Raw genomic sequence first — 129,851 nt, 5'->3', positions numbered from 1 at the left:
CTAAACTAAGAATCCAGTGAAATAGTACATTATCCATAAGGTCTTCTGCCATGATGATCGCTGACAAATAGGAAGAAAACGATGCCGGCCAAGCAAAGGTTTCCCGCACCGCTCTGAACGACGCCAAAAGCACAATAAAATGGCGCCTGTTCTATCACATGTCCTCTGTTTTAGGGCTCATTCACACCGTTTTTTGCGTTCCTTATGAGAACCTTTTTTTTCCCATTCCATATACGGAACCATTCATTTCAATGGTTCCTCGAAAAAACGGAATGTACTCCGTATGCATTCCGTTTCCGTATTTCCGTTTTTCCGTTCAAAGATAGAACATGTCCTATTATTGCCCACAAATAACGTTCCGTGGCTCCATTCAAGTCAATGGGTCCGCAAAAAAAAAACTGTACACATACGGAATGTACTTCGTATGTCTTCCGTATCCTTTCCGTTTTTGCGGAACCATCTATTGAAAATTTTGTGCCCAGCCCAATTTTTTCTATGTAACTACTGTATACTGTAGATGCCATACGGAAAAACGGAACGGAACTGGAAAGACTACTGAAACAAAAAAAGGATCAGTTAAAAACGGCCCGCAAAACACTGAAAAAGCCATACGGTCGTGTGAGCGAGCCCTTAACATCTTTTTTTTTTTTTTTTTTTTGGTACACTAGCAAAATCTATTCCTCCTTCTTTTTTTTTCTTTCGGATGCGGATGCACTTCTGTAAAAAAAACTGAAACATGGATCCGCAAAAAAATGGAACGTAAGTGCTTGTTCACACGAACGTGTGATGCCCGTTGCTGTATTGCGGACCGCATTGCGGAACCATTCATTTCAGTGGGTTCGTAATCTGGAGATGCGGAACAGAAGAACGGAACACTACGGAGTGCTTTCTGGGGTTCCGTTCCGAGCTTCCGCACCGCAAAAAATCAGAACTTGCTCTATCTTTTTGCGGAACGGAAGGATCGCGGACTCATTCAAGTGAATGGGTCTGCGATCTCCATGCGCCTGCCTGATAGATGGAAATCGAGCGCCAGGAAGACAACACCCCTTTCGACGATCACAGTCTTTGACAGATTTCCCTATCTGTACCCCTAATAATTGAGTCTCCCACTACCAGCACCTGTCTGGCCTCCCCTGCTCTCCTGGTCCCTTGCTTACTGGAGCGGACATTACCCTGACTGGCAGAGGAAGTGTCCGGCTGCAGCAGTGCTCTCCCTGAACTGACATCCCCCTCATCTGCCAACCGTGCAAACTTGTTGGGGTGTCAGATCAGGGCTAGCCTCCCTGGCACTCTACCCCGCTTTCTAACTGTTACCCAGCTAGCAACCTCACTTTCCTGAGCCTCCTCACTACCACCCTCCCCCATATCTACCCCATAGAGTGCTTGCTCAGTGAGCAGCAAACTCTTTTCCAAATTGTCAACGCTTCTTAGTGTTAAAACTCGCCCGGTTAGATACTCGATGTGCGATTCCAAGCGGGCAATTTGCTCACATTTTGAACAAAGATATGCACCCTCAAACGGATGTTCCAGGACTGCATACATTAGACAAGATGTGCACTGGACTGCGCTGTCAATAACGGAACACATACTAAATGGGGATTACACAAGAAAAGAGAAAAAATACAATATAGTGCAGTGATAAGAATCTAACTTACTGTAGTCCCCTCTTAAAGTCCCTGAATCTGAAGTCACACACTTAATACAAACACACACTTGACCTCAAACACGCGAATGCTCACAAACTCGCGTTGTTTGTCTGCTTGTATAAGTGCAGCTCTCAAACCATACTGCTTTTTTTCCTCTGGATTCAAAGGGGGACATAGAAAGACATAGAGCAGAACCTGAACCAGCAGGTGGTGGCATACTTGGAGTGAACCCTGCCAGCCGTCATTGAAGATCCGCTGGACTACTGGTCAGCCAAACTGGATTTGTGGCCGCAATTGGCCGAGTTTGCCCTGGAAAAGCTGTCCTGCCCAGCCAGTAGTGAGGCATCAGAGCAGGTGTTTAGTGCGGTGGGGGCCATAGTTACCCCAAGAGGAACTCGTCTGTTCACCCTAAATGTGGAGAGACTGACCTTTGTCAAGATGAATCAGGCGTGGATCAGCCAGGATTTCCACACACCAATGCCTAATGCATCAGACTAGATCATCCATGGTGCCACACCAACACTTTGACAAAAGAGACCAGTTTCTTTTGGCTACCTGCCTCAGCTACTATTCTGATGCTGCCACCCGCCTGATGCCACACATCTGATGCCAAGTGCCCCTTCTTATACCCACCATTGTCAGCAGGTACTGTTATTGCCATCCACCTCCACACTCTGTCACTAGGTCACTCTGTGGTGTCCTGATGCTGCTGCTACCTCAACACTCTGTGGCCTCCTCATGCTGCTGCTGCCACCTCCACAATATGTCACCTTGCCACTCTGTGGTGTCCTGATTCTGCTGCTACCTCCAAAATATGTCACCTTGCCACTCTGTGGCTTCCTTATGCTGCTGCAACCTCCACATTCTGTCATTGTGCCAATCTGTGGCCTCCTGATGCTGCCGCCACCTCCAGACTCTGTCATTGGGCCACTCTGTGGTCTCCCCATGCTGCTTCCACCTCAACACTATGTCAAAGGGGCACTCTATGGACTTCTCATGCTGTTCCCACCCTTCCCACTTCATGACTGGTCCACTATTTTGGCTTTCAGCCTGGCTGAGATCATCATTTATTTGACCCTTCTTCTGATCTGTCAGAAGGAAAGAAAAATGAGACGCACAACGGATCCTGTCTGTGTAGCAGCCGTAAGGACTGTATGGTCCCATCAGAATTGGCCTATGATTCGGTAGCCAAAAGCAGGAGTGGGTACAAAACACAGAAGACATGCAAATATTCCACTCACGTGTCATCTCTGTTTTGGATCCACTCCTGTTTTTTTTTGGCTTTAGCAATACTGATGGATTACTGACCAAATGCTGACCGTGTGAAGGAGGATGCTCCACAAACAGGATCCATTTTTTGGGGTTATTGTTCTGACAGATCAGAGAAAGGGCAAATTAATCAGTGACGTCAACACAAACTTACTGCTGACGCCCTCTCCACTCTGTCGGGGGCTCTACTTGTATAAGCGTTTAATAGAACAGGTTCTGTAGACATCTATGTGGAATCAGCTGACGACGGTGTAAAAGGAGTGCGCTTCTTCCTGACGCTAACATGGACCTGTAAGGCTGAGTTCAGACTTGAGTTATTTGGTCAGTTTTGGCCCCGTAACTGCCCAAATAAGTGAAGTGTGCAGTGATTCTAAGAGCGACGCCTGTCATGTGCATGTCATACCGACTCACAGTATTGTTTCACTATCACAGCAGACTCCCTATGTGTGTTACTGCAAGGCACAGTGTTCTACACCACTATAGATGCTCTCTGCAGCCAGGAAATAGGTGTTTTTAATGAAATTCGGCACGAAAAAATTAGGATCAAACCAAATTTTTTGTAAAAAAATTGGCGAACCAGCGAATCCAATTTTTGAAAAATTCGCTCATCTCTAGTGCTGACACACGTTCAGGTTCCTTTTATGCAGTTTTTGCAGCCAAATCCAGGAGTAGATTGAAAAAACAGCCCGATGTGGCAGACAATCGTCGGGAGGGAAGCGTTCTTTCCCGGCAATTGCCTACTCGCTAGCAGTGGAGACCACTGCTATTACATGCAGCGATCTCCTCCGCAGCATGGGGAGGAACGATCGCTATGCCATCACACGTCCCCATGCTGTATAGTGGTTTGCCGGCAGCAGATCAGCACAATCTGCCGCCGGCAAACAATGATTTTTTTTTAACCCTTTAAAAGATTTGGATTGCCTGATGATCAAGGGTTTTCTCGTTCATCGGGCAATTGGCGGCAGCATTACACTGCTAGATGATTGCTAATGAGTATTCATACAAATGCTTGTTAGCGATCATCTGCAGAAAAATCAGCAGGTGTCATACAGGCTTTAGGCCTCATTCATATGTCTGTAATGACATCCATGACAAGATGGTCAGTGGTTCATCCGTGAAGGATCCGTGTTTGGTCTCTGTGTCCATTTTTTACCGTCTGTGTCTCATCTGTATTCTATGTACACTGCTAGGCTGAAAATTTGTTTCTAGAGCAGGCATCTCAAACTCGCGGCCCTCCAGCTGTTGCAAAACTACAACTCCCAGCATGCCCGGACAGCCTACAGGTATCAGCCTACAGCAGGGCATATTGGTAGTTGTAGTTTTACAACAGCTGGAGGGCCGCAGTTTGAGATGCCTGTTCTAGAGCATCTCCTACCAATGGTCTGTGAAAATCACTGATAGAACATGGATGCCATCCGTGTTGTCACTGGTTTTCATAGACCTATAGACTTCAATGGGAGTGTTTGGTTGGCATCACAGATCAAAGTAGTGCATGTCTCTATTACAAACCAGTTATTACCACATCAATGGTTTTCCACTGTCTGGACACAGACAGCACATTTCCATGACATGTGAAGGAGGCCATGATTGGCTTACTTTAGACCATTCATTAGTAAATGTGGACCATGAATTTTTTATATGATTGAAAAGACGGTGAAAGCTCAATACAGTGTAGCAGTAGAGGTAAGTGCTTACTGGTACAGGAGAGGGTGATATGTTGATACAATGTAGCAGTAGAGGTAAGTTCTTACTGGTACAGGAGAGGGTAATATGTTGATACAATGTAGCAGTAGAGGTAAGTGCTTACTGGTACAGGAGAGGGTGATATGTTGATACAATGTAGCAGTAGAGGTAAGTTCTTACTGGTACAGGAGAGGGTAATATGTTGATACAATGTAGCAGTAGAGGTAAGTTCTTACTGGTACAGGAGAGGGTAATATGTTGATACAATGTAGCAGTAGAGGTAAGTGCTTACTGGTACAGGAGAGGGTGATATGTTGATACAATGTAGCAGTAGAGGTAAGTTCTTACTGGTACAGGAGAGGGTAATATGTTGATACAATGTAGCAGTAGAGGTAAGTTCTTACTGGTACAGGAGAGGGTAATATGTTGATACAATGTAGCAGTAGAGGTAAGTTCTTACTGGCACAGGAGAGGGTGATATGCTGATACAATGTAGCAGAAGAGGTAAGTTCTTACTGGTACAGGAGAGGGTGATATGCTGATACAATGTGGCAGAAGAATTGCAAATACTTCTCAGAGGATACGATATAGCAGGAGAGACGTCCTTTGGTTCTGTACAGATACCGTAGCAGTAGAGATGTTCTTGCTTGATGCCATGTAGCAGGAGAAAGGCTTTAGGACGTACAGCAATAATAGTAGTGCTATGTTACCTAGAAAAAAATGTCATGTAAAATACTTTTATGTCAATGAAGACAAATCTATAGGAGCCATACCTTTGTGAGTCAGGAAAATCATATCTGCAAGCTTTCCAAGAGCAGAGGAGCATTTAACAATAAATTATACTTCTATAGGGGCTTATCACACCTCTGTGAATCATGGATGTGTGCTGTCCGTATTCTCCATGGACAGCACACATACATATCCATTGATTTTACACATCAGTGAATTTCGAAGAAACGTGGGTCAGTGGAGAAACCACGGAGATGTGCCCTGTTTTGGTCCGTGATGTGAACCAAACATGCCTATTGAAGTCTATGGGTCTGTGAAAACTACTATCCCAGCATGGATGGCATCAGTGTTCTGTCAGTGGTTTTCATGAACCCTTGGTATGAGATGCTCTGGAAATGGATTTCCAGTCTGGCCGTGTTGGTGGAATATGGATGACACATGGAGGGCAGAAAGCAGGCACATCGAACTTTCAAAGACAACTGCACAGATGAACCACTAATCATCTTGTCACGGATGTCATCACAGATACGGATGTGTGAAAGAGGCCTAAACATGACCATAGAGGTCTATGGGTCTGTGAAAACCACAGACAGACCACCAAGGCCACCCATGTCTGTCCATATTTCACTGATCCATCGCATAGAAACATGATACAAGCAGATCAACCACGGTGAGAAAACACGGAGACACGTCCTCAACTTTGACCTAATGCGAAAAGCCTTATGCACACGACCGTTATATTGGTCCGCATCCAAGCCACAGTTTCGTGGTCCACAAAAAAAAATATAACCTGTCCTATTCTTGTCCGTTTGCGGACAAGAATAAACAGTTATATCAATGGCTGTCCATGCCGTTCCGCAAATTGCGAAACGCACATGGACGCCATCCGTGTTTTACGGATCCGCAAAACACACAACGGTCGCGTGCATGAGGCCAAACTCAGATGCAACACAGTCCGAGCATTTATATCCGCGAAAGGGACAAGGATGTGAGAATAAGCCTTAATACTTCTGTCTTTTCTTGACACAAAAGTATATTCAATCACCTAGAGAGAGACTTTAAGATTGATACCCTGTAGCAGGACAGATATGATAAGATGCATGGGGGGGGGGGGCGATATAGTAATGAAGCAGGAGAGAGGTGATAAAGTCCATGCTGAATACAGGAGAGGGTGACATAGTGGTACAATGTAGCAGGAGGAGTGTAATAACGTCTTGCTTGTTACAAGAAAGAGTGATATATGGACACAGTGTAGCAAGTAGAGATGTAATAAGCCCATGTACATGAGATAGTGATATATGGATACAATGTAGCAGAATGGATGAAATAACTTCTTCCCTGAAATATGAGAGGGATGTATCTGAAAATAATGTATCTGTAGAGATGTAATAAGCCCATATTTTGTACAGGAGAAGGTGATATATTGATACAGTGTAGCAGTAAAGATGTAATAAGTGCGTGTTTTCTACTGGAGAGGAAGATATATGGCTAATAATATACGGTAAGATTGTAATAATGTCCATGCTTAGTGCAGGAGAGGGTGACATATTGATACAATGTAGCAGGAGGGATGTAATAACTTTTTGCTTGGTACAAACGAGGGTGATATATGGATACAATGTAGCAGCACAGGTGCAGTTATTTCTCAGAAGATACAATGTGGCAGTTGAAGATATTGGTTCAGGAGGTGATAGGTGGATACAATGTAACAGGAGGGATGTAATAACTTCTTGCTTGGAACAAGAGAGGCATGTATCTGAATACAACCTGGCAGTAATGAGATGAGCTGTCTATACTTTGTACAGGAGAGGGTGATGTGTGGATACAATGTAGCAGCACAGTTGCAGTTATTTCTCACATGACACAATATGGCAGGGGAGATGTGTAGGCAGTTGATACAATGTAGCAGTAGAAATCTTGGTGCAGGGGGGGGAAAGGTGGATACAATGTAGCAGAGGAGAGGTAATAATGGCCATGCTAAGTGCAGGAGAGGGTGACATATTGATACAATGTAGCAGTAGATGTAATAACTTCTTGCTTGGTACAAAAGAGGGTGATACATGGATACAATGAAGGAGCAGAGATGTTCTAAGTCCAGGCTGGGTGACATATTGATACAATGTAGCAGGAGGGATGTAATAACTTGGTACAAGAGAGTGTGATATGTGGATACAATGTAGCAGCACAGTTGCAGTTATTTCTCAGATATATCAGGGAAGGTGTACACAGTTAATACTATGTAGCAGAGATGGTCTTGGTGCTAGGTGGATACAATGTAGCAGCACAGTTGCAGTTATATCTGGGATGGTACAGTATAGCAGGGAGATGTCTACACAGTTGATACAATGTAGCAGTAGAGATCTTGGTGCTGGAGGTGATAGGTGGATACAATGTAGCTGCACAGTTGCAGTTGTTTCTCAGATATAACAGGGAAGGTGTACACAGTTGATACAATGTAGTAGAGATGGTTTTGGTGCTAGGTGGATACAATGTAGTAGAGATGGTTTTGGTGCTAGGTGGATACAATGTAGTAGAGATGGTTTTGGTGCTAGGTGGATACAATGTAGTAGAGATGGTTTTGGTGCTAGGTGGATACAATGTAGCAGCACAGTTGCAGTTATTTCTCAGATATATCAGGGAAGGTGTACACAGTTGATACTATGTAGCAGAGATGGTCTTGGTGATAGGTGGATACAATGTAGCAGCACAGTTGCAGTTGGATGATACAGTATAGCAGGGAGATGTGTAGGCAGTTGATACAATGTAGAGAGCTTGGTGCTGGAGGGGATAGGTGGATACAATGTAGCAGAGATGGTCTGGGTGCTAGGTGGATACAATGTAGCAGCACAGTTGCAGTTGTTTCTCAGATATAACAGGGGAGATGTGTACACAGTAGATACAATGTAGTAGAGATGGTCTTGGTGCTAGGTGGATACAATGTAGCAGCACAGTTGCAGTTATATCTGGGATGATACAGTATAGCAGGGGAGATGTGTACACAGTTGATACAATGTAGTAGAGATGGTCTTGGTGCTGGAGGTGATAGGTGGATACAATGTAGCAGCACAGTTGCAGTTGTTTCTCAGATATATCAGGGAAGGTGTACACAGTTGATACAATGTAGAGAGCTTGGTGCTGGAGGGGATAGGTGGATACAATGTAGCAGCACAGTTGCAGTTATTTCTCAGATATATCAGGGAAGGTGTACACAGTTGATACAATGTAGCAGAGATGGTCTTGGTGATAGGTGGATACAATGTAGCAGCACAGTTGCAGTTGGATGATACAGTATAGCAGGGAGATGTGTAGGCAGTTGATACAATGTAGAGATCTTGGTGCTGGAGGGGATAGGTGGATACAATGTAGCAGCACAGTTGCAGTTGGATGATACAGTATAGCAGGGAGATGTGTAGGCAGTTGATACAATGTAGAGATCTTGGTGCTGGAGGGGAGAGGTGGATACAATGTAGCACATGAATGGCAGGCAGGGAAGTATCACACGAGGTAACATTGTAGCCACTAGTGAATGAAGGCACCTCCTGGAGGGAGAGCTCAGAGGAAGGAATGTGACAGTCAGGAGGCAGCAGAGAGCTGTGAATCCAGCATGAGGGGAGAGGCACCAGGGCCACATTCCTCCTCCTCCTCTCTCCTCCCCCCTTCTCCCCAGCTATTCACCATTTTACACTCCTCTCTTCCCAGCCTGAACATCGCTGCTGGATCCTGGGTGACCCATTAATAAAGAGGCAAGAAAGAACGGCAGAGGGCTGCAAAAGTCTGCGCCCCTCCAGCTGGAGCGACCGAGATCTGGGCGATCTAGATCTGTGCGAGGAGCAGAGGACGAGCTCCAGGCCGGTTATTAATAGCAGCCAAGGGCCACCGAGCCTCCTCCAGGCTCCACTGTCCAGAGGGTGACTTCCAGGAGGAGGGAGACACTTGGACAACAAGGAGGAGAAGCACAGCCAGGAGGAGAAGGAGTTGGGTGAAGGACAGGAGTGACTTCTAAGGCAAAGAAGCTGGAAGGGAGAAGAAAACAGATCAATACCAAGGAAGAGACCCATTACTAGCCAAGAACAGGGAGATGGATGAACAAGGAAGGCTACTCCAGAGCAGGGGGGTTGGGATTCCAGGGCACCCTCTCCATGGGGTACCCCAAACCCTCACCCCCCACCCCATGCACGACACAGCAGACAATGGGGAGCCCAGGAAGCAGGATATTGGCGATATATTGCAACAGATCATGACTATCACTGACCAGAGCCTGGATGAGGCCCAAGCAAAGTGAGTGCAAGGAGGGGAGGGGGTGGCTGGCTGGGGGTGGAGGCCTGTGTGTACATAGGATCCAGCATTGTGTGCTCACCTATACAGGAGCCTACAGTGTGCTGTTAACCCTATAAACCCATAATGTCCTCCAGTCCATCATCCCAGGTCACTCGGTCCCCTTTTATCAGCTTATTGCATGCCACAAAAGGAACCTGATTGCCCTTGGAAAGGTCTAATTGCTAACAGGCCTCCATGCATGGGGTGTTAGTGGGCTTTTATGATGTTGATTTGCCCTCTAAACTTGCTAAAGGCAGCTGTTTACCCCATGAAAGTGTTAAAAGTTTGGAAAGCCCAGCCAAGAAGAGGAGCCCCACAGTCACACTGCCTCCATGTAATTCTATCAATTAGCATTTTTAATGAATCCTTACAAGTCCCAAGAGAAAGAAAAAGAACCACATTAGATTATGTGCAGCTTTAGCTTTGTTCTTATGGTTCAGTCTCTGCTCCCAAAACTTTAGAAAATATACTTTTTTTTTTTGTATATTATTATTTATTTTTTGTTTATTTACATTTCTTTCAAATATTTTCTTTAGTTTTCGATGTGTTTTGTAGTTATAGGTTCAGTATAATAATGTGTGGTCCCTGCCCTCCGCCTTATCAGTGGGTTATACCCTGGGGTAGTTGCTCCATAATATGGAAATAATATTAGTAATAACTTTAAAAAATACTCATGAAAAAGCCTCTCTGATTATCCTCCATGCCTGAGTGTATTTTATGTGACTATTACGCACGTGGCCTGTGTTGTTGTGGGCTGTTGAGACGATATAATAACAGTCCTCAATGTTATTTTTTATATTATTAGTATAAACTGGGTAAAGAAGAAAAAAATTAAATGCATGGATTTTTAGCTAGGTAATTTTTATTATATTTTTTTTACATTTTACTTATTATATAATCTATGACTTATTATACAGCCTGTGATTTTTTTAAACATAATTTTTTTTATTTTTTTTGGGGCAAATTATAGTTTGCAGCTGCCCTATAGGCCTTATGCTTGACTTACCGTAACTAAATTGTGCTAAAGTTCACACACTTTGTGGCTTTTGTGAGCTTGTTAAAATGGCACAAGATTTCTTTTTTTTTTTTTTTCTTTTTTTTTTAGGTGATCTTTTTTCACACATTTGCCTTTTTTTTCGTTATGGAGAACTCTATGGGTAAAAAAAAAACTGGGACATGCTGCAATAAAAAAAATAAAAAAAATAAAAAAAAGTCAAACGTGTTAAAACACACACACACTAATGCAGCAAAACATACTGTAGTGCATCTCATAATTCTTTGTTGATCTGGCCGCTAAATTTTTAACCGAAAAAAAAAAAAAAAGTGGGAAAAGAGGCAAAAAAATGCAATGTGTGAAAACACCTTTACAATAATACAATAATAAAAATATATATATATATATATATATATATATATATATATATTAATAAAAATGACTCCCTAGTGTAGAATAGTGCTGTCCCTCCCCAGTCCCTGCTTGGGACAATGGTCCTTTGTGTATCCCTTTAACTCCCTGTACTAATAAAACCCAATACTTAACCCATAACCTTTATACAGCTCTGGGTCTGGGCCCGGTGACACTCCACGTATTTGGTTGCATAATTTTTGACATTTAATTCACCCTATAAAAGGTCTCATGATGACAACAGGACTAATCCCATAAAACCGTGTTGTTCTAAGAGCCCAGACAGACCTCTGGGTTTCCAGCCCTCGTGGAGCAGGGAGACTCCTTTTGCCTATAAACCTCAGAATTTGCATTGATCCTCCTAACGCGCCTCTGGAACCACCAGTGGTTTTGCTATTTGTAGCAGAATGCATGTCATAGATTTTAATATCATTTATTGCGATCTCTTCGCGAACACATTGAGCTCTTGGAATTTATGGGATCTCCTGGGATGTGGAGATTTATAATGCTGGTGTAGAGTTTAGGAGGAGTTCCTATGTAGATAGTAGGGGGGCACATAAGGCGCTACTCTGAATCTGGGAACTACAGGGGGGCAACTAGGGCATAGGTACAGCTATGAGGTCTATCGATTTGGTTTAGGATGGTCCCATGGGAATTACACCAAGGATGAGTGGTATGGTCCATAGTCCCCCTCTCTTCTGTATACAGCCCTTATATGCAAACCTGACTGTTTTGGGATGACCAATGATTGGTCCCATGGAAATCACACCAAGGATGAGTGGTATGATCCATAGTGCCCCTCTCCTCTGTATACAGCCCTTATATGCAAACCTGTTTTGGGATGGCCAAGGGTTGGTCCCATGGGAATCACGCCAAGGATATGTGGTATGGTCCATAGTGCCCCTCTCCTCTTTTATATAATCCTTCTATGCAAACCTGACTGTGTTGGGATGGCTAATGGTCGTCCCATGGGAATCGCATGAAGGATGAATGGTATGGTCCATAGTCCCCCTCTCTTCTGTATACAGCCCTTATATGCAAACCTTACTGTTTTGGAGTGATCAATGGTTGGTCCCATGGGAATCACACCAAGGATGGGTGGTATGGTCCATAGGCCTACTATGGCTCCCTTACAAGGCCCAAATATATATTAGCAAGTGTTTACAGGGACATCCCTTAAGGGATCCAATAAACCCAAATTGTTTGCTTTGGACGTGTTCTCCAAGAGGCATTTCGTTTGCATGTGTAGGTTCAAGACCTTTATGGGCTGGGGAGACATTTGGAAGCCTTTATGAAATCTGATCTAAGACAAAATAAGAGGCCATTGGGTCATAGAAGCAACTTTGGGGCCACTCCAGTATTAAAAATATCACTTTGTTGTACTTCGCTCCATCTTTATTTTTTTTTATCAACCTAAGCCATTGACTTGGAATGTGACAGTCCTGAGCAAGCACATCTGTACACCTATGAACAGTCAGAGCTGTTATGCCTTTCATGAGAGCTGACACGACAGTAATTTGTGGAGTCGGAGGAATCATTTGGGTTGTGCAGATCTTTTCTTCTTGGATAAAGCATCGGGTCATTAATTATTCTCCTTGATAAGTCTTTCTTGTGGTGTTTGCTGTTTGGCCACTAGGGGCACTGTTCTATTAGCGGTTATGTTATCTTATGCTAATGAACGCAAATGATATAGCAATGCAAATGAATGCTCTGCCTGGAATAACTGGCGCCCATCTGTTAGACCATGGATCAGCAACCTTCCGCACTCCAGCTGCTGTGAAACTACAACTCCCAGCATGCACACTCACTTGGCTGTTCTTGTAACACCCCTAGAAGTAAAAGGTGGATTCTGGGAGTTGTAGTTTCAGAACAGCTGGAGTGCCGGAGGTTTGCTAGAGGGTGTAGGAATTTTCAGGAAAAGGGAAAACTTCCCGTAGGACAGATTCTCCTTTAAATGTCCAGGAACGGTTCCAGTATCTATTGTGATAAGAGTAATCGCCCTGAGTTTATTGACTCCATAAAACCCTCTAGAAGTGTGGTGTGATGCTCATTAAAGGCCTATTTATAGCATGCTGGGGTGAGAATCCCTGCAATATTATATTACCCTGTATAATTCTGCAGTGTCATTAATAGTAGGTTTCTGTAGGGGGGTTGGCATAGTAGTTGGCACAGCTGCCGTGCAAAGAGTCCAGGGTCTGACACCATCTGTTCTGAGGTTATAAGTTCTCCTGAGATCCTACGGGTGTTTAACCCTAGACCTTAAGAACACTCCTCATAGTAGTTGCCATCCTACGATGGAGAGGATCAGTCGGGACTTGACAACGTCATTTATTAAAGGGCAAACCCACTCTTAAAAGGTAGAGCTTGACGGTCTGAGCATCTCAAGTGCTACGGCGCTTGAAACCCTATTGACAGATGGAGCATCTGAAGTGCAAGAATATGGTGATACCTGAGAGTGGATAAAAGAAAGAGACTGTGGTCTCCAGAATTAATATGTATTGTAAAAGAGGATTTCCCCTTTTAGGTTCATCCATGACTGGGAAGTTCTTGCTCCCATTGTTGTTACTTGACTTGGATGTGGAGATCTGGAGCAGTGTGGACCTTGCCCCTTTAAAAGGATTGTATGAGATTAGAGAAAAGGTCTGCCTAAAACGGCGCCACCTTTGTCCATAGAATGTGTCTGGTATTGCAGCTTGGCCATTCTAAAGTAATCATGCATGTAATGTAGACTATACGCAACAGAGGAATGTTGGCCAAACCCACTGATTTCAGCATGACCGAGGACCATCAAGTGTGTTTGGGGATGTTCTGAGTTTCTCCTGGTGGCAGATATACCGAGGGGAAAAAGCGATTTGAGCTGTTGGATTTCAACATGCCCAATACATCTCCTCTTCTCAAGGGAGATAAACCATTGCCAGAGAGTTGGCCATAAACATTAGATCGATGTAGGCCAAATCTCACAATTTTGGCAGGTTCTGCTAACCATCTAATGTGTATGGAGACCCCTGACTCTACTTTGATGGGTATTGTTGGGGGAGAGATGAGGATCGGGCACATGGGATTTCAACTGCCAGATCCTTTTGCTCTCAGAGAGATGAGCCACTGACAGAGGTGTCTGGCAGCAACTTTCTCCCATTCAGCATGCATCTGTACAGGAAGATCAGGAGCAGCGTAGGTCTGAAGTCTCTGGGCCCACTCTTTGTGTCTATAGGACCTTGAGGGCCCTATTTTTTAGGGGTCCATTATTGTCAGAGCTTGGGCCCACCACAGGATCCTCTCGTGGGCCAGTTCGGCCCTGATCGGGAGAGAGAGCTGTCAGCCAAACCCTCATTCGGCTGACCAGTATCTTGTGTATGGCCCGATTCACTCCCCTCTCGATAACCAATACCGTACATGCTCGTCTAAGCCAAAAATGAATGTCCCCAGGGGGATCGGGCAGAATGGTGGTTGACCGAACACTCTTTTGGCCAACAGCTATCTAATGAATAACTCTCCATATTTAGACTGAGGTCCGATTCTGTCTTGGGTATGGCCCAAACCTGCCCATACACAGGCCATAATGACCAATTTCCACCAGTCTAGTCATAGTAGAGTAAAACTTAGCCCAGAAGATAATTTCCAATGTGGTCATAACTGGTGAACTTTTGGTTGGACTGGTTGTTTTTTGTGCTATGTTATGTTTATGGTGGTATTATCCAAGGACGTATGATCATTTTTGCACTGAGAATATATCGCACTGGATAAGCGTCATTGTGTTGCATAGGAATTGCCTGTATGGGTGGTACGTGTATGGGCCCATTGTCTGATATCATGACCAATGTCATCTGACATGGTCGGGGGGGCGGTTTAATTCGCCATTTGTCTGCTGACCGATCTGTGTAACCAGCACAACAGATTTTCCTTGGTTCGAAACGATCAAATTGCCACCGTAGACTCGAAGCCCATACAGATTTTTAATGTCGATGGTCACCTCTAGGTCAGTCTTCGGTCCTTCTTGGACACACACAAAATGTCCGCCTGTACTGTGCGCAGGAGATGGCTTTACTTTAATTTTCTTCTTTTTTTTTTTTATCCTGAGCCGATCCATCCAGGATTGATGTAATAGATCAAGAGTAGAATGAAAATGGGGATTATTGATCAGTACGAAATGGGATGAGCTTTCTGCAGGGAGAAAACTGATGACAGAGCGGGATGATGCCGGCACCAATTCACTCAAAGTGGTGGGGGATGATGGGGGACGGTGGCTCCAGCAGAATGAGGTTATGATGAAGACTGGGGTGATGCTCAAAGTGACTGCAGTAAATATACGACTGAGCCAGCGGGTTCACGGGGTGAACGTATTCTGTGCAATGTACGCCTTTGGGCGATGCTTGCCGCTGTGTGCCTACGTCGTGGCATCTGTAGGAGGTATACATCAGAAAATCCTCCCGACCTGACTGGCGCTGGGAAGCACTCTTACTGACTTTATGGAGGAACCATGAAAATCTATATAGTCTGGGAGGGCTCCCAAACAGTCTATGGATTCCAGCATCGGATGGGTCAGAATTAAGCCATTCTGATCCCCTGGAGATAGACGGCGATCAGCATCTTAGTCACATTATTATTCATGCCAGTTGGGCATAGTAATGGTGGTGTCTGACGTATCTAACCTACGCAGTCATCTATTAAAATGAATGACTAGACACAGGGATGAACCACCAATGAGGCCAGGTGAGGTGATCGCCTCAGGTAGGGGCAAGGAGGGGGGGGCAGCGGAAGGGCCATGGGCAATGAGCGCTTTCATTGTGGCAAAGGGGTTAGGTTAAGAAATTGGGGCGGCGCACCATTTCAGTTTTCTGCCGGCAGCATAAAGGCTAGGTGCACCCCTGGCCGCCGGCATACATTATATAGGAAATAATACACCAGTCCCACCAGATTCTTGTTGGGTGGCATTTAACACTTTAATTGCCATAGAGCTGACCTAGAGCTGGAGTGAGATGTCAATTTCCGGAGCACATACCTTACAAGAGGAGCGTGCACCTCTTAATAAATTTGTCGCATCTTGCTCCATCTGACTCCTTACTAAACACTGGGCTTCAGTAAATGCTCCCCATAGTCCTTTTCATAAAAACGTCACATCAAATATTCGCTGTAAGGCAATAGGAAATTGTGAAACACGCTGCAATTTTTTTTTCCTGGCGTTTTTCTTCACTTGCATTATGTTTTTTTTCTTTATTTTTTTTACATTTTTTCTTAAAATGCAGCATTCTCTGGGAATAGTTTTTTTCCCAAGGGTTTTCCCTACATAGAAGAAAAAAATAAATAAAATAAAGTCTAAAAGGGGTCGTCTCCCTTCAGTAAATGGCATTTATCATGTAGAGAAAGTTACTACAAGCCACTTACTGATGTATTGTGATTCTCCATATTGCTTCCTTTGCTGGCCGGATTCCTTTTTCCATCATGTTTTTCACAGCTCGTTTCCATGGTTACGACCACCCTGCAATCCATCAGTGGTGGTCGTGCTTGCACACTATAGGCAAAAAGCACCGGCCTCTCTGGTGGCCAGGACCGTGGGACTCATATAGGCTACTGCTTTTTTCTATAGCGTGAAAGCACGACCATCGCTAATGGATTGCAGGGTGGTCGTAACCATGGAAATGAGCAGTGTATAATGTGAAGGAAAAATAAATCCAGCCAGCAAAGGAAGCAATATGGACAATCGCAATACATTAGTAAGTGGCTTGTATTAACTTACTCTACATGATAAATACTATTTGCTGAAGTGAGACCACACATTGAAAGGGCTTGTCCAGGATTTTAATGTTGCATACTTACTAACACCGCAGTTGGTGGATCCAGGGTATATAAGCCCTGCTCCTAAGAAAGCCCAAAAATGGCAGGGACAGCCAGTTTATGGACGGGGTTTCCATAAGTCCCACCTGTTTTCGGCCTGGGACAGACTATATTTACCAGGACTGTCTCTAAAAATTATGGACAGTCCCTGCAAATTTGAGACTGTTGGCAACTATGATATTGATGACCTGTCCGCAGTATAGGCCATCAATATCAGATCAGTGGAGGTTGGACATCCCGCACCGCGGACGATCAGCCGTTTCACAGTAGAGCCGGGACTCCACAGCTCCATCCATTGTGTAGTGGATGCAGCTAGTAAATACGTTCACTATATAATAGGAGCAAGGCTGCAGTTACCGGCTGTGTCCACTGCACAATGGATGGAGCTGTGGAGTTCTGGCGCCGGAGCTATCCTGAAACAGCTGTTGGGGGTTCGGGGAATTGGGCCCCCGCTGATGAGATATTGGTGGTCTATCCCAAGGATTACAATCCTGTAATAAAACTATGCTAAACACAAAAAAAGTGTTTTATGGTGATTTTTACAAACACAAAAAAGTGCCAGGACGCCACAGAAAACAATCTGAAAGAAAAGCTTTCTTTGTTGCCCATAGCGACCAATCACAGCACAGCTTTCATTTTTCAAAGGCAGAATACGAAATGAAAGCTGCGCTGTGATTGGTTGCTATGGGCAGCAAAGACCTGTTTCTCTTTTTCACAGTTCCATTGTGTCGTCATGCCTAGTGCAGGGCCTAAAGGGGGCGGGACATGATGCAGGGACTCTCTGGTTGTCGGCATCCTTGTGTCATGCTCCGCCCCCTCGAGTAGTGTACTAGGCCTGTTTTGCTCTGAGTGCTCCTTTTAACTCTTTTTGAAGAAAATGGCTTCATCTCTGCCTATATGCAAAGTAGGCCCTGCCCCGGCCCCATCCCAAGGCCTTTTCCAAGGACACTGACCTAATTACACGTTGCTACAAGCGCTGTCCTAAATATACCTTGTTTTCCATTGTACTTTGCTTATGGCGGCGGTTTTCAATCCTCAAGGTAGTCCTGACAACCTGGAGAATCAGACTCATCAACATCCTCATTCTATAGATGCGGGGAGATAATTATCTTCACAGCTGCCGGAGTAGCTTTATTAGTCATTGAGGGGAGAGGGCTACGAAGTGCGGCACATAATGTGGTGCAACTGCTGCAGAACCTCATAGCGCACACCTCAGCTGCCGCAGAACCTCATGGCGCACACCTCAGCTGCCGCAGAACCTCATAGCGCACACCTCAGCTGCCGCAGAACCTCATAGCGCACACCTCAGCTGCCGCAGAACCTCATAGCGCACACCTCAGCTGCCGCAGAGCCTCATAGCGCACACCTCAGCTGCCGCAGAACCTCATAGCGCACACCTCAGCTGCCGCAGAGCCTCATAGCGCACACCTCAGCTGCCGCAGAGCCTCATAGCGCACACCTCAGCTGCCGCAGAGCCTCATAGCGCACACCTCAGCTGCCGCAGAGCCTCATAGCGCACACCTCAGCTGCCGCAGAGCCTCATAGCGCACACCTCAGCTGCCGCAGAGCCTCATAGCGCACACCTCAGCTGCCGCAGAGCCTCATAGCGCACACCTCAGCTGCCGCAGAGCCTCATAGCGCACACCTCAGCTGCCGCAGAGCCTCATAGCGCACACCTCAGCTGCCGCAGAGCCTCATAGCGCACACCTCAGCTGCCGCAGAGCCTCATAGCGCACACCTCAGCTGCCGCAGAGCCTCATAGCGCACACCTCAGCTGCCGCAGAGCCTCATAGCGCACACCTCAGCTGCCGCAGAGCCTCATAGCGCACACCTCAGCTGCCGCAGAACCTCGTAACGCGGTGTGCACATATCAATTTATGGTGGACAGGAATCTCTTCCTTTTTTAAATAATGTATGATAAGGAATACTCCCTCCATGGCTTTTACTCCACTAACTTTGTCCATCTTTTCGCCCCAAACAGGAAACACGCCTTAAACTGCCATCGGATGAAGCCGGCCCTCTTCAGTGTACTGTGTGAGATAAAGGAGAAGACAGGTGAGATGCCACTGCCGCCTCCAGCTCGCCTTGACCTAATGCTAAGATCATTCACAGCGGTCGTACTCGGACCTTTCTTAGTTAAATCTGTTGAGAGGACAGCTCGAGGCGCACTGCCGGCCACTACCGAAGGGGAGCACCTGGACTCTGCACCCTCAGATCCAGAGAGGCTTCTACAAAGGAAGCGGCTACCTTCTATTTGTACACAGTGTAGCTGTATGGCTGAATGATCCGAGCACAGTATGGTTTTATTACCTGGGCCCCGTATGGATGTATTGTGTGCCAACGGTATGGTTGTGGTCATGGTATTGTTGCATTTTTTGATCAAGGTATGGCTGCATTATCTGGTCACATTATGGTTGCATTATTTGGGCACGGTGTTCTTGTCTGGGCCCGCTATGGTTGCGGTGTCTGGGCCCGCTATGGTTGCAGTGTCTGGGCACTAGATAGTGCGGAACAACAGGAAAGTATTAATAGTAGATACTCCAGGGCACAATCCAACTTAAAGTCAAGCCTGTATGGCCATTATTACCTCCTTCTTCAGTCAGTGGCCATTCAACTTTTCTGGACCCCCGCATCACTAGGTAAATGTACCGTTCTGGGGAGACATGGTGACAACCTCTGTGGAAGCTGTATTGGCCGCCATACTAGAAGCAAGAACTGCTCTGTCTGCATAATCCACACATGTATGATGTCCGCCAGCTTCAGCACTAGGAGGATTTGCCCCTGTAGGCCGGTCGGTGATGGTCGTCCGCTGTGCTTCTGTCAGGACTGAGCTCCTCTCCTCCCGCTCTAATATTTGCATTCGCTCAGCGGGGTGGCTTTCTTTGGCTACATGCTCCATGACAGGCGGCGTAGGGCAGGGGACTTGGGGTGCGAGCACGCTGCTCTCTGTCCTGGCTACTATGGCAACTGATGGACCTGTCTCCCCCCCCCCCCCCCCCCCCCCCCGGTCATGTAGCTCAAGAGCGCCAGTTAATGGCTATTCAAGACTGTGCGTGTTCCTGTATGTAGGGGGTCGGCCTATGCACATTAGCCTAATGATTTGTTCCTTCATGTTCCTCATCTCCCCTTATTAACCTGAACATTGAGCTCAGACAAGCGGGTGTACTATTCCAGTAGGAAGATGCCGCTTATCTCCATCTTCCCCAACCATGCACCCATTGATATCAATACAATAATGATTACTTCTAGGGACATTCATCTGCTCTATAGGCCACCGTAGTATTACAGCATGTACATATAGGCCCATTCCCGCTCTGTGCCGCACATGATGGGTCCAGGACTGTTTATGTATGTACAGGAGGCCTCTCCTGGTGAGCAGGGGGGCAGCTTATAATTTGTATAACAATAAGGGATCATGAACTCAAGATCTCCCCTCCTCCTTCTCTTCTCCTATTTAATGAGTCCCCCCCCCCCCCCCCCCCCCACTGTGAGGTTGGTAATGGAGCGGGGGAGGGCAAGAACAGATCAAATGTCTGACAGTGCACACATATAATCTTGTGCGGCCTCCATTTCCATCTCCCCGGGCTCCCTCGCCGCAGCCGCCGTGTCCTCTCTGCGTTATATACTCATTATAATATACAACCAAGTATTATAGATATTAATAAACGATCCCGTGAACTTTATTTCCGGAGTTTGGACATAAGCATAGGACGATATATCTGTCCTGTAGTAGCACCCACAGATGTTTTCTTTTGCCTATCGCCCCATTAGTAGATGGTATAACCTGTATATATGGATGTTTTGTACTTTTTCCCAGGCTGGGCCTCTTTTTCTGGGGTCTACCTCAGGCTTGGTCGCCATGATATCTGTTAATAATTATATCACATTAGGTCATTATTAGTTAAAGGAGTTCTCCACTTTGGATGATCTCTTCTTGTTAGAAGGATCTCTTGACAATAGGCAGATCAGTGTCCTCCAGCTGCGACCTCCACCGATCAGCTCAAATCTGCGAGACGACCTGGCAGTAAGTGTTGAGTTTCCCTGCAGCGCCACTACAGGAGAAATTAAGTATTACACATCGTCATTTACATCAATGCATAATCACAGGATAGGTCCACCAGAGCAGGAGATACTCTTTGTAACTTCTCTTCACTCTAGCCACAGGATAAGGATCCTGAATAGAGGACAACCTTCTATTAGTATGGGAATGGGTTTTCTAAACTGGACCATTCCACTCAATTTAGAGTAATTTATGCCTCCGATTCGAGCTTCACATGAATTTCTGTTCATAGAACTCCTCCTAGGGGCACACAGCACAGTCCTGCCATAAGGAAGATACTCTTTCTGATGTCTGCTCTGAGGTACATGTGGTTGCTGCAACCACTATATGGTGGCCTCACTGCACCACAACCATCTGCATGTATGTAGGACACAATAGTTAGGCCACAGCCTGCAAGCGTGGATTTGTTGATGTATTTTAGGCTCTGTGGTCTGTAGCTTCTTCGTATCGTGGAATCAGAACCATCAATTATGCTGAAACTTCTTGGCGTAAGCCTTTGGCACGGAGCTCCATTTATTGGTCCTGTGCCATTATCCCTCTGGCGGAGCCTGACCTGCCAACTTAGAAGTCCTCTAGATGGAAAAAGCAGTGTACACACTGTGTCCAGTGCCCTGGGGCGTAATGTGCTCCTGCTCAGACTTTGGAACATCTACATACATTTCTAAAGTAAAATAATAAAATCTTGGAGACGGCCATGGACATTGGATGTTCAACTGACATCTGTTGGCTTTGTCTCCTCCATAAACCTCTAATTCCTCGTATTGAATGAGCAACCAACTGGTTCATCCTTGTTTGCCCCACAATGGGAGATATCAGGAGACCATTGGCTATGGAGAGAATTGTGTTTACACATCTGATTAATACTGTCAGGATTTGCTGCATCTATTCTCTATGGCCAGCTTTAAGGTGGTCAAACAGCTTCAATATTTGTCGGGTGAACAACTATTGCTCCAGATCTCCCCCCCCCTACACATACATGAGCTCTCAATAGAGAAAGGGACATTTGCCAGCCCTGGACGCTTTTTGATGTCTTACGTTTCTCAAGAACTTATGGGGTGGTGGGGTACTGAATCTAGTGGCGATGCTCAGTGAGAAAATACTATGCAAAAAGGTACCTCCCAGAGAAAGAGAACAGTCTCTGTAGTGCCACCTTTTGGAAGTAGTTGCCTAGAACTTTTTAAGAAGTATTAGAACGTTGTAGATATCCTCTGTTTCTGAGTGTTTGTCCTTCAGCAGTATGGAGTAGCAGTCTGGCTTCCTAAGTGAGATGCCTTGGATGCAGCTTACGGTGGAAGATACTGACTCTTTATTGAGGTAGGAGGATCAGGCATATTGAAATCGACATCTGCCATCGGGACACCCTCATACGCATCAGATGCAGAAATTGGTGGGTTTACCTGTGTACGGAGAGCTTTACTGTTGCCTTCTCGAAGAAGATAAGCACAAGTGGTGGCTCTAAAGGTAGTGACATCACCACACTAGGTACCGTGATGTCGCTGAATTTAGAACACCATTATCTCCACTAATAGACGGGGAATCGGTGGGCTGCTACGTGCCATAATCCGGGTCAGAAGTGGTTTCTCCTCGGTACCCTCAGGTCCTAGCCAAGGGTCAGCATGAGAAGATGTGAAATATTTAGTGTTTGTGACCAGACGAGTATGAATATAATGTGAGGGGACGGGGAGGGGAGGCCTCAATACTATCTGCTGGAACAGAACTTGGCAGGCGGCGGACCCCGCTGTTATGATGGGCGTAAACACAATTAGTTTCTCGGTTGATAGGACAATAATCTGAGCGGTTCTTGGAATAATTTCTAGTGTATCTGTGTAATGAGCAATTACAAACAAGGGTTTCTGGGCAACAAGAGCCTGCTCGATTGGTAAAACAAAAAGAAAAATTGCATCCTGCAAAATCATGTATCATAAGCGCCAGCGGGCAGAGAAACCCTACCTCTACGAGAGGCTCGGCCAAATCGCTTCTTTTACTGACTATATATTAAGAAGCACATGAGAAACAGGGGAGTCTGAACAGATTGTGAAATGTTTTTAGCTAGTGTGACGGTCTACCTGGCTCATTAATAGAGTGCTAAGGCTACAGTGAAGACTGACACACAGACAGATAAGGAGGGGATTGAGTCCTTGTGCCCTATAATGGGAGATGACCAAGTGGACGTCAGATTATCGGTTTACTTGCTGCTTTACCTCGCGTTTATGGGAGGCTGTGGCGTAGGCGTTGTGTTCGCTATACTGCATCAGCCAGTGTGTTGCGTATGTATGATAACGAAGATCTACATCTGAAGAGTGGCCAGTAATTATATACGTTCTGCTTCGTCAGAAAGTCACGGTGTGGTGAAGTACTAGGTGTGCTGAGATTTCCAGAAGGATTCTTCAGATTTTTGTGAAGAACTTGATATTTTTTGGCTTGCGTTCCACTGCTGCCCTCATACTTCTGTACACTTCAGTAATCCATCAAACAACCCCACAGAAGCCGGGGGACCACCAATACCTCAGGCTGGGTGGTATTCTAATGAGTACACATGGGGCGCATGCCCCGGAGTTCTCCAACAACCGCCTTCCCTGCCCAGGCTGGTAGGAAGTAGAGGTGTATATATATGATCCATTTGTCCCAGAGGTGGGATGGGGGTCCTCCATCATTAATTTGGCCCAGGAACCTCCATCTACTGTTTAGAAGCTGTGACAGTTACAGGGACAGGGCTGCAGGAGAAAGGACACCCCCCCCCTGAGCTGTGATAGGGAAAGAGCTACAGCAGAAAGAACACGCCCCCTGAGCTGCCAGTCTGAAGAGAATATAGCGCAGCAACAAGGGCAATGAATGGGGAGATCTCTGGATCCATGTGAGGTACAGGGCTGGTTCTAGCCTTGTTAGAAAGGTATTGTCATCTACTATATGATGTCTGATTTAATTATACTCGCCTGTTTCTCCTGCTGCGTTTTCCTCATCTCCAGCCCGGTTCTTCTCTCGCTGTCCAGCAGTGAAGTACAGGTATGTGGCACATGACCACCAGCCAGTCGGCATCCATTGCACTTTATGGGACTGCTGGACAAAGCTGAGTAAAAAACATTCAGCTATCTGCGATACATGCGTGACCACTGCTCCATTCAAACTGAAGAGCTCATGCCCTCTTCTCATGATTGTCAGGGGTCCTAGCGGTCAGACCCCATCTGATCAAACTATCCTGTCTATAAGTTGTCCCGATGGGACAACCCCTTTAATTGACTAATCTAAACTGGAAAAGTGTTTCATTTCCCTACAGCGCCTCTACAGGAGAAGTGAGGTATTACATAGTTCCCTTTGAAAGGTGTTTTTTCTATACGGATTACTATGCAGAATCTGCGGTGATATCTACACACAAAAAGCAAGTGTGAACATGCTCTAATGGTGTTATTAGACGTGGTCATTAGTGGTTGTGGCTAGCACTCGCAGCTTTCTGCAGCGTGGCATTATGCCGATGACCCAAAAATAACAGTAATAAAGAAATCACATGTTTAGCCTATGGCAAAAGCTGGACCATCACAGTGGATGAGACATCTGGCTGATAACAGAGAACCATAGACTGCACTGTAAATGGAGATCAGATAGGCTCGGGCTAGATCCTGTTAGTAAAATAAGATGCCATCTACTGCCGCTTTCTAAACTGCAGGAGTAATTAAAAGCATGAGTGTCTCACTGCGAGGCTGGAGGGCTTTATCAAACGAGCAGACGCCTACAACGGGCATTACCTGGCGTGCCAGTCTGTGCAGAGTGTGAGACCTGCAGGCACAGCTGTGCCCCCGCCGTGTGTGTGAGCGCTCGGGATAATCTCCGTGTCACACCGCTGCCCAGCCTCCCCATTAATATCTCGGTGTTAATTACATAATTGTGACAGGGGCTGCGAGGGGTGGGGGGCGGCGTAATTATCTGTTATGAATCTGCTTCATCTGGGAGAGTAAACAAGGAGGCTCGTTAATCAGGTCTCATTAAGCGCTGGACAGCCCCTTGCACGTAGAAAAGCAACCTCTGCTATGTGGCCGGCTCCTGGTCTACTCCAGGCCTCCTTCAAGGAAATGTCCACCACCGCGTGCTGCCTCCTTCCTCTATATTAAATTTAGATGCCGTTAAATTAAGTTTGCCAAAAATGTATTGACTTCTCTAATCTCTGGCATTCATAGTGGGGATAGAGACGTCTGTCAGGTTGTGTTGCGATTTAAAGAGCTTGTCTGGGATTATTAAAACATGGCAGCTTTCTTCCAGCGTCACACCTGTCCATGGGTGTGTCAGATATTGCAGCTCACTGCATAGAAAAGATTCGGGCTGAGCTGCAATACCACACACAACCTGTGGACAGGGGTGGCGCTGCGGTTGGTGGAAAAAAGCAGCCATGTTTTTTAATTTTGGACAAGCTCTTTAATCGGACACTAACTCAATGACCTAGTCCTGTTATTGGTTCCTTCTTGCTCAGTCTTCAGGACTGGTAATCGAAAATTCAAGAAAAAAAATTATTATTTTTTTTTTAGCTTATCTTAGCAGAAGCAAAACAAATGTCAGGGCCCCCCTGCCGGACGTAGTGCCTGTGCAGCAGGTTCAGCTCCTCAGGGTGCCCATCCCAGCTGTAGAGCAGTAGCGCCCAGGCTGCACTGCTAAGCTGAGGGTGGAGTTTAGCGGTGTGATGAGGTGGAGCCTAACAATGTGGCAGCGACCTTCAGAAATAAATTTGATTGGACCCCAAGTAAGGCCAAATCCGTCCCTGTCTGGGACCCTGGGGTGACAGATAAAGTGTGGTCGCCGGGTTCACCGTGTGTGTTCTGAGGCTTGAGAGCGGCACCACAGCGAAGTAGGTTACGGCAGATCTGGACACATCGCAAGACTGCGCTAAAGTAAAATTTGTGGTCAAACCTTCTGCGTTTCCTTGCACTTCGGAGACTCAAATCCTCGAAAAACGCTTTTGTGGATCTTTACTGTATATAACACGTCTGCATCTACTATTCATATACTGATTACCTATCCGATAACCTTTGATTATTTACGTGAAGCGTGTTTTTATTCGTTCGGCCTACATCAGAAAGCTTGATGATCAAATATCTGGGTCTTCTAAACAGTAGGAGCACCAGACATGAAAAGACTGGGGCTCGCGTGTCTGCGTATAGTGAGAAATGCGCTACCGTATGTTTTCTGATTTATGACGAGGTGTGCGCCCCTTTATAAAATGGGTACATCTATGGCAGTCCTTGCACCTGGCAAAAACAATAGTTTTTTTTGTAATAAATTAGTCAGGGCCGGAGCACCGACCCTGACACCTTCCCGCCAAAAATGGCCCGAAACTTGCTGCGCAACTAAATGTTGTTACACCGCCAATTTAAAAAAGGGACTTGCGACAATTTTTTTACTAAATGACCCCCCAGTGTGCTTTACAGGCGCCATTTTCGGAGGGTATCGTGATGTGTTGTACCAGACTATTGATACACGACCTCCAGAGTCTGTATATAATCATCCCGTCCTGCCCCTTTCCTGTCCCTCTGTCACCGGTTTCAGCCCCTTTCTTCGACTCTTCTTTGCCTAATTCTCCCCATTTTGTAGAGCCCATCTAACACCCCCCCCCCTCCTTCGTTGCTATGGCAGCCATGTTTCCTCTGCTGTTGCTGTGGCGGGAGAAAAGGTCGTCGCTAGGTCGTCTCCACAGCGACGGTGGCTGGGAGCCTCTGCTTGTCTGAGAGTGCGGATTGGCTGAGAGGGGGGAAGGGCTGGAAAGACAGGAAACGCTGCATCTATTGAGCGCTATGTGTTCAGGGTGAAGTCGTTCACTTCTCTGTAATATAAGGGTTGTCACCCGGTGTCACACCTTGGTGGTCACATGACGGGTGCAGGGGGGGTGTACCCAGGCCTTGCCCTATGCCAGACACTGGAAGCACATGTAGAGAGCAGTGGTCTCTGACTTCTGGCACTCAGGAGTTGTAGTTCCACTACACCCTAACATACCCTCAGAGCCTGCTGTGTGTTGTGACATGCTGGGAGTTGTAGTTCTACATCAGGTTGGAGACCACAGGTCTAGGGTAATAACTGGGCAACTAGAAATACAAATGTATGTCGGGCGTCATCACCAGCTACAGTAAAGATTCATCATAAACGGGTTCTCCGATCTGGGATGTTTATGGCACATAGATATAATATACCATAAATGTAAGATATGTGCAAATCCCACTTTTGGTGCCCGCTCCGCTCTTCCATTTCACAACCGGTGAATAGACGTGTGACTGCGCATGCGCAGCTTACGCCGGTCACTTTAGGGGCCTCATTTGCGCCATATGAGCAGGTTCTGGACAATTATGGACTATCCTATAGTCACCCCATAAATGTCTGCATGGGATCGCCCCTTTAATGAAAATATGACCCCCCCCCCCCCAACTCTCACTCAGCCGAACGGTAAAGGGAAGATGCCGGCTTCCCACTCCTGATCCAGGCCTACGATGTTCTGCTGGCCTCCCTCGACATCCAATTTGACGTCACCACAGCCAATCACGATCCGTGGAGGTGACCGGCTCCCCTTGTCACATGACGCAAGGGAATCCGGTCACTGCCATGGCCAGTGATTGATTGTGGTGACGTCAAACTGGATGCTGACATTGAGGAAGCCCAGTGGAGGATCACAGGGCTGGATGAGAAGGAGCGAGGAGCCGGAAGCAGGTAGGTAATTGTTCCTTTACAGGTCTGACCGAGTGGGGGGGGGGTTTCACAATCCCTTTAATGTGGATTCACACTGCACAATTATCGGGAATGAAAGCCACTACGTTCCCAATAATAGGTCCGTGTAAATGTGCTGCCGATCCCACGATGAACGAGCAAAACGCTTGTTCACCGGGTGAAATTATCTTTCATACAGCACATTGAATCATCGTTTCTGGTCAGCAGATTGCACAGTGTGAACAGGGATCTGCTGCCCAGAAACGAGGACTTTGTAGGAGGATGAGCGACTGCAGTAGCCATCGTTCCTTCCCCTACAGCGGAGGTGATCGCTGCATGTAAGTACAGCCGTTTCTTCACCTGATGATTGCATGTAAATGCGCCTTCAGTCTCGACTAATTTCACTTAAATCGGGGAATAATGCAGTTACAATGTGCGTCAGTAATTCCGTATGGTGAGAGAAAGTCACAAGTGACCTTAAAACTAATGGATATTTCCAATTTTCTGAAAATTTGCATCCTGCTTTTAGTCACTCTCTAGCCTGAATTTTTCCAACTTGAACTTGCGTCCTCGATTCGTTTTATTGGTTTCTTGGCACCCGCACTTCCTGGATTCCTGGGTTTTGTGCCAGCCACTTAATAAAAACACGTAATGAAATCATCGGATTAAGTATTTGATATTAAATTTGGACCATTCCTTCCCAAACATCCGCCAGCCTCAGCACATTGTGGTGCAAGAAGATCTTTCCCAGTCAGCAGTCTACAGGAGGATTGGAGATGCATATAATCCCCTTTTATACGATCCTAAGGACTATGTCTGGGCTGTATGGATGATGACGACATCATCCATCTGATGCACAGCCACCAGTACATGTTGTGTATATACATGTAGTAACCTGCCTGTTTCATTACGCCTCTAAGTATTTCAGATACACCCACAGCATAAAGTCAGTCCAGGAACGCATGCAGCATTTGGCATATTCCTGGCTATTGTTTAGTTTCTCGTGCTCTCTGAGAAATCATTGAAGCATGACACAGTCAGACTCCCTCAATGTCTAACCTCCCTGCTCCTCAGATACACACTAACTCCCAATCCTGCTCATTTATAAGGCTCATTTCACGTTTTAGGTCTTAGCAGCAAACTGAGGTCCAACGTCTAAATTGACCAGTGTTTTTGTTTGTTTTTTCCCCCCAGGTCTCAGCATCCGAAACAATCAGGAAGAGGAGCCTGTTGACCCTCAGTTGATGCGTTTGGACAATATGTTGCTGGCAGAAGGTGTAGCAGGACCAGAAAAGGGAGGTGGGTCCGCAGCGGCAGCTGCAGCAGCTGCGGCGTCTGGTGGAGTCTCTCCAGATAACTCTATAGAACATTCGGATTACAGGAACAAACTCTCCCAAATCAGGCAAATTTACCATGCAGAGTTGGAGAAGTACGAGCAGGTGAGGTGGCTGAAGGCTAGGAAGTGGTCATACATGGAAGGTAACGGGCTAGAAAAATAAAATTTCACAAAAATGTTCCCATTATTTCTCAGGCATGTAACGAGTTCACCACACACGTCATGAACCTTTTAAGAGAACAGAGTCGAACCAGACCTATCTCCCCCAAAGAGATTGAGAGGATGGTCGGGATTATCCATAGAAAGTTTAGTACAATCCAAATGCAGCTCAAGCAGTCCACATGTGAAGCAGTCATGATCCTTCGCTCTCGGTTCTTAGATGCAAGGTAAGTGGGCGGGTGGACATTCGTTAAGGACCATTCTTATGGGTGTTCAGGAGAAGTAACTGATACAATTGACTGTCTTTTTTTCTTTTTAGACGAAAGAGGAGGAATTTTAGTAAACAGGCAACGGAAGTCCTTAACGAGTACTTCTACTCACACCTCAGTAACCCTTACCCTAGTGAAGAGGCAAAAGAGGAACTTGCAAAGAAGTGTGGTATCACTGTATCACAGGTAAATGATGTCACTGTACAGTAGTCACATATGGGCAACCTGAAATCAGTGGCTGTTCCTTGAGGAAAGGATACGATAATTTTTTATTATATTCCTGTTCCTCTTCTAAGTAGTTATGTTGACCAATCTAGAGTCCTTTAGAGTTTCAGAATACAGAATATATCCATTGTGTACCATGTTTCTACAGGTGTCCAACTGGTTTGGGAATAAAAGAATTAGGTACAAGAAAAACATTGGAAAATTTCAAGAGGAGGCCAACATCTACGCAGTGAAGACAGCCGTTACTGTAACGCAGGGAAGTCACAGTGGAGCAAATTCTCCAACGACACCAACATCTGCCGGTGGGTCACCCTCCTTGCTTCTGGGCAATTGTGGGATTATTCAATAACGATGTACTCTAGAGCTTCCATGTAGAATTTTATTAGGTAAAACACACTCTATATAAAATAGTCATCTTACACCTGGTTGGATAGTTAACTGAGCCGTAACTTTAGGCTGCAGTCCCATCTAACTACTGTTCTTTGTTCCTTCTCATTTCTCTGCTTTTCCATTCTGTCTTTTCCCATCCAATTTCTTCTTCTTCTTCCTCACTTGTTCTGCAAATTGGATAACCGAACCTTGAATATCCTACTAATTCTGTACCACCCCAATGACTTTGTTCTGGAACACAACCCATATTCCTCACAATTCCCTACATCAAATTATCAACTGTCCACACTTTCACCTTCTGTTGACTTTCCATTCTACATCTTCATCCACATTCACCTGTTACTTCATCTTAACCTTCATTCATCTCAACCTTGGGCTGCACCTTCCCAAACCTTATCGATTCAATCTGCTTTGCTTCCGTCCTCTTTTCTTTCTTACTCCACCGCTGTGCTCCTTGAATCTTCTATATTTTCTCCTCTATCTCGTTCTTCTCTCAGGTTCTGGTGGCTCATTCAACTTGTCTGGATCTAATGACATGTTCATGGCGATGCAGGGCTTAAACGGGGATTCTTACCCCCCTTCACAGGTCAGTTTTAGGTCCCCTTAACTGCTATTATTTTATTTTTGTTTGTGCTTTCATTGCTCTATACATAATTTGCTCAGTATTGTCCATTGTGTACTTTTTTTTCCTCCTGTTTGTTACCCAGGTTTATATACCCATCACACTTCCCTTATTCTTCTCCACATTGTATTGTACTTGCTTTTCTACCTTCTTCTTCTTTTTTCTTATCTACTCTTAAATTTCCCTAAACATTTATATTTTTTGTTCTTCTAGGTGGAGTCCTTGCGTCACACGATGGGCCCTGGTTACAGTGACAGTTTATCAGCAAATCAAATATACAGCCCTCGGGAGATTCGGGTAAGCTTCAAGAATATCTCTTAAATTAGCCAGACATATAAGATTATGATCATCCACAAAAAGGTCAATTGGTCGTCCATCTGTACTTTTCTAGGAATAATTCGACCATTACCATGCCAGACAGATGAGGAAGACACTTGTGCAGACTGGCAAGTGTACCTTCAGCTGACAACAGTCACATTTTTAGCAGACAATAGTCAGTCTTTGGCCATAACGAATGATCGTTTGTATTATTTTTAAACAATGGGCGGCTGAAGTAGTCTAAATTGGACGTTTTGGGCGACTTTAATGTGTTTGGAAAGCTTTATTTCCATCTCTCTGGACAGTATAGCATGTATGTCTAACTTCTCTGATAACCTTAATTTTCTTTGTTTTCAGGCCAATGGAGGGTGGCAAGAGGCCGTTACCCCCTCCTCGGTCACTTCCCCAACAGAAGGACCAGGCAGTGTACATTCTGACACCTCTAACTGAGCACTCTCCTCCTCTCTATACTTCTCCCCTGTCACCCCTCCAACAAACTATGGTCTTTCCATGAACCGAACTCTGTAACTTTGGTCTAAACGGGATAGAGAGTGTGGGACCTCTCTTTCCGTCCCCTCTTACTCTCACCCAAGCTTCCTCTCACCACTTTGTTGAAAAGGGCATCTGTGCCGCAAGCGGGATCCAGTAAAAAAGGCTAAAGATCATGACATTAATGGAAGATGATGGCTTCCCGATTTCCAAAAAGGAAGTGGACATTGAAATTTGATCCTGCTTCAAAGATATCCACCACTTACTCTGTGTGTTGGAACGATATGAATGTATTACATAACCATATCTTCATGGGCTGGAAAAAAAATGTGTAACAAAAAAAAAAAAATTGGTTAGGTGGAGGGGACATCCGGCCCAAGTAAAGAGGAGGTGGAAGAGGGGAGTTGCTTGTAGGGGACAAACAAAGGAAGAGTGTATTAAAGAGGGAAAATGACAGGTTACAAAACGTGGCAAACCTAAGAGACAAAAGGATTAAGCAAAAACGAGGGAAGGAGATGGTGTGGAGAAGCAAAATGAGGAGGAGCAACTCGAATACAGGCATCACAAAAAATCTAGAAAATAAAAAAAGAGCTACAAAGAGGAGGGAAAGCAAAAAGTACACAAGACTTTATTACTCCTCACTCCTTCCCTCCAGAGTCTACCCAGAATCCTTTGGCTCAGCCAATCAAAGAACAGCGTTATTACCTCATAGCGGCTCACATAACCAATAGAGAAGACTTTTTTTTCTTTTCTTTTTGAGTTTTCTTTTTTGTTCACGCGTTCGCAAGTTTGACTACCTCCAAAGGGAAAAAAATAAAATTATATATATCTCTCACTTCTGCACGGGGGATGGCAGTGAGGTGTGTGAGAATTTTTGTCTCCCTCTAAACCCCTTCACTCCCCCTTTTTTTTTTTTTTTTTCTATTTTTTGGGGTGTTGGGTTATGAATATGGTTGGTTTTAGAAAATGTTGTGTTTTTTTTGGGAGGGGAGGAGGGGTGGGGATGTTTATTTTCATATTACATTTGGAGAAAAGTTACAGAACTGGAGAGGGGGGTACGTGTGTGGGTGTACATATGTATTAAACTCCTTTCATGGGTTATGAATCGGTGTGTGAATGAATGCTCAGGAACGGATGTATACTTGTATAGACAACTGTATTTTACACTCTATATATACACACGGGGAAGGGATGACTATTTGGTACTTGACCTAATAAAGCAGAAGAACATTTCTCAAAACTACTGAGTAGAACAGACGTGTTGTGAATTGATGGCACTTTGTGGGCACCACTTTTTATAACCTGCCCCTTTAAGTGGCTTACAGATATCATTACATATTATGCTTCTCAGGGAGATATTGCAGTATTTCTTGACAGGCCATGAATGCCGAAGAGCAATCTTTCCCCTGGAGGGAGGTAAGTGCCATCTAGGCACAACGTAGAACCACTTACATCAGGAGGGGAGAAAAAAAGGTCAAATACAGTAAAAAACAAAAACATTAGAGATGTATGTGGATTCTGTCCAAATAGTTGGTTTCCACCAATGAGCAGCTCACGTCTATGTAGATATCACGTTGACCAGCTCAATGAGAGATGTTCATGTATGATACATACATCATAGATTCGAGGACAACCCAACACCCTGAACACATGTGTATATCACATTTTCCATCATGATGCAGGTTGGCATAGGAAGGTCGATGGTGGAGTGCAGTTTGGCCCATAACGAAGGCATTCAAGACATTTACTTCTTGTTAGCACTCGTTCACACAGCAGTATTCAGGCCAGTGTTCACAAGGTGAAACCATATGGATGAGATGCAGATATTTTGGTTATGCTTTCTCTATTTAGGTTCCACTCCTAGTTTTAGGTTACAGATGAAAAATGGTGACCAGAATACTGACATGTGAATTAGGCCATAATCAAGACCCTTTGATGTGATGTGTCCACAACAAACTAGGGTTCAGACAATTCATTGATACATTCAGGTGAAGAATAGACAGGATTACTCCTAATTATGGCTCACTTCCAAATATGAATCCATCATTTGTCAACATCTCGTCCCTATGTGTAAAACATCATGGTTGAGTTCAGAAACGTTATTGGGGTCTTTCGTTACTTCCATTGGGAACCAGTAGCCATTAAACTAGGTCCAACCAGACCTCAAGTGGACAGCCAAGAGTTGGTATAACCCTAGGAAGGCAATAGTTCCACATACAGTTTGAAGACTATAAGTTGACCATACACAGTCAGGTGGGAAGTTGGTCAACAAAGGGTTTCCCAATGGCCAAATAATAATTACTTCCAGACCCATCACATTTTGGAGGCGTCCTTTTTTTGACGTTAATAGTTTGTAGAAGACACCGTCTCGTGTAGGACAATCTGATTCTATTTGACCTTTAACCAAAAATATAGTGTAGTAGATTTTCCTATTTCTATTTTGGACTGCTACCACCCGTATCCACAGTATGTAGGCAGCTTTAGCATTAGGCAAGGACAAGGTAAGGCTTTCAACAATGTTCACTCTGATTAATTCTGCTCATTAGTGTACCTGGCAACCCCGCGTAATGGTGGCATCTACTTTGTTGGCCATCTCTCTAGTAACCAGTTAAAGGGAGATACAAATATTTAAGAATTGTGCTCCCGATATGGCTGCCTCCATTACTGTATAGGTGACCGGCCCATTTACAGGGAGGGCCGGGAGCACGGTGTATGACTGTGTGTATGTATATATGGGGGGGGGGGTGGTATACGTGAGTGTGTTTTGTAGGCTGAGCGTGTATGTACACACAGCCCCCTCTCCCCCTGTACTCGGCTCGGGCCTGGACTCGCTAGGTTTAGGGGAGACATTGTGTTGAGTGTATTATCATTATTACTTTCTGCTCCTCCCTGTTTATTTTTTTTTGTTAGGGGTCTCTTCTTGGTTTCTTTCAATTGTTATTTTTTGGGGGGTTTTAGAATCAGATTTTTTTTTTTCTTTCACATTTATTAAAAGGAATCACTAAGAAACTGCGTCCTTGTCTCCTCTGTTATTGCCGTCCTGTGCCCCCCGTCATTCCCATTTTAACTTTGTCACAATGTATCACACAAGATCTTTTTCTTTTTTTTTTCAATTTCTTCTCCTTTTTTTTCTCGGCCTATTTTGCACCCCCCCACCGTCTCTTCCCGACTCCGATTTTCTCCATCTCTGACAGTCCCTCTGTTTATTCCTCTCCCGTACCGCCCCCCACCCCCTCCTTCGTGTATCTTCTAATGATTTTAGAAATTGCCTCCCTGGTTTCCATGGCAACTGTCACTGTCTTTAGATTCCTTTGTATAAAAGCACCCCTCCCCTCCTATTAACCCCTTCAGAGCTGCAGCCTTCAAAGCTGCACGAGTCACTGTAGCTTAGACCCGTCTATTAATGTGCACTATGGAAGAATGATGTATGCTAATATTAATATGTGTCCGGAACCAGTATAAAGTAAGATGGGGGGGGAACAGGCTTCGGAAACAAAAACAAAAAACCCAAAGTGGGGGGCAATCGTGAAACAGTTTTGCTGCATTAAATCCTGTTAATCTGCCGTCTTGGCTTTTGCAGGTAATGAGCCGCCATCTAGATGACAGTTGTATTCTGGTCACACACAACGTGAACTGCTGAGGTATCAGCCTGCGGCCCAACGGGACCTGCCCCGCGGCCTCCAGTAAATTTGATTAAAATCAATGAGATCAATATTAGACATATTGGTAAATGGCGCTTTAATATTTGACCACAGATGGCCGCTGCAGAAATTGATCAGGACCCAGCAGACATGATAGTAATTGCTGCTGAAAGATGAATGAAGATGGCCGACCCCGGCCTGACAAAGCCCCTGAGATCTCAGAAGATGACCGGGCTTGTGGGCAATCTAGACCCGGCAATGTAATTATGCTTTTTCTATGTGACCATAGATTTACTAGAGCTTTTTATTGCTCTCTGTTATCGGCCATTTTGGAGGGGGGAGGGGAGGGCTGAGCCAATAATTACAAAATTATGTCCAGTGCCAAAAAACCATGGAGCGTCTATAAGCGTCATTTATATCTAGGCCATGTTCAGACATGGAGCTAAGAATGGTGGACCGCCAGGCGCAAAAGGACCACATCAATGGATTCTTTTAATGGAGAGAAACAACGCGTTTCAGAGAGAGAATTCTCCTTCAGGTTTACAAGAATAAGGCTAGTTTCACATTAGCGGCAGGCTGTTCCGGCGGGTGAAAAGCCTGTCGGATCCGTCCTGCCGCTAGTTCACGTGTGCCCCGGACTGCCGCTCCGTCCCCATTGACTATAATGGGGGTGGAGTTCCGGCGGCAGCACGGCGAGAGGCAGCCGGACTAAAAGTACTGCATGTCGTATTTGTATTCTGGCTGCCGCCAAAACTCTGCCCCCGCCCCTATTATATTCAATGGGGACAGAGCGGCAGTCCGGGGGCACACGTGAACTAGCGGCAGGACGGATCCGACATGCTTTTCACCTGCCGCTAATGTGAAAGTACCCTTATATCTCCGAAACGCGTTGTTTTTCGCAATAAAAAGAATCCATTGATCGCATGACAGTTGATGTGGTCCTTTTATGCCTGGCGGTCCACCATTCCTAACTCTACTCATCTCCTTGGAAGACCGGGCACCTGTCCTTGATGTTCGTGTGACTGCGGCTGCATCCCATACAACTTTTGCGATCCTGATACGTATACATTAGCGCTGTGCCTAATCGAGCACAACCTATACAGGTGAGCCTCCAATTTACAGGGGTCTGATGATACACAGTCCTGACGTACCCACCCTGTGGTGCGCTGCTTATGTCTGTTCTAACAGATACTTCCGTCTGGGGTGTTCAGACATGGCGGATTGCTGCAGTTTTTTCAGTGCAGAAAGCCCCATGCAGGAAAAAAAAAAAAACAGCGCAGATTTTGAAATCCACAGCATGTGTCATAGATGTCAATGTAAAGTGCACAATACTGGGAAATTTTCAGGAAAATCTGTGTTTCTTTAAGGCCTCATGCACACGGCCATTGCCGTATTGCGGCAAGCATTTAGCAGATCCGCAATACACGGGCAGCGGCCGCGTGCACCCCACATCACTGATGTGGACCCATTCACTTGAATGGGACGCAATCCGGGAGATACGGAACAGAAGAACTACGGAGTGCTTCCGTGGTGTTTCTGTCCATGCCTCTGCACTGCAAAAAACGAATGGGCCTCAATCCGTCCTGGCCACCGCACGGATATTGCCATGGCATTGGGGACCGCAAGTTGCGGTCCCCAATGCACGGAACGGCTGTGTGCATGAGGCCTAAGAGGTAGAGTTTAGGGGTCCTGGACGGGACATGTTGCGGTAAAAAACACACTTTTTTTTTTTTACTGTGCACGTTTCACTTGGCGCTGCCTGTGTGATTTTTACTGGTGCAACATGGTAAAAACGAAAAGTTCCGTATGTAAAAACCATGTGGGAAGTTACCGTATCGCAAAACCGCAATTTTTGGTTTCAGCTTTATTTTTACTGTAATATGTAACCCCAGCCTATAACTAGGGCGGCCCAATACTCGTCTTAAAGTCGGATTCCAGCTTCCCCTAATGAAGCTCATTCATTGTATAATCAGAAGCTTACCAATTTACCAATATACTTTGCAGGACCTCTGCTTGCTGTGATTGAACGGGAACCGTTCGTGGCCATGTAATGATCTCACAGGCATGTGGTTTGCTACAAGGCCCAGCTCTGAGAACTGCACTGTAATAATCTGGCTCAGCCTTGTGTGTCCGCGGGATTATGCCGTTATGGAATGCTGTAGCGCCTCTATATGGCTACTGATGGCAGTGCGGTTCTCTTAGGGGTCTATAGGCATGGCATCAAACAGGAGATCGCTCTGTAAATCGTGTAGTGGGAAAATCCTGCGCCCTGATCCGTTTACACAAGTGAGTTTTCCGTCCGGATGCGATGCATGTAGTGAACTCACAGCAGCCGGCCTGACTCCTCACCTATTCATTTTAATGGGTCTGTGCACCAGTAATGGGTTTTTTCGCATCATCTGTGTTCAGGAAAAAACGTAGCATGTTCTATACTGTGCCTTTTTTTATTTCTTTTTTTACACAGCCCTGGCCCCATAAAAGTGAATGGGACCTGCGTGAAAAACGAAAGGCATCCGGATGAAACGCGCTTCTCACTGATGGTTTCTAGGAGGTGTAGAGTGTTATTCTTCACACACGTGAAAAACGCATCGAAACCTGATTGCATCCGCAAGAAAAAAACGCTGAACAAAATCGCAGACAAAACTGACTTAGGCTACTTTCACACTGGCGTTATTCGTTTCCGGCATTGAGTTCCGTCCTAGGGGCTCTATACCGGAAAAGAACTGATCAGTTTTATCCCCATGCATTCTGAATGGAGAGCGATCCGTTCAGGATGCATCAGGATGTCTTCAGCTCAGACTTTTTGACTTTTCAGGACGGAGATAATACTGGAGCATGCTACGGTTTTATCTCCGTCCAAAAATTCCGGAACACTTTTTTTTTTTTACATTGACATGCCCCGAGTGTTCCGGCAAAACGGATCCGGCATTGCGGTCTGCGCATGCTCAGACCGCAAAAAATGTGAAAAAAATTAATGACTGATCCGTTTTTCCGGATGACACTGGAGACACGGATTCGGCATTTCAATGCATTTGTCATACGGATCAGGGTCCTGATCCGTATGATAAATGCCATCAGTTTGCATGCGTTTTGACGGATCCGGCAGGCAGTTCTGGCGACGGAACTGCCTGCCGGAATCCTCTGCCGCAAGTGTGAAAGTACCCTTAAGGGGTTTTCCCCATCTCAGACCATGGGGGCATATCGCTAGGATAGGCCTCCATTGTCTGACAGGTGCGAGGCCCATTGCTGGTAACTGCACCTACACTGAGAATGGAGGCCCAAAAGTTGTTGAGGGTGCTCTGCGCATGCGCGGCTGCCCTCTATTCATTTCTACGGGGCCGCTGAAAATAGCTGAGCTAATTACCGCCGACCCCATAGAAATGAATGGAAGCAGTGGCCGTACAAGCGCGGTGCACTCCCCTTTATTACTATGGAGAGAGCGCTTGGGGGTGGCTGGACCTGGTGAAAGACCTTCCCCATTCCGTTCTCAGTGTACGTGCAGGACCCGCACCTATCAGACAATGGGGGGCATATCCTAACGATATGTCCCCATTGCCTCAGATTTGAATACCCCTTTAAACCTGCATGCAAAAACATAATTTTTTTTCTCCTGAACAGACCCCTGACTCATTTCGTATTTCTAGTGTGAACTAAGCCTAACAAATGCACAGAAAACAATATGCTGATCTATTTCAGACTCCAGGCCTAGAGGGACCGGCACAGTCCAAAATGCATCAGTGCTTTATCATAGGATGCTAGGACTAAGGACTGGCACAGTCCAAAATGCATCAGTGTTTTATCATAGGATGCTAGGACTAAGGACTGGCAAAGTCCAAAATGCATCAGTGTTTTATCATAGGATGCTAGGACTAAGGATCGGCAGTGTCCAAAACACAATAGTGTCGCTCTTGTCCTTAGACTGTGTCTGGTAGTGCAGCCGCCCCTCTAAAGTGATTGCAGTACCGACCTAGCCCCTAGATGGCAGCACTGCTTCTGGTGAAAGAAAAAGAAGAGCATTTATTCTAATTTCAGAAACCCCTTTAAAAGGAGGTTTTTTTTTTTTAGACGATAGATACTGGGTATCCTCAGGATAGGTAATCAACATCAGATAGGTGAGTAGTACGACACCCAGAACCTGGACCTGACCATGCTATGATTTGAAAAAAGCTCAATGGACACCAAAAACCCAAAAGTAAAAAAAAAAACGCACCACAAAACACAACTCTGTACTGTGATTCATAATTTACATAGACTTGCAGTCCACCCTGAAAGAAGTTTTCCAGTAATACTTATTCTTTAGCATGTGCCCACAGCCTCCCCCTTACTTACCTGCTGCCCGCCGCTCCGCTATCTCCACCTTCTGGTCCCCGCGCTCTTTACATCCGGCAGACTATGGACATGGTCACATGCACCACTCCAGCCAATGACTGGCTTCAACGGTGATGTGGCCGCAAGCAGCGCGTCACCCAGTCATTGGTGCATGTGACCATGCTCGGTGCGGAGACCAGAAGATGGAGGCAGCGCAGAAGACCATAACGGCATGGAGCAGGTAGGTATGAACCTTCTGTTTCAGTGGAGAGCCTAAGGGCACTTGATAAAATAATTATTACTGGCAAACCCCTTTAAAGGGGACCTCTGTTTCATGCAGTCCCTATTTATTAGAAGGGTCTCTTGACAATAAGCAGATCTTAGAGTGTCCTATGGTTGTGACCTCCAGCGATCAGCCACAATCTGTGGGTAGATCTGTCAGGAAGTGCTCAGTTTCCCTGCAGCGCCACCACAGGAGAAATGAAGCACTACACAGTGTCCATTCATACCTATTAGTGGTCTGTGTAATCCGGGACAGGACAGGTCCTCCAGAGCGTCTCGGGACTAACCCCATAGACAGATCTCTAGGGCAAGGCCTCCATGTGGAAGGTGGTTACACTTTTAGGGCAAAACTTACTAAATTGAATGCAAGTATGTGAACCCCACTGAACACCATTTCTGGCAGTACTTCACCCCATGCCTGCAGGGGCCCCCGCTGTAGTATATACATCTCCATATAGCTAACACGCAGGAGACGTCTCTGGATGAGGCGCCCGGGACCTCTCCTGTCGATAGCTCTGAGGGGACCTCTCTCTTCTGGCACCAAACAGCTTCCTAATGAATACTAATTACTGCAGAACCTCGTCGTCACTGGCCTTCTAATTGCATTTCAATTAGGCATGTTAATTAGTCTAATTAGCAGCAGATAGCGGTGGCACTAACGCAGGAAGTGAGGAGAGGCCTCGGTGACACGGAGGGTAATTAGAGCAGATATTGCCCTGTGAGATACATGGATGCTCAACTTGCAGCCATCCAGCTGTTGCAAAACTACAACTCCCAGCATGCCATGGTAGCTGTAGGCTGTTCAGGCATGCTGGGAATTGTAGTTTTGCAACAGCTGGAGGGCCATAGGTTGGGCATCCCTGGTCTATACATATAGGTATCGACCAGTCAGTGGTATATAGGTCAGTCCCTGCAGCAGGTGAGGAACTACAACTCCCAGCATGCCCCAACAGCTGCACCGCCTCAGGTTGCAGACGCCATAGGTTCCTCCGCGCCTTCCTCTATGTACACGGCCATGCATATTTAACGGGATTTATTAACATAAATTACAATTCTGCTCGGCCCGCTGGGAATTTACATTTCGGCAAATCTATTTCTAGCCGTACGCTCCTAGTTTACATATGATCCATACATACATAGATGGGTAATGTGCCCGCCGTACAGGGTCTGTCACATCAGATGGATGCCCAAATGGAAGGACCCTGCGTTTGAAGAGTGATCAGCATCTGGGAAAGCTGGGTGGAAAACAATATGGCCGTCACGACCCAGCCCTCAATGATGATACATTCGCCATTCAGGAGTCTAGGAGAACTGAGGGATAACAGATATGTCTGCCATAACACTCAGCTTTCCTAGGTCCCTGCATGGCAAATCCACCCAGTTATATGTCATGGCAGGACACATGCCTGTGATACAGGGGTCTAGAAAAGCTGGGTGATAGACATGCATTTGCCATTCAGGAGTCTAGGAGAGCTGAGTGACAACCAATATGACCACCGCTATCGCTCCCACAGCGGTTGTCAGCATTAGTTATGCAGCCATACAGAATGTACATTTGCCATTCAGGAGTCTAGGCGAGCTGGGTGACGACCATGCCTGTTATTACATAGGGGGGGTCAGTGCAGGATCTATCAGGGTACATTTGCCATTCAGGGGTCTAGAAGAGTGGATCGATTACCAATATGAATGCGTTAAAGGCAACCATATTGGTCATGACCCAGCTTTCCTAGAAACATGGCCAATCAGTCTTCTATACAGGATATAGAGGTCTAAAAGAGCCGAGTGACAACCAATGAGAGGGGGGCTTCTAAGCTGGTGTCATGTTGGTTGTCACAAAGCTTTCCTGGAGCCCTGAAGGACATATCTGCTCAGTTATGCAGCGGCACATGATGTACGGTTGCCATTCAGGAGCCTAGTAAAGCTAGGTGACAACCAGTATGTCCGTCACACACAGCGCCCACAGGGTTCGACACCCAGCTTTCCTAGAACCCCATCTGCCTATACAGCAGTGCAGGATAGAGCCGGTCAGGAGCCAAGAAGAGCTGAGTGATGGCCTCGGTGTGAGCGCCAGAGGCGGCCATGTTGCTCATCACCCAGCTGTGACAGAAGGCGGCAGCTCAAAGGGGATTTATTTTAAATTTTATAGGGAAATTCTGAAATTTAAAGAGGGATTCCAGTCTCAGTGATCTCCTGCTAGCTCATAGACCTAGTACAGATCAGAGATTTCTGCCACTAAGAATCCTACAGAACAGTCTAAGCAAAGAACCACTGAAACCAGTAGGAGAAATCTCTGCACAGTGTCTAAGGGGTCTGATCTCTAGAGACTTTTACTGTAAATCAGTGGGGGGTCCGGGACCCCAGATGTCACCGGCGTCATCTCCTCACCTGTATACGTGACCTCTCAAAAGATTGTCGGAAATTCTTTAATGAGGAGCTGTCCCCTCTCCGTTTTAGTAACTACTTGCATTCCCCGTGTAATAATAACTCTGGAGCGTCTATTCTTAGGATTCTGTGTAGTGCCATTCCTCTATTATTCCTACTAGAAGTTATGAATGCATTGCCAACAGTCTGCAATAAAAGGTCCAGATGGGCGTCACCTGCACAGTCTGACATTATCCAATCAGAGCTGAGCGAATTTCATATTTTGAAATTCGTTCACACTTTGTTTGGTGGTAAAAGCAGAATTGCGTTATGGATTCCGTTACCACGGACCGTAATGCAGTTCTATGATGGGAGGTATTCCGTTATTCATTACCTCATAATAGAAGTCTATGGGCTGCAAAACTGATCCGTTCCGTTTCCGTTATGCAGGGGAGTCCTCTAAAGGCATTTTGTCATAGAATTGCGTTATGGTCCGTGGTAATGGAATCTATAACGCAATTCTGCTTTTACCACCAAACGAAGCGTGTTACTCCCCAACTGGTAACACGCGTCTGGGCTTTTATTGCAGGCTGCTGGCTATTCATTCATAAGGTCTAGTAGGAACAACAGAGGAACGGCACAACATAAAGCTCTAAGAAACGATGCTCAAGAATTGTGATTACATGGGGAATGCAAGCAGTTACTAAATCAGACGTGTCAGGAGAGGTGAGAGGCCCCCCTTAAGTGACCTGCACGCCCAGCACTACCATTGCTTTGGCTATATTCTGCCGATCGTGGCAGCCGGATATCTGCAAACATTCTGTATGTGCCAGTGGACGGGGGTTAAGATGCACGTCTGTGTAGTAGGCCAAAAGATAGAAGCCCCATTGTGTGTAGGTGACACACATCCCCCCACCCATAGGTGACTACGTCTGGTTCTCCTTGTTTTTCTTCTCCCGCGCTAACCTTACTCTAGCGCTGTGATGGCTAACCTCCAGCTGTGGTAAAACTCCCAAGATGTACACTTGCTTGGCGGTTCTCAGAACTCCATAGAAATGAATGGAGCATGCTGGGAGTCGTAGTTTAACCACAGCTGAAGTGCCGGTGGTTATCCATCATTGTCCTAGCGCAGGGGTAGGCAACCTCCGGCACTCCAGCTGTTGTGAAACTACAACTCCCAGTATGCATACTTGCCCTGCTCTTGTAAAAACTCTCATAGAAATGAATAGAGCATGCTGGGAATTGTAGTTTCACACCAGCTGGAGTGCCGAAGGTTGCTGATCCCTGTCCTAGCGAGTTGTCAGCCAAGAGACCCGCAAGCCATCTCATCTGTACGGGTCCTCACTTTTCTTGCCCGATGCCAGATGTCAAACAAAAGAAAGACTGGGCTGTTCGAATTCAACATGCCCGATCCTGTTGTTCAGTCACCAGCTCGCTAAGGCGTACAGCAAGCTTCAGACTTGATGCTGTGTGTATATGTGGACGATAACCATCAACATCACACAATGTCCCTTTAAAGGGGGTTTCCCTCTTAGATAACAGGGGCATATCGCTAGGATATGCCCCCCTATTGTCTGATAGGTGCGGGTCCCACCTCTGGGAACCGCACCTACAAGGAGAATGAAGCGGTGGAGAGTTGTGGCTGGAGGACCCCGGGTTTCTCAGGGTTCGTCCACCACCAGGTGCAGCTCCCCGCCTCTCCCATTGAAGTGAATGGGAGCGCACCGCGAATGAGCAGCCACCGCTCTCATTCACTTCTATGGGGCCGACGGAAATAGCCAAGCCAGCACTCGGCTATTTTCAGCGGCTCCATAGAAATGAATAGAGGTCGGCTACGAATGCGCCCTCCGCAACTTTCTCCGCTTCGTTCTCCTTGTACCTATCAGACAATGGGGGCATATCCTAGCGATAGGCCCCTATTGTCTAAGATGGGATAACCACATTAAGAATGGACCAGGAGGTATTATCATGGGGGCACAAGGGGAGGGGTCCTGCGCACCAGTGGTTAATAATCATTCTGTATACACCACTCTTCATCTGACGACACAGCGCTTCCCCCTATATAAAGGGGTTGGCCCATGCCACACATTGGTGACATCGATAGGATATGCCACCAATGTCAGACGCCTCTGTGACCTGCTTCTATCTTCAGAAGGAGGCCCACAAAGCGTAGGAGAGCACACCACGCATGAGCTTGCTCTCCATTCATGGCTATGGGACTTCCAAAATATAGCAGTGCGAGCACGGAGAGCAAACCGTGCAAGCGCAGCCACCTCTCCGTTTCCCCAAAGTGAAGGTGAGCGCTCTGCGCGGCCTGATGTCCATTCACTTCTATGGCAGTTCTGAGAAAGAGCCAAGCGAGCGCGCTCAACTATTTCCAGAGCTCACATAGAAGTGGTTGAAGGATGGCCGCGCAGGTGCAGAGCGCTTCACTTTGGCAACATGTTCTAGAGATAGGGGCAGGTTCTAGAGGTGGGACCCGTAACCTACCGGACATTAGGGGTATATCCTAGCGATATGCCCCCAATGTGCAAGATAGGACAAACCCTTTAAGGGGAACCTGTCGCATTGTGAACATGCAGTCCGGTCTGCAGGCAGATTGGATATATAGGGGCACATTTATTAAGATCTACATAACATCAGCGGATCCACCGCCGCTTCTAAATGTAATACAGCTTCCGAACAAGGCGTAGAAAATGATGACTGACAAGGGCGTGCCCTCTCGTTTTTTAAACCTGGCGTGAGTGGGGAGGAAGTCGCAGATCCTGCTGTAACACGACATGCGACAGAATCTGCGCCAGATATTTGCAACAAAAGCGGCGTATATCTGTTCGTAAATGACCCCCATAGTTTTTTGTGGGAAAGTTTGGTCTAACTTTTATTTCTTCACTTTAATCCCTGTTCTTTCACTGCTTAGGAGTCCAGTGGGCGGTCCTATCCGTGACGCACAGCCTTCCCTCTATGACCCCAAATCTCATCCACACTCTGCGGAGAAGATCTACCCTGCGGTGCGGATAGTAAATCCTTTGTAATCCACTGGGTGAACCTCCTGTACTCCAGCTGTGGTAAAACTACAACTCCCAAGATGCACACTTGCTTGGCTGTTCTCCGAACTCCACAGAAATGAATAGAGCATGCTGGGAGTCGTAGTTTCACCACAGCTGGAGTGCCGGAGGTTAGCCTTCACTGTCCTAGGACATGCAGATTTTGGCATGAAAGCCCACCCAGCATGGCCGTACCCGACCACCCTATCTTGCCAGTACTCCGGGGAGCAGGCCACTCGATCCTATAGGTGCAGGGATTCGTTATACTGGGTGTGAGAAAGCGGTGTACGGTTTTATCTCCTCCGTCTGCCATAGTCAGTAATCTGGTAGCAGCGAGACGGTCGGATCTGTGATCACAGGAGGAAGGGGAGTCTATAGGCTGCCTAGTGTCTCACACACAGGAAGTGCTCCTCCACATGCACACGTCACACGCACGGCCGCCTCCCTCCCCCAACTCTACGCTATGAGGTCATCAGGCTCAGTGCTGCCACCTGGTGACACAAATCAGACATGACCAGGACACGTCTGACACTACAAGAAAGTCAGCTTCGGGGCTGATCACATAAGTAAGGAGATTATGTGGCCAAAAAAAATAAAACTGCACGAGCCTCACGTGTACAAGCCACAGGGAGGGAAAACATTGCAAAACGGCAGCAATCTGTGGTAGGACCCTCTGCATTTCTGCGGGCTTGTGGTTTTTGACCACAGGGTCTGATGTGGTTTTTATATTGATGGGCTATCCTCAGGAAAGGCCATCAGTATCTGATCGTCAGGGTCCTAATGATCAGTAGTTCTGGCACCGAAACTATACCGCTCCATCCATTGTGAACCGCATCAAAAACGCAGCACAGCCGCAACGTGTGGCAGCACCTTAAGAGACCATGGTGCGGACCGTACCGAGAACAGACATGGAGCTTCTTGGTGCGGCTGCAGCTTTAACCCGGCACTCAGTGATCTTCAGCGCTGCCTCCCAGGGTAGTGGAGGAAAAACCCTTCAGCAGCTGCACCTGGAGGGGACTCTTCTGTGGCCAGGACTCCTGGCAGAATCAGGCCCCCCCCAGGTGCAGCTCCTAGAACATGGCCTCTAGAGTTGTGTCCTGCTTACTCCATTTAACATAAAAATAATCTCCAATAAGTAAAACATCTCCTGTATAAACTGGGTCATGTTCTGCGCTATCCAACAACCAGCTATCTGTAGTAAATAGGTCAGCGCAGCCACGTACCAGATACCTACACTCCAATATTAAATGATAACCGTGCTCAGGAGGGGCCTAAAGTACCTTAAAGGGCATGACCACCATTTACAGCCTATATAGAACTAAAAACTACATAAAAGGCAGAGACACAGCGTACATACATTACTTATCCTCTATTAGACTCCAGAGCTGCACTCACTATTCTGCTGGTGCAGTCACTGTGTACATACATTACTTATCCTGTACTGATCCGGAGTTACATCCTGTATTATACTCCAGAGCTGCACTCACTATTCTGCCAATTGAGTCACTGTGTACATACATTACATTACTTATCCTGTACTGATCCGGAGTTACATCCTGTATTATACTCCAGAGCTGCACTCACTATTCTGCCGATTGAGTCACTGTGTACATACATTACATTACTTATCCTGTACTGATCCGGAGTTACATCCTGTATTATACTCCAGAGCTGCACTCACTATTCTGCCGATTGAGTCACTGTGTACATACATTACATTACTTATCCTGTACTGATCCGGAGTTACATCCTGTATTATACTCCAGAGCTGCACTCACTATTCTGCCAATTGAGTCACTGTGTACATACATTACATTACTTATCCTGTAATGATCCGGAGTTACATCCTGTATTATACTCCAGAGCTGCACTCACTATTCTGCTGATTGAGTCACTGTGTACATACAGTTGAAACTCGTAAAATTAGAATATTGTGCAAAGTTCATTAATTTCAGTAATGCACTAACATATGCGACTCATTACAGGCAAAGCGAGATATTTCAAGCCTTTGTTATAATTTGGATGATTATGGCTTACAGCTTATTATGGACTTTTGCACGATATTCTAATTCTTTGAGTTTCACCTGTATATACATTACTTATCCTGAGTTACATCCTTTATTATACTCCAGAGCTGCACTCACTATTCTGCTGGTGCAGTCACTGTGTACATACATTACTTATCCTGAGTTACGTCCTGTATTATAACCCCGGAGCTGCACTCACTATTCTGTCTATCGTGTATGTGACTTCCAGGAGGCGGTTTACATTTTGTTTTACGTCACGACTGGTGTAAGTGCTGGGAAATCTCGTGGCCACATCCCTATCCACCGGTTTCCATACACCCAGGATATGGTGGCATCTTCCTTGCAGGAGGACCATCGCCAATCTCTCCTTTCCAAAGCTTAGAAAGGCCTCCGGTACCTGCTGCTGGGATAGACGTAGTGATGGGTTCCCCAAGCCCAGGCGATTTCCACCTCAGTCTTTCACACTCACAGTGTAGATCTGGGCGACCTGATCACCAACCACTGTGTCCATGATCTTTTTAATATGTTGTGCCTGCTCCCCACCCCTCATCTCTGGCTCTCGGGTGGTCTTCACCAGTCCTCCAGTCCCTGTCTGTAAACTTCTTGCATACACAGGGTTACGTGTGTTGCTGCAGCCAATGACTGCCCTCAGTGGTGAGGCAGTGATGTGCCGCCAGAGGACAGGACAGTGCTGAGGCCAGTCAATGGCTGCAGCTGCGCACATGGCCCAGACCGTGCAGGAAGATTACAAGCGGGGTCTGAAAGTCCCGTGAAGAAAGCCTGGGAGCCAGAGAGGAGCGGTGGGGAGCAGGCAGCTTTCTAATGCGGGAGGCATAAAAAAAAAAAAATCATGGACACCCACCCCCTTTAAAAGGGTTGAACCATCTTGCCGTTTCCTTGGCGAAATGGGACTAAGCGTCAACCTGAGGTGGCTGGACTTACAGAAACTGCCGAGCTGGACGGCGCTCTGCAGCTCCTCTTGCAGTGAATGGGAACTACGCAAACAGTGAAGCACAGCAAGCTCGCCTGTTTCCATAACTCCCGAGTGCTGCGACGCGGTTTATGGAGCTTCCATTCACTGCAATGAGAGCTACGGAAACAGCGGCGCCCCGGCCGCTCAGGCATCCCGTAAGCCCGGCCACATGGGGTGTGGAAACAGTGAGATGGGACAACCCCTTTAATTCATAATCTATTGCCCTGTAAAGAAAAGACCATGTTTTGTTTTGTTTTTGTTTTTTAAGGAGCAAAAAAAGTTTTGTTGGGCGACAGGAAATTATAACCCATCCTATAAGCACCGCGTTTTGTTTTTGTGGTGTTTTATGAAAAAAAATTATAATAATTCTCAAATGCTGGCATGCTTTGGATCTTTTTTTCCCCCCTTCTCTATAGAAAACATAAAAACGTAAAACGCCTCATGGATTTAACAAGCCAAAAAATAAATAAAGTACCATGAATGCTCCCCAAGTCTGTCCAGATGAGAACAACATGGCGCTTCCTTCAAGGAACAGCGCCACACCTGTCCATACAGGGCGCCTGCTACTGCAGCTAATGGGACAGAGCTGCAATACCGGACACGATCCACGCACATTCTTCTAATCTGTAGAACGCAATGCAAACTGCAGAAGAGTACGGAGCGCGGTGGCGGGACGCGTAGATGTGCTGCACAGAACTGGATTTGGTATCATTTTAATGACTGGTAACGAGGTGGCCGTACAATACACTGCGCCTCCAGCAATATTTACAAGTGAGGAATCAAGACGTGACAATTTACACTTCTACATCCAGAAAATAGCTGCCCCCTCGAAGGAGTCTGTGTACAAACAGAGGAGATGCATGGGTTTCAGATCAGGAAGGGACCCAGGATACTGACTTAAAGGGGTTGTCCAAGTTCTATAAAAACCTAAACAAATGAATGAGCGCTGGCTTGTTTTCCCTGCCTCTTCCTGCGCTGCTCTTCGGTCCTCACTGCTGCAGCCAATGACTGACCTCAGCAGAGACATTTCGTGCATGGATGAGACTAGCGACTGGCTGCAGCGGTGACCTGTGCACAGAACGCCACAGCTTCAGTCAAGATGATGAGGTTCAGGAGCTGGAGGACCACAGCACAGCGTTGAAGAAAACGGGCGAGTATCCGTTCATTGGCTATTTTAGGGTTTTTATATAGACAACCCCTTTAACACATCGGCTTGTCATCTAACTGCAACTCCCAGCATCTCCTGATACTCGACAGATCAGTGAGCTCCAACTCGTGTCTCTCTTGCTGTTGTAAAGCTACAGCTTCTAACATGCTGGTGGTTGTAGTCTTGCAACAGCTGGAGGGCCATGAGTTGGAGTTCATGCTATGAGATATAGATTCTCCAGAACTTCTGGACCGATGATGATGACGTCTGACTGCCCCAAAAATGTAGCCAGGCGCCTGCTGGGTTCTGTTCCCACCACATGTATGGTCAATGGCCAGAAGGATACACGGTTCTCAGCTCCATTGTCCACACCTGATGTGACAGAGACCACCGTTACATGTGTATGGGGGGGAAGGAGTGGGCATCTTAAATTTCAACATGCCCAATTCTTTGGTCTGAAGGAAGGCATCTGGCAGCAGCTTATCCTTCTCCTTCCATTGAGAATATACGCATGCTCAGCAGAGCCCAGCATGCACGTATATAGGGAAGGTACGGAAGAATGGCTGTTGGACGACCAAGCGTCCAGCCAACAGCGCCCTTCCATGCCGTCAGTGCATGCTGGCATCTGTAGTTCAGATTATTATCCCTTCGGCTCCACATGGGCAAACCTCCTCCCCCAGTCCTGTGACAATAAGGGGTTATATAGGATTAAACGGCCCCACACTTGTCCATGGGTTGTGTCCGGTACTGCAGGTCAGCTCCACCGAAGTGAATAAGCAGAGCTGCAATACCAGAGATGACCTGTGGACAGGCGTGGCGCTGTTTTTTTTTTTTTACTCAGACAACTCCAAATGGTCACTGTATGGTGTCACCGTCAAGTGCACAAGAGGAAAATTCTGCAATGACCCCTGAAGATTTAAGACATTCAGTACAAGTACAGGGAGCTGCTGCCTCCATGAGACTGGATCCATACACCCGGCATTGAGAAATCAAAACTCCCATCGTTTTCAAGATTAACCATTCACAAAGTGCAAAGAAAAATAGAAAAACCAGGAGGACAAATACTTACAAATGTAAAAAGATTTAAGAGAGGCGACCGGAGAGGCGGAGTAAAGTGCCCATAGAAAAAGATATGATTGGAGGAGATTTTGGGGGGGGGGGGGGAACGGACACAGAAAAGAACCGTCTCATAGGCCAGGGAGTGTTTTGCAGGGAGGGCGGCTCATCGCAGAGCCTGGAGTGCTGCGCATGGCTAAGGCCCCCTGCTGGTGAACCGCAGGCCTCACACGCTGATCAACCAGAGGAAAAAGAAGGCAGCGATGATGAGGAAGAGGGAGTCAGGCAGTCCGAACATCCTTCCCGGGGCAAGTCCAGTGTCTGCAAGACCAAGAGAAAGAAGGTGAGTCGCACAGCGCTGTGTCTGCCCCGTCACTCCTACTCCAAGTAAAATCTGCAAGTCAACAGCAGCACAGTGTATTTAAGAGATGTAATGAGGTACAAAGGAAAGATCAGCTTGTCCCAATTTTATTCTTATAAAATAATAAGCTGTTCAGTCAATGCCTCGGGGTGGGGGAGGGGCTGTGGGAATGCAATACCAGCGGCACTGGGGACATTTTTTGTCTTTTTATTATTGGTTATATTTACAAAAAATGACCACTTCTAACTCTTTATTACAGGGGCCTGTCCTGGCGATAAGTGGGTAGGGATACATGGATGTGGTGACTACAGGGCACTGTCCTATGCCATAGCACTGTACATCAAAGTTTAAAGGAGTTTTCCTGGATTTTTATACTGATGACGTATCCTCTGGATAGGTCATCAGGATCTGATCAGTGGGGGTCCGACACCTGAGACCCCCGCCGAACAGCTGTTTGAGAACGCATTGGCGTTCCTGTGAGCGCCGCGGCCTTCTCCGCGCTCACCAAGCATAGAGCCATACATTGTATAGTGGCTGTGCTTGGCATTGCGCTCAGCCACATTGAAGTGAATGTACGGTGCTGTGCTTGGTAAGCACGGAGAAGGCCAGAGCCTTCTCAAACAGCTAATCTGCAGGGGTCCGGGTGTCAGACCCCCGCCGATCAGATACTGATGACCTATCCAGAGGATAGGTCATCATTATTAGGCTACTTTCACACTTGCGCTCTCCCTTTCCACTACCGAGAGCCATCATAGGATCTCAATAGCGGAAGAAAACGCTTCAGTTTTGTCCCCATTCATTGTCAATGGGGACAAAACTGAACTGAACAAAACCGAATGCTCCAAAATGCATTCCGTTCCGTTTGTTTGCGTCCCCATCGCAAACAAATGTAAGTACAATGTAAGTAAATGGGGACGGTTCAGTTTTCTCTGACACAATAGTTTCAATGGTTTTCATGACGGATCCGTCATGGCTATAGAAGACATAATACAACCGGATCCGTTCATGTCGGATGCATGCGGTTGTATTATTGTAATGGAAGCGTTTTTGAAGATCCATGACGGGAAAGTAGCCTTAAAATCCCAGTAAAACCCTTTAAGAACTAAACAAGTCCTAAGGCCCCTTTCAAATGGGCGAGAATTCTGTGCGGGTGCAATGCATGAGGTGAACGCATCGCACCTGCACCGAATCCGGACCCATTCATTTCTATGGGGCTGTGCAGATGAGCGGTGATTTTCACCCATCACTTGTGCGTTGCGTGAAAATTGCAGCAAGCTCTATATTCTGTGTTTTTCACACAACGCAGGCCTCATAGAAATGAACGGGGCTGCGTGAAAATCGCAAGCAAGTGCGGATGCTATGTGATTTTCATGCATGGTTGCTAGTAAATTGATAAAAAAATCAATTCACTGTATTATTTTCCCTTATAACATGGTTATAAAGGAAACTAATAGCATTCTGACTACAGAATGTTTAGTAAAATGTTGCCTGAGGGGTTAAAAAAGAAAAGATAAATTAACTCTCCTCATCCGCTTGTTCGCGCTGCCGGCATAGTCTTCTTTCAGGACCTGAAAAGGACCTTTGATGACGTCAGCGCAGGTCCTGCTGAATGAAGATAGAAGATTTCTATCTTCATTCAGCAGGACCTGTGCTGACGTCACTGCGCGGTGAGCACAATTACATCAAAGGTCCTTTTGCAGGTCCTGAAAGAAGACTATGCCGGCAGCGCGAACAAGCGGATGAGGAGAGTTAATTTATCTTTTCTTTTTTAACCCCTCAGGCAACATTTTACTAAACATTCTGTATTGAGAATGCTATTAGTTTCCTTTATAACCATGTTATAAGGGAAAATATTAAAATCTACATAACACTGAACCCGATCACAATCAGGTTTTTACTCACGCGCGTGCAAAACGCATTGCACTCTAGTGGAAAAAAAAAAAAAAGAACATCGGAACGCAATCGCAGTCAAAACTGACTGCAATTGCATGCCTACTCGCGCGGTTTTCCCGCAATGCATCCAGAGCAAATCCGGGAAGCTTGTGTGAAAGAGGCCTAAATGCGTCCCATTACCAAGTATTTCAACAGCGCCACCATGTGGCCACATCGAGTACCCCATGGCCTTGCTTCGATGAGGCTCAGGTCTATGGATCCTCTCTGGGGGAGTCAGTGAACACCTTGCAGTGCGGTTACCATTCACCGACGGTCAGTGAAGTAAAGACAATCTCTTTCACACGAGCGTGACGGATTGGCTCCGGATGCGTTCAGTGAAACTCGCACCATTTCGCAAGTAAGTTCAGTCACTTTTGTCTGCGATTGTGTTCAGTTTTTTCCACGCGGGTGCAATGCGTTTTGAGGCGTTTTTTACGTGCGTGATAAAAAACTGAAGGTTTACAGACAACATCTCTTAGCAACCATCAGTGAAAAATGCATTGCACCCGCACTTGCTTCTGGATGCAATGCGTTTTTCACTGAAGCCCCATTCACTTCTATGGGGCCAGGAAAAAAATAAAAATAAAACGCTCATGTACACAGACCCATTGAAATGAATGGGTCAGGATTCAGTGCGGGCGCTGTGTGTTCACATCACGCATTGCACCCTCGCGGAAAACTCGCTGGTGTGAAAGGGGCCTAAAGAACTTACCTGCACGAGGCGGTGATGGGAAATCATTAGTGTTAAAGACTGTAGTAAAAAAGCCAAAAGGAAAAGCACCGATGCCAAAAGACATATGGAAGCCGGTATCTGTGAACCCCGGGATCCCCTGCAAATGTAGAGAACCGCAATTAATACATGATGACAGGAGAACTGTACAAATGAATGAGAAATGTTCATCCCCTCCAAAAAATGAACCAGGAGGGAAGGGGCTTCTGCAGCACAGAGCAAAGGGGGGAGGAAATCGGGATCTGTGCAGATATCCAACAATGTACTGTACCTATATGGGAAGCCCAGGACATCCATATCTAAACCCGGTCACAGAACTATAAGCACACAATGCTCCGGCTGGGTTATCTTCATAACTGGCGGTCACCTACCGACATTAGCAAAATCCATTTTCTGACAATATGTCTGTCTCAGTGCTGCCCCCTAGAGCCCTGAGTAGAATACAGCCACCAATTTAATAGGAGGAACAACAAAGCAGCCTAAGCACAGCCTGTACAAGAGCGCCCCCTACCTGCTGCAAGTCCAGGCCGCACAAGACTGGTGAAAAGTTTCCTTCCTGTTATTTTACAATGACTTCACTAAACGCTGGTCAACCATGCATGTGGGTTACATGTAATAATAATATGACATGATGAAAATACCGTCCTAGAAGACACGTGAACATGTCCACTGCTGCATAATAATAGACAAAACGGGTCATACAGTCTAAAAAACCCTCTGTCTAGGGCTGTGATGGCTAACCTCCGGCACTCCAGCTGTGGTAAAACTACAACTCCCAAGATGCACACTTGCTTGGCTGTTCTCCGAACATGCTGGGAGTCGTAGTTTCACCACAGCTGGAGTGCTAGAGGTTAGCCATCACTGGTCTAGAGCAGTGTTTCCCAACCAGTGTGCCAAAGGCTGTGCGGGCATGCTGGGAGTTGTAGTTTTGCAACAGCTGGAGGCACACTGGTTGGGAAACACTGGTCTAGAGCATGTCTGAGCTTAAAGGCGTTCTCTGGGATTTAAATATTGATGGTCTATCCTCAGGAGAGGTCATCAATATCTTATCGGTGGGGTCTGACTCTAGACACCTACGCTGATCTGCTGCCTGAAGAGCCAGCGGTGCTCAGGTGTGACGTCATATTCATCGGTCACATGGCCTTTGTGCAGCTCATGAATGGGACTGAGATGCAATACCAAGCAGAGCCACTACATAATGTATGGCGCTCTACAGCTGAGCGTGGGGGGGGGGGGGGGGGGGGGATGCCATGAATTGGACCCCCACCGATCACATATTGATGACTGGTGGCCTATCCTCAGGCTAGTTTCACACTTGCGGCAGGGAAATCCGGCAGGTAGAGAACAGCCTGGCAGAGTTCTCCAGATCCGCCACTGCCAGATACTAACCCCTTCCTGCCAGACCTCACTGACTATAATGGGATCTAGCAGAGATCCAGATGCTATCTACCAAACATGCAGAGAAACGGCCGGACAAAGCCCCCTGCATGCAGCGGTTATTGTCGAACCAATTCCCAGCATTGTCTGCTGGACCTGCCGGCCAGAGCACCCAGCTGCAGGTGTGAAGGCAGCCTCCCCTCAAATCACCTGTTTGAAGGGGCTACTGTGCTCCAGTGTAAGCCATGCCCCCTTCATGGTTTACCAGACACAGCGCCATACATTGTGTAGTGGCCGTACCAGGTATTACAGCTCAGACCCATAGGATGAGCTAGATTAGCACGCACAGCCGCTGCTCAGGCTATATGCACAAGGCAGTGTACGCCATGCGGAAGAGGGGTGGGTGGGACGTAGCACTCCCTGGAGGACAGCGGTCTCTTTACACACAGCCAAAAGATCAGGCGGGGGTCCGACCAAACAATGGTAATCATCCAGGAGACCCAAACAGGAACATGTGCATCTCACAGAGGTCAGTGGAAGATGCCGAAACCACAAAACAATGGGGAAAACTTTTCACTGACTTCTGGGGGAGGAAGGGGGGAGCTGGAGTTTTGCAAGCTGCCCCACACCTGGCCCAGGAATGGAGAGTCCCGTCACCTGGCCCAGGAATGGAGAGTCCCGTCACCTGGCCCAGGAATGGAGAGTCCCGTCACCTGGCCCAGGAATGGAGAGTCCCGTCACCTGGCCCAGGAATGGAGAGTCCCGTCACCTGGCCCAGGAATGGAGAGTCCCGTCACCTGGCCCAGGAATGGAGAGTTGTTGTGTGAAGGACTTACCTCTGCGGCCCGAGTCTCTGGTTCTGGCCTCTGTCCCTGAGGTCTGGGAGGAGTCTTCAACCTGTAAAGATACGGGACAATGTATAAGACAAAGGTCGGATTACAGGTTCTCTCAGTGGCCGCCCTTTTGGTATTGTCCATCTATCATTCAGCGGTCTCCAACCTGTAGCAAAACTACAACTCTCAACATGCCCTGACAGCAAGCTGGGGGCTGTAATATCACAACAGCTGGTGACAACTGCCCTACAAGCTTATACTTCTGACACCCAGAGAGCAGGTCCAGACCAATCTTCACCTGGGGTCCTGCCGATTAGAGTCCCCTCTGCCGTATATCGGGATCACGTTCTCTCGGCTGATCCATGCCTTGCACACAGGACACTCCAGGCGCTCGGGCCGCGTCTCGAACCACTGGAAAGAACAAAGAGGATGAATACACAATAATAACCAGGAGTCTGTATAGAGTATAACGCAATACATGTCTGACAGCAGTGCTGCATCGCGGCTCTCAGGGGCCCGATCTATATAGCTGGGAGCGTCATAAAGGGGACTCAGGAGTGAGCAGCCGCTGACCTATCAGTCATCGATAATTCATTATTACAGGGAGTTAACCAGGCAGAGCTCAGCGTATGACCAGGGGCACATCGGATATCCTCCGGGTCACTGGCCGACAGTCCTGCGGGATGCCGTCAGATGGTGTCGTCCATTTTCAGGACACAAGTTTCATGTGATATTGCATGCTTAGATCCCCAGGAAAACTGCGACAAATCAGAGTTCTGCTGTGGCTGGTAATCCGTCTGCTGTCCGAATGGCCGTGGATTTCTTCCACAAGGATTTCAAAACTGCGCTAGGAAATTATGTGGAAGATGTACTCCTGCACGTGGATTACCCACCACTAGAAGAAGTTAATCCGTGGTCAAATCCACGATCTTACAACTACAAATCAGTCCACTGAAAAGGTCAGACCCCTAAGACGGCTAAAAGAAAGATTCAAACCCAAGTAAAGAATCAGATAGGTAACACCCAACACGTGACGAAAGCAAAGCGCGCTCCCCCAGGATGAGGAGGGGTACCCTGGGACGTAGCTAGCCTACCGGTGGTCCCTGCCTGTCCATAAGTAACACAAATCGGACAATACCTCAGTCCGAGGTCCCCAGATAGCACAGATGTAACCAATGACAACGCATCAGGGGGCACCATGCAGTAGAGACATGGATATCACCCAGTGTAATAGATGCTGCCAGCTGTAAGCCAGAGGAGCAACTCATCATTACTCCCCCCAGTCTCGAGAGAGGACATGCCTCTCGGCGCTGTGGTCCACGTCACAAATGTGGAGGACGGAGAGAGGCAAGTACTATTAGGAACGTCCGAAGTGTGGTATGAGTAGGAGGCAGAACTCATGGGTGCCCATGCCGCTCATGGAGATGAAGCCACAAGTACTCTGGTAAAAGGCAGGGAGCAGAGGGCGCATGCGCAGATAGAGGAGAAACTAATGAACAGAGTGTGGTCTACAGTGGCGCCAGAGGTAGAACTAGCAGTAAAAGGTATAACAATCAGAGGTACGCTGGACATGACGGTAGGACACAGCGCCCCCAGGGGAGCTACATACTAGATCTAATCCAAAAGGTTAGGAGGGGAGCGTTGCGCCATCGCGTGCAATAATCACGCAAATAAAGGAACATCAGTAAGGGCGAAATCACATCATCGTTATTTTTCCGTTCTGCTAATCCGTCAGAAGAACAAAGAAATTAAGAAAAAAATACAGATCCTGTGGATCAGTTATGCACATTTGGCGTCCGTTTGATCCATGTCTGTCGGAGATCAGTTATGTTCCTGGACTTTTTTTTTTACGCCTAAAATAACGTATCTCAGGCTCAAACGGATGACAGATGTGCAGAACTGATCCACAGGATCAGAAGAACGGAAAGAATAACGGTGATGTGAACGCGCGTCCTAACGCTGAGATGGGAAGGACATAAAGATCACAGCTAAAGGAAAGCATCTCATTCCGGCCAAAGGCTTGATAGGATCCCCGTGAATCCACCGGTCTGTGCTCCCCGATTCCTGTCCCCATTCAGTGGCACAGCGGATGGACTGGGGTTATTATGGAGACATTCTTGGCTACATGGGCAGCCACTATGGGCACCTGTGTGTGCGCAGCCATGACTGCGGCCTCCTACCGACACCACATTTGGGCCCTTCCTAATGGTATTTATCTCTCTCTGTCCCCCGTCATCCCTCCTCCATCCCCACCTCTCCAGGATTGGGAATTGCTCCTCTGGGGTCTGGTTTTCAGCTCGCAGCATCTATTACTTCTGCCATATCAATGTCTCTGCTGCTTGGTGTCCGCTGATGACCACGTATGCGGAGAAATGCGTCGGGCCTTTGTTTTTTTTATCGGTTACATCTATGCGATCTGGGGACCTTTTGCTGAGTTATAGTCCGATGCTCCTGATGTATGCGTTTTATGTTTTTCCTTTATTTTAGGCATCATTTTCCCCATCTGCTCTATGTATTGGCGGCTGCTGGATTTTATATACGAGGGTAGTTTTTCCCTCCTGTAAGAACTCTGCAGGGACATACAGGATTAGGTTCCCGTGCAGGGTCATCCTGTCCGGGGCGTTGGCTCTGCTTGTTTATGGGGGATGGACGTTGCGTTTGTGACATGTTTTGGGTGTTGCGTTTGTGACATGTTTTGGGTGTTGCGTTTGTGACATGTTTTGGGTGTTGCGTTTGTGACATGTTTTGGGTGTTGCGTTTGTGACATGTTTTGGGTGTTGCGTTTGTGACATGTTTTGGGTGTTGCGTTTGTGACATGTTTTGGGTGTTGCGTTTGTGACATGTTTTGGGTGTTGCGTTTGTGACATGTTTTGGGTGTTGCGTTTGTGACATGTTTTGGGTGTTGCGTTTGTGACATGTTTTGGGTGTTGCGTTTGTGACATGTTTTGGGTGTTGCGTTTGTGACATGTTTTGGGTGTTTGACATTTGTTGTGACCTGCTGTCAGTCTATGCAATATGATACTTTTTCAGTGATTTTTTTGAACTACATATCGACCTTGGATTTCTGTTGTGGATCACGCAGCAGATATACCTCAGATTTTTCCACCACATGGACCTTCCCTAAATGTCCTTCCTGGTGTCGCTGATCAGAGTAAGGGTCCATTCACGCGTTTCTACGACTGAAAACCAGTTCCAATCGTCCACAAGGGACATATTTTCCATCACAGCAGCGAAGTGGACGCGTTGTCACCGATTATTCTGCCACAAATGATGCCCAATATGGATTTACCCTTAAAGGGGTTGTCCAGTTTTAACCCCAATTAGGCCAGGACAGTGCAGTACATGAAGAAAAACCCACTCACCTGCTCCGTCCAAGCTCCAAGGGTCCGGATCCCTCCGGTCCCCTTCATGTAAACATCAGCTGCTGCAGCCATTCACTGGCCTCAGCGGTGACACAATCGCAAATGGCACGTCACTGCTGGGACCAGAGAATGGCTGCAGGGTGCACAAGACGCCACCCAGAATTTTACACGCCAGAGGCCTGAAGGAGCCGGACCAGTGATGGAACGTGTGTTTTCTTTTTACATTGAAAATAAAAAATTGTGGTTAAAACTGGAAAACCCCTTTAAGAATCCGGCTGCAGGAAAACATGTGGTTAAAGTATGTTTAGAGACTGGGTTCAGTGTGAATAAGGCCTCTTTCACACGACCGTTTTTTTTTTTCCGTTCACGGGCCGTTTTTGCGTTCCGTATACGGAACCATTCATTTCAATGGTTCCTCAAAAAAAAAAAGTTATGTACTCCGTATGCATTGCGTTTCTGTTGAAAGATAGAACATGTCCTATTATTGCCTGCAAATCACGTTCCGTGGCTGCATTCGAATCAATGGGTCCACAAAAAAAAAAAAAACGGAACAGATACGGAAATGCATCAGTATGTCTTCCGTATAGGTTCTGTTTTTGAGGAACCATCTATTGAAAATGTTATGCCCAGCCCAATTTTTCTATCTAATTACTGTATATGCCATACGGAAAAACGGAAACAGAAACGCAACGGAAACAAAAAAACACTGAAAAAGCCATACGGTCATGTGAACGAGCCCTAAGGGTCCAACCTCTGGGGCAGACACCAAAAACGAAGAGTCCCTCTATCTGAAAGGTCATACATGTGAAGCATATCCGGGTCCGAGGCCAGGGATGGCCGACCTGAGGCCCTCCAGCTGTTGCAAAACTACAACTCCTAGCATGCCCAGACTGCCTACAGCTATCAGCCTACAGCAGGGCATGGTGGGAGCTGTAGTTTTACAACAGCTGGAGGGCCGCAGGTCATCCATCCCTGGACTGAGCTCTCGAAATACAAATACATGAAAAGCATGATAAAAGAACAGATCCGTCAACAGCAGCTTGCTAATGGTTTCCAGGAAGCAGCAGTTTTATTTCCTTCGGCAATTAAACATTTTCCATATTTTACACTTGGGGTGCTTTCACGCGACGTCCGTGTTGCATCCGTTTTTGGTGATCCGTTGTAACAATGCCTTACCTTGTCCGTGAAACTACCTTCGTATCTTTTTTGCGGGGCTATGAAACGGACATACAGATGGGGACGGTGCGCGGTGTGCCGTCCGTGTTTTTTTGTTTGTGGATCCATCGAGATGAAGGGATCCGCAGCCTATCCGTAAAAACTGCGGATCGGAATCGGACCAAAAATACAGGGGTGTGAAATGAATGGGGCCTTACTTATTAATCTGTGTGAATGGTGACATATGGGAGAAGCTGCCTCAGCACAGGGCTACATACAGACATCCGGATACAGAGGGCGACTTACCTGATGAAGACAAGGCCAGCTGAGGAGAGAGAGAGAGAGAAGACACCATCAGTACGGGCAGCGTACGTCTGTAGCATGATCAACATGGCGGACAGAGGGGTAGTGTACGGAAACGCTTCATTACACGCGAGCGAGGCCTGACTTTACTAACGCCAATAATCTGTCAGCTATTAATTTCTAATCTAACTTTACTGTACATTGTGCATGTGGCCCCCGCCGAGTACAGGGGCCCAGGAGACAGCTGAGTGCGGTGTGCCCCATAGGCTCCTCCCACATTCCTTACTGCCGCCGGGGGCGATTCGACCCTGCGCAACGTAAAGTGTGACATTTATAGTTAAAGGGGCACCCTATCTGTCCTATGGGTGCGGCTCACAACTCTGTCTCCAGAACGGGGCCTTGTATCCCGCCGCCGGGAGCGGAGAAGGGTCAGCCCACAAGCATCTCCCGGGACGGGAATGGTGGGACGCGGCCACTTCTCCATGGTGCGAGGCAGGGGCCCCATCTGGAGGTCGGGGGGTTGGAGCGGATATTTATGACACTGCTGTAATCCGTTGGGAGATTTACGGAAAACCCTGTGAGGCGAAAATTGACATCTTTGTGCCACCTTACGTATCGGAAAACCCACCGTCGCGTCTGCGTTATAATGGTCAAAGGTGGGCTGGGTTTATAGAAGGGCGGGCCCTCCTGCAGCCAATAGACTTAATATCATCTACGCCAGAATTTGGCGCAAACCTACGTGGCATAGCGCAAGGGCAGCGAGATTCACACTGGATTTGTCAAGAGGCGCGCGACTCTTTATAAGGGGGGCATAGACTGAGCCCCTTTATATTAGGGTTCAGTGAGAGATAGCCTAGGGACAGGCCATAATGTATCTGCTGTGGAGTCCCCCTTTAAGCAGTCACGTGACCCCAGACTATTTAGTGACCCACCCCCTCCATACCTACATTCCAGCACTAAACCCCTGACAGCCTCCACTCACCAGTATAAATGGCCGCAGACACTGACCACCGGCTCCCGAGCAGTCTCCAGGCAGATATTACATTCATAGGCCGCACCGGGGCTGCCAGCAGCCGCCGCCATGGCAACCGAGTGACCGGAACCTATCGGGAAGAAGGCGGAGCATACCGGGAGACGTCTAGCCACTGATTGAAGAAGACCGTAGCCCAATCCAACGCCTGATTGGCTCAGACGCCTTTCCATCACGAGCACATGACGTTGATTGGACAGGCTTTGTCCCGCCTTGACTGTTTGATGCAATTAGGTGTAACCCCTGACCTGACAGAAAGCGCTGATTGGCTGAAGAGAGCTATCCGCGGTAATAAGTGGGCGTGACAGCTGCCTGTCAAAAGTCAGCCCCGCCCTGTTTATGTGTATTGCATAATCACGTGGCATCCAGACCTGACGCTGATGAGTTTATTTCCGATTCAAATAACTTTATAGACACCAAGTAAAAGTCACAATGGACAAATCTTGTTTGTAAACAATGGAGTGATGATGCTATCGTTAACCCCTTCAGGAGCATTTTTGGCCTTTAGGAGCTTCCGTTCTTTATCTAATTTCCAATTTCTTTTTATGTTCTCTTGAGAAAACAAAATTCTGCCATGTTCTGTTTAGTAATTGGTCGTTGTCACGGGGATACGGTTATAAAGGTTAATTATTATTTTTTATTGCTTTTAAGCCTATAAATGAAATGTTCCCACCTTTGTGAGCCTGTCCCTAAGAGAATCTATAGGATAGGCGACAAGTCTCTGATCAGTGGTGATCTGACTGCTGGGGCCCCTGTCGATCCCGTGTATGGGGGCCCGTGCTCCCCTATTTGAATGTAGCAGCTGCTTAGCAGTCACACATGCGTGGTGCCCCTCCATTCAGGTCTATGGGGCCTCCGGTGATGGGCGAACGTTGGCGCTCTACAATCTCTGTCCCGCAGAGCCGGCGCTCCATTCTGACATGGCAGCAAGTTCACAGGCACCTGCCATGTATACTCTGGTCCGCCCTAAAAGGCCTTTATACAAGACAGCCCCGCCAAAAGGATCAATTGTGGGTGTAAAGGGGAATGGGATAAATTTCGGCCGTTGTGCGGGTGTGTATTACAGTAGTGCCCCCACCGACAACTGTCCCGAACTTGGTTAGAAAATAAATTAAAAACCGTATTGTGAAGGGGATGGGGTCCATGCAAACCCAAAATGGCATTCTGAGGGGCAGAGCTTACATCTCCCAAACATAAATCACCTTAATATAACAGTGCGCCAAGGGGGTTCTGCACTTTGTTTAAACTGATGATCTATTCTCTGGATAGATCATCAGCTTCTGATCGGCGGGGGTCCGACACCCGGGACCCCCGCTGATTAGCTGTTTGAGAAGGCAGCGGCGCTCCAGGAGCACTGCGGCCTTCTCACTGTTTACCGCCGGCCCAGTGACGTCACAACTAGTATCAACTAGCGCGGGCGCGGCTATGTTCTGTGCACTTGAATGGAGCTTAGCCCCGCCCAGGCCAGTTGATGCTAGTCGTGACGTCACTGGGCCAGCGGTAAACAGTGAGAAGGCCGCGGGGCTCCTGGAGCGCCGCTGCCTTCTCAAACAGCTGATCGGCGGGAGTCCCGGGAGATCAGATGCTGATGATCTATCCAGAGGATAGATAATCAGTTAAAACAAAGTGCGAACCTTTTACAGACCGAGTGCCCAGATTGCCACCCACTTATTTATCGCAAAGTGCCAACACGCCAATTTAACCTGAATACTACAGTCTAGTATGCCTACCTGCCTACATTCAGTCCGCTGCCTGTGCCGCTCATAGCGCGCCCTGCGCTGATGAGTAGCGGAGAAGTCTACGGCACATTGGTACACCATAGACTTTTTACAGGGTGCGAGTGCTCACAGAGAGGGCTCTGATTGCCGTGCCATAGGTTCGCCACCAGTGACCTAAGTCATACTTGTAGTTGGTTAATTTAGGACAACCGACCTAAACCCACGGACAGCGCCCACTTATGGGCAGGGTTTACATTACCCCTGTCTACTTTTGAAAATCAGGGACAGTCCCTGCAAATTCCAGACAGTTGTCAACTGCGCTAAGACATTGGGAATGGACTAACACTTTGAGGACTAAGGCCTCTTTCACACGGGCGTGTGCGCCCCGTGGTCGTGCAGCAGGCCACAATGCACGAGCACAGTCCGTGGGGCAGCCGCAGCGGATCGCTGACCCATTCACTTAAATGGGTCCGCGATCCCGCCGTTCCGCAAAAAGATAGGACATGTTCTATATTTTTGCGGAACGGAAGTACGGGTTGAAACCCCACGGAAGCACTACGTAGTGCTTCCGTAAGGTTCCGTTCCGCACCATTCCGCATCTCCGGATTTGCGGACCCATTGAAGTGAATGGGTCCGCATCCGTGATGCGGAATGCCCACGGAACGGCGCCCGTGTATAGCGGATCCGCAAATGCGGTCAGCAATACGGCAACGGGGCGCACACGCCCGTGTGAACTAGGCCTAAGACAAAGGATTTCTCAGTTTTGTCTCTTTACGTTTGTCCAGTCATGACTTATTTGGGTCGACGTCACTGTGTGAGGCGTTGTTTGCTCTCTAGAGGTAAGTTCACATGCAGCAGGTTTGGGCAGTGATTGGCTGCAGCGGCCACGTGTCGGGGAAATGGAAAACGGCAGAGGGCCACCTTATAAATTTATATCTATTCCGTTTGAAAAACCACTTTAGAGGGGTATTCCCATGTGGAGATTCAATAGGATATGCTATAAATGTCTGACAGGTGCCAGTCCCACCTCTGGGACCTGCTCCTATCTCCAGAACCATGAATGGAGAGCATGTTCAAAATCCGTCAAAATTCCAGGCCTACTGGAAGATGAAAGAAGAACACCTGGAAAACTTCCCGCGATTGAGCTGATTCACAAAGTATAACCGGCTGGTGGCGCTCGGACAATGAACACATAACCAAGGTGGTGCCCCTTTATTTCGGGTTCTGCAGCAGGGTATACGATGAGGGTCACAATAATACTGGGTGGCATCTTCCCTTGCTGCAATACAGCCACAAAATGCAGAAGGACTGGTTCCACAATGTCCTGGACATACAGAAGGCAGGTCTATGTCCCCTCCATTTATACCAGACGGGAACGGCCATGGTAGTAATGGCGTCCCTCACCATGATGCTGGTCCTGGGTGTCTCTGCACTATGTATGATGCTCTCCAGCCTTCTGTGAACTCTGATGTGGCCATCAATGGCAAACAGTGGTGTTCAGTGATGAAAGCAGGTTCTGTCTTGGTACTAATGATGGCCACATCAGAGTTTGCAGGAGGCTGGAGAGCATCTACTGTCATCATGCATATTGTGGAGACACACAAGACCAACTCTAGGTGTCATGGTGTAGAGCACCATTAGCTTTCATCGCCGTTCCTGTGGGAACATTCACCAGGCTTAGGTATGTCCAGGACATCATGGAACCAGTCCTACAGCCTTTATTGACACAGTTCAGAGACGTGGTGTTCCAACAACACCAGCACACACTGCCCGCAGTACAACACGTGGTCTTCAGCACCTCCCCTGGCCAATTCCATCACCAGATCTCCACCCCATGGAGAATGTCTGAGACTGAATGAGGTGAAAGATCGCCCAAGTACAGCAGCCAACAACCACCTTGTCTGAACTACGGCTCCAAGGTGAAAGAGCTTGGAATGACCACAGAGGGATCTCCAGCATCTGTATGACCGCTCCCTGCCAGAGGGGCAGCAAGGGGTGATGCCACCCGGTATTAGTGTGACTCTGCCTCAACATATACCCTGCTACAGAACCCAAAATAGAGGGGCACCACCTTGGTTGTGCGATCACTGACCGAGCACCACCAGCAGGTTAAGGCTAATTTCAGACAAGCATAATACCGAGGATCTGATCGCCCGTAATACACTACTGGAAAACTTAATGCGATTGAGCTGAGACTGATGAAGTATAGGGCTCATTCAGATGTCCGTATGTTTTTTTTTGTGTGCAGTCCGTAAAAATGCGGATCCGTTTTTTGCAAACGGTCTTTTTCAGTGTGTCTGCAAAAAACGGAATGCATACGAAATGTGTTCCGTATGCATTCTGTCTTTGCGGTGCCACGGAACGGAACATCCGTGTGCTGTCCGCATCTTTTGAGGTCCCATTGAAATTATTGGGTCCGCAATCGTCTGAACGAGCCCTAAGGGTCCCGATTCTTGATGAAACCTCTGAATAGCGGCTACGTCATGCTGAGCCCAGGAGTGAATGACGGCCTGGTCCTGGTGATGACACATTCAGTCTCTGGATCCCAGGGGTATGTGGGCGACCGTCACAGTGTGCCTCATATATCTACTCTCAGACTAAGGCCTAGTTCACACGACCGCTGTGTGCTCCGTGGTAGTATTGCGGCCCGCAAATTGTAGGCCGCAATACACAGCTACAGTTCCGTGTGCATTCCGCATAACGGATGCGGACCCATTCACTTCAATGGGTCCGCAAATGCGGAATTGTGGAACGGCCGCACGGAATGGGACCCCTCGGAAGCACTACGGAGTGCTTCCGTAGGGTTGCGTCCCGTACTTCCGTTCCGCAAAAAGATAGAACATGTCCTATCTTTTTGCGGAACGGGCGGATCGCAGACCCATTAAAGTGAATGGGTCCGCGATCCGATGCGGCTGACCTACGGCCGGCGATCGTGCATTGCGGCCCGCAGCACGGTCACGGGTTACACACGTTCGTGTGAACTCGGCCTAAGGCTACATACACACGACTGCTGTGTTTTGCGGTCCGCAAATTGCGAAACGCACACGGATGGCGTCCGTGTGCGTTTTGCAATTTGCGGAACGGCACAGACAGCCTTATATATAACTGCCTATTCTTGTCCGCAAAGGGGGGACAAGAATAGGACAGGTTATATTTTTTTCTGCGGACCACGGAATGGAGCCACGGATGCGGACAGCACACGGAGTGTTGTCTGCATCTTTTGTGGCCCCATTGAAGTGAATGGGTCCGCATCCGAGCCGCCAAAACTGTGGCTCGGATGCGGACCAAAACAACGGCCGTGTGCATGAGGCCTAAGGTTCATATATGGTGTAGGCGCCGCCATATTCCCAGGTTTGTTGGGTGGTGACTCCAGCCATCATGGAATTGCTTTCTTCTAGTTCTTCTTAGGCCTGAGGACCAGAGTGACATTTTGGTCGACCACATTGATGCCATGGTGGAGGCCGGAGATCAAGGGGTCTAATACCGCCATACAAGTGAGATAATTACTTAGCAAGTCCTAAAAAAAAAAGTTACAAAGCGTTAAAATAACAACATTTCCTCCAACAGAGCCCCCAAACAGGTTTCGGGTGAGGCCGCCCCGGGCAAAAAGTTCTTTGAAGCAAAAATCAAGACTGGATTCCAGAGAGAGAAGTCACAGCCGTCCTCTATACAGTCCCTCCTGTTAGGATCCACTAAGGATTTTGGCTTCAAGAACTGTACAGGAAGCCCACGTGTCGGCCCCTGACAGGAGCAGAGACCTTCCGTGGCAGCGGTTGGACGTGTGATTAGTAAAAATGACCTTTGATTGAAGGATCAATTACACAACCCTTGTCAGGTTCTGTCACTGGAGTAATCCGCCATCGGCTGCACTACCTACTGGGAGCGTGTTAACTTATGCAATGGACGACTGGAGCGGATCAGAGCCAGGGGAATAAGGGTTAACATGATCCTGAACTCCGAAGCGGGAACTGCAACAAAATCAGGACTTCAGGGAGTATAACACCTAACGTGTGCCGATGAAGGATTAATGCATTGGGGCTGAGCAGATCCAAGGGTCACAACTGTGAGGCCGAGCAGCTCTGTGGTGCAGGAGGGGTTAATGCTGTGAGGATGAGCGGCTTGGTGCAGGAGGGGTTAACGCTGTGAGGCTAAGCGGCTCTTTGTCTGGTGCAGGAGGGGTTAATGAAGTGAGGCTGAGCAACTCTGGGGTGCGGTTGGGGTGAATGTTGTGAGGGTGATTGGCTCTGTGGTGCAGGAGGGGTTAATAGTGTGAGGCTGAGCGGCTCTTTTGTGTAGAAGGGGTTAATGCTGTGAGGCTGAGCGGCTTTTTGTCTGTGCAGGAGGGGTTAATGCTGTGATGCTGAGGAGCTCTGTGGTACAGGAGGGGTTAAAGCTGTGAGGCTGGTGAGCTCAGTGGTGCAGGAAGGGTTAATGCTGTGAGGCTGAGGAGCTCAGTGGTGCAGGAAGGGTTAATGCTGTGAGGCTGGTGAGCTCGGTGGTGCAGGAAGGGTTAATGCTGTGAGGCTGAGCAGCTCTGTGGTACAGGAGGGGTTAATGCTGTGAGGATGAGCGGCTTGGTGCAGGAGGGGTTAACGCTGTGAGGCTGAGCGGCTCTTTGTCTGGTGCAGGAGGGGTTAATGAAGTGAGGCTGAGCAACTCTGGGGTGCGGTAGGGGTTAATGTTGTGAGGCTTATTGGCTCTGTGGTGCAGGAGGGGTTAATAAAGTGAGGCTGAGCAACTCTGGGGTGCGGTTGCGGTTGGGGTGAATGTTGTGAGGGTGATTGGCTCTGTGGTGCAGGAGGGGTTAATAGTGTGAGGCTGAGCGGCTCTTTTGTGTAGAAGGGGTTAATGCTGTGAGGCTGAGCGGCTTTTTGTCTGTGCAGGAGGGGTTAATGCTGTGATGCTGAGGAGCTCTGTGGTACAGGAGGGGTTAAAGCTGTGAGGCTGGTGAGCTCAGTGGTGTAGGAAGGGTTAATGCTGTGAGGCTGAGGAGCTCAGTGGTGCAGGAAGGGTTAATGCTGTGAGGCTGGTGGGCTCAGTGGAGCAGGAATGGTTAATGCTGTGAGGCTGGTGAGCTCAGTGGTGAAGCAAGGGTTAATGCTGTGAGGCTGGTGAGCTCAGTGGTGCAGGAAGGGTTAATGCTGTGAGTCCAGGGAGCTCTCTGGTGCAGAAGGAGTTAATGCTGTGAGGCTGAGGAGCTCAGTGGTGCAGGAAGGGTTAATGCTGTGAGGCTGGTGAGCTCAGTGGTGCAGGAAGGGTTACTGCTGTGAGGATGGTGAGCTCAGTGGTGCAGGAAGGGTTAATGCTGTGAGGCTGGTGAGCTCAGTGGTGCAGGAAGGGTTACTGCTGTGAGGATGGTGAGCTCAGTGGTGCAGGAAGGGTTAATGCTGTGAGGCTGGTGAGCTCAGTGGTGCAGGAAGGGTTAATGCTGTGAGCTCAGTGGTGCAGGAAGGGTTAATGCTGTGAGGCTGGTGAGCTCAGTGGTGCAGGAAGGGTTACTGCTGTGAGGATGGTGAGCTCAGTGGTGCAGGAAGGGTTAATGCTATGAGGCTGGTGAGCTCAGTGGTGCAGGAAGGGTTAATGCTATGAGTCCAGGGAGCTCTCTGGTGCAGAAGGAGTTAATGCTGTTAGGTGAGCTCAGTGGTACAGATGGGATTAATGATGTCGGGGATGGTGAGCTCTATGGTGCAGGAGGGGTTAATTAATGCTGTGAGGATGGTGAGCTCTATGGTGCAGGAGGGGTTAATTAATGCTGTGAGGATGGTGAGCTCTGTGGTGCAGGAGGGGTTAATGCTGTGAGGATGGTGAGCTCTGTGGTGCAGGAGGGGTTAATGCTGTGAGGATGGTGAGCTCTGTGGTGCAGGAGGGGTTAATGTTGTGACCACACAGCAGAAAGCAGGCATGGAGGACCCACAATGCTTTGCGGCCATTGGGGGCTGAGGACTACACTGCCCACAATGCCCGGCGCTGGCCCCGCCCTCTGTCTCAGTGGCTCTCCATCTGCAGAGTGCAGTGGTGCTCGGGGCTCGGTCCTCCTCCCGCTGCCCTGCCCCCTCATCCTCTGCCGTTACTCGGCTCTCGCGTCCTCCCGCGGCTCCGTCCTCGCCCCTCCCCCGCCCCCTCCCTCCGCTGCCCCTTCCCTCCTTTTCCCGCTGTCTTCCTCGTCTGTCAGCGCATCCTGAGCAGCCCCCCTCCTGTAGAGATACTCCGTGCGGCCATTGACACAGCGCATCCTGTCAGCCCTGTGACGTCACCCTCCCCGGCTGCAGCTGCTGGACCTGACAACCCCTCCCTCCAGATTTCTACTCTCGGGGTTCGTCGGCTCTCATCACCCCCCCCCCCCCCCCCCCTTTACACAGTTAGTACTGGCCGTTCTGTTACTTTTATAATAGGAGTGGACCGCTACATCAGCATCTGGAGGGGGGAGAGCAGTGGAGCAGATGGTACCGGATTGTGCAGAAAGCAGATGGCGCCCCTGGGGGTACTGGTTCAGTGTGTGAGGGGAGCAGGATAGTCGGGAAAAGTGTTTTAAGGGGTGCAGCAGTAAACTTTAAGGGTCAGAAACTCTGGAGGCTGGAGCTGAGGAGGAAGCTGTCACTTAGAGGAGAGGAGGGGGCACAGGAGGAAGTGCAAGAGGCACAGTGGGTGCCATTCCTTCAGGAGAAGCGAGTGCCATGTGCCAGGGGTGCCAATCTTCTCTCTGCTTTCATCCCAGGGTCTGTTGAAGAACAAGAGGAAGTCGGGAGCCCCCCAGGGACAACCCTGTACAGGTCAGTACAATGTGTATGACTGTGGAGGAGACAATGTGTGTGTGTGTGTCACTGTGGAGGAGACAATGTGTGTGTGTGTGTCACTGTGGAGGAGACAATGTGTGCGCCTGTCACTGTGGAGGAGACAATGTGTGCGCGTGTCACTGTGGAGGAGACAATGTGTGCGCGTGTCACTGTGGAGGAGACAATGTGTGCGCGTGTCACTGTGGAGGAGACAATGTGTGCGCGTGTCACTGTGGAGGAGACAATGTGTGCGCGTGTCACTGTGGAGGAGACAATGTGTGCGCGTGTCACTGTGGAGGAGACAATGTGTGCGCGTGTCACTGTGGAGGAGACGATTGTGTGCGCGTGTCACTGTGGAGGAGACGATTGTGTGCGCGTGTCACTGTGGAGGAGACGATTGTGTGCGCGTGTCACTGTGGAGGAGACGATTGTGTGCGCGTGTCACTGTGGAGGAGACGATTGTGTGCGCGTGTCACTGTGGAGGAGACGATTGTGTGCGCGTGTCACTGTGGAGGAGACGATTGTGTGCGCGTGTCACTGTGGAGGAGACGATTGTGTGCGCGTGTCACTGTGGAGGAGACGATTGTGCGCGCGTGTCACTGTGGAGGAGACGATTGTGCGCGCCTGTCACTGTGGAGGAGACGATTGTGCGCGCCTGTCACTGTGGAGGAGACGATTGTGCGCGCCTGTCACTGTGGAGGAGACGATTGTGCGCGCCTGTCACTGTGGAGGAGACGATTGTGCGCGCCTGTCACTGTGGAGGAGACGATTGTGCGCGCCTGTCACTGTGGAGGAGACGATTGTGCGCGCCTGTCACTGTGGAGGAGACGATTGTGCGCGCCTGTCACTGTGGAGGAGACGATTGTGCGCGCCTGTCACTGTGGAGGAGACGATTGTGCGCGCCTGTCACTGTGGAGGAGACGATTGTGCGCGCCTGTCACTGTGGAGGAGACGATTGTGCGCGCCTGTCACTGTGGAGGAGACGATTGTGCGCGCCTGTCACTGTGGAGGAGACGATTGTGCGCGCCTGTCACTGTGGAGGAGACGATTGTGCGCGCCTGTCACTGTGGAGGAGACGATTGTGCGCGCCTGTCACTGTGGAGGAGACGATTGTGCGCGCCTGTCACTGTGGAGGAGACGATTGTGCGCGCCTGTCACTGTGGAGGAGACGATTGTGCGCGCCTGTCACTGTGGAGGAGACGATTGTGCGCGCCTGTCACTGTGGAGGAGACGATTGTGCGCGCCTGTCACTGTGGAGGAGACGATTGTGCGCGCCTGTCACTGTGGAGGAGACAATGGGGGAGATTTATCAAACAGGTGTAATGTAGAACTTGCTTAGTTGCCCATAGCAACCAATCAGATTCCAGCTTTCATTTTGGACAGCTCCTTTGGAAAATGACAGGTGGAATCTGATTGGTTGCTCTGGGCACCTGAGCCAGTTCTACATTACACCAGTTTTTTGGGTACAAATATCACTCATGTAATATTCTGTATAATGTATTGGGGGGGGGGGGGGGGGGATAAAAGCAACACGAATGTCTCCTTTTACTCTAAATAGCAGCATATATGCAACCTGCTGTGCTCCATCTAGCATGCTGGGAGTTGTAGTTTCACCCCGGCTGGAGCGCAGCAGGCTGCAGATCTACCGCCCTATGGCACGGATACAGTAAACCGCCCTGTGGTGCAGGAATCCTCGGTGCACGTGAGAAATGTTGGTTTTTGCTGTTCGTCATTATGGGGTGGGAAAAGGACGAAAGAATGTAAAAAATGTCATGGAAGTTCCAGATGTGGCGTGTGCGCCTGTGTACTGTGTACTGCCACATCGGGGGGGGGGGTGCGTCTGACGGTATAGTTAGTAACGGCCCAAGATCAATGAGTGCTCTGTGTTGGGGCGTCCTGGCCGCACTGCTCTCCTCCATGTCTCCTTCCTCCGGGCTGCAGCAGCTGTTGGCCTCCCCCACGTTTCCATTATTGGGGTGTACTGTTTGCACCCCCTTTTGTCAGTTGGTACCGGCCATTTTGTTATAGGAAGAGTGAACTGTTACATCAGCGTTGGGGGGGGTGCAGAGCAGGAGGCGGCGTGTCCGGTATTACAGCGCAGCAGAGGAGATCTGGACATGAGGCTGCACTACTGTTGTCCTAGGGACTTTGTGTAGATCTAAATGACCAAAAACGACAATATCTTTTCACATGAGGTCTCTGTGCCTGGCAGAAATCACAATCTCTCAGTGGTGCAGCCTCAGGCTTTGGGCCTGTAACTCCAAGTGACCATCAGCCGTGTATGTTTTACACAATCTCTTAAAACTTCATGTGACTTGTATTCACGATGGACCATTGGATCCCTTCTGTAATGTTCCGTCCTCTGTGAGGCCCATCACATCTGTAGTTGTGGAGGTCTTCAGATGTTTGGGGTGAAGCAGGTGATGGCCGGCAGCCATCGTAGAGGACGCCCTGCGCTCGCCTGGAGTCTTGTGTTTGCACGACCCACAATCACCACAGGGAGCTGACATTTTCCATGTTCGTTCAGCTCCGTGGAAAAAAAGGCTAAATTGCAGCAATTACCCGTCACACAGGAAACGTCACCTCCTGGAGCATGGCGTGTTTACCATGAAACGGGCGATTTTGGATTTAGGGCCCCATTAACATAGCCCCGAAACAGCAACTCTTCATATAGATGTTGTCCTGACATCCGTCTCCTTATCTCACCCCGCTGTCCCGTGGTGTCTCCATCACCTGTTTCTTCTATCTTGTGCTGTTTACCTTGTAGGAACACGTATAGCCGGATGGGAGAGAACGGGGGAATGATACTGTGTATAGGAGGAATCTCCATAAGAGCTGAATCACTGTGTGCACACAGCAGTACCTGTCCTATACCGATCAGTTCCAGAGCTGCACTCACTATTCTGCTGGTGCAGTCACTGTGTACATACATTACATTACTTATCCTGTACTGATCCTGAGTTACATCCTGTATTATACTCCAGAGCTGTGCTCACTATTCTGCTGGTGGAGTCACTGTGTGCATACATTACATTACTTATCCTGTACTGATCCTGAGTTACATCCTGTATTATACTCCAGAGCTGCACTCACTATTCTGCTGGTGGAGTCACTGTGTGCATACATTACATTACTTATCCTGTACTGATCCTGAGTTACATCCTGTATTATACTCCAGAGCTGCGCTCACTATTCTGCTGGTGCAGTCACTGTGTACATACATTACTTATCCTGTACTGATCCTGAGTTACATCCTGTATTATACTCCAGAGCTGTACTCACTATTCTGCTGGTGCAGTCACTGTGTACATACATTACTTATCCTGTACTGATCCTGAGTTACACCCTGTATTATACTCCAGAGCTGCACTCACTATTCTGCTGGTGGAGTCACTGTGTGCATACATTACATTACTTATCCTGTACTGATCCTGAGTTACATCCTGTATTCTTCTCCAGAGCTGCACTCACTATTCTGCTGGTGCAGTCACTGTGTACATACATTACTTATCCTGTACTGATCCTGAGTTACATCCTGTATTATACTCTAGAGCTGCACTCACTATTCTGCTGGTGGAGTCACTTTGTACATACATTACTTATCCTGTACTGATCCTGAGTTACATCCTGTATTATACTCCAGAGCTGCACTCACTATTCTGCTGGTGGAGTCACTGTGTACATACATTACTTATCCTGTACTGATCCTGAGTTACATCCTGTATTATACTCCAGAGCTGCACTCACTATTCTGCTGGTGGAGTCACTGTGTACATACATTACTTATCCTGTACTGATCCTGAGTTAAATCCTGTATTATACTCCAGAGCTGCACTCACTATTCTGCTGGTGCAGTCACTGTGTCCATACATTACATTACTTATCCTGTATTATACTCGAGAGCTGCACTCATTATTCTGCTGGTGGATTCACTTTATACATACATTACTACTCCAGAGCTGCACTCACTATTCTGCTGGTGGATTCACTTTATACATACATTACTTATCCTGTATTATACTCCAGAGCGGCACTCACTATTCTGCTGGTGCAGTCACTGTGTACATACATTACTTATCCTGTACTGATACTGAGTTACATCCTGTATTATACCCCAGAGCTGCACTCACTATTCTGCTGGCGAGTGAAAACCCCTCAGAATTCCCTGCTTTTACTGGTGATTTGCAGACGGGACATACAGTAATGTGATATAGAAAAGTAAACTGGATTAGGCTCCATTCACACGTCCGCAAATAGGTCCACATCTGTTCCACAATATCGGGAACGGGTGCGGACCCATTCATTCTCAATGGGGCAGGAATGGATGCAGAGAGCACACTATGTGCTCTCTGCATCCGCATTTCCGGAGCGCGGCCCCGAACTTCCGGGACGCGGCTCCGCAAAAACTAGAACATGTCCTATTCTTGTCCGCGGACAAGAATAGGCAGTTCTATGGGGGTGCCGGCCGGGTGTATTGGATCCGCAATACACTACGGACGTGTGAATGGACTCTTATAATCAGCCAAGCTGTTGGTGCTGCGCCTGTCGACGAGATGGCTGACTGTTTCCAATAACAACTAGCAGAATTGTGAATGCAGCTCTGGACTTTTGCTTTCCCAGTGTGTGCTCATCTTAATATCGCATCATATTCAGGGATTTGATGACAGGCGCTCCACGGGTTTGGTCAGATTTTTTCATGGATTAATGCCATGATTCTGTGCAGTGTACTGGGGTACGAGGAGAAATGTCTATAATTCCATGACCACATCGGCCAAAATTGCACTAAAATTCAGAAAGTTCTCTTGTTGTCCTTCTGCAGATAATTGGGCCTCAAGTATGTTCCTCTGTACCAGGTTCTGCTGACTACTGAGAGGGCCTTTCCCCCTATCATATACAATATCTTGGTTATCTGCATGGATCCCTCACAGTGTGTCCTTCACTTGCCGTCTCCTAGAAGAAACTACATGTGCAGCCAAGTGTCTCCTGTAGACATTCCCCCCTCCCCCATGTTCTTCCATTGTCAGGTAAAGTTCTTAGAAACTGAGCAGAATGAAAGCCATGGAGCTGACGTACTTGTACAGTCATGTTTCAGGCCTTGGGGACATACCGAGATCACCGGTGGCAAATGTTCTGCTAGGCGTACCACCATCTATGGCAGAAGGTCAGGTTCTTCTTTGTTCTTTTGCCAAGGCCACGGCAGGTTCTGTGGAACAGTCTTTTTACAGAAAGTTTGGACACTGGTCCATGACTTGTTGAATCCCAAACCAATGTTTTCTTGGAACTCTTGGCCTGGTTTCAGGTTGATGGCCGCCATGCTTGGATCCTCTCCCATAATCAAATATTTAGTGAGTGATAGTCAATATAAAACTTGGCGCACATGTCCATGACTGACCATTCATGACATGAGTCATGCATCCTACCAGTATCGTTGATACCACCTATAAATACACCATAAAAACAATGGTTGCAGCACTCTGTACGGTGGAGTGTAGACTCTCGGGCTGTGTGCACATGTAGCAGAGTTGTATTATTTGACGTTAGTGGGACGATCTCGCATTGTAGGTTTGGATTGAGAATCGTCCACTTGTTGTAGGCCATTGTGTGCCTTTTTTATTTATTTTATTTTTTGGTCCCCCCAACGTTAACTTCTTCCATTGACTAAAAGAAAAATGGTTGGCTGCAAAGAGCAGTGTGTCATGTAGTACTAAATCTCAGTAAGTAGTTGTCAGACAGCCACCATCGTCGGCCATGTTGCTTTTCATGGATGCTGATGTTCTGTCACCAGGTTAGAAAGAGGCCATTTTTTTCTGCCATGCACAGTAGAAGAATGCTCCTATGGGGTTGGTCGACCGTCTGACCGGTATGGTGGTGTCCCAATTTTTTCCCGACAGCAGATGTTTGGAAAGAGCAGGGTGGGATTTTTAACAGGTCCAATCCTTTAGTTCTCCCTGGAGATAACCTGAAGCCAGAGGTCTCTTTCTTCTGGCTTGGAACGTGTATGGGAGAGTAGGACGATGGAGGTCTGTCGGCTCGTTCTGCCATCAGCTGTCTGAGGTCTATGGCCAGCCTTAGTTTCGGTGGGATAACTCTCCACATCAATTTTACTATGTTGGTACGTAAATTGGGAAATGGGACGTGATATCGCCTTATTGCCTGTAGTCTTGGTCCAGTGGTCAAGTCTTATCCTACCCTTAGGTAGGCGGGGAGGCATCTGTCAGCAGTTTTGTACCTATGACACTGGCAGAGGATTCACTCTCTCTGCAACTGCTGCGCCCTCGTCACTTTTTCTCACATTTTCACACCTGGCCCTGTCAATCAAAGTGCAGAGTACGCGGCAGTTGTAAAGAGAGCAGAGCCTTTAGGTGCAACGGCAATGCCCCCGTTGCTCCTAGAGGCTCATTTGCATATAATAAAACATCTTTCTCAGCAATGCGGGCACATATGACCATGGGACCAACACAGATGTCTTCAGCTGCCAAGCGCACATGTAACAGGTCAGCCAGTGTCATAGGTACCAAACTGTTGACAGATGCCCTTTAATGAATGTCTCTTCTACCCCTGAGGAGGCCTCTGGAATTGAGTCATGTGATGTCCATATCCTGCGGTCCCTTTGAGAACTCCCTGTAGGGCCACAGCTGTTCGGTCCCCGTAAACTGGGATATCAGTCTGAATTGTACGTCACGTGCAGCTAAGTCTCCGTGACTCTTATCCAATGGCTGCGGCCTTTAGATCTGATCTCGGGGACGATATTTCGCCGTATAATAAATGTCACCCCCCCCCCCCCCCCCCCCTGGTCCTATATTCAATAAACTTTATTTAAATGGCTGTCACCCCTGCGGCACATGAAATGATGAATACGATGAAATGGAGGTTGAGGATTAGTCTTGAGCCTCCTGGGTGGAGGCCTCAGCAGGATGGAGCGATGAAGGCTTCCCGGGATTTTGTGGCGAGTTCTCCAGTAAATAGGACAATGATCCAGGGCTGGGAAAGACGTCAGCAACTGCGACAGGAGGGAGAAGGGGGTGTGAGGAGAGAAAGGGCCTCTGCCATCGACGGTGGCGGAGGAGGAGGATGTGGAGGGGGTGAAAGCTGAGAGGAGACAAAACGATCAGCGATGAGGAGAAATGAGAAGTTTCAGATGTAATTCAGCCCAAGGAGCGAGATGTAACGCGGCCTGCGTGATCCTGTCTGGAGGAGATTGTCTGCATTAGAAGGTCCCATGAGGATCACACCTGTTCTGTGCAGTCAGAGGCTGAGGAACACAGAGTCATTCAGCTGTCCACCCCGTGACACCTGACAGGCTGTAAGCCAGGACCTGACAACCTGTACCCTCAGCCCGGGAATTGTACGCTCCTTGTTGTCCCTGCATTGCAAATCCTCCTGGTTGTTGTGAAACTAAAGCTCCCATCATGTGCGGTCAATGTGGTCAGCTGTCACAGGGGCCATCACTCAGCATTGCAAGACTCCTGAATGCCGAATCCACCTAGTTACAGGGGTCGTTGGGCTGCAGCAGAGTCCACATTGGTTATCCTCCAGCTTTTTCCCAAATAGATGGGCTTTATCGGTGTAACACGGGGAGAGCAGAGCTAGGAGATCTTCCTCCTGACCACACTGTGAAAAATCTCAGCATTGGTAATTGTTGGGTAGGAAAAGATTTAACTGAATTTTCCTCCTACATTTTAGTTTTGCAAAAATCTGATTAGTAGGGCCCTACGAGAAGCAAAAAGCAATTCCAGGTCTGAATGTCACCGGGTCTCCATGTCCTTGGCGGTTGTGCTGCTTTTCATCCCCATACTTAACGGCATAGCTGGCAGCAATCGGTGTCTCACATGCTCAGAGGTAGACCGGTGCCGGGCAGGGGCGAGGCACACCTCCATTAGTCGTGCAGTTTTGGGCTGAGCAATATTAATCAGATTTTTCTAAAAGTGGGTGAAGGTGAAGAATCCTGTATTAACCTTAGACTGGATGTTATGATGCCGGACTCCCGTCAAGCTCTGTGTGATGTCGTCAAAGCTGCTTCTCCATTGGCTAGCGCTGTGCCAGGTAACCGCCAGCAGCAGTGGGGGGAGGGGGTGGTAGGGTGCCACCAGCTGAATTATCTACGACCCTTCCATACACGTTGAATGCAAGAAGATGTCCGGGTCTGTGGTGTGATGCTGACTGTGCGTTGTGTTCTCTACAGGTATTCCGTCAAGCTCCGTGTGATGTCATCAAATGTCGTCAAAGCTGCTTCTCCATTGGCTAGCGCTGTGACAGGTAAGCGCCAGCAGTAGTGGGGGGGGGGAGGGGGTGGTAGGGTGCCAACTGAATTATCCAAATTTTCCACGACCCTTCCATACACGTTTAATGCAAGATGATGTCCGTGTCTGTGGTGTGGTGCTGACTGTGCTCTATTCCGAGTGACTCCGGCTCGATGGTCTGTAATTCACTGCATCAGAGGCTCGAGGGGGCGTTCTCTCTGTGCATCTTTCTTTCATGCTTTACACTGCAGCTCACAAACCATCCATTGTGAAGTACGGTATGGTTTGTAATCTTGTCTTGCCAGAGTTTTAAGTTGGTCGTGCACTTTGGATAGTTCGTGTAGCCGACAGCTGTCCCTCTCCATACACATGCATTCTCATCATGGCCGGGCATGCATGTGTTTTCAGTGGGGATAAGCCACAGACGCCTTCAGCGGCAGCTTATGTCCCTTGAGAATAAAGGATCAGGCATTTTGACATATAGCATGCTCAATACTATTGCCCCCAACAGTAGACGAGAGTTGGGGCACCCCCATACATATTAGACAGTAGTTGACTTGTGTAAGTGAGATCAGGGGATGGCGACTAAAAACTAAGCCGAATATACGTCAGGGAGTCTGACCGATAACCTGATGGTAATTACTATGGAAAACTTCAGTATGGGCTGGAGTTCCCCTTTAGGCCTATTGTACACGACCGTATGGATTTTTCAGTATTTTGTGGTCTGCAAAAAACGGATCCGCAAAAAATATGAATGACGTCCGTGTGCATTCCGTTTTTTGCGGAATGGAACAGCTGGCACCTAACAGAACAGTCCTATCCTTGTCAGTTATGCGGACAATAATAGGACATTTTCCATCTTTGAACGGAAATACGGAAATAGAATGCATAGGGAGTACATTCCTTTTTTTTTAGTTTTTTTTTTGCGGACTCATTGAAATGAATGGTTCCGTATACGGAACGCAAAGAGCGTTCATGTGCAAGAGGCCTTAGATTGACTCCTCCAAGCATTGCCCTGGGACTGCAGGACATGGATTGATCCATAGGAATCTGTATGCACTTGCTAGGGGGTTGCCCCAGCCCCCCTCCTCCTCCTCCCGTCAGCAGCGGCACCTCGGATCAGTCGTCAGGACCCAGCAGATGTGATTATTCATCCCCCCAGGTCTTGTTCCCGCTGACATCTTGCCAAGTGAGTTTACAAGGAATTGGTTGCAGCTTGCGCTGTGTCCGGCCTCTGACTCACTTATTGCAGAATCACTTGGCAGACGGGCAGCTGGTATCAGTCCAGGCTGATGGCTGCGGTGGTATCTGGCAGGAAGGATAGCTTCACAGGAGCAGAAGAGGGGCAGCACCCGGTCACTGTGACACCGGGTGCCCTGGATTTAGTCAGACTTGAAGCCGACGCTTTCATAGAAAGCAGGGCGTGCCCCTGTAGAAACGGAGATCGGAGGGCGGGTTCATTTACTTATGCACTCCCGGAGAGCTGCCTAGAGAATAGTGATCTGTATTGCCATGTAGGTGCCACGTCTATACAGCCCCTGATGATGCACTATGCTGGTGGGGGCGGCCAACCTCAGACGCCCGTCCCGTGGCGCCCTGACTGTGCCCCTCGCCTTATGCTGACCCGGTGAATGCATCAGCATTGTTACCGGTCTCCTGCGCCTATACTTCGTGTAACCTGGAGTCCAGGCTGCTGAACTGAGAGAGGATTGTCCACGCTGGATGCAACTGTAGCAACCCTTCAGCTGTGCGAGATGTCAACATTTCCAGCCACTGGATGTAAAGAAGAAAGCAAAGCAAGCAAAGGTCTTACTAAACGGCGAGGGATCGAAACGCAGAGGCTGTCAGAACGGGGGAATTTATGATGTGATCAGTGCATGACCGCATCGTCCTAACGCCCAAGCACTTGACACCCGGGGAATATTGGTGCGCGTTCATCTGGAGCGTTGTGCTTAGTATTGCAGCGCAGTCCCCTTCACTTGAATCAGAGTCAACTGTGCCTAGGAAGAGATCGTAGAGACCTCTTTGAAGGGCTGATCGGTGGGGGTGCCAGGTGTCAGATATTAAAGAGCTTCTATGGGAATTTGATATCGATGATCTATCCCAGGGGTAGGCAACCTCCGGCGCTCCAGCTGTTGTGAAACTACAACTCCCAGCATGCTTACTTGCTCTGCTCTTCTAAGAACTCACATAGAAATGAATGGAGCATGCTGGGAATTGTAGTTTCACAACAGCTGGAGTGCCGAAGGTTGCTGATCCCTGATCTATCCTCTGCACGGATCGGCGGGGCTGCCGGGAATCAGCTGTTTGAAAAGGCTGCTGCGCTCAGGTAAGCGCTGCGGCCTCCTCGCAGCTTACCAAACACAGCGCTGTATAGCGGCCATGCTTGGTATTTCAGCTCGTCCCCATTCACTTCAATGGGTCTGAGCTGTGACCACTGTACAGTGACGTCGCTGGCCTAGGAAGAGGACTAAGCTCTCAGCGTGCTGCGACCTCCTCCAATAGCTTTAATGACCTATCCTGAAGATAGGTCCTCAATATTCTCCTCCCAGAAAACCCCTTTTAGGCTACTTTCACACTAGCGTTCGTCGGTCCGCTCGTGAGCTCCGTTTGAAGGGGCTCACGAGCGGACCCGAACGCAGCCGTCCAGCCCTGATGCAGTCTGAATGGAGCGGATCCGCTCAGACTGCATCAGTCTGGCGGCGTTCAGCCGTGCGGAGCCGTGCGGATCCGTCCAGACTTACAATGTAAGTCAATGGGGACGGATCCGTTTGAAGATGCCACAATGTGGCTCAATCTTCAAGCGGATCCGTCCCCCATTGACTTTACATTGAAAGTCTGGACGGATCCGTCCGAGGCTATTTTCACACTTAGCTTTTTTTTTGCCATTTTAATGCAGACGGATCCGTTCTGAACGCTAGTGTGAAAGTAGCCTAAGGCTGATGGTCCTCATGCCAGTCTTAATAGCCTACCCCTATGGCAGACAGCGCCCCAGGATTGTTCAGAGGCGAGAGTCCCGACACATCGGCGGGAGTTTTGTGCCCCACGAAAAAGAATCTGCTCTAGCAAGGGAGCTGGTGTATAATCTGCATCTGATGTGTGCCGTGCAGGTAGATGAACAGGCTGGGGGTGGGAAGGGGTTAACCCGTCCATTGATCTGAAGATTGTTAATACCCTTATCTCAGAAATAATGTGGCGCTTATGTGCAGCGGGAGATCCCCCCGGGGTTCGAGTTTCAGGGGGTGAGAACGGACTTGCACTTGGCCAGAGCCCAGCTGGCATTCACGTGACCCGGCGCAGCCCGGGCAGCAGGAGCGGCAGCCGAGAAATGTCAGACAAAGAGCTAACACATGAGCACAAAAGAGGGATTGACTGGACTGGGGTCCCGGGGTGGCAGAGGTCGGGGGAGGGGGTTCCATGGTGCTGGTAATATATCAATGCCATGGACTAGGCTGGGTGTAATGTCACTGCTGGGGGGGGGACGCCACAGGTAAGGTGACGAGATACGGCCTGATAAGGGAACTTATCTGAGCTCAGCCCAGGCGTGGTCACCGCTCACCGTGCATGGAGACTCCCGGCCGTCTGTAAGTAGATCTGCTCCAGTGCAGCCAAAAGCCATTTGAGGTCGCAGCAAGGAGAGTCCGGCTTATTAACCGGCCGTGAGGGTCCGTATACAGAGTGTGACCACTGCCAGTCTGCCCCTGTTCTCTTCAGACTACAACTCCCAGCGTGCCCTGCAGGCTTCCTCTGGGAAGGATGTGACAGGTAGTTCGGGAAGCTCCCGCTGGGGGTTGTCATCCTGCTTTGCTGGACTCCTGCACTGCCATACAGGACCAGGGGGCTCTGGGGAAGACGGGCACAGGCTCCTTTTCTGTATGGAATAGAAACATAGACTTTTACGTACCATGCTGGTCTAGAAATCATGCTAGGAGTTGTAGTTTCACAACGATCAGGGAGGTGTCAGTATGATGGGTGTTATAGTTTCAAAACAACTTGTAGGCTTCAGGTTGCTTGTAGCTATCGGGGCATGATGGGTGTTGCTGTTTTACAGCTCCTTGAGGGCTCCAGATTTCTTGTCGGCTATGCTGGGAGTTGTTAATGCTACATCATGAGGGCTAGCGGTTGCCTGCAGCTGGCAGGTATGCTGGAGGTTGTTGTTCCGTTTAGGTTTCATTTAGCTATCGGGCATGCGGGGACTTGTGCCCCTCAAGCTGTAGTAGAGCAACTAGTTGCTTGTGGCCGTTGGGTATGCTGGGAGCTGTTGTTCTATTACATCTGCAGGTTGCTTGCAGCTGTTACCTCCCTTGTCGCCCGTCCTTACCTGTCGCCCATTTCTTCCCGTCCTTACCTGTCGCCCATTTCTTCCCGTCCTTACCTGTCGCCCATTTCTTCCCGTCCTTACCTGTCGCCCATTTCTTCCCGTCCTTACCTGTCGCCCATTTCTTCCCGTCCTTACCTGTCGCCCATTTCTTCCCGTCCTTACCTGTCGCCCATTTCTTCCCGTCCTTACCTGTCGCCCATTTCTTCCCGTCCTTACCTGTCGCCCATTTCTTCCCGTCCTTACCTGTCGCCCATTTCTTCCCGTCCTTACCTGTCGCCCATTTCTTCCCGTCCTTGTGCAGGTGCGATGGAGCTATCTGTGGCGCAGTGGCTTCTTGTGGTCTGTCTGGTGGCCTTCCCGCTGCTCTACGAATGGAGCATCTCTTTCAAGTACTTCTGCAAGGTGGCGTTCTACAATGGCTGGATCCTGATGCTAGCCATCATGGCTATTCCCATATGTGCAGTGCGGGGGCGCAATGTGGAGAACATGAAGTAAGTATCGGCAGCCCCGCTCCTCTCTGTCCTTCGCTGCATTTTCCCTGTTGCTTTTGAGCCAAGGCCTCCTTCCTCTTTGGAGGTTCTCAGCCTCCACAAGAATGGGGGCCTCATACCCCACAGGGACCCCTGAAGTCAACGGAGTAGCAGGATGAGCATGTGTATTGCTGCTCCATTGATCTCTATGGGAAATAGCCAAGTGGTGCGTGCAGCTATTTCCTGCAGTCCTGTGAATGGAGCGGCGGTGCATATGTTCAGCCGGCCTCTCTGTTCATTTCAGGGGCTCCCTGTTCTAGTGATCAATGGTAGTCCCAGCAGTAGGACCCCCCACAATTTAATAGTTATCCCCTATCCGTTGGATAATATCCCTTTAAAAGGGACCAGCGCTGCAGTACCATTTACGGCCACTACCTAGTGTATGAGGGTTTGCTGTTCAGGCGCACAGAAGCCCCCATTCAAACGGCTTAATGGTTTAAGTCTCAGGAGTGAGACCCTCACAGGTCTGATATTAAAGGGGTTCTCCGGGCTTTCAAAATCGATGAGGTGTGCACGTGCCGTCTCCCTTCTCTCTTCCTGCTGCTATGTCTATGGCAAGCAGGAAGAGAGACAGGAGGCGGCACGGCGTGTGCATTCCCTTCATACAGCTGATCAGCCGGGGTGCCACATGTCGGATCCCCGCCGATCTGATATTGATGACCTATCCTGAGGATATATCGTCAATATTAATAGCCCGGAGAACAACCATTAAAGGAGTTGTACACCCGCGGGGGCCATTCAGGCAGACCTTTCCCAATATGTCTGGACCAGCGGAAGGAAGTATACTTACCTGCTCCTCCGCAGCCACTGCTGCTCGCCAGTCTCCTTGCGTCAACATCTAGTTCTACACGGGTCATGTGACGGTGACGTGTCCCCCATGTATCATGTGACCCAGTGAGATAACTCATGGGGGACATGTCCCCGCTGCAGAGGCCACAAAACCCGTGTCAAACTGGATGGTGACAAGAGGTTGCCAGTGATTAGCAGCAGTAGCCAGAACCCAGTGGTGGGGAACTGGTAAGTTTGCTCTCCACCCCCCCCCCCCCCCCCCCCCCTTTCCTTCCCAGTCCGGCCAAGTTGGGGTGGGGGGTGGTTGGCCTGAAAGGCAACAACTCCTTCAAGTCCTCAATATTATGGAATGCACCTTTATGGTCTCTTGTATATCTTAAGCTTGTTCTCCGTGCGCATACTGACGCTCCGTTCTTTCGGACGCAGAGTGCTTCGATTCATGCTCTTGCATATTAAATATCTCTACGGAATTAAGATCGAGGTCCGCGGCTGGGAAAACTTCAACATCAAGGAGCCATATGTCATCGTGTCAAATCACCAGAGCTCATTGGATCTGCTGGGTAAGAAGAGGGGCGAGGCTGACCAGATGGGGTTGTTTCTGGGTTCATACTACGTTTTTTGGGGGGGATCTTGTCTGTGATTCATACTCCGTGTTAACACGTTAGTGGCTCATCACAATGTTTGAGCTGCTGGGGTCAGCAATGGTTGGGCCATCAGCTGGTATGTAACTGCTGGAGGGTCTATAAAGGGTTAATGTGTCGCATCTTATTTTATGCTCCAGGGATGATGGAGATCCTGCCTGGTCGCTGTGTGCCCATTGCCAAGCGTGAGCTGATGTACGCCGGCACTGCCGGGCTGGCGTGCTGGCTGGCCGGAGTCATCTTCATCAACCGCAAAAAAACAGATGACGCCATCAGTGTGATGATGGAGGCAGCGGAGACCATGCTGAAGGAGGATGTGAGGAGGGGAACCGGTGTGACAGGGGCATGAATGTCAGATACAGGAGTGGGGAGGTGTGGTTCCGGCAGAGCTCCAGATTATCGCCATGGGGTCCGAAGTATGGTGATCTATCAGGGAATCGCCCGAGAGGTCTGATGATGATCTCACTGGCCAGTAGGGTTGCACCGGGTATCGAATTATCGATACCCAATCGATACTTTTGTAACCGTATCAATTCCATATCTGGATATGCCATTTACCGATACTAGGCTGTGCTACTGCGCAGCCTAGTGTCACAGAACATGGCGCACGCTGCTCTCAGCATTCCCTCCCTCCCCCTGTGCTGCTGCTGCCACCAATGAGAAGAGAGAGGGGCGGAGGAGGGGAGGGGCTGTGGCCACTGCGCCACCAATGAGAAGAGAGGGGGGCGGAGGAGGGGATGGGCTGTGGCCACTGCGCCACCAATGAAGTAATCCATTAATACAAATACAGGAGGCGGGTGCAGCACCTGAAGGGTTAACTGCCGCAGATCGCAGCTCCCAGTCATAGAGGTCGGGTGCCGGCTATGTGTTTCTGCCTCTGGCACCCGCCTTCTGTATTTGTATTATTGGTTTAAAAACATTGGTGGCGCAGTACACCCCCCCCCCCCCCCCCCAAATCCCTCCAGTATTAATTCATTGGTGGCGCAGTGCACCCCCAACCCCCCCAGTATTAAATCCATTGGTGGCAGTGGCCACAGGGTCCCCTCCGCCCTCTTCTTTGGTGGTGCAGTGGCAGTTGTGATCGGAGCCCCAGCAGTGTAATCCTGTGGCTCCGATCGGTTACCATGGCAGCCAGGACGCTACTGAAGCCCTCCATGGTCCACTCCCTGCTGCTGTGTGTACTATGCACAGGGCAGCAGGGAGAGTGTGAAGTCCTATTAGAGCTCTATTAAGGTGAATAGGACAAGGGATGAAAAGATCCCAGGTTCTAACCCCTAAGGGGGAAATAGTAATTAAATAAAAAGTAAAAAAAAAAAAATTTAAAAACAAACACAAAATATTAAGTATAAATCACCCCCTTTCCAAATTTTATATATAAACAAATAAATAAACATATTACATATCGCCACGTCTGAAAAGTCCAAACTATTAAAATATTAAAAAGTATCTCCTATGCGGTGAACAGAAAAAATAAAAACTGCGCGATTCGCCATTTTTTAGTCACCTTGTCCCCCCAAAAAATCGGATTGGACTATTCAATTATGGGCCGGACGTTCCATAAAATGTGGAATGTACGCAGCTTTTTGGGTGTTCTATTTTTTTCCGCGTGGTATCGAGTATCGCAATACTTTTTTTATGGTAATCGAAATCAAACTCAAATTTTGGTATGGTGACCTACCCCGCAGTGAAGAATTCATATCCGCTACCCGTGTCCCGTGAGTCCATCACTATAATGCAGGCACCTGACCGGCCATGACATTGCAGTCTCGGCAGGTTCACGCTTTATACCCGCTGCCACTGTCGCTTCCGGCTTTATGTAAATTGCTGTTCATGCCCCTTAATATATTTGTGTGTCCAGTGAGAGAACCTGGGTCTCTATGGAGGCCGCCTCTCCCATCCTCGTATATCTGGTATTGGCACCTACAGTCAGCACGGCCGGGGCAGATTTAGTGAGGTCCTATCATTTGGGGCAGGTTGTTAGAATGTGAGGACGGTGTGATGTCTGTCAGTAACTTACGGTCTGATCCTAGGTACGTGTGTGGGTATTTCCAGAGGGGACTCGAAATCACTGCGGGTCACTGCTGCCCTTTAAACGAGGGGCCTTTCATCTGGCCGTGCAAGCCCAGGTAAGAGGAACCCAATAAATGGAAGTGTAAAGTTTTAAAGGTGTTATCTAACTCTTATAATGCCCCCCAAAATGCCCGGGCACCGTATACAGGTTATACTTACCCTGCTCCCCAGCATCCATGTTGCTCCTGATGGCCGCTGCTGCATCTCCCCATTGTGCGTATCGAAACATCCGGTGACAGCGGGGCAGCCAATAGCAGGCTGCGACGGGAACGAGCCTCCCTAGCATTGTGGGTGAGGTGGGGGAGATGCAGCAGCGGCCGTGCTGGCATCATGAGTGACGCGGGTGTCGGGGAGTGGGGCAAGTATAACCTGTATAATGTGCCCAGGCATTTTGGAGGGGCGTTATGGCAGAAATGTAATTCCTGATGGCCTGCTCCTTTTTAAAGAAAATCTGTCCGTTTTGACAGCACTGGTTCAGAGTAGTGTGAATGTGAAGTTTTATTCTGCTCCGTAAGTGCCCAGGAGGCGGAGCCTTACCGTACAGTGCCCTCTGTATTGCGCTTTGTGACCGCTGTGGTGGTCTTCTGGATGGATGCTACAGCTGCCACTCAAAGCTCCTTCTCTTCGGCTGCTCTGCTGCGCCACCAGGGTGTAAACTTCTGTTTTGATGCCGCTGCAGCAGTGACCATTTGGCTTGACGCAGCTCCAGGAAGCAGGTGGCAGGTCTTTCCAAGAGGGGAAGTTTGCCAAACCCCCCTCCGCCAAAAGTGCACAATTCCTTTAATGGGTTACACTTTGCATTTTATTTTATTTTACATTACCTTTTGCCCCATCCGCCTCCATTACAGGGTGGCCTGAAGCGCCTCTACCCACCCACTGTAGAGGTTTTATGGCCTGCTCGCCCAGCAGCTTTCTTCCCCTGCGATCATACGATTTGTCACGTGTTCTCTGGCCTCCTTGCGTCACACTCTTTCTGTGTCTTAGGTCCCAGTAATTCCAGTCGTTATGTCTTCCTATAAGGATTTCTACAGCAAGAAAGACAAAAAGTTCACTACAGGTGAGTTGCCAGACTTTGTGCAATCAGTCGATCTCTTCTTGCCCATTGCATAGATCTTTATAAGTCACACAGTAGACAGGTGTGACAGGATGTGTTGTCATACTGACGTGTCCTTTATTTGCTTTGACCCACTCCCGCCGCACTGGGGACTCGCTATGTTTGGCGAGTGTCCAGTGTCCAAGAGATCCAGGCAGCTATAGCTCAAGACCAGTGAGGAATTTTAACTGTGAGTGTATGGTACAAGTTATTTGGGAGCCTGCTGTGCCTGTTCAGGGCCCCCGGATATACGGACATCATGGGGTTACTGCACATACATAAAGCAAGGTCTAAGGACCCACAGAGAATCACGTAGAATGCACAGTGCTGCAGAGACAACACGCTCTGCACAGACCGCTGATCAATGGAGATCTGACCGCTGGGACCCCAACCGATCACAAAAATGGGGATCCCCGAGTCACCTGTGTGAATGGAGCAGTAACTCCACTGCATTCAGTTCTATGGGACTGATGGAGATGAGCCAAGTGCTGTACTCGGCAGTCTCAGGGACAGTGAATGGAGCGGTGGTCACATGTGCAGTGCTACTCCATTCATACTGGGGTCTTAAAGGGCATTCCTGTAGTCGGACCCACATGCATTTATCCCCTCTCCCATGGATATGTGATAAATGGTGTTCGTCAGCCAACTGTATTAAAGGGGTTATCCTGGAAAAGATAACGATTGACTTATCTTCAGGATAGGTCGTCATTATCGGATCCGCGGGGGTCCAAGTCCCGGCCTTCCGGCTTATCATCTCTTTGAGGGAGCGGCTGTGCTCACCGGAGCTCTGTCGAGCAGTGCAGGCTCCTGGCAGCTTTTCAAGCACAGCGCCGTACATTGTATAGTGGCTGTGCCTGGTATTGCAGCTCAGCCCCATTGATTTGAATGGGGCTGAGCTGCAACTAGGCCATGTGACCGATGTACAGTGATGTCACTGACCTAGGAAGAGGCTGGGTGCTCAAGGCCTCTTATAACAGCTGATCAGCGGGGGTCCTGGCTGCAGATCTGATACTGATGACCTATCCTGAGGATAAGTTGTAAATATATTTTCCTTGATAACCCCTATAAAGGAGTATTTCCGCCATAGACACTGATGGAGTAGTGCCCCGTCAGTGTCTTGGGGGGGTGGGGGGTCTGGCTCTTTGGGACCCACATCGATGCCTATAATTAAGGGCAGGGGTGTTCTCTAAAGCGCAGGAGCCCCATTGGCCTTTTTCTAAATAAAGCTGCATCACTTCCAGACCAGCGCTGTCAGAACATCCCATGAATGCTGATGTCCCTGACACATGTCTGACCAGGATTGGTGCAGGTTCTAGTTGACAGACGCAGTGGGTCAGAGCTGTGGACACCCATAGCAGCCAACTGTGCAGATCCCCAAACCTCAGGTAGAGGGGTGTTGTCAACTTAAAGGTACTTCTTCTACAGTCAATAATTAAATCTTCTCAGTTTGGTGCTGCAAAGGTCTTAGAAATGTTAGCGGAGGAGCATTTAGCACCCCATGAACTCCGGTAGGGGGTTGTGGTGGGAGTACTGTGAACTCTCTTTAACCCTTCATGGTCATGTGGATATAAAGAGTCTACACACCCCTGTTAAAATGTCAGGTTTCTGTGATGTAAAAAAAAAAGAGACAAAGATAAATCATTTAAGAACTTTTTTCACCTTTTAATGTGACCTATAAACTGTACAACTCAATTGACAAACAAACTGAAATCTTTTAGGTAGAGGGAAGAAAAAATATAAAAATAAAATAATATAGTTGCATAAGTGTGCACACCCTTTGATTTTATTACAGCACTCATTACTTATGGGTATGAGTCTATCAGCATGGCACATTTTGACTTGGCAAAATTTGCCCACTCTTCTTTGCAAAAACACTCCAAATTTGTCAGATTGCGAGGGCATCTTCTGGGCACAGCCCTCTTCAGATCACCCCACAGATTTTCAATCGGATTCAGGTCTGGGCTCTGGCTGGGCCATTCCAAAACTTTAATCTTCTTCTGGTGAAGCCATTCCTTTGCTGATTTGGATGTATGCTTTGGGTGGTTGTCATGCTGAAAGGTGAAGTTCCTCTTCATGTTCAGCTTTCTAGCAGAAGCCTGAAGGTTTTGTGCCAATATTGACTGGTATTTGTAACTGTTCATAATTCCCTCTAGCTTAACTAAGGCCCCAGTTCCAGCTGAAGAAAAACAGCCCCTTGGCATGATGCTGCCACGACTATGCTTCACTGTGGGCACGGTGTTCTTTTGGTGATGTGCAGTGTTGTTTTTGCGCCAAACATATCTTTTGGAATTATGGCCAAAAAGTTCAACCTTGGTTTCATCAGACCATAACACCTTTTCCCACATGCTTTTGGGAGATTTCAGATGTGTTTTTGCAAAATGTAGCCTGGCTTGGATGTTTTTCTTCGTGAGAAAAGGCTTTCGTCTTGCCACTCTACCCCATAGCCCAGACATATGAAGAACACGGGAGATTGTTGTCACATGTACCACACAGACAGGACTTGCCAGATATTCCTGCAGCTCCTTTAATGTTGCTGTAGGCCTTTTGGTCGCCTCCCAGACCAGTTTTTCTTCTCGTCTTTTCATCAATTTTGGAGGGACGTCCAGTTCTTGGTAATGTCACTGTTGTGCCATATTTTGTCCACTTGATGATGACGGTCTTCACTGTGTTCCATGGTATATCTAATGCCTTGGACATTCTTTTCTACCCTTCTCCTGACTGATACCTTCCAACAATGAGATCCCTCTGATGCTTTGGAAGCTCTCTGTGGACCGTGGCTTCTGCTGTGGGATGTGACTAAGAAAATTTCAGGAAAGACCAACTAGAGCAGCTGAACTTTATTTGGGGTTAATCAGAGGCACTTTACACGATGGCCGGTGTATGCTGACTGCTAATTAACAGGATTGTCAATGTGATTGCTTAATTCTGAACACAGCTACATCCCCAGTTATAGGAGAGTGTGCACACTTATGCAACCACATTATTTCATTATTATTATTTTTTTTTCTTCCCTCCACCTAAAAGATTTCAGTTTGTTTTTCAATTGAGTTGTACAGTTTATAGTCACATTAAAGGTGGAAAAAGTTCTGAAATGATTTATCTTTGTCTCATTTCTTTACATCACAGAAACCTGACATTTTTAACAGGGGCGTGTAGACTTTTTATATCCACTGTATAATATAACTATAACCTTATGGTGTCCTCAGCTGTGATGTGATGATGGTACTTTAACCATCCAACCATAAAAGGCGATCATTAACCATATATTTATGGAACTATCACTCCCAACAGAGGGCATTTGTTCAGTCAGTCATGACCAGTTTCGTTGTTGCTCTTAATTTTTCCTGGGCCTTAGATGTTTTCCCGTGTATTCCACTTTTAATGACCAGCACTCCAGTAGTGGATACTATTAGCATGCTGGTCAGATGTGGGGTAGATGAAGGTGTGTGAGGCCAGCTTTAGGCTAGGTCTACACGACGACATTTGTCGCGCGACATTTTGTTGCACTAATGTCGCGCGACAATTTTTATAATGGCAGTCTATGGTGTCGCACTGCAACATGCGACATGCTGCGACTGCGACGCGACAGTCGCAGAAAATCCATTCGAGATGGATTTTTCTGCGACTGTCGCGTCGCAGTCGCAGCATGTCGCATGTTGCAGTGCGACACCATATACTTCCATTATAAAAATTGTCGCGCGACATTAGTGCAACAAAATGTTGCGCCCTATCTGTCGCGCGACTTTTTGTCGCGCAACAAATGTCGTCGTGTAGACCTAGCCTTACTCAGAGGGCATCCGTCCAGTAGTCTGCAGTGAGTAGGTGCAGCAGTAAGTATTATAGCCATCTGTAGCGCACGCGCTGATCCCCTGTGTACCTTTAACGTTGTGTGTCCGCTCAGCACAGAGATGGATCATCAGTGTATCACAAGACTGAAGATTCTTCCCAAAACTATGTTCAGAGAAGCATTGCTGTACAATGTTCTGCTGAGTTTACTGCTAACATATAGCAGTAATTGATGTGTGCACCCTACCCACGTGATTTCCAGGAGCATCTCCCCACTCAGTCCTTGCTGAGGTCAGTAGGGACTCGCAGGCTTTCTCGATGAGTGGGTGAGGTAGCAGGACTCGCAGGCTTTCTTTGAGAGATTGGATGAAGAAGGACTAACAGTCTTTCTGTGTGTGTGGCCAGGCGTAATAGGACTCTCAGATTTTCTGTATGAGTAGCTGGGGGTAGCAGGATTTGGAGGCTTCCTCTGTGTGCAGGTGGGGGTAGCAGGACTCGCAGGCTTCCTCTACCTGTGCAGGTGGGGGTAGCATGACTCGCAGGCTTCCTCTATGTGTGCAGGTGGGGGTAGCAGGACTCGCAGGCTTCCTCTACCTGTGCAGGTGGGGGTAGCATGACTCGCAGGCTTCCTCTATGTGTGCAGGTGGGGGTAGCAGGACTCGCAGGCTTCCTCTACCTGTGCAGGTGGGGGTAGCATGACTCGCAGGCTTCCTCTATGTGTGCAGGTGGGGGTAGCAGGACTCGCAGGCTTCCTCTACCTGTGCAGGTGGGGGTAGCATGACTCGCAGGCTTCCTCTATGTGTGCAGGTGGGGGTAGCAGGACTCGCAGGCTTCCTCTATGTGTGCAGGTGGGGGTAGCAGGACTTGGAGGCTTCCTCTGTGTGTGCAGGTGTGGGTAGCAGGACTCGCAGGCTTCCTCTACCTGTGCAGGTGTGGGTAGCAGGACTTGGAGGCTTCCTCTGTGTGTGCAGGTGGGGGTAGCAGGACTTGGAGGCTTCCTCTGTGTGTGCAGGTGGGGGTAGCAGGACTTGGAGGCATCCTCTATGTGTGCAGGTGTGGGTAGCAGGACTCGCAGGCTTCCTCTACCTGTGCAGGTGGGGGTAGCAGGACTCGCAGGCTTCCTCTATGCGTGCAGGTGGGGGTAGCAGGACTCGAAGGCTTCCTCTACCTGTGCAGGTGGGGGTAGCAGGACTTGGAGGCTTCCTCTATGTGTGCAGGTGGGGGTAGCAGGACTCGCAGGCTTCCTCTACCTGTGGGGGTAGCAGGACTCGCAGGCTTCCTCTACCTGTGCAGGTGGGGGTAGCAGGACTCGCCAGCTCTGTCTACAAGCAGGGCTAGCAGGACTTACAGGCTGTCTCTTTGAAGTGGACATTGGTAGCAGGAGTTGTACGATTTCTCTGAATGGAAGGGGTATCCGGACTCAAAAACTTTCTTTCTGTGTGGGCAAGGGTAGTGGGGCTCAAAGGCCGTCTGTGTGCAGGACTGGGTAGCGGGGGCTCAGGTTATCGTGGAGAGCTGGCAGCAGTAAAACCGCTATTTACTACTGACTCTTTTATATCCAGATTTTTTTTTATACATGTTTATTTTCTTCCTTTTAATAATTCTCATCCTTTCTGGAATTAACTTGCGGCCACTTTTTCTCTTTCAGGAAAGTGTACAGTGCAGATTCTTCCAGGCGTGCCCACCAGGGGGCTGTGTGCTGACGACGTCCCCGACCTCGCGGACAAAGTCCGAGGGCTGATGCTTGAGACATTCACTCACATTTCGAATGAGCGCCCAGGAAAAGAGCCTGGGGGTGGACATTGATCCTCTTCCACCACCTTTACTGTCATCCTTGGCCAGGCTACCACCTCCCCACCCCCATTCAGGAGAAAACCGAAAGAGGTACAATACTGAGAGAGAGAGGGAGGAGAGAGCAAGATGGCCATCCAAGGATCCCATTATACGACCATAGATTAGTTCAGATAGAGATCCCTACCAACGTGATAGAACGGCAGGAACCTGCGTCTTTCCTTGGTAGGCCAGACGCCGCTTTGTAGTCAATAGTATTTTTAATATATTATTTTTTCCGGTATCAATAACCGAAAGAAAACCGACATTCCCTTCGAACCGAAAAGGATGCAGAAAGTTAACTGCAGTACAAAGATGAAGACGTTACGTCGGCAGAATGACTTCGAGATACCGAAGAAGTGGAATGTGAGCCTGGCCTCTTGTACAGGATAGGAGGGTAAAGGTCCGTGCAGATGGGTGCTCCATAGTCGGAAAGTGGCGGCTGTGTATGCAGAAACCCAGATACAGGGGGTGGTGTAGGACATTAAGGGAGAGGATCGGACAACATTCCATTACAGGGAGGGAGATGGGTCGTCAGTACATAGAGGCTAGTGATATTTATGCGGGGGTGCCTTAACTGTATTTATATTTATTTGAGGCCGGTACTGCGCTCTCCGCCTCTCCTTCTCGACTGTCCGCAGTCTTCCTTCTCTCTCTCCTCGCCTCTCTCTGTTCAGAAACAGTTAGCCAGGAATGGGGTAGGCCAGTCATATAGGGTAGAGGATGCCCGCCATCGCCCTATTCGGCTGCCCTCTTCAGCCTTCCATCATTTTAAATCATTACGGACTTGGAATGGAGGCAGGAACCATGAGACTGATCTGCCCAAGCTGTGGCCTCTTCTCCCCCCCTCCCCTCCAGTAAGCCTTCCCGTGCTGCCATCCATCCGCAAAACCACCGACCCGCAACTTTCAGCCTCTCCCCGGATCCCTGTCTTGTGGCCTGAGAACTGTTTTGTTACACTCCGCGGCCTGATCCCTCCTCTGTCCTCATATCTGCCTCCCCTTTCCACGCGCTTCTCATGTGCTAGTGCGAGGCGTGGAAGAGTTTACATGTGCCAACGTGTTCATAGCTTACCGTTAGAGGGAAGAGGATGCCTTGTGGGTATGACGTGGGCGGGAGGGGCATATTAATCGCCTGTCCTGTATATGTGAAATAGCATTGCACAACTTTTTCTGGTTCATCGGTGTGTCTGCCTTTTATTCCTCTGGATTTTGTCTGTGAATGGCTCATGGATGGTTTGACTGAGTAGTGGGTAGAGCAGGGATCAACCACCTCCGGCACGCCAGCGGTTCTGAAACTACATTTCCCAGAATGCTTCATTCGCTTCTATGAAAGTTACAAGAACAGCTGAGCTAGTGTGCATGCTGAGAGTTGTGGTGGAATGCCGAAGGTTGCAGACCCCCGGTGTAGAGGTTTCGCTGACTACTGCATCCACAATTCTGCTGGTTCCCAGTTAGCTCTGTCTGCAGGCTCTGCACCGCCACCTGGTGGTCCACCATGTGTAGTGTGGCGTCTAAGTATTCGCATATGAAATAATGGCATCTGATTGAGTGACCTTACCAGCGTGCAGCGCATTGCAGGCTCGTAATGTAGCCAGTGACGGCCAGCATCGTAAATGGTGTTACTTTAAAGAGGGTCCAACCCAAGCTCCTACCGAGCAAAGTTTATTAAGTAAACTTATGTAGAAGGAAACTGGAGGAAGAGAACTCGCCAAACGGGTGATGGTGCCGCAGGCATGGCCTGCAACTTGTCATCCATTTTATTCGCATACCTGACTACAGTCCCTTCTTTTGACAGGACCGGGGTTGACAACCGTCCAGAAATTTCTGGACAGTCCATAAAGACAGGCAACTTTTTTCTTTTTTTTTTCTTTTTCACGGCCGAGACTTTTGGTGGTAATTATCATCATTTTACAGCTCGCAGTAAATGCTGGTACTACGGAGTTCTTATCAGTATTAGTGATGAGAACTCCTTAGTATATAGCTGATGGGGGGGGGGGGGGGGGCAGCGGCGTCAGGCCCCCGCCGATCTGATATTGATGACCTATCCTGAGGATAAGTCATCAATATTGAAATGTCCTGTAATTTTGAACTGCATTGACCTTACACTAGTGTGCAAGTAAATGTAAGTACAGTGTACTGAATGGTCCACTTTTCGTGTCATGCAGTACCTTTTTTCCACCATGTGAGGGAGCCAGCACACTACCAGTCTTTTCTAGAGGGCGTTCACTACATTTACTATTACTTATATTTATATATACAGTTGCAAGAAAAAGTATGTGAACCCTTTGGAATTATATGAATTTCTGCACAAATTGGTCATAAAATGTGATCTGATCTCCATCTAAGTCACAACAATAGACAATCACAGTCTGCTTAAACTAATAACACACAAAGAGTTAAATGTTACCATGTTTTTATTGAACACACCATGTAAACATTCACAGTGCAGGTGGAGAAAGTATGTGAACCCTTGGGTTTAATAACTCGTTGAACCTCATTTGGCAGTAATAACTTCAACCAAACGTTTCCTGTAGTTGCAGATCAGACGTGCACAACGGTCAGGAGTAATTCTTGACCATTCCTCTTTACAGAACTGTTTCAGTTCAGCAATATTCTTGGGATGTCTGGTGTGAATCGCTTTCTTGAGGTCATGCCACAGCATCTCAATCGGGTTGAGGTCAGGACTCTGACTGGGCCACTCCAGAAGGTGTATTTTCTTCTGCTTAAGCCATTCTGTTGTTGGTTTACTTCTATGCTTTGGGTCGTTGTCCTGTTGCAACACCCATCTTCTGTTGAGCTTCAGCTGGTGGACAGATGGCCTTAAGTTCTCCTGCAAAATGTCTTGATAAACTTGGGAATTAATTTTTCCTTCGATGATAGCAATCCGTCCAGGCCCTGACGTAGCAAAGCAGCCCCAAACCATGATGCCCCACCACCATACTCCACAGTTGGGATGAGGTTTTGATGCTGGTGTGCTGTGCCTCTTTTTCTCCACACATAGTGTTGTGTGTTCCTCCTAAACAACTCAACTTTGGTTTCATCTGTCCACAGAATATTTTGCCAGTACTGCTGTGGAACATCCAGGTGCTCTTGTGCAAACTGTAAACGTGCAGCAATGTTTTTTGGACAGCAGTGGCTTCCTCTGTGGTATCCTCCCATTGAATCCATTCTTGTTTAGTGTTTTACGTATCGTAGATTCGCTAACAGGGATGTTAGCATATGCCAGAGACTTTTGTAAGTCTTTAGCTGACACTCTAGGATTCTTCACCTCATTGAGCAGTCTGCGCTGTGCTCTTGCAGTCATCTTTACAGGACGGCCACTCCTAGGGAGAGTAGCAGCAGTGCTGAACTTTCTCCATTTATAGACAATTTGTCTTACCATGGACTGATGAACAGCAAGGCTTTTGGAGATATTTTTATAACCCTTTCCAGCTTTATGCAAGTCAACAATTCTTAATCGTAGGTCTTCTGGGAGCTCTTTTGTGCGAGGCATCATTCACATCAGGCAATGCTTCTTGTGAAAAGCAAACCCAGAACTGGTGTGTGTTTTTTTTTTTATAGGGCAGCTGTAACCAACACCTCCAATCTCATCTCATTGATTGAACTCCAGTTGGCTGACACCTCACTCCAACTAGCTCTTGGAGATGTCATTAGTCTAGGGGTTCACATACTTTTTCCACCTGCACTGTGAATGTTTACATGGTGTGTTCAATGAAAACATGGTAACAGTTAATTATTTGTGTGTTATTAGTTTAAGCAGACTGTGATTGTCTATTGTTGTGATTTAGATGAAGATCAGATCACATTTTATGACCAATTTGTGCAGAAATTCATATAATTCCAAAGGGTTCACATACTTTTTCTTGCAACTGTGTGTGTGTGTGTGTGTGTGTGTGTGTGTGTGTATAATATATATACACAGTACAGACCAAAAGTTTGGACACACCTTCTCATTCAAAGAGTTTTCTTTATTTTCATGACTATGAAAATTGTAGATTCACACTGAAGGCATCAAAACTATGAATTAACACATGTGGAATTATATACATAACAAAAAGTGTGAAACAGAAAATATGTCATATTCTAGGTTCTTCAAAGTAGCCACCTTTTGCTTTGATTACTGCTTTGCACACTCTTGGCATTCTCTTGATGAGCTTCAAGAGGTAGTCACCTGAAATGGTTTTCACTTCACAGGTGTGCCCTGTCAGGTTTAATAAGTGGGATTTCTTGCCTTATAAATGGGGTTGGCACCATCAGTTGTGTTGCGGAGAAGTCAGGTGGATACACAGCTGATAGTCCTACTGAATAGACTGTTAGCTGCTTTTTTCTTGCCATAATACAAATTCTAAGTAAAGAAAAACGAGTGGCCATCATTACTTTAAGAAATAAAGGTCAGTCAGTCCGAAAAATTGGGAAAACTTTGAAAGTGTCCCCAAGTGCAGTCACAAAAACCATCAAGCGCTACAAAGAAACTGTCTCGCATGCGGACAGCCCCAGGAAAGGAAGACCAAGAGTCACCTCTGCTGCAGAGGATAAGTTCATCCGAGTCACCAGCCTCAGAAATCGCAGGTTAACAGCAGATTAGAGACCAGGTCAATGCCACACAGAGTTCTAGCAGCAGACACATCTCTAGAACAACTGTTAAGAGGAGACTGTGTGAATCAGGCCTTCATGGTAGAATATCTGCTAGGAAACCACTGCTAAGGACAGGCAACAAGCAGAAGAGACTTGTTTGGGCTAAAGAACACAAGGAATGGACATTAGACCAGTGGAAATCTGTGCTTTGGTCTGATGAGTCCAAATTTGAGATCTTTGGTTCCAACCACCGTGTATTTGTGCGACGCAGAAAAGGTGAACGGATGGACTCTACATGCCTGGTTCCCACCGTGAAGCATGGAGGAGGAGGTGTGATGGTGTGGGGGTGCTTTGCTGGTGACACTGGGATTTATTCAAAATTGAAGGCATACTGAACCAGCATGGCTACCACAGCATCTTGCAGCGGCATGCTATTCCATCCGGTTTGCGTTTAGTTGGCCCATCATTTATTTTTCAACAGGACAATGACCCCAAACACACCTCCAGGCTGTGTAAGGGCTATTTGACCATGAAGGAGAGTGATGGGGTGCTGTGCCAGATGACCTGGCCTCCACAGTCACCGGACCTGAACCCAATCAAGATGGTTTGGGGTGAGCTGGACCGCAGAGTGAAGGCAAAAGGGCCAACAAGTGCTAAGCATCTCTGGGAACTCCTTCAAGACTGTTGGAAGACCATTTCAGGTGACTACCTCTTGAAGCTCATCAGGAGTGTGCAAAGCAGTAATCAAAGCAAAAGGTGGCTACTTTGAAGAACCTAGAATATGACATATTTTCAGTTGTTTCACACTTTTTTGTTATGTATATAATTCCACATGTGTTAATTCATAGTTTTGATGCCTTCAGTGTGAATCTACAATTTTCATAGTCATGAAAATAAAGAAAACTCTTTGAATGAGAAGGTGCGTCCAAACTTTTGGTCTGTACTGTATATATTACTATTATGTCGCTGTCATTTACCTTGGAGATGTGAATGTCCAGTGCACAATCACACAATCTGTATAAAGAGATGATTTGTGTTCACATTATAGGAAGACTTTGCTTTAGTTGGACCCCTATTGACCTGTTACTTCCCAGGACTGCACGGTTTGTCCTCGCCAAGTAGTGAAATGTGTTTCGAGCCAAGGCAAATACTTAGGAGCCATCCTACAGCCAAAAATGAGAACTTTCTCTCTCACCTGGATCCAGCGTCTTGTGTAACCTCTGCCATTCTCCCCCGGGGCAGCAAGTAGCTCTCTGACCGCCACCAATGTCCGCCATGTTGCGTTGTGTAGTCGATCATGATGGGATAATCCTACCCTCCCAGTATAGAAATGTGACTGATACCAGTTCCAGGTGTCCATTATGCGGTGTGCGTCCTGTTCTCTTTGCGTTCACTCGACTGATTTGCTGCTGAAATTTCCGTAATACCTTCCATATGTCTCAATGGGGATTAGAATTTCTGCAACTTGTGAATACACTCATGTGTGCGGGGTCTGGACAGTCCCCATAGGGCCCCCATGCCTTGCTGTAGGACGCCCTACTCTCCACCTTCTGGGAAAGGACAGATGTGTGATGTTCCCTCTGATGTTACCACCACGGTGTACAAACCGGATTCCCAAAAAGTTGGGACACTATACAAATCGTGAATAAATACTGAATGCAATGATGTGGAGGTGCCAACTTCTAATATTTTATTCAGAATAGAACATAAATCACGGAACAAAAGTTTAAACTGAGAAAATGTACCATTTTAAGGGAAAAATATGTTGAATCAGAATTTCATGGTGTCAACAAATCCCCAAAAAGTTGGGACAAGGCTATTTTCACCACTGTGTGGCATCTCCCCTTCTTCTTACAACACTCAACAGACGTCTGGGGACCGAGGAGACCAGTTTCTCAAGTTTAGAAATAGGAATGCTCTCCCATTCTTGTCTAATACAGGCCTCTAACTGTTCAATCGTCTTGGGCCTTCTTTGTTGCACCTTCCTCTTTATGATGCGCCAAATGTTCTCTATAGGTGAAAGCTCTGGACTGCAGACTGGCCATTTCAGTACCCGGATCCTTCTCTTACGCAGCCATGATGTTGTGATTGATGCAGAATGTGGTCTGGCATTATCTTGCTGAAAAATGCAGGGTCTTCCCTGAAAGAGATGACGTCTGGATGGGAGCATATGTTGTTCTAGAACCTGAATATATTTTTCTGCATTGATGGTGCCTTTCCAGACATGCAAGCTGCCCATGCCACCCGCACTCATGCAACCCCATACCATCAGAGATGCAGGCTTCTGAACTGAGCGTTGATAACAACTTGGGTTGTCCTTGTCCTCTTTGGTCCGGATGACATGGCGTCCCAGATTTCCAAAAAGAACTTTGAATCGAGACTCGTCTGACCACAGAACAGTCTTCCATTTTGCCACACTCCATTTTAAATGATCCCTGGCCCAGTGAAAACACCTGAGCTTGTGGATCTTGCTTAGAAATGGCTTCTTCTTTGCACTGTAGAGTTTCAGCTGGCAACGGCGGATGGCACGGTGGATTGTGTTCACTGACAATGGTTTCTGGAAGTATTCCTGAGCCCATTCTGTGATGTCCTTTTACAGTAGCATTCCTGTTTGTGGTGCAGTGTCGTTTAAGGGCCCGGAGATCACGGGCATCCAGTATGGTTTTACGGCCTTGACCCTTACGCACAGAGATTGTTCCAGATTCTCTGAATCTTCGGATGATGTTATGCACAATTTTTCGCTGGGTAACACCTTTCTGATATTGCTCCACTATCTTTCTGCGCAACATTGTGGGAATTGGTGATCCTCTACCCATCTTGGCTTCTGAGAGACACTGCCACTCTGAGAAGCTCTTTTTATACCCAATCATGTTGCCAATTGACCTAATTAGTGTTAATTGGTCTTCCAGCTCCTCGTTATGCTCAAATTTACTTTTTCCAGCCTCTTATTGCTACTTGTCCCAACTTTTTGGGGATTTGTTGACACCGTGAAAATTTGAATCAACGTATTTTTCCTTTAAAATGATACATTTACTCGGATTACACGTTTGATCTGTCATCTACGTTCTATTACAAATAAAATATTGACATTTGCCATCTCCACATCATTGCATTCAGTTTTTATTCACAATTTGTTTAGTGTCCCAACTTTTTTGGAATCCGGTTTGTAGGAAGGCAGAGGTTGAGCATGAGCCCATGGTTTTCTGTGGGCCCCATATTACGGATCTGTAATGAGGAAGGGGAAAGTAAAGTTTGAGGGTGAGGTCACAGGGACAGGAAGAAGCTAACTTCTCTGGTCATAAATCTGCATTGATGGCAGCCTGAAAAGGAAAATATCTGATAATGAATTTCCAAGTTCTGAGCAGTTTTTGGTTAAAAAAATAAATAAATAAAATCTTTAGAAATGAGATGCAGTCCCGGCCACCAGAGAGGCTGGTGTTTTTTTCTATAGTGCGTAGGCACGACCACTGCTGCTGGATTGCAGGGTGGTCGTAACTCCTGGAAATCAGCGTTCAGCCTTTCCGTTATAGGAGCAGGAGAATGGAAAGGACAGGTCCGGCACACAACTGAGCCGAACGGAACCTAAGGACCCCCTAAACTATAATGGGGTCCGTTAGGTTTCCGCTCAGAGGAAGAATTTTGAAGCGGAGACAAAAGTCCTGCATGCAAAATCTTCCTCTGAGCGGAAACCTCATGGACCCCATTATAGTCAATGGGGGCCAGTAGGCTTTGTTTGGCTCAGTTATGTGCCAAACTTGTCCTTTTCTGTTCTCCTGCTCCTATAAAGGAAAAGGCTGAACGCTGATGTGAACTCAGCCTATAATGTGATGGAAAAATGAATGAAGCCAACAAAGCAGGCGATATGGACAATCATGTATTAGGACATCCTCAGACATCATCCACAACTCCCTCCTTTGTCAGGTAAAACTCTATCAGTCCTCCTCTGTCTGCCCAAACTCCCTCCTCCGTCTGCCCAAACTCCCTCAGTCCTCCTCCGTCTGCCCAAACTCCCTCAGTCCTCCTCCGTCTGCCCAAACTCCCTCAGTCCTCCTCCGTCTGCCCAAACTCCCTCAGTCCTCCTCCGTCTGCCCAAACTCCCTCAGTCCTCCTCCGTCTGCCCAAACTCCCTCAGTCCTCCTCCGTCTGCCCAAACTCCCTCAGTCCTCCTCCGTCTGCCCAAACTCCCTCAGTCCTCCTCCGTCTGCCCAAACTCCCTCAGTCCTCCTCCGTCTGCCCAAACTCCCTCAGTCCTCCTCCGTCTGCCCAAACTCCCTCAGTCCTCCTCCGTCTGCCCAAACTCCCTCAGTCCTCCTCCGTCTGCCCAAACTCCCTCAGTCCTCCTCCGTCTGCCCAAACTCCCTCAGTCCTCCTCCGTCTGCCCAAACTCCCTCAGTCCTCCTCCGTCAGTAAAAAAATACCTCCTCCATCAACCCTCAGCTCTCTGGGGTCAGACACCAGGTGTCAGCTCTCAGCCTAAATGCTGTCAGGTGTTAGACATTGGTTGTCTAGGAAGGGGGCGGCACAAACAGTGGCGTACATGCAGAGGTCACAGTTGCGACCGCGCCCGGCACTCCAGGGGGCCCGGCCGCCTGTGGACCCCCCTGGCGGCAGTATTTGGTAGGCGGCGTCTAAGCCACACAAGATTACGAGGAGGGCGTTGGCACCGTCACACCGATGTTTCTGTCACTTCACTGACTGCTGGCATTTTGACAGCAGCTTGAGTGGCGCGATGTGGCTGAGCGGGGATTATAAAGTTGTGAGCGGGGCCACAATAATTGCTGCGTGGCTGCCCACCCGCGCAGCTTAGAGGGAACACACTGCAGGGGCCAGGGAGGTCCATAGGTATGTATGCCGTACACAATACATTAGTAATTGCCTTGTATTAACTTTCTCTACATGATAAATGCCTTTTGTTGAAGCCATTTAATCAGTGCCCATAATGTAGGTCCATTTTAGTGTCCATATGACAGTCAAAAATCCTGGCCTGACCATGGGTCTAATGATCCAGACTTAAAGGGGTTTGCCAGACATTTAGGTCTAATTAGGGCATGGTGCTAGCCTGTGGACTTACCAGGGCTGTGGAGTCGGTAGATAAATGCTCCGACTCCGACTCCTCAGTTTTTTGTACTTCCGACTCCGACTCCCCGACTCCGACTCCTCTGTATTTAATATGTGAATGTATTTTATACATTCCTTGAAGGAAAGAAAGAAGTTCTTCTAAGCTCTTCTAGCACAGAGAGGTAGTTGGGCAGAAGCTGCTGCCTTCTCCTTTGTGTGCTGATCTTCTGCTGAAGATAGGGCAATGGGAGGATCCAGGAAGGGACATTTATTTTAAAACATGATTTCCCTAGAAGAATCCCATAGTCATGTTTAAAGTTTAAGATAACATTCTGAGTTTACACGTTTTATAGCCTTAGGCTACTTTCACACTAGCGTTCGGAGCGGGTCCGTCTGATGTTTCATCAGACGGATCCGCTCCTATAATGCAGACGTTTGCATCCGTTCAGAACGGATCCGACTGCATTATAACTTAGAAAAATGTTTAAGTGTGAAAGTAGCCTGAGCGGATCCGTTCAGACTTTACATTGAAAGTCAATGGGGGACGGATCCGCTTGAAGATTGAGCCATATGGTGTCATCTTCAAGCGGATCCGTCCCCATTGACTTCCATTATAAGTCTGGACGGATCCGCTCGCCTCCACACGGCCAGGCGGACACCCGAACGCTGCAAGCAGCGTTCAGGTGTCCGCTCACTGAGCGGAGCGGAGGCTGAGCGCTGGCAGACGGATGCATTCTCAGTGGATCCGCCTCCACTGAGAATGCATTAGGGCCAGACGGCTGCGTTCAGGGCCGCTCGTGAGCCCCTTCAAACGGAGCTCACGAGCGGACACCTGAACGCAGGTGTGAAAGTAGCCTTAGCTGAATGACAGCAGTTTTTCCAATGGTTTACAGCTTCAGTCTTGAACTATTGACCCTCCATTCCCTTCACTTATACAAGTGTCTCTAGTCCTGCAAAACACATATTTACTTAATCCCTTATCAGTGAGAGGCGAGGCTAACCATGGGCATTGTGTTCCCTGTAACATCAGAACACAACACAATGGAAAGTATATGTATTGCCGCTCCTAATTGTGCATTGCGTGCCATATAGTGAAGCATGCTTCTTCACATCACTGAACGTGTTCGTTTTGAGGTAACCTGACACACTGCATGCATTGGCCTTTATTCTTACAGTAGAGAAGTCATTAATTATAACTGTTTATGAATTCGGACATTTAAACTTGCTTTTTTTTTTTTTTTATTCCAATTTAAATTTAGTAGGAGTCGGAGTCGGAGTCGGTTCATTTTTTGCCGACTCCGACTCCAGGTACCCAAAATTGACTCCGACTCCTCGACTCCGACTCCGACTCCACAGCCCTGGGACTTACCCTCGCTCGCTCGCTCCCCCGATGCTGCTGTCTCCACTGTACTGTTGCAAGCTGTTGGCTCTTCCGACCGGATGTGGACGCTTCTTTTCCCGATTGGCTGCATAGACTATAATACAGCCGAGCAGGAAAAGTAGTGGCCACATCCGGTCAGGACCCTGGTGGAGGCAGCCATAGCGAGCAAGAGAAGGTAAGTCCTATGTCAAGAGCTTCCCTCCACAGGTTAGATTAGAACCAGGGATGCTCAACCTGCGGACCTCCCAGCTGTTACAAAACTACAACTACCAGCATGCCCCAATAGCTGTAAACTGTCCAGGCATGCTGGGAGACGTAGTTTTGCAACAGCTGGAGGGCTGCAGGTTGGGCATCCCTGGATTAGACCAAATGCCCGGAGAGCCCCCTTTAAAGCCTCTTAGATCCCTACGATGCTCTTTGTTTGGGTCCGTAGAGCGGTGATCCAGCAGGGCTTTACAGCTGTAATTCTGATATTAAGATACTCTTACGTGATGACCCCCTGACCCGACCCAGCAGCATCAGATCACCATGGTAAGTAAAACACCGTAATAACAGCTCAGTCTTCTCTTCTCCAGCAAGGATGTCGTTCCTGTCTCATTGTGTAATAAAACAAAAATAAGCAGAACTTCTAAAATAAGTTACAAAACCATTTTCTTTCCTGCCCGTTTTGTAAAACTTGGCATCTTGAGTGTTGCTCTTTGAGGTCCGTGCACCTGTCATGGGAAGTGTGAAGATGGAGAGATCCGCTCTTTCCCAAGGATCTGCACTACGTGAAGTTCTGATCATTGTTTACAGCAGAGGGAAGGGTGGTATCTGGATAAGCACCTTACATGCGGCCCACCCAACCTTCCCCCGTCTCAGGAAGGGAGGAGAAGGGCTGAGTCATTTTGGATGGATTCCTTATCGCCGGCCAGCACATGGTGAGGGGGAAAAGTATGGAATCCAAGGAAAAACTGAGGGAGAAGAGACTTGTAACTGGACAGTCATGATCCTTCTGTCTTATGGGTAAGAGATTGGACCTGGAGATAAGCGGCATGGATGAATCAGAACCCTAAACAAGGCTACAAACAAAGAAGACAAGTGTGTCACCTGAAGAATTGTCATGATGAAGGACCTATATATTGGGGTCCTAAACGCGTAGACATTTTAAACTGTATTGGATGTCTGGATTTTACGTTGAATGAATAAAATAATCTTTTTGTGGGAAGCTGGACTCTACAACTTGTTTGTAACCTGAAGAACCGTTCTCAAGATGCCATGGGCCATGTCCCCTATTCAGGCATAAGAATGTTTTATGGGGGGACCCTGCTCTGGATCCCCTTCTATGAACCAGAAGCCCATTCTGGTGGACCTGAGGAACACATGTATTATATGGATGGCCGGGCTGGCTTCCCCAGCAGCTCCAAACTGAATAGGGTTGTGTCTGATGCCCAGCACTATTCCAAGAAGCATTGGTCCCACCTGCGGAACCCCGGCCTGACAAGAGAATGGCGGCAGAACCCAACCAGTGACCGCCATGGACTGCTGTAATCTATGGAATTACAAAAGCAGCAGAATGTTCCACAGCTATGTGGAGGTGATCGGACCTCATTCACCTGGTAGGTTACCATCTCTAGGACACCCACCTATTCATTACATAGTCACATAATTATACAATCTTTTGCGACAATTATGTCTATGGTATTAAAAACAATTGGTTCCATTGGTGACTCAGAACATTAATTATGGAGCCATGGCATACTTCTTCTGATACAAATGCTTCTCCGCGGTGGAAAATTCTTTGTATCATGGAAATATCTCTTTGTGTTTGTCCTTTTTCAAATGAACATTCCGATAAAAAAAAAATTGAGCACCTCTGCTGGTATTGTAGGGCTTCCATATGGCTGTGGTCATTGTTGGCCTCCACTTGACACCTAAATATGGTCAAAAACAGATTTCATGGAGTTTGGTATCGCATCAGTTGTCATGGATCTGCAAAAACGCTTCCGTTACCATAATACAACATGTCATGAACAAATCCGGTTGTATTATGTCTTCTATAGCCACGACGGATCCGTCATGAACACCATTGAAAGTCAATGATCCGTTTTCTATTGTGTCAGAAAATAAGGATCCGTCCCCATTGACTTGCATTGTGTGTCAGGACGGTCCCGTCTTGCTCCGCACCACATCGCGGACAGAAAAACGCTGCTTGCATCGTTATTCTGTCTGCGACCCAATGGAAAGGAATGGACTTTGGTGCGCTCCGTTTCGTTCAGTTTTGTCCCCGTTGACAATGAATGGGGACAAAACTGAAGCGCTTTCTTCTGCTATTGAGATCCTATGACGGATGTGAAAGTAGCCAAAACGCCGAGCGGCCCTGGTGTAACCAAAGCAACAGTTCCAAAAAATCTGATTCATCCATTCTTTTTTTCATTGGTTCTCATGGTTTTAAATAATAACAATAATATAAAAAAAAAAACTCAATTGGAAAAAAAAAATCTGCCCATTGAAAAAAAAATTGATCGGAAGGCTACCTAAGCAGCCGGAACACCCTAATTCCCGATGGCCCTGTGGTTCAAGCTTACTGGACTTGATAACTGCAAGGTTTCGTGGTGGTCTGAGTGTTGCAGTCACTTTGCCTAAATGATGCCCATTGCAGAGTACACGGTGCATTTACCTAGACACGCTCCTGTGCCACCATATGGTATCTCCATAAGGGCTCATGCACACGGCCGTTGCCCCGCCATAGCCGTATTGCAGCCCGCATATGGCTGGTCCAGAACACACGGGGCACCGGCCGTGTGCACCCCGCATCACGGATGCAAACCCATTCACTTGAATGGGTCCGCAAACCCGGAGATGCGGTGTGAAAGCACGGATCGGAAGCACTACAGAGTTCTTATGTGGTGTTTCTGGCCGTGGCTCCGCACTTTTTTGCGGTGTGGACCATCGGATGCAGATCACGGACCCCATTCAAATGGCCAATTTGCGATCCACAGCACTACAGATAACGTAACTTACTTTGAATGATCCTCCTTTCACATTCAAAGCTACGCCAAAATATAGACGTGCATTATGGGAGTATTTTAGTGATAGTAATGTGTAAAGAAGACGAGATGAATCTGCCCACGTTATATACAAATAGCATTTATTGATGATATCATGGCCTCAAGGAATGAGGGTTATAAATAGGAAAAAGGGACCATAAATAAGTGTCTTCCATGGGGGAGGGGTATAAATAATTAGGGGGAATCTTCGGTGGGTCAGCGCTTCAGATCTATAGGCATCTCAATGTCATTGCTGCGGCAGGAACCTAGAAAAGACGAAGAGAAATCAGATGGAGCTTCACTTGAGGAACAGAACAATCAACAAGGCTTTATAGGACAAAGAGGTAGATGGAAGGGAAGTAGGAGTAGAAAAGTGCGGAAATTATTCTAATGGCGCTTTACGTGTTCAGTGGAAGCCTCCATTTGTGGGCTACATCCTACTTGTTTTGGGTCCATCCAGGCAGGCAAATAGAAACATGGATGAACCATGGTGGACCACCAAGTACTTAATGACTGTCCCAATAACACCTTCTTCTGGATGGTATGAGGACAATCGGTGCCCAAACAAGATGGGTGTACAATTGGCCACTGGGCCATTCTATACTTTCACTTGAAAGTTGAGTCACATCAAATCTGGGGATCCTCATTACGAGAGAACTTTCTGGAGGTCACATCGTTCCAATATATGTCATAATGACTGTCTAAGTGAAGGTGATGTTGGGTTGATCATGGTGGTAGATCCTAGTAGAGAGACCCTCAGGTTCATGGTCATCACCAGTTACTTACATTCTCCCATCTTCTCCTCCATAACCATGAGTTGATCGCTTAGATAATCCACCCGATCCAAACTATGAATCTTCTCCCAGAATTCCTGCACCTGATCCGAGCGGATCTCCGACAGTTTAATGGGGAAGAGTCTCTGCAGGGCGGAGAGGGCGCTGTCCAACTTCTGTAGAACAGAGACATCTTTTAATGGCAGCTTAGGACTCAACCTGAAGAGCTGCAAACTAAGGGTCAAGCCTCACGGTCAGGTTTCCTGATGCAGTTTTAGGGGCCAAAATCCAAAGTGGATCATAGAAGAAAGGAAAGCATAAAAGACAAAGATAACTTTTTGAAATTCACTCCTGGCTTTGACTTCCAAAACTGCATCAGGAAACCTGAATGTATGGACCTACCCTAGTCTAGAGACTGCGTCAAAAGGATTGGGTCGTGAAACTGTACAGATGGTCTGTCCTAAGGTGACAAGTCCATATGTCCTCCATGCCTCAAGAACTTCTGTTCCGACTATAGATACCCAGTCTGGATATTAGGATCTGTGGACATTTTGTGGACTAAATTTGGAGGCATGCAGAGAGGTGACCTTAAATGTTGGCTATGTTTTTTTTGTTTGTTTTTTAGATGTTTGGGCTCTGTCCAAATCTCAGAACCAGGATTGGTACGTATCAATGGAGGTCCCAAGTCATAGGGGACAAGTTAAAGGGGATGTCTAGTTTAGAAAACCAATTGTATAATACCTTGTTAAAGAATTCTGGGTTAAAGGGCTTGCCCGACGGGATTACATTTTGGGGGAAGAATGGTTAAAAAAAAACCATGAAGCATTATATCACCTCACTTCCATTCTAATGCTCTTCTGGTCACTGCTCCGCTTCCTGGTCCCAGCTCAACACACAGGAAAAGGCAGGAGATGCCCGTTTGGCCAATCTCTGGCTGAGGCGGGTCACTGGTGCGGCCAGTGATTGGTTGAGTGGGAATCAATAAGGCTGATTAATGCTTTATTTTTTATTTTTTTTAACCATTCTGCCACTTATGTCACTGGAACATAGTAGGAGGGCCCTCTCTTCAAGACCTGCAGACCTGGCATGTCTGTGCATTAAATGGTGTAATTCCTAATCTCTCCTGTGGTGGCGCTGCAGGGAAGTACTACACTTACTGCCAGGTTTCCCAGAAGATCGCTTTTGATCATTGTGGAATATTATGTGACCAGCTTCTTGTCAAGGGAAAGGAAGAAGCAATTCTCCAAAATGGAGAGCCCCTTTAATATCTGATCTATAGGAGGTCTCTGCCTGCATAGAGTCTCCTCACCAGGCTTGGATGCCACGTTTAGATATGTTCTGTGGAAATGCGATTTCAATAAAACTAGACTAGACTGATGAAGGGAAACTCAGCCTTGCACCACGAGCAGCATCAGGTTCCAGTAACTTCACCCTTGCTTGACTTCCTGTGTTTTATTGGCCGGGCTTCAGTTTCCTGTTAGCATTATGCTTAAAGGGGAACTCCGCTCCCACTGAATTGTTCTGCTACATATGAGGATTTGATGATTTTTGTTGCTTGATATAGGAAAAGCCCTGCTGTGCAGATACGGTTATATCCAAAACACGGGGCTGACCTTATTAAATGTCACCCGACTCCAGTATGACGGTTGCACCATTATACTGTATTTCAGCCACCAAAATACCGACCTTTTAGGTGGGGGCAGAGCGGTGAGACATCTGGGCACCCCCAGGTGGTAAGCTCATGTGCCTCCTCCTGACCATTATAATAATGAGCGCTGTGTTTTAATATACATGTACACAGGTCCAAACGTAGTTCAAGCCAGGAGTGGACATGGACAACAAAGGGCCCCTGTGTGAGAGCAATATATTGGCCCCTGCTTGCTAGCTACAGACCGCATTCATAAGAAGTCTAATATAATAGTAAGGAGCGCAGTTTTTTTAAATATAGCAGCAGACCCCCTTACCTTCAGGGCTTCTGTGCAATTGCAGAGCTCGCACCTATAGTATTGCCCGCCCCTGAGGAGCTTCAAATTCCCTGGATAGGCATAAAGTATGTGTAACCATTCTGACCGCCTGCAGCCACCACTAGAGGGAGCTTAAGAGTAGGCTGTATTTTTTATTTTTGCATAGAAGGTAATAATTAGAGATGAGCGAAGTTATCAAAAATTTGATGCGGTTGCTTCACCAAAGTTCAAAAAGAAATTCAATTTGTTATGAATTACTTAATCACGAATCACACATTCCATTGTAGGTAGCGGCGATCACACCGCCCCCGTGATTGGACCCCTCAGATGCCGCGTTCAACAGTCAACGGCATCTAACAGTCACGTTGAGGCCTATCGGGGGTTAAAAACAAAAAACTCCATCCTCACCTCCATCCATTTGCTCACGGAGAGGCCGTCGCGGTCTTCTTGATTGAAGGAAATGTGCCAAATCTCGTGCATGACATCACCATGCCCGGCCAGCGTGGTGACGTCGCAAGTTAGCGCGCACGAGATTTGGCGCGTTTTTTTTCAATCAAGATGGCCGAGACGGACTCTCCGAGAACAAATGGGTTGGGGTGAGTATGTATTTTTTTTCTTTTTTGCTGCCATTTCAGGAAAAATTGATTCGTTGCCACGAAGCGCGAAGAAATTTAGCTTCGTGATTAACCACCTCCGGACCGCCTAACGCGCCGATGCGTCCGGAAGGTGGTTGCTTTTCTCCTCCTGGACGCATCGGCGCGTCATCTCGCGAGACGCGAGATTTCGCCGCAGCCGGCCCGCACATGCGCATCGCGGGCCGGCATTTCATAGAGGAGTATTTCGTCAGGACCTGCCAGCCAGCGATCATTGGCTGGCAGGTTGCTGATTTTCAAAAAAGCCAATCACAGAGCCATATAGCAGATCATATTTGTAAATATGATCTGTTATATGGCTGCCTGCTCCTCTGCTGGTTCTTTTCGTCGGTTGGATCCAGCAGAGGAGCAGGCTTCACAGTGAGTACACCAACAGTACATACTTAGCCCCAGATCACCCCCCTGAACCCCTATTAACCCTTTGATCACCCCTTCTAGCCCCTGTCAATCACTAGTGAAAGGAAAAAAAGTGATCAGTGCAAACTGTCACTTTTTTTTTTCACTGGTATTGACCGTTAGGTTTTAGGTATAGTTTAGGTCCCTTGGTTAGGTAGTTAGGGATCAGTTAGCGCCCAGCCCACCGCACCGCAGTCCGTTATTCGCTGATTAGCGTATCGCTAATCAGCATTTGTACTTTTATAGTATCTGGAAGTGATCAAAACTGATCACGGTCAGATCTATAACTGTATTAGTGTCACTTTAGGTTCGCCCTCCACCCAAAACGCAGTGTTTGCCCGATCAGGCCTGATCGGTCGCCCACACGTGCGTTCGCCCACACCCGCCCCACCGCAGTGACAAAAAAAAATTTTTTTTTGATCGCTGCACATCCACTTTACACGCACTGCGGCGATAAAAAAATCACTTTTGATATTTTTTATCAACCGCAGCGGCCTCCGGTACTTCGCTAGCCTCCCCTTTGTAAGACAGGCTTGCTTTTTTTACCTGGGTAGTCTCAGGGAATACCCCTAAATTTAGTTGCCCACATGTCAAACAGGGGGTATTCCTCTGAAGAGGCCTACAGGCTTCTGACCCAGTCGGATGAGGAGTGGGAACCCTCATCTGATGAATCCAGCGGGTCAGAATACGAACCTGTAGAAAGCAGCGGCTCTCTGACCCAAAGTTCGGACGAGGAGGCTGAGGTCCCTGATAGAACCAGGCGTACCCGGCCCCGTGTTGCTAGACCGCAGGTTGCGCAGGATCCGCTTCAAGAGCATCAGAGTGGGGCTGGTGCTGCCGGATTACGTGGTGAGGCATACACCAGCAGACCAGCCCATCCTGGACCTAGTACCAGCACTGCCGTACAACCTGGTGAAGTAGCGAGCACCAGAAGGGCAGTTGAAGCTGGTACGGTGGCACGAGCAGTAGTGACCCCGTCGCAGCCACCGCAAAGACGTGCCCGTAGAGCCCCTAGAATCCCAGAGGTGCTGGCAAACCCTGATTGGCAGCCCCCAACTTCAGCCGCACCCGTAGTTTTCCCTTTCACTGCCCAGTCTGGAGTTCGGGTTGAGACAGCTCAGATCGGTTCGGCCCTGGGATTTTTTGAGCTGTTCTTGACTGCGGAGCTCTTAGACATAGTCGTGGCAGAGACAAACCGGTATGCCACACAATTTATAACCGCTAACCCGGGAAGCTTTTATGCCCAGCCTTTCCGGTGGAAACCAGTCCAAGTTTCCGAATTTAAAACTTTTCTGGGCCTCCTCCTCAACATGGGCCTGACAAAAAAACATGAATTGCGGTCATATTGGTCCACGAACCCAATTCATCACATGCCCATGTTCTCTGGTGCAATGTCCAGGACACGATTTGAGACCATCCTGCGTTTCTTGCACTTTAGTGACAACACCGCCTCCCGTCCCAGAGGCCACCCTGCTTTTGACCGGCTCCACAAAATTCGGCCCCTCATAGACCATTTCAACCAGAAATTTGCAGATTTGTATACCCCTGAGCAAAACATCTGCGTAGACGAGTCCCTAATACATTTCACCGGGCGCCTTGGCTTCAAACAATACATCCCAAGCAAGCGCGCCCGGTATGGGGTCAAATTGTATAAGCTCTGTGAAAGGGCCACAGGCTATACCCACAAATTTCGTGTCTATGAGGGAAAAGATCAGACCCTGGAGCCGGTCGGTTGCCCTGACTACCTGGGGAGCAGTGGGAAGATAGTTTGGGACTTGGTGTCACCCTTATTCGGCAAGGGGTACCATCTTTATGTGGACAATTTTTACACAAGTGTGGCCCTCTTTAGGCATTTGTTTCTAGAACGGATTGGCGCCTGTGGTACCGCGCGAACTAGTCGCGCGGGCTTCCCCCAACAGCTCGTTAGCACCCGTCTTGCAAGGGGGCAGAGGGCCGCACTGTGTAACGAAGAACTGCTCGCGGTGAAATGGAGAGACAAGCGTGACGTTTACATGCTCTCCTCCATTCACGCAGACACGACAATACAAATTGAGCGAGCAACCCGTGTCATTGAAAAGCCCCTCTCAGTCCACGACTATAACCTCCACATGGGAGGGGTCGACTTCAATGACCAGATGTTGTCTCCGTATTTAGTTTCCCGCAGAACCAGACGCTGGTATAAGAAGGTGTCTGTATATTTGATTCAATTGGCTCTGTACAATAGTTTTGTTCTCTACAGTAAGGCTGGGAGAACTGGATCCTTCCTCAAATTTCAGGAAGAGATCATTGAGAACCTCCTGTATCCAGAAGGTTCCGTGGCCCCATCCACCAGTGTAGTTAGCCGTCTACACGAGCGACATTTCCCCAATGTCGTTGCTGGTACCTCAACCCAACCGTCACCCCGAAAAAGATGTCGTGTCTGTAGCAGGAGTGGAATAAGGCGTGACACCCGGTATTTCTGTCCTGACTGTCCTGACCACCCTGCCCTATGCTTAGGGGATTGTTTCCGAAAGTACCACACACAGGTACACCTAGCATAGGCATAACGCACTTCGCCACATCTTTGGGCGATTTGCGCTTTGCACATTGACCCATGGGGGAGGAGAGGTTTGTTCTATAAAGGTAAAAAAACAAAAAAAAAACAAAAAAAAAAAAAACAGGTAAGCAAACAGGTTAATGTTTAGTTCCAAAAGTTAAAGTTACATGTTCTGTTCCAAAGTTAATAAAATTATTGCGTTGTGGCCTGGTTTTTTCTTTTTTTTTTTTTTTTGTCTTTTTACCTTCCAGGTGGACCAACCGATCTACTAGCTGCAGCACCGATGTGCATTCTGACAGAAGCATTGCGCTGCTGTCAGATTACACGCAAGTCGGTGTATGCGGCGCTGCAAGACGGGATTTTCTCCTCTGCAGTGACAGATACGTTTGCCGAGGCATACGAGCTGAGGAGGAGGCGGCGTTCCTATGCTTTGGCAAGCATTTTGTATATAAAAAAAAAAATCCCGGCAATGATTTATTCATCCACATCGATTGATGCGAATGGAGAAATCTGGTTTGCCAGGGCATACGAGCTAAGTGGGTATGGATGTAGGGCGGAGCTCCTATGTCCTGGCAGACGCCTTTCCCCTCCATTTTTTTTTTTTGGCAGAGATTTTTTCATCCACATTGATCGATGCGAATGAAGAAATCTGTGCCGTTCATTTTTTTCTTTCAGCCCAGAAGCTGAACGGAAAAAAAAATCTCATTACCTGTATGCTCAATATAAGGAGAATAGCAGAAACTCCTAATGCTGGCCATACATGTAATGATTGCGGAGACCCTCAAATGCCAGGGCAGTACAAACACCCCACAAATGACCCCATTTTGGAAAGAAGACACCCCAAGGTATTTGCTGAGGGGCATATTGAGTCCATGAAAGATTGAAATTTTTGTCCTAAGTTAGCGGAAAGTGAGACTTTGTGAGAAAAAACAAAAAAAAAAAATCAATTTCCGCTAACTTATGCGAAAAAAAAAAAAATTCTATGAACTTGCCAGGCCCCTCATTGGATACCTTGGGGTGTCTTCTTTCCAAAGTGGGGTCACATGTGGGGTATTTATACTGCCCTGGCTTTTTAGGGGCCCTAAAGCGTGAGAAGAAGTCTGGGATCCAAATGTCTAAAAATGCCCTCCTAAAAGGAATTTGGGCCCCTTTGCGCATCTAGGCTGCAAAAAAGTGTCACACATCTGGTATCGCCGTACTCAGGAGAAGTTGGGGAATGTGTTTTGGGGTGTCATTTTACATATACCCATGCTGGGTGAGAAAAATATCTTGGTCAAATGCCAACTTTGTATAAAAAAATGGGAAAAGTTGTCGTTTGCCAAGATATTTTTCTCACCCAGCATGGGTATATGTAAAATGACACCCCAAAACACATTCCCCAACTTCTCCTGAGTACGGCGATACCAGATGTGTCACACTTTTTTGCTGCCAAGGTGGGCAAAGGGGCACATATTCCAAAGTGCACCTTTCGGATTTTGCAGGGCATTTTTTACACATTTTGATTGCAAGGTACTTCTCACACATTTGGGCCCCTAAATTGCCAGGGCAGTATAACTACGCCACAAGTGACCCCATTTTGGAAAGAAGACACCCCAAGGTATTCCGTGAGGGGCACGGCGAGTTCCTAGAATTTTTTATTTTTTGTCACAAGTTAGCGGAAAATGATGATTTTTTTTTTTTTCTCTTTTTTCCTTACAAAGTCTCATATTCCACTAACTTGCGACAAAAAATAAAAAATTCTAGGAACTCGCCATGCCCCTCACGGAATACCTTGGGGTGTCTTCTTTCCAAAATGGGGTCACTTGTGGGGTAGTTATACTGCCCTGGCAATTTAGGGGCCCAAATGTGTGAGAAGTACCTTGCAATCAAAATGTGTAAAAAATGCCCTGCAAAATCCGAAAGGTGCACTTTGGAATATGTGCCCCTTTGCCCACCTTGGCAGCAAAAAAGTGTGACACATCTGGTATCGCCGTACTCAGGAGAAGTTGGGGAATGTGTTTTGGGGTGTCATTTTACATATACCCATGCTGGGTGAGAAAAATATCTTGGTCAAATGCCAACTTTGTATAAAAAAATGGGAAAAGTTGTCTTTTGCCAAGATATTTCTCTCACCCAGCATGGGTATATGTAAAATGACACCCCAAAACACATTCCCCAACTTCTCCTGAGTACGGCGATACCACATGTGTGACACTTTTTTGCTGCCAAGGTGGGCAAAGGGGCGCATATTCCAAAGTGCACCTTTCGGATTTCACCGGTCATTTTTTACACATTTTGATTGCAAAGTTCTTCTCACACATTTGGGCCCCTAAATTGCCAGGGCAGTATAACTACGCCACAAGTGACCCCATTTTGGAAAGAAGACACCCCAAGGTATTCTGTGAGGGGCATGGCGAGTTCCTAGAATTTTTTATTTTTTGTCGCAAGTTAGTGGAAAATGAGACTTTGTAAGAAAAAAAAAAAAAAATAAAATCATCATCATTTTCCGCTAACTTGTGACAAAAAATAAAAAGTTCTATGAACTCACTATGCCCATCAGCGAATACATTAGGGTGTCTACTTTCCGAAATGGGGTCATTTGTGGGGGTTTTCTACTGTCTGGGCATTGTAGAACCTCAGGAAACATGACAGGTGCTCAGAAAGTCAGAGCTGTTTCAAAAAGCGGAAATTCACATTTTTGTACCATAGTTTGTAAATGCTATAACTTTTACCCAAACCATTTTTTTTTTGCCCAAACATTTTTTTTTTATCAAAGACATGTAGAACTATAAATTTAGCGAAAAATTTATATATGGATGTCGTTTTTTTTGCAAAATTTCACAGCTGAAAGTGAAAAATGTCATTTTTTTGCAAAAAAATCGTTATATTTTGATTAATAACAAAAAAAGTAAAAATGTCAGCAGCAATAAAATACCACCAAATGAAAGCTCTATTAGTGAGAAGAAAAGGAGGTAAAATTCCTTTGGGTGGTAAGTTGCATGACCGAGCGATAAACGGTGAAAGGAGTGTAGTGCCGAAGTGTAAAAAGTGGCCTGGTCATGAAGGGGGTTTCACCTAGCGGGGCTGAAGTGGTTAAGCAAATTTTTCCTGAAATTCAGATCGAAGTCCACTTCGTTAACTTCGATTCTCTCAACACTAGTAATAATAATAATAATAATAATCCTGGAGTATGCAATAAGCTCCCACGCTCCCCCTAGTGGTGGCTTCAGGCAGCCGGAATATGCCCATTCAGGTGCATTATCGAGCTTTGTATTAGAAAAAGTAGACTGCTATAAAGCTACATGAAGCGATTAATAGCGGCATCTATAAAACATTTTTGTAATGGGCTTCAGCGGACTCTAGGCCTCCCACTAAAATGTTCCTCCAAGTCCCAGTCGAGGGACTGTCCTGTATTCTAATTACAAGACCATGTGGCTGCACCTGTGACTCCTTTCAGCACAGTGCCATGGTCATGACCTTGCGGTGCCTTTTGGTCCAACAGCCCAGGAGGCACAGATCAGAAAGGGACCGCAATCATCTGACACCCTCTTCCATCTGCCCCCTTTCTACTGTTTATAGTAGCGGAGTAACACATGGCTGCAGGATCAGACTACACACAGGGTTTGTTTGTAGTCTGTTTCCATGGAGACGCATTGATCTATATGCTGCCTTTCCTTCATTTGCTTAGTTTTAGATGCCCTCTAGGGATAAAAGAAAGGCGGCCACATGAGTGGACATACTGATTTTGCACGCTCACCTGCTCCAGGGATGTCACAAGGCTGCGGAGGTCCTGCACCTCATTAGAGAGTTTATTTGAAGACTCTGTAAAGAAAGCATTCACAAAGGATACAGGCATAAGAATTAAAAGATGACAAATGGTCAGGTGTAATGCAGCCTAGCCTAGTCCTCCCCACACAGTTACCTTCAGGTTGTTGGGCCAGTACAGACACTTGGGGCTTGTTCTCCTTGGTTTTTATACAGGATCTTCCATCTTCCCCCAGAGCATATCCCGGGTTACAGTCACAGCGGAAGCTGCCCCTCGTATTGATGCACACTTGGGGGCAGTAACGGGACGGGCGGCGACACTCATCTATATCTAAGGAGAGAAGGAGAATATGGAGGACAACTGAGACTTGTCTTATAAAACGTTATAAAATATGAGATAAATAAGTCTACATGGAGATATTTTTGGAAAATACCCAAAATCTTGACTTTATGAATGTTCTCCTGGAGACTTCCATGGTAAACTCCTCCTCTCCTCTGCCATCACCCTCAGACCCATCCATCTGACCATACACCATGATCCTATGTTCCTAATTCTGATGGGAGGGGGAGGGGGGGGGGGGGTTGTGCCCAGGAAACTACCCATGTAATGTTTGAATATTTTTTTTCGCTATAAATAAGGAGTTTCCTTTATTTGCAGGACGCTATCCCTTAAACCTGTGAGTTATATTGAAGTGTGGTTTGTCACCTTGTCTGCATGTAATTTATTAGGTCTTGTAGTGTTCACTCCTGACACTAGGTGTCTCTGTTCCACATTAGTTAAGGGTATGCAGCAGGGATAAGGAGTAGTGTGTAGCTGAAGCCACATGGTGTGAGAGGGGAGGCTGCTGTAACAAGCCGCAGGTCCTTAATATGAGGTCAGGTCAGAAAGGTGAGTCAATGAGCAAGGTGCAGAATGTCAAAAGGTGATGGCAAGGAGACACTGACCGGTCAGCAGAGATGCTGGACTGGCCTGGTTTAAGTATGAGTGATTTCCACCACTGTAGATTGAAATATGAGTGCATTTCTTTGTATGGTGGATACGGTCAGATGAACCCGACCGCGAAGTGAATGAACATCCACCTGCAACACAAGCTTGATAATGTAGATCCCTTAAAGTGGTACGGACCTATAGCCAACACTGTGTTTAGTTGCCATAGGTTTGCCCAAGCTGTAAAAAGCTACCACATGAAACTAGAAATCGTTGGTGCCCTCTCCTTGAATGCTGTTAGTTCTGTGTGTCTAATGCCCAAAAAAATAATGCTTGCATGTGCTTCCCCTTTAAGATGTTTCTATGACATGTTTGACAATTTGATGGACCAGCGCCCCCCAGAGGCCAGAGTATTATGTATGTATTATAAATGGCTTTACAAAAACAATGACTCACCCACGTGGCAGTACCTTCCTCCCCACCCTGCGGGGCAGCGACACATGTTGGGCTTGACGCACGTCCCACCGTTCTGACAAGGTTTACGGCAAACAGCTGAACGTACAAAGAAACAATGAAGATTGAGAGAAAAAGACACATAAATATCAGCCTCAGAATAACAAGAACCCGCGAAAGGCAGCAAGCGTAGGGATCAGCAGTCCTAATGACAGCCGCTCCTATCAGTCTATAACAAAGGAATCAGCTGCTCCTACTGTATCCGTCCCAGGCAAACATAGGGATTGACACTCTGAATGACAGCCGCTCCTATCAGTCCATAACAAAGGAATCAGCTGCTCCTACTGTATCAGTCCCTGGCAAACATAGGGATTGACACTCTGAATGGCAGCCGCTCCTATCTGTCCATAACAAAGGAATCGTCAGTCTTAGGCCTCATGCACACAAACAAATATAGGATATATGGATAGGATGCGGAACCATTCAATTAAATGGTCCTGCAAAAAATGCGGACAGCACACCGTGTACTGTCCGTTTCGTAGCCCCACAAAAAGGATAGAACATGTCCTATTCTTGTCCGTTTTGCGGACAAGGTTAGACATTGTTACAATGGATCCGCAAAAAAAAAAGGGATGCAACACAGACGTCATTCGATTACACACACAATCTTTTGTTATACACACCAACTATTGACCTGATTGGACAGATATTGGCCAGATAATCTGCTGGTGTAATGAAGCTTTACAACTTAACCTAGTTATGTATTTTTTGTCTGATTTCTTTCGGTGAGGTGGCTTGAACTGCACAACGACCAACTGCTACATGCTTCTCAGAGCTCGTTCCGTTTTTTTACAGGTTTGTATGCAGAATCATTCACTTCAATGGGTCTGCCAAAAAAACGCATGTCCTCCGTTTTGTTTTTGTTTTTTTACAGATCCGTGTTTTGCGGACCGCAAAATACATATGGTCGTGTGCATGAGCCCTCAATGTGAGAGTTCAGACTTTTTTTTCTCAGAGGTGTGACAGTCTGCTGCAGGGGTCAGCAACCTGCAACACTCCAGCTGCTGCAAAACTACAACTCCCAGCATTCAAGCTTGCTCGGCTGCTCTTGTAACGGTTATAGAAGTGATTGGAGCATTCTGAGAGTTGTAGTTTTAGAACAGCTGAAACCCTGGTTTACAGTGATAACCAAGGACCAGGGGCGCACCACCAATGAGGCCAGGTGAAGGCGATCGCCCCAGGCAGCACCAGGTAGGGGCAAGCGGAAGGGCCATGGGCAATGAGTTCTTTCATTGTGACAAAGGGGTTAGGTTAAGAAATTGGCATTGGAGCAGGACTGTAAAAATTTGCAGAAAACTTTTTCCATTGCTGATGTCAGCCTCCAGCAGCTTTCATGATTTTGAGAAGTTTTCTAATATACTTGGCATGGCTTGGATGTTCTGCTTCTTGTATTTACACACATACATCTGCACTGCTTATTGCGACCACTAGGGGGCAGTATTAAGGCATGTTCTATTGAAGTCTCAGTACCATGGTGGGGACAGTGAGTATTTTTTAATGTGAGGAATACAGACATAGTAAACACTACTGATGAAACGGAGACCCAGAGACTTACAAAATATATTAGAAAAATGTTCCAAATCATCTACACTTTCAGTTTCTTAGAAGGAAACCTGTGATGGTAGTCTCACTTTAAGGCCTCCTGCTTCCCGTTGCCGTATTGCGGATCCGCAATACACGGGCGCCGTTCTGTGGCCATTCCGCATCACGGATGCTGACCCATTCACTTCAATGGGTCCGCAAATCCGGAGATGCGGAATGGTGCGGAACGGAAGCACGGAACAGAAACCCTACGGGAGCACGACGGAGTGCTTCCGTGGGGTTTCGTCCCGTACTTCCGTTCCGCAAAAAGATAGAACATGTCCTATCTTTTTGTGGAACGGCCGGATCGCGGACCCATTAAATTGAATGGGTCCGCGATCCGCTGCGGCTGCCCCATGAACGGTGTTCGTGCGTTGCGGTTCGCATTTGCCGGCCGCAGCACGACCACGGGGCGCACACGTTCGTGTGCAGGAGGCCTTAGCGATGAACTTTCTCCGAGTGTCACAAACCCTTCCACTATTACTAGTTGTCCCTTCCAGGTCTCACCTTCCTCGCAGGATTCAGAATTTGGTTCCTTTTTCTTCCATCCCGGGCAACAAATGGAATTCACCTTTACGATTTCCCTTTTCACCTGCCGGACTAACACGGAGTACACGGTCCTGAAACACGCAGACACACACAATATATAATGTATACATCTAGTCCGTGCACAATTGTACAGGTGGATATGCATGCTGTCTCCCTGCTCCACCACCCTCCCGCAATCAGGCTAAGTTGCAATACCAGACATGGCCTATAAGTAAGGATGGCGCTGTTTTAAACATTTCTAATTCTTTTTCGACCTTACCTACCCACACTGAGCCCCCAACTTACCTGTAGGTGCTGCAGGTACGATGACCCGGACACATTGTGATATAAGGCTTGTACACTGGCTGAATGAATGTCTCATTGTGTATAACTGGAATCTTCTCCACCTCTCTGGAACAGACGCCTGTAAAAGAGCTGCAAGACGGCAGGCGTGAGAGCTAGACCCGGAGTTACCTGAACGCCTTTTCTAGACAAAAAAAAACACTATTTTCATGCACCCGCCACTAGGGGGAGCTCAAAGCAAAGAGATTATTTCTGCTTCCATTATATGGTAACTGTATCACTTCCTATGCATTGAGCTCCCCCTAGTGGTGGCTGCGGGAAGACAGCTTTGTAACAGAAGGGAAGCCGATTTATCAATGTATTTTTGCCGGTTGTCTGAGAAATATGGTGGTCAGAATGAGCGCCGTATTTATGTAGCACTTAAAGTGAAGGGCGCATTTTTTTTACTACAATTTTTTTAAATTCTTTTTAATGAAAAAACATAAATTCTGAAATCTGGGTTGTTTCGCTTTGCGTTGCCTGTGGGAGATTGTTGCATGTGTACTGGGAGACTGGGTGGGGCAGTTTTTCTATAGGGCCCTATGAGATCTGGGTACATCAATATTAAATTCCCAGAAAACCCCTTTAACGTTACCCTAGTACAGTCTACAAGGTGGATCAATGTGTGGCTTTGAAAGGGAACTGCGCTGCCATCTGGTGGCCACTTCCAGAAAAGGAGGCGACATTTGTGATGTAAATGCAAACCAAGCTGTGGATGACGGGGTGCGGGGGGCGAGGGCAGCAGGACTCATGGGCTTTCTCTAGGAGTCCTGGTAAAGCCTATATCTCCGAGCTCAGCCCCTCGCGGAGGAGATCGGGCAGATTTACTTTAATGACAAGTTACCGCAATAAACGTAAAAACCCCACAATCATTATAGAAAAATATCCTACAGCCAGGCCATGCATCCTCATGGTGATATCAAGTCCTCTTACCTGGACTCTTGTGCCTGCACCGACACCCCCAACAGCAAGACTAGGGCCGACCAGACCGACATGGCGATCGCTGGACCCACCTATGGCGAATACAATAAAAAAAAAAGTAAAAAAATACAATGTATGCGGGTGGGGGGGGGGGGGGGAGTAGTTCTATGATCTACAATGCATACAGTGCAGCCTTTTTGAGGGGGATCAACCAAAATTGCATTGAAATGTGGTCTTCTGGGGGGTCTTCACGAAGAATAGGCCAGTATACATAATATATGATGGAACTGAAAATGGTCTGGATACGGGAGTGGAGAGGTCTCCCTATAGAAGTATTGATACCTCTCGCTTAGCGATGTGTTGGTTCATCCTAGAGAAAAAGTGCTTTGAATCCATATGCTAATGAGCAGTTAAGTGCACTTAGGGCGGTCCTGAGTCACTCTGTGTGCACTCCTCCTCCTCCTGCTTCCTCTGCCAGCCCCTGATTGATCGGGAGAGGTTCCTGCGCAGTCATCTCACCTGGTCCTGTCAATCAAGAAGGAGAGGGAGGAAGAAGGGTGCACACAGCGACTTGGGCCCGCCCTTGGTGCACTTAACTGCTAATTTACATATGAATTTAAAGTCCTATTGCTCCAAGCAAGGGATCGCTTCAGCTGAGCTAGCCCTGCGAGGTGTCGCGCCTGGTGGAACAGGAAATTTCCCGGGAAGGTTGTAGGCAGGGGGGTGGGGGGGGGGGGTAGTTAAAGGGAAGCTTTACTTTTAGAGACATTTCTGACGTGACTGTTTGAGTAACTACTTGCATTCCCCACGTAATACCAATTCTGGAGCCTCTATTCCTATGACGCTGTGCCATTCCTTTATTATTCCTGCTAGAAGTTTACATATAAATTGCCAGCAGTCTGTAGTAAAGGTCCTGCTGGGTGTTACCAGTAGCGGTAAGTGCTGCCAGTATAATACTGTGCAGGGACACCCCCCCCCGCTGACTGGTAACACCCATCTGTACCTTTACTGCAAGCTGCTGGTAATTCATTCATAAACTTCTAGCAGGAATAACAAAGGAACGGCATAAGAGAGAAGTGTTATTACAAGTAGCTATTACAGCGGACCTGTCAGGAGAGGCGACAATAGTAACTTATTCCAACATATCTGACAGTAAGGGCCCCTCAATAACGTTTTCCAGGGGCCCCGTGTAGACTGTGCAGCTCTGACTGCAGACAAGTCATTGTCATTGACACTTAGCACTGGGAAAAGATCAAAAACTTCACAAAACGGAAAATGATGTTTCCTTATCAACAGCTTTTCCTCCTCAGTCTTATATTTCCTGCCCTGCTCATTATGGAAACCAGAAGGGTCTTCTACAAAGAGGAAGCGGCGCCGATCGGCGACTGCAGGGAAGCCATTCATTCAGCACAATACAAGAAAATGTAAAAATCTATTTTATTATAATTTTAAAAAAAATTATTTTCTTTTTATATGAAGATATTGCAGTACATTCAGGGGAGCCCATACCATAGAGACAGCTCCTGTAATTGGGGTCCCCATGGGTGGGTGGCGAGGAGGACCTGCCCTGGGATGCGACAAAGTTAGGGTGAGAAAATTAGTTTAAAAATGGCTCCTGTTATGGGTCTAGTGTCAAGAAGCTGCTGAAAGGGGTCCCATTTTTGTATCAGTCTCCCATAAAAAGTGCATCCGTTTGTTTGTTTTTGTTGCATTTTTGTAGCAAAAAAAGTTACAACAATACAAAGTGCAACAAATAAAAATAGTATTCTTGTAGGAAATTCTGCATTTTTCTTTGAAAGATCCGACAGCTGCACAAAAAAAAGCGCAAAAATGTCCTATGTGAACACGGCCGGGGAAGGGGTTCTCCTATAAAAACTGTTCAAATACTGAATACTAGGAAGTCATAACATTCTAATAAAGGCAGCAAAACGTCCAGCATACGGGAAAGAGCGGCGGAAAACCAGAAATGTATCCAGTGGGAATCTATAGGGGGGGGGGGGGGAGCATAAAAATCCAAAAACTGGATAAAAACTAGAACAACAGCCGCACAGATGCAGCAGAGCTGAGTTTGATATCACGATCTGTGGTTTTTGCACAAATGCAGTACAGAGAGTGGTCTCAAGACTAGAAGCTCAGCTCTGCTACATCTGTAGCACAGTACGAGGGAAGTAGAATAGGGCACATAATGCACTCACTGTGACCAGTGTGAATGTCCAGTCCGGGCGGAATAGTCTCACGTTGTGCCCTGCAGAGAGGAGAGAGACTGTGAGAGGAGGAAGTGCACGCCCCTGATACACAATGTGTCTGAGACTCCCCTCGCCTGCTCCTGATGGGCGACCAACTTCAAGGGTGACCCCAGAAGTGCTCCCCCCGTCACCTCGGAGATGCCCTGACCCCGGGCAACATTCCACATTCTCCCTGTCACCACTTTGTGCAGTTGTGCCCCTAGTTCCTAAATGCCCCCTTTGATGTCCCACAGGGATAACCTTCAGAGGTGCCCCATAAATGTGCCCAGGGGAGCCCCTAGCCTTTCTGCTGCCTGAGGGGAAAACTGAAACGGTGCCCCCCCCCAATGCCAATTTCATAACCTAACCCCTTGAAAGTGCTCATTGCCCATGGCCCTTCCGCTGCCCCCCCTCGCCTCATTGGCAGTGCAACCCTGAATGTGCCCCCATAATGAGCCGCCCTACACTCAGAGGACCCCCATAGCTCTGCCTCCTACCAGTGGACCATGGAGGGCATATAGCAGTGATTCACACTGAATGTCTGAACTACGGTGCCCACTTTCCGAACACCATGGGTTTTGGTTATTTTCCCCCCATGACAGGTGATCGAGGACCATCCAGAGTCACAGCTCTGCTTTGCATCGCCCAGAGGGAATACTTAGTACTCGCCATCTAAATATCATGCCCATGGCAGAGCGGCATGTTGGCACTGCCCCGTTGCCCTGCACCTCACCTTGAATTATGGATAATAACTGTGAACAGTGGAAAATTCCTCCCTTTTCCTGCCTGAGGTTCCACCCAATGATTGGCACCTCCATGGGCACCCTCCTGACTCGCCCACACTGACCTGTCTGTAACCCTGTGGTACGTGTTGGGACGGCGCCCCTGTCCTGGGCGATCGGCGTGCTGTGACTGGGACGCGCATTCCACAGACTCTTCATTTACAGGTTTACCTTCCAGATACCTGACCCTTAGGGACGGTTCACATCACGTTTCCCCATCCTTTTAACGTATACAAAAACGGACGCCTCAGACTTATGCCGTGCAGTGCCATCCACTCACCATAGAGTTCCACTATAAAAAAAAGTATACGTTTATTTGACTGGACTGTGCAGGATACAAGAACGTGGTGTGCTGCGGTTTCTGTATCCTTTCTTTTGCAACGTAAACGTCAAACGGAGGCATAAAACGGACAGAGCGTGACATCACTGTGAGATTTGTTTCCTGTTCTATGATGTCACAGTGTGTAGGATTACCTTTCTGTGTGCATTGTTCCTGTGCTGTGATATTATATTAGCAGCCTGATAAGGGGGGCGGACCATCACCGAAACGCGTGGCTCATGTCTGTTTTAGAGCATGTTTCTTTAAATAGTTTTTTTTTTGGAAGTTACTCCGTGCAGCGCGCTGTTCTTTTTTCTGCAGTTCCAGCAACTCGCTCCACATGATATATTAAACATTATTCCTGCTGTGTGCATTATCTGTCTAGTATGACATCACTGTGTGCACTATACATGTACTGTGACATCACTGTGTGTATTATTCCTGTACTCTGACATCACTGTGTGCATTATTCCTGTACTCTGACATCACTGTGTGCATTATTCCTGTACTCTGACATCACTGTGTACATTATCCTGTACTCTGACATCACTGTGTGCATTATTCCTGTACTCTGACATCACTGTGTGCATTATTCCTGTACTCTGACATCACTGTGTGCATTATTCCTGTACTCTGACATCACTGTGTGCATTATTCCTGTACTCTGACATCACTGTGTGCACTATACATGTACTGTGACATCTCTGTGTGCATTATTCCTGTACTATGACATCTCTGTGTACATTATCCTGTACTATGACATCTCTGTGTGCATTATTCCTGTACTCTGACATCACTGTGTGCACTATACATGTACTGTGACATCTCTGTGTGCATTATTCCTGTACTATGATATCTCTGTGTGCATTATTCCTGTACTTTGACATCACTGTGCATTATTCTTATACTCTGACATCACTGTGTGCATTATTCCTGTACTCTGACATCACTGTGTGCATTATTCCTGTACTCTGACATCACTGTGTGCATTATTCCTGTACTGTGACATCTCTGTGTGCATTATTCCTGTACTATGACATCACTGTGTGCATTATTCCTGTGCTCTGACATCATTGTGTGCAGTATTCCTGTACTCTGACATCACTGTGTGCATTATCCTGTACTATGACATCACTGTGTGCATTATTCCTGTACTATGACATCACTGTGTGTATTATTCCTGTACTCTGGCATCACTGTGTGCATTATTCCTGTACTATGACATCACTGTGTGCATTATTCCTGTACTCTGACATCACTGTGTGCATTATCCTGTACTATGACATCACTGTGTGCATTATTCCTGTACTCTGACATCACTGTGTACATTATCCTGTACTATGACATCACTGTGTGCATTATTCCTGTACTCTGACATCACTGTGTGCATTATCCTGTACTCTGACATCACTGTGTGCATTATTCCTGTACTATGACATCACTGTGTGCATTATTCCTGTACTCTGACATCACTGTGTGCATTATCCTGTACTCTGACATCACTGTGTGCATTATTCCTGTACTATGACATCACTGTGTGCATTATTCCTGAACTCTGACATCACTGTGTACATTATCCTGTACTATGACATCACTGTGTGCATTATCCTGTACTCTGACATCACTGTGTGCATTATTCCTGTACTTTGACATCACTGTGTGCATTATCCTGTACTATGACATCACTATGTATATTAACCCTGTATAGTGACATCATTGTGTGTATTAACCCTGTAGTGTGACATTGCTGTGTGCATTTTCCCTGTACTTTGGCATTACTGTGTGTATTATTCCTGTACTATGACATCACTGTGTGCATTATTCCTGTACTCTGACATCACTGTGTGCATTATTCCTGTACTCTGACATCACTGTGTGCATTATTCCTGTACTCTGACATCTCTGTGTGCATTATTCCTGTACTCTGACATCACTGTGTGCATTATTCCTGTACTTTGACATCACTGTGTGCATTATTCTTATACTCTGACATCACTGTGTGCATTATTCCTGTACTCTGACATCACTGTGTACATTATTCCTGTACTCTGACATCACTGTGTACATTATCCTGTACTATGACATCACTGTGTGCATTATTCCTGTACTCTGACATCACTGTGTGCATTATTCCTGTACTCTGACATCACTGTGTACATTATCCTGTACTATGACATCTCTGTGTGCATTATTCCTGTACTCTGACATCACTGTGTGCATTATTCCTGTACTTTGACATCACTGTGTGCATTATTCTTATACTCTGACATCACTGTGTGCATTATTCCTGTACTCTGACATCACTGTGTGCATTATTCCTGTACTCTGACATCACTGTGTACATTATTCCTGTACTCTGACATCACTGTGTACATTATCCTGTACTATGACATCACTGTGTGCATTATTCCTGTACTCTGACATCACTGTGTGCATTATCCTGTACTATGACATCACTGTGTGCATTATTCCTGTACTATGACATCACTGTGTACATTATCCTGTACTATGACATCACTATGTATATTAACCCTGTATTGTGACATCACTGTGTGTATTAACCCTGTAGTGTGACATTGCTGTGTGCATTTTCCCTGTACTCTGACATCACTGTGTGCATTATTCCTGTATTCTGATATCACTGTGTGCATTTTCCCTGTACTCTGACATCACTGTGTGCATTATTCCTGTATTCTGATATCACTGTGAGCATTTTTCCTGTACTCTGACATCACTGTGTGCATTATTCCTGTACTCTGACATCACTGTGTGCATTATTCCTGTACTCTGACATCACTGTGTGCATTATACATGTGCTTTCATGAGACCAAAATATTCCAAACGTTTTCCTGTTCTGGAGGTGGTCCTGGTGCAGAGGGGCCCATTACATATTTTGCTGCGGGGAGGCATAGTTGCTTGTTAAACCTCTGCTGGAATTGTAGAGTCATTGTCTGCCGATCGGCATGGGCCCCAGCAGAATCCTCCCTGCAGTGACCTCCAGCAGGAGCGATCCCTTAATGGATCTGCAGAACTCCTCAACAGGTACTGTCACTGTTAAGCCTATTGTGCAGTGTGGGATCCGTCTTGCCTGTAGGGGGCGCAATCTCGGTATGAACATTACATTGGAAAATCGCTCACAAGGCAATTCCGCAATGTCAGACTTAAAGTGTCCCTGACGGATGCTGAAGGCTGCGGTCTCCCTGCTCACGGCTGCTCGGCGCACAGAGTCACGTTGCTATCTCCATCTCCCTTCCCTCCAAACACTCGCTATCTGGATCCTCATCCCCTTCCTGCTCTTTAAAACCTCACTGAAGATGACAGATCCCCTGAGAAAACCTATGGGAAAGTGCTCCGTCATGGCAGTGCCTGGTCCTGAGCCTCAGCAGCGGGGCCCTACACAATATAATGTTAGTCATTCAGTCCCTGGCCCCTCACATGCCCCGGGTGGTCCCGGTGGGGGGGCTATTACTCTGTATTATATTCACTATTCACTTCCCATCATCAAGGAGGGTCCTGAGGAGATGTCAGGGGAAATATCAGAAGACGCAGGGAGGTCAGTGCCAGCGCTACCCCCTCTGTCTGGAATCTCAGGCGAAAGGAGGTGGCGGTGGGGTGAAGGAGACAAGGAGACCTCTTGTTTGCCCTGTGTGTGGCATCATGCCCATTTTGTGCCCCCCAGCGCCGTGGCCTGAGACGCAGATCTCACATGTCCCGCTGACCTTCCAGCTTATTGCTTCAGTCCTCACCCTGCACACAGCGCTTCCTTCCTCTGCTCTTCCTGCCCTCCTCTTCTCCCCTCTCCTCTTCCACCATCCCGCACATATCACTTTCCCTCTCGACACTTTTTGTGTCTTCTTCCTCCCTAATTTCCTCAGAATTCTCTCACTTCTCCAATTTTATCTCACTTCTCCATTTTTCACGCCCTCATCGCCCCATTGGGGGGTGCTCCGTTTTTTCTAAGTTTGCTATGGGCCTCATTTCATTAGGAGGGGCAGTCAGGAATAAACTCGAAGTTGTAGTTGCAGACATGTCCATCGCCCAATGCCCTGGGAAGGGGGGGGGGGTGTCTATTGTCTTCGCTCTTCTCCGTGGTCCTCCTAGACTGATTTCACCCCCTCGTGCGCAGGATTGAAGTCCACGAAACCTGCCGTACACGTAAGAATGAGCTCAGCCCTTACCATGCTGCAACGGTTGGGATCAGAGATCTTGACACGAAGAACATCAAAGACAGGCCCTCTCAGCTGCTTGTTCAGTGTCTGCGCGGAGTTTATGCAGTGACTATGAACGGGTTTGCTGACGCCACTTTTAGCGTGCGCAGGGTGCAATCCCAGGGCCCTTCCAAGGTGTCATAACGCACGTCCCAGATTAGGAATGCCAGAGTGGTGTAATGGCCTATAATGTCTCTGTAATTTGGTGGTAGTTGTGTCACGGTGTCTCCTACCTGGGTACGGCCGGACTCCTGGC

The 129,851-nt window shown here is 47.6% G+C and overlaps 4 protein-coding genes across 8 annotated transcripts; 2 read left to right on the top strand and 2 right to left on the bottom strand.

Moving 5' to 3' along the window:
* Positions 1 to 8,806: 8,806 nt before the first annotated feature.
* Positions 8,807 to 34,433, top strand: PBX2 (PBX homeobox 2). 2 transcript variants are annotated; one of them, XM_044305623.1, is made up of 9 exons: positions 8,817 to 9,605; positions 18,863 to 18,936; positions 28,811 to 29,055; positions 29,148 to 29,338; positions 29,431 to 29,566; positions 29,754 to 29,907; positions 30,493 to 30,581; positions 30,831 to 30,914; positions 31,293 to 34,433. In XM_044305623.1, exons 1-9 carry the CDS (start codon positions 9,406 to 9,408, stop codon positions 31,383 to 31,385), a joined length of 1,266 nt encoding a protein of 421 aa, XP_044161558.1. In that variant the 5' UTR covers positions 8,817 to 9,405; the 3' UTR covers positions 31,386 to 34,433. The 2 variants fall into 2 exon arrangements, with proteins under 2 accessions (XP_044161559.1, XP_044161558.1); XM_044305624.1 differs by lacking the exon at positions 30,493 to 30,581 and having other exon boundaries at positions 8,807 to 9,605.
* Positions 34,434 to 48,757: 14,324 nt separating this feature from the next.
* RNF5 (ring finger protein 5) lies at positions 48,758 to 61,480 on the bottom strand. The gene is made up of 6 exons (XM_044268464.1): positions 61,299 to 61,480; positions 60,320 to 60,338; positions 55,795 to 55,907; positions 55,500 to 55,560; positions 53,269 to 53,386; positions 48,758 to 50,584 (listed from the first exon to the last, which is right to left on the bottom strand). Exons 1-6 carry the CDS (start codon positions 61,397 to 61,399, stop codon positions 50,490 to 50,492), a joined length of 507 nt encoding a protein of 168 aa, XP_044124399.1. The 5' UTR covers positions 61,400 to 61,480; the 3' UTR covers positions 48,758 to 50,489.
* Positions 61,481 to 66,774: 5,294 nt separating this feature from the next.
* AGPAT1 (1-acylglycerol-3-phosphate O-acyltransferase 1) lies at positions 66,775 to 94,315 on the top strand. Of its 4 annotated transcripts, none has more exons than XM_044268967.1 (9): positions 66,775 to 69,377; positions 69,780 to 69,834; positions 78,020 to 78,093; positions 82,700 to 82,889; positions 84,144 to 84,277; positions 84,499 to 84,674; positions 86,389 to 86,484; positions 87,413 to 87,485; positions 92,956 to 94,315. In XM_044268967.1, exons 3-9 carry the CDS (start codon positions 78,042 to 78,044, stop codon positions 93,111 to 93,113), a joined length of 879 nt encoding a protein of 292 aa, XP_044124902.1. In that variant the 5' UTR covers positions 66,775 to 69,377; positions 69,780 to 69,834; positions 78,020 to 78,041; the 3' UTR covers positions 93,114 to 94,315. The 4 variants fall into 4 exon arrangements, with proteins under 4 accessions (XP_044124902.1, XP_044124904.1, XP_044124903.1 ...); XM_044268969.1 differs by lacking the exon at positions 66,775 to 69,377 and adding an exon at positions 69,404 to 69,422; XM_044268968.1 differs by lacking the exon at positions 66,775 to 69,377 and adding an exon at positions 69,473 to 69,545.
* Positions 94,316 to 107,266: 12,951 nt separating this feature from the next.
* EGFL8 (EGF like domain multiple 8) lies at positions 107,267 to 125,242 on the bottom strand. The gene is made up of 10 exons (XM_044306412.1): positions 125,134 to 125,242; positions 124,257 to 124,306; positions 122,074 to 122,153; positions 121,105 to 121,233; positions 120,778 to 120,890; positions 118,633 to 118,728; positions 117,406 to 117,579; positions 117,241 to 117,305; positions 107,969 to 108,131; positions 107,267 to 107,448 (listed from the first exon to the last, which is right to left on the bottom strand). The coding sequence occupies exons 1-10, from the start codon at positions 125,225 to 125,227 to the stop codon at positions 107,399 to 107,401; spliced, it is 1,014 nt and encodes a 337-aa protein (XP_044162347.1). The 5' UTR covers positions 125,228 to 125,242; the 3' UTR covers positions 107,267 to 107,398.
* Between the last annotated feature and the right edge of the window lie 4,609 nt (positions 125,243 to 129,851).

The sequence above is a fragment of the Bufo gargarizans genome, chromosome 9 (genome assembly GCF_014858855.1).
Source record: "Bufo gargarizans isolate SCDJY-AF-19 chromosome 9, ASM1485885v1, whole genome shotgun sequence".
Taxonomy (NCBI): domain Eukaryota; kingdom Metazoa; phylum Chordata; class Amphibia; order Anura; family Bufonidae; genus Bufo; species Bufo gargarizans.
Note: the sequence above shows the minus strand (reverse complement) of the source record. Positions and strands in the feature narration are given on the sequence as shown.

Bases quoted from the DNA above. Each gene is read 5' to 3' on its own strand.
- PBX2 (XM_044305623.1), top strand. From the start codon at position 9,406: ATGGATGAACAAGGAAGGCTACTCCAGAGCAGGGGGGTTGGGATTCCA. The intron at 29,567-29,753 runs GTAAATGATGTC...ATGTTTCTACAG, and splicing joins GTGGTATCACTGTATCACAG to GTGTCCAACTGGTTTGGGAA. The intron at 30,582-30,830 runs GTCAGTTTTAGG...TTGTTCTTCTAG, and splicing joins ATTCTTACCCCCCTTCACAG to GTGGAGTCCTTGCGTCACAC.
- RNF5 (XM_044268464.1), bottom strand. From the start codon at position 61,399: ATGGCGGCGGCTGCTGGCAGCCCCGGTGCGGCCTATGAATGTAATATC. The intron at 55,561-55,794 runs GTGAAGATTGGT...GTATCTTTACAG, and splicing joins TCTAATCGGCAGGACCCCAG to GTTGAAGACTCCTCCCAGAC. The intron at 53,387-55,499 runs GTAAGTCCTTCA...CTACATTTGCAG, and splicing joins CAGAGACTCGGGCCGCAGAG to GGGATCCCGGGGTTCACAGA.
- AGPAT1 (XM_044268967.1), top strand. From the start codon at position 78,042: ATGTCATCAAATGTCGTCAAAGCTGCTTCTCCATTGGCTAGCGCTGTG. The intron at 84,278-84,498 runs GTAAGAAGAGGG...TTTATGCTCCAG, and splicing joins GAGCTCATTGGATCTGCTGG to GGATGATGGAGATCCTGCCT. The intron at 84,675-86,388 runs GTGAGGAGGGGA...GTCTGATCCTAG, and splicing joins AGACCATGCTGAAGGAGGAT to GTACGTGTGTGGGTATTTCC.
- EGFL8 (XM_044306412.1), bottom strand. From the start codon at position 125,227: ATGAAGAGTCTGTGGAATGCGCGTCCCAGTCACAGCACGCCGATCGCC. The intron at 117,580-118,632 runs GTGAGTCATTGT...TTCTCTCCTTAG, and splicing joins AGGAAGGTACTGCCACGTGG to ATATAGATGAGTGTCGCCGC. The intron at 117,306-117,405 runs GTAACTGTGTGG...CTTTCTTTACAG, and splicing joins ACTGGCCCAACAACCTGAAG to AGTCTTCAAATAAACTCTCT.